Here is a 144,179-nt window from a genome sequence, read left to right on the forward strand (position 1 = left end):
CTTTCTATAGATCTAGTAACAACTTCAAAAAGGAGACTCACTCATGCTAGGTTCTGTGTAGGGATAGCCCATGATGCAGACATGCTGGAACAGATAGATTTAGTATCAAAGTTGGGAATATGGAAGCAACATATTGAATATGAATCTATTCCCTTTGCCTACTTCCACTATAAAAAAGCAGGTCACTGGGTGAAGTCTTGTCCCACCAAACCTAAGGAAGAATCTAGGCAACCTAAGCCCCATTCTGAGAACCAAAGGGTGCTAGAAAAAATGGTATGGCAAGCTAAAAACTCAGAGAATAAAGAAGAAAAATCAAATCATTTTAATCCCTTGGGGGAGCAGAAGGAAGTGCCCTTAGCCTCTATCTCCAATCCTGCAACCCAGGAAGCTCTGAGAAATGATTCAACCATTGTTAACTTTCCAGTTACTTCTCAAAAAGGGGAACTAAAAGATCAGACTGATTACCCAAATGACATAGTGGAAGTGGTGGCTCATACTTGTGAAGGAAAGGAACTGCAAGAGAAAAAAGATCAACTAGAGGAAGGAGAGATCCCTGTCTCCCAAGAAGAGAAGACCAATTCCTCTCTGCTCATGCCTAGTCTTGAAATACAAGAAGCCCAAAAATGTGCAATTTTGGGTCTGAACCTCCCAAAGTTAGACTGGAGTTCAAAATTAGCTAACAGTGATATAAATGAATCAAATTATTCTAGAACCCCTATTTGGGGAAACGAAGAAGAAATTTCCAAAATCCTTAGCAACCCAGAAGTGGCTCCTGAGATAGATGTTGAGTGGAAAATACCAAAGCATAGGAATAAGAAAGGAACTACTCCCTTGACTTCTCTACTAAGAAAATCTAGCAAAATAGCTCAAGTGGATGTCAAGTATACCTCCTCTTCCCCAGGTCAACCCTCTAATCACACAGTCAGAAACAAGGAAGCCAGCAAGAACATTGTAGATGGAACCCAGAGGACTCTTAAGGAGTTAGGAATTGGTAAGTAACTATGAAGATTATTTCTTGGAATATTAGGGGACTTAATAATCCCCATAAGCATGATATTATCAGGAACATGATAAGGGATAGTTAACCTGATATCTTTCTAATTCAAGAAACCAAAATGAGTAAAGAAAAAGTTGAATCATTGAAGTTTTTCAAAAATGGAAATGTTAGTGGCGGTTGTTCTGAAGGTGCTTCAGGAGGCATAGCTACCATTTGGAATCTCAATTCTATCAAAGGGCATGTAATCATCTAGGACAACAATTTCTCTTGTATCAAAATTGAGCACTTAAAAGATGGTACTTCATGGGTTCTCACCAACATTTATGCTCCAACACTTTTAAGGCTAGAAATTCCTTCTGGAAAAAACTTATTCAAGCTAGGGACAGCTTTAGAAATCTTAGTTGGCTGGTTATGGGAGACTTTAATACTCCTTTGAGAGAGGAGGAAAAATATGGAGGAAGCCCCCTCAGCTGGAAAGTAGGTTGGCCCTTATGGATTTCATTAATTCTCAGGCTCTCAATGACTTGGAAATATAGGGATGTAATTATACTTGGACTAACAGGAGAACTGGTAATGATCTTATCCAAGTTCATCTTGATAGGACTCTCATTTCTGATGACTGGTATAGCCATTATTTCTGTTCCTTGTCGGCCCACATTCGGGTTGGATTGGATCATTTTACCATCATCTTCATTGCTGACTCCATCAATAGAATGAGAAACTTCCCCTTCAAATTTGAAAAAATATGGACCCTCCACCCTGACATCAAAATTAATATCCAGAAATGGTGGAACATTCAAGTTGAGGGAATTGCTATGTATAGAGTTGTTAAGAAGCTTAAAAGTGTAAAGGATAATATAAGACTCTAGAATAAATCTAGCTTTGGGAACATTTTTGAGGCCAAAAGCAAAGTCTAGGAAGACCTCAAAGAAATTCAAACTCAAATCCAAAAAGATGGTTTCAGTACTGTGTCCATTGTTGATGAAAATGAGACTTTTAAAAAATACCATGATATCATTGCCAAACAGGAAACCTTTTGGAAGCAGAGATCTAGATGCATCTGGCTTAAGGAAGGAGATAGGAACACAAGATTCTTTCACATGTCTACGATCAAGCATAAAAAAGTTAATAGGGTTACCAAACTCATGGTGGACAATGGGGAGATTATCAAGGAGGATGAAATTAGGAATGAAGCTAAAAGGTTTTTTTCAAATCTGCTAAAGAGGGATCACAGGTTGGATGCTGAAGCTCAAACTTCTTTTCTTCATAACATCTCTTGTCTCATTGATGATCATAATAATGCCTCCCTTTCTTCCATTCCTTCTAATCAGGAAATTAAAAATGTTGTCTTCTCCTTTGATGGTAACAATGTGCCTGGCCCGGATGGTTTTCCCGTGTTCTTTTTTCAAGACTTTTGGGACATTGTCGGGAAAGATGTTTCCAATGGGGTCAAGGAATTTTTTGGGCTAGGAAACTCTTGAAAGAAATAAATGGCACTTTTCTAGCTCTCATTCCCAAAACTCAAGGCGTTGACTCTATGGACAAATTTAGACCTATTAGTCTTTGCAATTCCTTTTATAAGATCATCTCTAAGGTTCTAACTTCCAGATTGTTGTCTGTCCTTCCTACTCTTATTAGTCACTAGCAAAATGGTTTTGTCCTTGGTCGTCAAATTCTTGACTCTATTATAACTGTCCATGAGAACATCCACTCTCTTGTTAAAGCTAAAAAGCAGGGTCCCATCCTCAAGCTTGATCTCTCCAAAGCCTATGATAGGGTTCACTGGTCTTTTCTCTTGAAGGTTCTCATGTCTTTTGGTTTCTCCTCCAGAGTTTTGGATCTCATCTCCCAACTTATCACCTCTTCCTCTTTTGTTGTCCTTATCAATGGTTCCCCTTCTCCTTTCTTCAAAGCTTCTAGAGGTCTAAGGCAAGGGGATCCTATTTCCCCCATTCTCTTCATTATAATGGCAGAATGTTTTGGAAGAAGTATGGAAAATATGGTTTTGCAAGGCTCCTTTAAGGGTCTCCACCCCTCCTCAGTAGATCTTGTTTGTTCTCATCAGAAATTTGTCGATGATACTATTATCATGGGGGAATCTAGTATCTCTGAAGCTAAAATCATGAAGAATACTCTTTGTAAGTTTGCCTCTGCTTCTGGTCAACTAATCAATTGGACAAAAAGTGAAGTTTTTTTCATCAACTCCCTTGAGAGAAGACAATAGAGAACTAGTAGAATCCCAGAGTGTAGGATTGCTGATCTTCCTGCTACCTACCTTGGTCTCCCAATGGGTACTGCTCCTCCAAATTCCTTCTGGAGTTCTCTAGTGGAAAAATTCTAGAAAAAGTTAGCTGATTAGAAAGGAGCCCTCCTAAGTCAGGCTGGAAAGCTCCAACTTCTTAAAGATTCTCTTCAAAGTATTCCGATTTATGCTCTTAGCCTTTTCAGAATTCCAGTCAAGTATGCTGATGCAATCGAGAAAATTCAAAGAAGATTCCTTTGGTCTGGGGTTGAGGACAAGAAAAGAATTTCCTTGGTCACTTGGGACCAGGTCTATAAACCGAAGAGCCATGGAGTTCTGGGTCCGAGGAGGATTCGAACCCTCAAGGAAGCTCTTCTGTCCAAACAAGTCTGGAGAATGTTTCATGTAGATACCAAATGGTGTAAAATTTGGTGAAGTAAGTACTCTCTTCAATCCTCCTCTCTTTCTTCTTTTATCAATTCGGATCTTAGCATTAATGGATCCCACATATGGAATGATGCCTCTAAATAAAAATAAAGTATAGCCAAAGGAGTGATCTGGAAAGTTGGTAATGGTAGGAAAGTTAAATCCTGGGAGGATCCCTGGTTTTTGATAAACCTTTGATAGAAATCAATGAATGGGCCCCTCATGCTCCCTCTTGTATAGGAACTTTTGGCTCCTTGGTTGCTGAGTACTGGGCTGGTAACAAATGGTAGAATATTGAAAGCATCCATCCAAGCCTTTCTAAGCTCAAGATCCATTTGTCTGCGGTATGGTTGAACAAAGAGGTAGACTCCCTGATTTGGAAACATGATCCCAAAGGTTCCCTAACTATTTCGTCTATGTATTGTGTTCTGTCCCCCACTCCCTTAGGTAATCCCTATTGGTCTAAAGCTTAGATTAAAGGCCTTACCCCCAAGATCAATTTCTTCTTCTGGACCATCCTCCATAATAAAATCTTGACCCTTGACAATGTAAAAAGTAGAGGCTTTGCTTTCCCTAATAGATGTACTCTATGCCTTCAGGAAGAAGAGACTGTGGACCACCTTGCCATCCACTACTTCTTCTCAGCCTCAGTCTGTGAAATATTTCTTAAGAGTTTTAGTATTGCCTAGGTGTTTCCTAATACCATCAGTGATTTGTTCTCCTCCTGGAATATTAAATGGACTAACTCTTTTTTGAGATCTTTGTGGTAGCTTTCTCTTCCTCACATCCTGTGGGGACTATGAAAAGAAGGAAATAATCGAATCTTCAGGGATGTCTCCCTCAATCAAGAAATTGTGTTCCAGAAAATTCAATGGGTGATTCAAGAAAATATAGGGATCATTGAGGGTCCTTATTTTTTGAACAACTCTCTGGAATCAAACATCCTAAGGGTGTGGAATATGAAGATCATCGACAGTCCTAACCTCAACCACAATAAAAGGCTGGAAAACCCCCCCTCATGGTTGGTTCAAAGTTAATTTTGATGGTGTTGCCAAAGGTAACCCGGGTCCTTCAGGCTGTGGAGCTTTTCTAAGAGATGACAGAGGAATTTGCAAGGAAATGGTTGCTGTCCCTATTGGAACCCAAACTAACCATAAAGCTAAAGCAATTGCAGCTCTTCAAGGTATCCTCCTAGCGAAAAAATGGAATTGCCCCTACCTATGGATTGAAGGGGACTCAAACAATATTATAAATTGTCTTAAGGGGATCTCAAAACCTTCATGGCTGATCTACAACATAATCATCTCTGCAATAGACCTTATTAGCACCTTTAAAAAAAGCTACATTTCCCACATTTACCGGGAGGCCAATGGCTCTGCTGACTGGGTTGCCAATGCAGTGGTTAACAAAGAGGAAATGACCATGTGGACGAGAGAACAAGGACTCCCTGAAGATGTCAGGCAAATAATTTGTAATGAGCGATATAGAAGTACTCCAAAGATTCTTGATGGATAGGATAATTATGAAAAGAACTAACTTGAGTACTTCGAGTTATTATAATAATGAGAGACTCATTCATAATAATACCAATTCCATTAGTTCCCACACTTTCTGGGTATTTTTGATAGTTCTAAAAAGTTCTCTGGTTAATTTGCTCTGCAAGTTTCAAAATTTGTCTTTGAACAATGACAACATGGGTGGTAACAGGAGGTGATATGAACTAAGTAGCTGTAAAGAATGGAAACAGAAGGAGGAGGTTTGGGGTATTCTGTAGAAGGGTGGTTTCTCGAAATTCATGGAGAAACTCCACGGTCGATATGGCATGGTCACTAGTTTTTTCTATAAAAACTGGAAAAAGGGCATGCTAAAAATGGGAGACCAAACGGTTGAAATTGATGAAGATTTAATTGCTCAAGCCATAGGCCTCACAAGAGAAGGGTACAACTTCTACAGAGATAGGAAGGTCAGTAGGGAAGCTATTGAAAGATACCCGAATACTGAGAAGGAGAAAAAATGACTGGTAAAGTTGAGCAAAACCTACTACCTGCCTAAGGCTTTTGCCAAACCCTGGCGGGAGGTCCTCTTTTTTTTAATGCATTATATCACTCTAGATGGTAGGTTCACAAAATTTTATGGTTATCACTTTGTTCCGCTAATTCACTTTAGGCACAATGATAAGGTTAGCTTCCCTTATTTTTTGCTCTATTCGATGAATGCATCCCTTAAGGCCTACAAAGAGAACCCACTGGGTGATACTGCCATGCATCAAGGCCTAATGGTCCTAATTTATGACCATCTCAAGGCCAACCAAATTGCTCGGATGTAGCCCTCTATGGATTTTGAGGATGAGGGGTCTGATTCTACCTTCTCAAAGGAAGAGGAGTCTAATAGTGACCCTTCGACTGACACTGAGGACAACATGGATGTCTCGGAGTATGAAAGTGGGAAGAAGAGGAAATACATCAAAACTAGACCTTCATCCTCTAAGGGCAAAAATCCTCAAGGTAGACCCTTGATTAGCATTTCTTCGAAAGAGGAGGTCTCAGATGACTCTAAGGAGGAGAACCCTCAAGGGCTACTGAAGAAGCAAACAAAAGCTCATACCCAGACCAAGAAAAAGCACAAGAAGAAATAGGAGATTGTTAAGGAACTGGAAGCCCACAAGCAGGTAAGGGCCCTGGAAGCTGATCAGAATCTGGAAAAGGAGACCATGGAAGAGACTATTAGGGTTATAGACACAACTACCACCCAGCACCCCCTAAAGAGGAATAGGTAACCCCTGGAAAACCTACCCCCCCCCTCTAGCCCCCCCCCCCTCAAAGGTTTGCAAGGTTTCATGGAAACTATGGAGTGGTTTATTAATGGTTATAAGAAAGTTGTGGATGAAAACAAAAAACTCTGCAACAGAGTCTTGATTCTGGAAACCACCACTACTGGGGAAGGGAAGACCATGGCCAACTACATAGAGGACCTGAAAAGCACCATTACCAAAGCCAAAAACATAAGAGATGCTTTCAACCCTAGGTTTGAAAAAATTGAGAAGGACTTGTTGGAAAGGAAAAATCTTGCTGACACTAACGACCAAACTCTCTCGGATACTGTTAGCAAAATTGGTAAAATTGAGGAGTGTCTGAAGAACATTGCTGAATAGAGCCTAAGCATCCTGAAGATTTCAGCTAACAACACCCACACTCTCATCAGCAAACTGGATGAAGAAAAGGAAATCCTGGACATTGACCTGGAAACTGAAGGAACAGGGGAAGTCCAAGGCCCCAGAACTCGTACTAGAGGCAAAAAGAAGGATAAGAAACCAAACAAGGATCTTGAAGACCTTAAAGCTATTGGGGCCACTTACGACGAGCTGGTGATAAAGGCGGAGGACCTGTTGAAGAAAATTACTGTGTAGCACCTTCTTTGTTTCTTTGCTGTTGTTTGTTATGCTATCCTTTTTGTTCGCTGGCCTTTTGGCCAGTCTTTTTGTATACAGTTCTTAAGCACTGAACTTTTTGGTGCCTTATCTTAATCTCCTATGCGAAAGGTTTTAGGTCCTGAAAACCTATTTTTTTAATCAATCAGAACAATAGTAGTAATTGAGGCCAAGTCTACTTTGAGAGACTTGGAAAAAAAATACATATGATTAGTTTTTATAATCAGGATGCATTGAATTTAAAATACAACATAAAGTATGCACAAACAATATAGTAGTCATTGAGGCCAAGTCTACTCTGAGAGACCTAGAAAAAATAAATACATATGATTAATTTTTATAATCAGGATGCATTGAATTTAAAATACAAAGGGATTTGCCTTAAGGGTACAAAAATTTAACTTGTAATTATTCAAAATGAAGCATAAAGTATGCACAAATAACTTTGTTTTCATTGATGCCTTCTACTTGTGGTAGACTTGAAACAAAATTTTACTAGATTAGATTTTATAATTATGATGCATGATTCAAAATGCTATATATAATATGCATCACGACTTTTAAAAGGGAGGTGGAATAAGGGTTTAAATTATAACTTACTTGATATTCATTCTGTTATACCATTTGCATCCTCTCTCTTTTGCAAAGCATCTATAATTGTCTCGTGCTCTTCCATAGAGAGAGTCCATATTTTTTTATTAGCAGGCTTGCCACGATATCTATCCAATTTTATATTAGTTTCCACTACCAACGCGAGTAATGTATAATCTTCTTCTCTAATTCATAATCTTCAAATGCGGGCAATCCATTCTTTCTTGTTAGATATTTGCGTAGCCAAGTGCCAACAACAACCACAGATCCTGTTGGATAGTCATAACCATCATCATCTACTTGAAGAGTGGTTAGCTTATGTTTTGACTCTACACATCGAGCCAACCAATACTTCGTCCCCTCTTCATTGTCCTCTGGTGCAACAACAGCATAGACATGTCCTGTGCACAAAACAATTTTATTTTAATATTTAATGAGAAATAAAAACAAAAATATACACTGTAAGATTTCATAAATATGTACTATTTAATAAATCAAAACAAATTTCAAAAACAATTTTACCTTGTTGTATAAGGTTTGAAATGCGATCATAGTCATTTTATGCAAACATCTGATCCATATCTTCATCAGTTCTTTCGTGCGGATGATTTGTATCTATGGGTGTCAATGATCTTTGTTGCCATTCTTCAACCCATTCTTTATTCTCACAAAATTCCCAATCTCCAGAAACACAAAACTGACAAAAGCAAGCAAGTTGCCTTGTGAATATAGTCCATGTGTTTGAATTAGAAATCTTAAACAAATTCCATTTATCTGATCCAATAATGGTATTACAATCATGCCGAATAGGAATACTATCTTCTTTTATCAACCAGAAGAAACATCGAATTGCAGAGTTTTTAGTTGATCCTTTTGACAACTTTGGATTGCACCAATCTACAACTGCATGAGCATCTCTGAATTTCACTGCATCCTCGAATTTCAATTGTTCTCTAGCAAGAGCTCTTTTTATACAAGCACCGGCTCCATCGTGTTCCCCCTTACCATGTCCCGCTTCAAAAAAACTCCATAAATGTTGGACATTGGTTATCTTGTGAACTTTGCATAGCCAATAAAACATTCTTGCATTTTTGAATTATCCAGTGTAGTTATCTGACAATATCATATGTTGTTTCATGTCAATTTCTCTTTCCTTAAGATTATCATAAAATACCTCGAAGCAATGTTGAACAAACTCTAAAGAGTGTAATCGATTATCACTAGCATAGAAATGATACTCCCTCAAAATTTTTCTATTATCTTCTGTACTGTCATGGTCATGTCTATATATAATATGCACAAATATGGCTACTTTCATTGAGTTGTAGTATTGTGATTGAGTTTCCTCTTGTTGTTTTAGAGTATAATTTTCTGCAAAATCCACAACTGATACTATTGTTCCAAGTGGAAATGTGTTCTTGCATATGCAAAACCATCAAGCCATCGGGCATGTTGGGAATGTTTCATATATTTTGAAACAATATGAGTTTTAAACTTACTAATAAATGTATTCACACTATTCTATTCTGTAATCAATTCTAAACGTTTCCCCATCTTTCCATCTTTTAGAGGGTATTCTATATTTTTAAATCTCCTAACATCAACCATTTTTTGTCCAAACTTAGATGAAACATGATCATGCAAACATTTGATGAATACTAAGAGGGGGGGGGTGAATTAGTATACCAAAAAATACTAAACTCAAACACTTAAACAATTTAATAGTAAACCGGTATAACAATTTTACTAACAAACTAGTTAAGATAAATGCAAACCAAACAACAAATAAGGCATTCACCCACAGGAGCACAATCACCATAACACAAGAGATTTTGACATGGAAACCCAAATGGGAAAAACCACGGTGAGATGAAACTCACAAGTAACTATCTCCAGAATAGTAACTAGATTGGTTAAGGTCATACAATGTTCTTCACCAGAATAGATCCTGTTAGGAATCTCAATCTTTGTTAGGAGATAAGTCCGATTAAAGACTACCTTGTGAGAGGATTTCAGATCCACAGTTGTGAACCACCTTGCTAGAGGTTTTACAAAGGCTTTGCCAGGCCTACCCGGTTAAGGGTTTTAGACTTGTCGAAGATGTGAGTAATCAACAAGTGAGTGATCTAAATACTAGCATAGTATGCTTGGTTAGATCCTTAATAGCTCATGGTTAATGCATTTTAGTATTACTTTAGTCTTCAATATTTCCACACTCTGTTTCTTCACACAGACCTAATCTACTTCTATGATCGCACAAACAAAAACCTCATCAATCACCTAAAACCCTAACAACAACTAAAACCCTAGACATGATGTCCTTATAAAGGAATCTGATTTCATGTGGGTCCAATAGGATTACATTGCAAGTTCCTAGGTTCAGTACATCTGGACACATTTGGTAACATGACATAGAATCACTGCCAAAGTGTCAGTGGATGATAACTCATCACAAAAATACTGGTTGGTAACTCATCACAGAGTAATACCGGTTCATACATTTATCGATTACCGGTTCACACATTTTACCAATTACCGGTTTGTCAAAATGAAGACTGGGAAAAATGATAACAACCACTTTGTTCCTTCGTACCACTTTGGGATCCTCTAACCGCTTGAGCCTTCATACCACTTGGGTCTTCATACCGCTTGAGATCGGTAAACACTTTCTACAAAACACTGATAGTCTAAGGACTATAATACATAATACCAGTTGGAACAAATACCGGTTGAGCATAACTCATACATACAAAAAGTGATCTCAAAGCAAGTGTGTGTCCATCAATGACAGTCACAACATCATCATTAAGCATGCCAACAATCTCCCCCTTTGGCATTGATGGCAACACTTAGGAAAAAATTTGACATCTAAGTGTTTTACAACAAAAATATGCCATAATCAAAATTACTCCCCCTAAGCATATACATTATCCCTTTTGCAGATAATATAATGTATACTACTCCCTTAAGGAGATACATGAAAGCATACATAGCATACATAACATTCACCAAAATTTTAAATACAAAATACTACTCCCCCTTTGCCAACAATGACGAAGTATTGCAGAATAACCCCTGTTTCTCATTATCATTAATATAATAAATGTTTATGACAATAATAAGTGAAACTTATCAAAAACTGATTTAAAATCCTGCATGAAGGTCTTCATGGATAAGGACCATGATTCAAGTAATGAGGTAGCCACCTCACTTTCTATTTGCATTTGGGATACCTGTTCTTCCATGGCATCAATGGTGCTCATCTCTTGAGTGACCGTTAAGGCATCCAGATTGAGATAGCATTTCTGAAGTATTTGTAGTTTGGGTAGTAGAACCAGTTGAAGTTCCTACAAATCTCTAGTCTAGTTGTTGATCTCTAACTCAATTCTGGCAGACTAGAGCTGAAACTGGTAAATAGTTTGGCCATATGTAGTAAAGGAATCATAGGGCATCTTGAAGGTGCTTATAAATACCTGCAAATCAGATTGCAGTTTTTCTTTCTGTACAAGCACATCATCATAGAATAGATGGGGTTGGCTTATCTTACTGAGCAGTAATTTCCCCTCATCCATAGCATCTCTTATGTCTTTCTACTCTTTCTGAAGTTCACACTTGAGCTCATTCAATTTCTTCACTAAGGTAGTGTTTAGTGCCTTTTGATGCTTCTTCTGTGCATTAGCTTCAACAACCTCTTCCAGGATTTGTACCTGGTCCTCCATAACTGTGCATAGAAGTTTTAGCTGGGCCAAAGAGGAATTAGTACTAGGGAGGTTGGTATCGGGAATCAAACTGGTAAGTGTATCCATCGCAGTTTGAATAATGTCTTGCTCCTTTTTCCTCCTTAAAGCTTCCAGTCACTCTTGAGAAAGCTTAATGCTTTGGAGAATCTCTGATTCATTTGCAGATTGGAGGTCAATGGGATTGGTAATGTCAGCCAGTTTGGCTTGACTACCTATTGCCTTTGGTATCTCCACATGTGTGCTCTTTGTCGCTTCCTTCGTCGCTTCAACTTTTTGATTTTCCTCTTCTGCCTTCTTTTGTTCCTCTACTTCTTTCTTTTTCTTCTCTTCATCCTTCTTCCTTTCTTCTTCCTTCTACTTCTCTTCTTCCTTCTTCTTCTCCTCTTCCTATTTCCTCTTCTTCTCTTCCTGTTTCCTTTTCTCTTCTTCTTTTCTCTTCTCCTCTTCCTATTTCTTTTTCTCCTCTTCCTTTTTCTTCTTCTCCTTTTCCTTTTTCTTCTTCTCCTCTTCCTGTTTCTTTTTCTCTTCTTCTTGTTTCTTTTTCTCCTCTTCTTCTTGCACTTTATCAGCCTTTTCTTTGTCTTATTTTTTTTGTCCACTCTGTCTTTATCAGCCTTTTCTTTTGCTGCACCTGGAGTGACATTTTCACTATCCAAAGTATCAATGTCAATTGTGTCCATCTATTCAGTGACCAGTTCTCCTTCACTATCATATACCTCATTTGGTTTTCTAGTTTCCGGTTCTTGCTCAACCTTCTTGTTGGCTTCAAACACTTGGTGCAACCTCAGAGCAGCTTTGGCATGTGAGTGTGTATCTTTTACCACTTCAGGAACTTTCCCTTCCAATAACAAGAGTCTTCTTCTTCTCATGAAGAAGAGGCCTTTGTATTTATCCATAACTTCATATAGCTTTTAATTTGACACATCAGGAAAATATTGTGCAAACAATTCCTCTCTTATTTCCTATTCCTTTTCTATGGCAATGCACCATTTGTTATCTAAAGAATTATATAAAAAATCCAGTGTCACAGATCTAATTTTTGATGGCGATAGGTCATTAATACATAAATATTGAATAACTTCCTGTTCAACTTCCTCCTTTTCATTGTCATTAAAATCATCAAAATGATCTATTAAATCACTTAACACTTTTCTCCTAATATTATTGATAGTTCTTTGACAATGTGTCAATGGTTTGTAAGAGGAAATGTCTTTATTTACCGGTGCTGATGATGCCGATTCATTGCTGGTTGTCTTTGTCTTCTACCTCGTTTGCCTAGTTTTTATAGGCTGTACCTCAGGTTCTGTATCCTCAAAATTTGGTGAGGTGTTCTTAGTTTTCTTTCAAAGAACTTGGCAGGTGTAACTTCTAGTTTCTTCTTGGCCGGTGACCACTTGGTCACTTTAGGACTTGCTGAAGTAACCGGTGTTGATACCGATGGCACTGCCTTTCCTTTCTTCACTAAAGGTTCTTCAACTGGTGTTACCCTCTCCAAGTAGGTGCCGGTTCTTTTCTTCTTTGGATCAAGAGGTGAGGCAAGTAGGGTAGAGGCATACCCATCAAGCATGTCATACATCACCTCATACCCCATGGGTTCCACTTCTTTCTTTCTAGGCTCAAATGCCTCCATTATGCACTCATCTACTTTGATGATAAAGAAAATGTCCTCTTCATACTTCTTGACAATATCGCCAAATATTCTCATCCTCTGGCTCATCTTGCATCTGAATTCATCAAAGTATTTGTTCAGAACTTCAGGATAACTGGTTCCTATCGCTTGAAGACTTTCTCTGATTTGCTTGGTAATCAGTTGGTCATCAGACCATTGTATATCACCGACTCCCAGAAAATAGCCTTGAAAATACAAAAACAAACCTACTAACAGTTATCCAAATTTAAATCTTAAGGCATTGTCATGTTTGATAGATTTCAGGTTTACCAGAAGTTGCCTCTATATATAGGTGCATAGATGAAATGATGCATCTTCCATGATCATTATGTAGGTGACATTCACCGCTATTGCAGAGATAGAGTTTATTCTACTAGCATAGAATATCCGGTATTCGATCACCATGTAGGCATATTTGACCAAATCATCCTTGATGGTGTTAATGGTCATTCCCCATTGGTCACTCATAGAACCAGTGAGCTTGGTCATTTCTGTCTTAATGACTTTCCTTAGGGCTAGTACTTATCCAATGTTACAGAAACTGGTGACGATATGAATCGCTTCTGGTGTGATGTCATGTGTCCGATCAAGATACATTTTGTCACTGTGCACTCTGCTTAGGATGATGTGGATGTGATCTTCTATAAATTCTTCAAGAAAATAGACTGCATTGTGAAGTTTCTTTCTTTCTAGGATGTTGTATTCCGGTTTGATCTTTTTATCATTCCCGCAGAATAAACTTAACTGAGAATGGATCACTAGGGATCCTAGGTCTTCTATTTTGAAATCAATATAATCTGAAATACCTTCCTCAACTATAACACTAGCGGGTATATGGGATAGGGCATTGCATTTCATCTTCCTTTGTATGAAATCCACTGAATCACTAGGTGCACTTGAACTGGACTGTGATGCAAAAGCCATGATAAACAAAGAAGCTCAAAAAATACCTTCACGAATTGATATTTAGGGTTTTGACACTGTAGCTTGCAAAACACCACTTTGGTCACTTGGAACACCACTTAGTGTTCTTCACTTGACTGATTAATACTTGTAAAGTGGAAAATCGCGATCGAACCCTAGTTGTTCTCCCCTCTTCCAACTCCGAGGAGAGAGAAGGGAGGTTCGCTAGGATTCGATGGTTTTCACTTAGGGGAGAGACTTTACATTCAAAAGAGGGGTTGAAACCCACTAGATCCAATCCCACGCAATGCAAGATTGGATGCTAAATGTGTTTCAAGGGTTAAGACAGCTAGGCTACCCTCTTTTGTAAAGATTGTTGATAGAAGAATTAAACTAAGCATGCATAGAAAGTGACAAAGATTTGCTTATAAACTGAGTTCGGATTATAGGATGAAGCTGCGGACCTGGAATTAGCAGTAAAATGTCGATATGGCGCTGTCCTGCAAATTTGAGCAAAAGTTGTCAGGATGATGGCGCCCGGCGCCACGGTCCTCCGAAAAATCCGCGAAACGAAGGGGGATCTGTTCGTCTCTGCACAAGGATTCCAGATCTTCAATTTCAGCCGCGTACCTGCAACCTACACACAGAAAAGCAAAGACGATTGAGGGGTTAGGGATTAGGGGTTTGCCTTTAGGTCAAACCCCAGTTTTGGAATTAACCAAGAAATGAGCAAGAGCTGTAAATGTAAATGTATGTAAAACAAGTACTAATACCTTGTTCTAAGGATGTTTGTATCCTTATGTGCGAAGGTTTAGATGTTGTATGTTGTATGTTGTATGTAGCATGTAATATGTGATCTCCTCTTCAATGGTTGAATCCTTGACTTGAATGCAACACTTAGCCTTGAATGGAGACTTAGAAGGAATGCTTGAATGCTTGAATGCTTGAATGCTTGAATGTTTGAATCTTGCTTTCGCCTTTTTTTTTCATCTCCCCAAATGAAAGAGGAAAATGTAGTTTATATACTTGTCATTTAGGGCTGATAGACTGATTTTCCCGACCTTAGGCCGACCAGGAAAGTTAATTTCCAAATTGCAAACAAAAAGACCCGAGCCCCTTAGGAGACCGGGCCCAAAATAGGACCCAGGGACTAGGGCGCTGGGCGCCATGGTCCTGGGGACCAGGGCGCTGGGCGCCCTGGTCCTGAGGGACGAGGGCGCTGGGCGCTCTGGTCCCACCTCCCGGGACAGCAGGGTGCAAGGAGGTTCAGGCCAGGGTGCTTGAAAAATGCAGTTTTCAGTGTCGTGAGCAAGTTTCAGGGTCTCCATTCAGGTTGTGTGTTGCGTCGCCATCGTGAAGACCAAAATGCAGTCAAAATTGCAAGTGTCGCAATTTTAGGACGCTACAATGCTATCTCTAGATTCTACTTCAAAGTTTTTGAAATCTCTTAGAATCGCAAAACAAATTGCCTTTGGTCACTCTGCACTTGAGAATTTCTTTGGTCGCAAATTGATAAGTGAAAATGACTTGAAAATCCTTTTAAACAAATTCTTCACCTACCATAATAAATGCTCCACCATTAGGTTATAAACCCTAATTTTTCCTCTTACCATTTTCAGTCTTCTGCTAATTGACAGGTAACACATACCAGTTAAGGTCTTTTACTGGTGAAAACCGGAGGTTCGAAACATTTCACCGATTTATTCCCCCTAAGCTTTTTTGAAGCTTAGTTTGCCAGTTCAGTGACTTCCACACTAGGTGCAGAAACCGGTTCTTCTTGTGACACTTCTTCAGGTTTCTTCTTCCATGATGTCTTAATATCTGCTTGAACAGTTTCAACATCAATCTTTCCTTCTAGAGTGACCGGTATATCATCTGATATGTTCTTTCTCATTCTATAGGTTCTGGCAGGGTGTCCCGGTTTGTTGCAATGATAGCATACCACTCTAGGTGTTCTCCATGATCTATTGTTCATTCTACCATTCTTCCTCCTACATGTTGTAGCACTATTACTGCTACCATGGCAAATCAAACAGGTTTCTCTCCAACTGGTTGTCACTCGATAGCCACCACCACCTAACTAATGGTCATAGGCACTATACCGGTTTGGTCATAGAGGATTTAGGAAAAACTCCTTGAATCCTTTGAGGATATCTTCCAATGTTGTGTATAACAGACCTGCATTCAAATGCTCTATGCCCAAACTTGTTGCATGTATAATAGTTACCATTGAATCTATTGGATCTAGGCTTATTGTTTAGAAAGTAGGGAAAATTATTGTAAGCCTTATTTCTACATACATTGGCAGTGTGTCCTTCCTTGAGACAGTGAAAGCAAATGGGTTTGAACTTTTGCTTACCTTTATCCTTTGGTTCCGGTTGCTTCTTTGATGCTCCATCTTTTGTTCCAGAGGTCTCACCTTCCTCATAACCGGAAAAACCAAGTCTAGTGGTATTCTTTACTAGTTTTGCTGATTCAAGCTTTTGTTCTAGCTTAACATTGCTCTTATTGAATTTGGCAAGTATTTCCTTTGACTCAGTGAGTTCTTTGGAAATAGCAGCATTGGATTCCTTCAAGATTGCATTCTCAGAAATAGCCATGTTAAGTTCACCTTGCATTTCTTCTTTTTCCACTTTACTCTCTTGGAGATGAGCGGTAAGTGGACTGATTTCTTGCTTCAACTTGGAGATCTCATGATCTTTCTCTTTTACCAAATTTTTAGCTTTCCTTTGGTTCTCAAGCTCTTGACACATTTTGATAGTCAGTCCTTCCAGTTCCCTTCTTAGGTTGGCATTGGACTTATTCAATCTTTCAACTTCCTGAACTAGGGCTTCCATGTCTGCTTCATTAGAAGAACTGTTTGCAGTAAGCTCCATCAGTTTCTCAGCATGCTCTCTTCTCTTTGCTAGAGAGGCCTTATATTTGACTTTAAGTTCTTCAAAGGCTTTCTTAGTCTGAGTGAGACGATGAGTAAGCTCCCTCATAGTGTATTCCCCCATATCTCCTTCCAAGTGGTTAAACTTATAGAAAGGTTGGCTTTGATACCAATTGATGAATACTAAGAGGGGGGGGGAGTGAATTAGTATACCAAAAAATACTGAACTCAAACACTTAAAGAGTTTAATAGTAAACCAATATAATAGCTTTACTAACAAATCGGTTAAGATAAATGCAAACCAAACAAAAAATAAGTCATTCACCCACAGGAGCACAATCACCATAACATAAGAGATTTTGATGTGGAAACCCAAATGGGAAAAACCACGGTGAGATGAAACTCACAATTAACTATCTGCAAAAGAGTAACTAGACCAATTAAGGTCATACAATGTTCTTCACCATAATAGATCCTATTAGGAATCTCAATCTCTGTTAGGAGATAAGTCCGATTAAAGACTACCTTGTGAGAGGATTTCAGATCCACAGTTGTGAAGCACCTTGTTAGAGGATTTACAAAGGCTTTGCCAGGCCTACCCGGTTAAGGGTTTCAGACTTGTCGAAGATGTGAGTAATCAACAAGTGAGTGATCTAAATACTAGCACAGTATGCTTGGTTAGATCCTTGATAGCTCATTGTTAGTGCATTTCAGCATTACTTCAGTCTTGAATATTTCCACACTTTGTTTCTTCACACAAACCTAATCTACTTCTATGATCACACAAACAAAAACCTCATCAATCACCTAAAACCCTAACAACTAAAACCCTAGACATGATGTCCTTATAAAGGAATCTGATTTCATGTCGGTCCAATAGGATTACATTGCAAGTTCCTAGGTTCAGTGCATCTGGACACATTTGGTAACACGACATAGAATCACCGCCAAAGTGTCGATGGATGATAACTCATCATAAAAATACTGGTTGGTAACTCATCACAGAGTAATACCGATTCATACATTTATTGATTATCGGTTCACACATTTTACCAATTACTGGTATGTCAAAATGATGACTGGGAAAAATGATAACAACTGCGTTGTTCCTTCATACCACTTTGGGATCCTCGAACCACTTGAGTCTTCATACCACTTGGGTCTTCATACCGCTTGAGATCGGTAAACACTTTCTACAAAACATCGATAGTCTAAAGATTATAATACATAATACAGGTTAGAACAAATACCGGTTGAGCATAACTCATACATACAAAAAGTGATCTCAAAGCAAGTGTGTGTCCATCAATGACAATCACAACATCATCATCAAACATGCCAACAACATTCACCTATCGAAGAATAGTTCCCACATAAATTGCAAAGGCCATAAATGCATGAACTGGAAAGAAATAATTGTTCATTAGGTGGTTTACAAAATAAACTTTCAATAAAATCTTTTATAGTTTCAGGTGGAACATAAACACCATAGCCTTGCACAAGATCATTACCATGCAACATACAATGTATATATTGAAAAACATCATAATAGTAACGAAACTGAACATGAGTTTTGCAACAACAAGATATTCTTTGTTTATTGATTTTAACATACCAGGGTTTGCGTTTTTCAAATGATCTTTGACTAATTTGTAAATTCATTAACATAGATTCATCACTAATTTTTTAAAAGAATTCAGTTTGAGTCATGTCAAGAAGATTTTTTGGATGAGGATCACGAATTTTTGATCCCACCCTTAACTTTAAAACATCTCTAGCATTTGAAGAAACTCTAGTGTTATCATGCGAAAATTTTGCAATTAATTGTTTAGTTTCATCATTTAATTTCATGTCCGACCTTTGAAGTCTACCACTAAAACTCCAACAATGGTTTAGTGGATCAATTTCAATTGTGTCTCTTCTTTTGGCCGCTCTTGACAAGTTTCTACGATGTAAGTTCAAATATCCGCTTATATCACTTAACATTCTTTTACAAACAATCATTTTGTCAACTATAGTAGTCGTTATAACTCTACATGTTGCATTCTTATCTTTAGATCGACTTGTTTTTCCAATAGAATCGATGGCATTGAAAATAGTAGATACAACTTGCTTATATGATTCATATTTTATTTTTGGTTTTGCATAAATACCTATTTTTTTCATGACTTTATGCATTTTTAACATTTATATTAATTATAGCATTAATTGACATTGGAATCTCAATTTTAATTATAGAAAAATTGTTTATATAATCTGTTCGCATGTGTTCTGATTTGTCTCCAAGAAACTAACCCATTAAGATTATCTAACACATTGTTATCAATAGTAAACAAATTACGTTCATTTTCTTTCAGAGAGGGTGGTGTAATATTTTCAATTTTTATTTCTTTTCATATTGGTGTATGAAATTTATATCCAGCTTCATTTAAGTCAGCAATTTGATTGGCATCATAGTCATCGGGATTTAAAAACATACCAGGATTCGCATCCACATGAACATTTGCATCAACAGTCATACCCATGTTTGGTTCTACATTTCTTGCATCCATCATGATGTCTTCAATGGTCTCATCTACAACAGGCACTGAACTAGATGCTTCGGAAGTGTTATTCAATTGTCATTGTTGTGATCTTTGATCTTTTTGGTGTTTTGCCTCCTTCTCTCTTTGTGCTTGAATTTTGTCCGTTGTCATTGTCCTCTTTTTTTTCTTTTGACGTTGCTTAGAACCCATCTTTACACACTCCTCTTCAAAAAATAATATCTTTTTACTAAGTTCTTCAAAAAATCGTGTAAAAAATATTAAAAAGTACTGCCAAATGATGTAAAAAATCTTTGTCAGTATGGATTTCAATGATAGTGTGGTAAATCGATGCAATCTATCTTTTTTTTTTACAGTAATAGTTATTTAGAAACGGGGGCCCGTTACTAAATCCAACGGGCAAAAAAATGGAACGGGCTCCTATTTTATAAACGGGCCCCCGTTCAGTAGAATTTGAATCCACAACCCACCACTTGCCTCGGGATTAGGCTCGGGATAGGCCTGGGATGGCCACACCTGAGCCATGAACCTACAAATTCAAAGCTCCATGAATGAAAGCACAAATATGAACTTCTGAAATAGTTTACGTGCCTCTAATCAAAGAATTTTTATACGAAATTAAAACCCATTTCAGATTATACTGTCTAGATTCTAAATATGTAAATCTATTTAAAAATTAATTATTTTAACTATTTTTCATTTAATCTATACTAAATCGGGTCCATAAATTTGAAATATTAACTAATTTTCTTAATTTAATAACTGTTTTATTTTAATGAATTTTGAAATTTTTTTTATATGTCATCAATCTACACAAAATTCTTTTCTATTTTAAAAAAAAAATTCAAAAAGTGTTAAGTTTACGTCAAATTATGTGGGTCGTACACGTCAAATTTTTAAAAAGATAATTACGGCCATTAAAAAATTAATTAAAAAAACTATTAGAAAAAAAAATACAAAAAAATATGCTCATCAATCTTCAGTGTGTTACAAACCATTTCCCAAAATGGTTTGAGAAAATAATTTTAATTGTGTCAAAAAGTGTGGGTCATACACATGCATGGTATGGTCCTGAAAGAAGCATTTTTAAAACATAGTTTTTAGAACTCCATTCAAAAAGTTATTTTTTATTATGTGGGTATTAAAATAAATTACTTATTTGAAAAGTATGCTCAGAGGGCTATCTTTTATATTACTGACTTTTTCCAAGATTCAATCTCTAAGTGTTTCAAAATTTAAGCTCAAATGAGACAAAATCTGAAAAACAGGGAAAACAATTCCACTTTTTGGCCAAAAAGTGGACTCATCTTCTTGCACTAACCTTGGGGCACAAAGCTTTTGGTTGTGCTCATGTTTGATTTTGGTTTCGCCCATGGAACACTTCAGCAATATTGGATGCATGAACTACAAGGAGATGCTGGATGCCCAACTCCGCAGTTTGTTTATCTCAGAGGAGCATGCCTACGATGCTATTAAGGGTCTTGTTGGGATCACACTCAATTTCGACTCCATTGGTGTGATTCCATAGTGTATGAAGCTATTCTTATGCCTCTTGTGGACATTATTGAGTCTCGGGAGAGAGCTGTGGAGTTATGCGGATTTGTCAAATCTGTCAGTGGGAATAGCATTGCCAACTCCATTTTAAGCTTGCCAGAGAATGAATGGATGAGCATACTAAAGACCTACTTCTAGCTGGAAGTATTTTTGCCCTCTGATTCAGAGGACAATTGGGAGGAGTCTGAAAATGAAGGGAGTGATGATTCAGACAACAATGAAAGGATCAAGGTCAAACGCAGGTGTTTAGAGAAGGAAGAGGTAAGAGAGATGATGAGAACATTCGGTGAGAACGCTTGGGAAGTTTTTAGGTGTGCATTGCAGAATGGGAATATAGCTCCATTTCGTAGGATTACAAACTCAGAGGTATGGTGGTTTTCAGCTAGGGCTACTGAAACCATTATTAATGTCGGTGAATTTGTCGGGGTCATCATGCAGACCTTTAATGGTGGTGCATGATTTGTATTGGTTTGTGTCCGGTTCTCCCTTCTGGCGTGCATGTTTAGGCTCGGGTTTATGTATTCAGGGTGGTGGATGGGTTATGGTTTTTGCTTTGTTTTTACTATCAAGCTTTGATGGCAAACTTTTGTAATCTTTATATATTAATATAGGGTGCTATCCCCATAAACGATAGCACTTACCATTAAAAAAGAATATTTATAATATTTTCAATCATATAGGACTGGGGGTCTAGTCTCCCCCCACCCCACGTGGTACCGAAGGACGTGTCGTGCTAGCATCATCGGTCACGTTAAAAAGTTTACCCGACGCATTGCAGTTTATAGGGGGTGCTATACCCAATTCCTGCAATCTAAAAATAAAATAAAATAAAATATTTTCAATCAATTGGTGTACAAAGTGGCGTACAAACCAATCATATGTTTTGTCTACAAATGCAAATACAATGAACAAGGAAATATAGAGATTCAAATAGCAACCATTTAATCTGTATTTATTTCTTATATGTTTTTCTTTTTCTGGTACTCTCTCTCTCTCTCCACCTATCTCACACAATCTCTTCCTTTCTCTCTTCCTCCACTATCCTACTTCTCTATCTCTACCTCACTCTCCCTTTCACTGACCATATGTATTTATCTCTCTTTCTCTTCCAATATATCTCTCTCTCACCTCTTTTTCTCTTCCTTGCTACATCTGTAATTGTCTATCTCTATGTCTCTCTATGGTTTGCTCTCTCTCTCTCTCTCTCTCTCTCTCTCTCTCTCTCTCTCTCTCTCTCTCTCTATCTATCTATCTCTCACTTTCCCTCTCTATCTCTCTATCTCTCCCTCTCTATCTTCCTATCTCTTCTCAGCTAAATATATCTCCCTCCACCTCTCTCTATCTCTCTATTTATCTCTCTCTTCCTCTCGAGCACTCTATCTTCATCTCTAATTATATCTTTGTCTCTCCCCCTCTAACTCTAGACATGTCTTTCTCTCCCTCCCTCTTCCTCTTACTAGACCTATACATATCTAAGTTGACTCTCTATCTCTATCTCTCTACATTCTTCTTCCATCTCCCTATATCATTATCTCCCCATCTCTCTACTCCCTTATATATCACTTCATCTCTATAAATGTATCTTTCTATCTTTGCTTTTGTCATTGTTGATCTCTCTCTCTCGTTCTCTAATATTTATCTCTTCCACCTTTATATATCCCTCTCCTCTCTGTCTATCTCTCTCCTCTCTATATTCCTTTCCTTCTCCATCTTTATCTCCTTACCCCACCCTCTCTCTCACTCTTTGCCCCCTTTATATCTCCCCATTTCTCCCCATCTCTCCCTCTCTCCCTATTGCAAATAGAACATGATACTATTGGTAATAGTGCTTACTTATCTTCTTAATTTTCAATTGTGGCATCATGTATGCAATATTCACCATCGTAACTAAGCATTAATTTCCCAACATGCCCAATTACAACTTTATGCTTTTATTAGTAAAGCCTCAAAATTATCTATTGGTGGCTTAAATCAAGTATGTATTTGAAATTTTAATTTTTCATAAGATTTTTTGCAAGTTGTGATAATCCATAATTTCTATTTAAGTACACATATATAACAAAATTAACATATTAGTATTTTTTCTAGTAAATTCAAATTTATTTCATTTATTGACTAAAAAAATAGTTATTTAGAATTGCATTTGAAAACTTTTCAAATTTTTTATCGGTGTACCCATTGCACGCCAAGGTGCAATTGCTAGTTTATTTAAATGCGAGAGAGGTGATTTTGGGGGATTTAAATAAATGCGAGAGAAGATTTAATTAAACAAATATGATTTATTTATTTATTTAATGGTTTGAATTTGGTCAAGTGAATTAAATCAAATAAATTAAATAATTTATTTATTTAATAGGAGAAGAGGGTTGGGATGAAATAATTAAATATTAATTTAATTAATTGTTAAAAAAGGATGAAAGATTAATTAAATGTGAATTTAATTAATAGTTGGAGGAATGGTAATTAAACAAATATAAAATTCATTTAATTAGGTGGACAAAAATAGGTGTCTACAACAATTTCTTGTCAATAATGACAACTTTAGGACATCTTTTACATTTTGATGTGTAATGACTCCAAAATTTCGTATAGGCTCTTCAAATGACTTGAGCATGTTTAAATCATGAACACCATTCTTATTACATCGACACAATGCCATGAAAGACTTATTTACATCTTGAGCTCCTTTATGACAACATAAGTAATTTTTGATTAATGACACCAAATGACCTCTAAACACACAAACCTAATACAAATCCATTCTAAATGGTTTACTATACCTTATTCATGACTTTCCTACCTATTAAAACTTGAAAGATTCAAACTTGGCCTCATTGAAGCATGATGGCCTATTAGGTGTTGATCCTCCACCAGAAAGATATGTGAATGATTAGTCCAACACGTGAGAGTGCATTCAAAACTCTTTATTATAAAATATATATAATATATCCAATAATTCACTTTAGAAAAAATAAACTTAGTGAAAAAGATGTGAATGCTTAGTCCAACTTGTAGGCTGCCCATCCAAAACTATTTATCATAAAATGTATATAATATATCCAACAACATGCTTTAGAAGAAATATGTCCTAGTGAAAAAGATGTGAATACTTAGTCCAACTTATAGACAATCCATTCAAAACTCTTTATTATTTATCCAGGAACTTGTTTATTATAAAGATGTGAAGGATTAGTCCAACATGTGAGAAGTGCGTTCAAAAGTCTTTATTATAAATCATCTACAAGATATCCAAGAACAATCTTCAGGAAAAATATGTCCTAGTGAAAAAGATGTGAATGATTAGTCCAACAAATGAAAGAGATGTGAATGGTTGGTTAGTCCAACTTATAGAAAGTCCATTCAAAAATATGTGAGAAGTGTGTTCAAAAGTCTTTATTATAAATCATCTACAAGATATCCGATGAAAGAGATGTGAATGGTTGATTAGTCCAACTTATAGAGAGTCCATTCAAAAACATGTGAGAAGTGCGTTCAAAAGTCTTTATTATAAATCATCTACAAGATATCCAATGAAAGAGATGTGAATGGTTGGTTAGTCCAGCTTATAGAGAGTCCATTCAAAAGCATTTATTAGTCTCTTAGTGACACCACAGGGTAGAAGATCGCGTTTCCAGATGCATGGATTCTTCAACGTAATTACGTAGTTAGTGTGACTACGAATGATATAAAAGGGACACTAGTTGATGTCCTCCATATCAAATTATATTTCTCATTGCCTGCATTATAATTCTGATAGGTTTCCTGTGGTTGGGACCAAATTAAAATAAGAATGGCTTCCTCTGACTCTTTGAGGAATCCATTCCAGACTGATTTTGATTTTGTTGCTGTGGAGAGTGTGCAGGAGCTTGCACTAAACAAACCCAACGACATTCCCCAGAGATACATCAGATCGGAAGATGAAAGGCCGTCTTCAACACCACTTTCTTCTCTCTCGACAGTTCCTGTAATCGACATGGAAAAGCTTCTCTTGCCCTCTGACAACCATGAAAGACACAAGGAGATGGGCATTCTTTCTAAGGCCTGCATAGAGTGGGGCTTCTTTCAGGTACCATAAAATTCTTTCAGAATATACAATTAGGAGTCACATAGATTTTTGGTTTTTGTGGGAACGGCTTAAATCACACACATTAAGTTTACATTTCTAAATTTAAAAGTGTTGAACATTCAGAGTTGACTGATATTTTCTGAGCTTAATATGTTGCTTGAGGTGGGTGGTCACATTAAGAATACACTTCTAGATTTAAAAGTGTTAAACATTCAGAATTGACTAACATTCTCTAGACTTAATATGTTGCTTAGTGTGTAGTTTAAGACTAACCGTATTTGGATTTGTAGTTGTGCTAATTGCGTAATGATCCTTAGATTGTGAACCATGGAATTCCACATTCTGTGGTAGATCGCATGAGAGGAGTGACGAATGAATTCTTTAGTCTTTCCTTAGAAGAGAAGAAAAAGTATGCTCCACAAGCAGGAGATTCTCAAGGCTATGGTAATATGTTTGTGGTTGATGAAGATCAAAAGTTGGACTGGGGTGACTCCATGGCTTTGGCTCTTATGCCTAAGAAACTTGTCAAGTTCTCTCTGTGGCCAGCAACACCGTCGGATTACAGGTATTAGGCTGACTAAAAGTTTATAGCTTTCTGAAGTTATTCCTATTATTGTGGATTATAGGTATTGAGTTTGCTACATGGATTGCCTTAGGTCCAAATTGATAGTTCAACCTTAAACCATACCTTGGGGAAAAAAAAAATGTTCATTGAAGAACTTATGAGCACCATGCCATAATCATGTTTCCAAATGTTGGCTTCTTGTAGGTTCCCACAAGTCACCCATGTGACATGAGTTAACTAGGAAGCTTCAATTGCTGATATCATGCAAGTCAATCCCAAGCAAACTTAAGCATAGATCTTGGCCCTAGAATTTGAGTCTATCACTACTACGATGCCAAGCCTTGACTATGCTACCAAGCAATAGTTCTCTCCAAATCACATAAGTCAACCAATTCACCCAAGTCATCTAGGGATGCTTAGTCTCTAAGGTCGCTTAGGTTAGTCTTGGGCTTAAGCCTATCCTCAACATTGACCATGGCTCCAACCTTAAGATAATTTCAAGCCCCAAACCAACATGACCATCATTGTAGTTCTACAACACTATGCCAAGGCCATGCTTGTAGGTAATGTTGTTCCTTAGATCACACAATTCACCCTGGTCTTTTAAGTCACTTACCTTGAATTGTTAAAGTAGTCCAAGTCAATCCTAGGCCTATGCGCATACCCAAAATTGATCATTCCCAATTTTGATCTTGACCTCAAGAGTGAGCATCAACAATGTTAGATATATAATATCATGGCTTGAGCAATAGAGATTGCATTGCAATATTTAGATGTGACTTTTGTACTTTCTTTATGGGCTAATGAAACTTGAATAAATTTTGTTTGGTCATTATTTATATATTCTAGCATTCTCTTCATTTGAATGATAATGCAAATATTATCTAAAGTGGTTTTTTATATTTTTTTCCTTTGAAAATTCTCTTTATTTTTTTCAAGGTGATTTTATTGCAGAAGGACACAATATTATCTAGTTTAGAAAACTCCAAACAATTGCACTTTCCCAATCCATAAGACTGTTGTGAGAAGTCTACATTTGTGAATTGTATAATTATAACTCTAGAATGAAAGTTTCTCTCTCCTCGTTTATTAACTGAAACTTATTTTTGTATTTAGCTTTATTGAATCATTGATTTTCCTTGCATTGTCACGTTAATTGTTGATATCACTACTAACATTATGCCAAAATTTGGTGAGGATTGTAATTGTGTGGTAGCTTTTATTTATTAATTAATTATTTAGCAAATTTGAAATCTATCTATGCTTATAGGGTTATTTTTCAATATTAAAGATTTAATAATTAAAGTTAATATATATTAGTTAGAAAATAATAATTATTTATTACTTTTATATGTATATGAGGTGTAAATTTATCATTTGACAGTTGTATATTTAAGTAGAGTAGATATAATTAAATTGATTAAATGCCACTTTGATTTATTTTTTTCTTCTTCTTAGGGTTGCATTCTTGGAATGGTGTAACTTCATATTTTCTAAGCTAACATTTTTAAAATAAAATTTGAGTTGTTTATAATAAACTTCCACTAATTCAATATCAAACCATAATCTAACAAACATAATGATTTATAATAAAGTCTTTTTGTTAATACTTCTAATCACCACCTAATGAGTTTTTAATATGTTATTGTAGAAATACATTACAGAGTTACACAACTCAAGTGGAAAGGGTAGCTCAGATGATCCTTAGTCTATTTGCTGAAAACTTACAATTAAACAATGATTATTTTAAAGAAAAGTTTGGAGAAGATCCAATGATGGCAGTAAGGATGAATTTGTATCCACCTTGCCCTAGGCCTGATCTAGTGTTGGGGTTAAGCCCTCATTCAGATGGTGGTGCCATAACACTTTTACTTCAAGATGAACAAATAGAAGGCCTTCAAGTTCGCAAGAACAACGAATGGGTTCCTATTCAACCCATTCCTTATGCCCTAGTTGTTAATATTGGTGACCTAATAGAGGTAAATGCTATGTAAATTTGGCTATTGATTAAGTTGTGTCTAGTATAAATAATAACATGTGACATTTTTATTGCATTATAGGTGATGACAAATGGAATCTACAAGAGTATAGAACATCGCGCGGTGACAAACAAAGAGAGGACAAGGTTATCCATCGCTATGTTTTATTATCCAGGCTTAGATGATGAAGTGGCTCCTGCAAGCAACCTTGTCGATGAAGAACACCCCTCGTTATATAGGAAGTTCAAGCACCAAGAATATATGCACTATTACATGAATACAAAACTCAATGGAAAAAATTCATTGGCTAGCTTTTCCAAAATATGTGAATAGTATTCAATATCACTAGTTAGTATGGTAAGCATCAAAGGAGAAACAAATAAATATATGAAGAATAATACTTGGAATAGATGGTCATTCCATTTATGTACAAAAATACTAAGGAAAACAATAATCATGATATGTTTCCTTTGGTTTTTAGGATATATATTGTTATAGGTACAATATAAAATGCATCATTTTATATGATGTAATAAACATTATCATGAATATGAGGAAAAGACATGCTCCTAGAGTACATATGAGTTATTTATTTCTCTCAAATTTCTTATCTATGAATACTATGCTTGGTAACCTCCAATGATGTATATATAACATTTTTATTAGTAATATTATAATAACATATTGATCTTTTTGAAATAGATTATTCCTTAAATTTTTCTAATTTAATTCTATTTCTTCATGTTATTTTTATTACTAATGCAAGAGTTTTTCCTTGTTATTTATGTTATTTCCCTCTTTAAGCTGTTGAAGGAAAAACTCTGAAGGGAAGAGTGCACCAAGTTAATATTAAATAGTAGGAGAAAATAGATCCATAAATACAAAATTAATGACTATTTAACTTCCATTATGAATTTTACCTTCTGAATTAAAGTAATGCATTATATATTAATTCACTAGCCTTCATTGGTGAAGTGGATTTTTATACTTCATGGTGGATCTTTGGTTCCTTTTTTTATTAATACTTAGTTAATTTGGTCAAAAAATTGCATGATTTTTTGTTACTTATTTTTATTCACTATTGATCCTTAGAACTAAGTATGACATTGTAATGATGGCAAAAGAGGGTGATGAAGAAATCAAGAGGAAAGATTTTCTCTCCTCAAGAGGAGTGAAAGTTTCACAAAAGATTCTCCTTAACCTTTTCACACACATTACATTTAAAAGAGGGGGGAGAATTCACTAGATCCAATCTCAATAGGAATAGATTGAATGCTAAGTGAATTGACAATGGATTTGGAAAGTAAAAGTAACCCCTCTTTTAGAATGTAAAAGGTTGGATTATGCGATTTAAGACTAAGTGTAAAAGAGACAAAGAAATTACTATAACTTGAGATAGGAATGCAGGATGAAGCTGTGCATCTGGAATTGGCAGTAAAATGTCTAGATGAAGCTCCCTTGCAAATTTGAGTGAAATTTGTCAGGACTGTGTTGAAAGTGCACATGGTCCTTCGAAAAATCCACACATCGAAAAGGGTTTTTCCGCCTCTAAAAATGAATTCGAAATTTGCAAATACAGCTACACACCTGCAACCTACACATAAAAAAGAGAGGAAAAGGGGTTGGGATTGGGGGTTTTCCTTCAGGTCAAACCCCAGTTTTGGAATTAACCAAATGATGAAAAGTAATTGCAAGTAAATGTAAATGAAAGACTGAAATATAATTCATCTCAAGGGAGGATGTAATTGAAATGTAGATAGAGTTTCTTGTGCAGAATTGAATGATGAAAGAGATCTCTTCAATGGTTGAATCCTTGACTTGAATGCAATGCCTAGCCTTGAAAGGAAACTTGAAAGGAATGCTTGAATGCTTGAATGATGATTATGCTTGTTCACCTTGCTTTCACTTATGCAAAGAGGATGGAAAATGTATCTTATATTCGCCAATTAGGATTATTGACTGATTTTTCATCATAGGCCGACATAGGGAAACTTTTCTCACTTTCCAAATTCAAAGCCCAATGAAGGATAAATGCAGAGGGGGCCCAAAATAGGGCAAGGACATGGGCGCCATGCCCCTGTCCTGCCCTAATTCAGGACATGAAGCAACACAAGAGAGTGTAGGGTGCAAGGAGATGCAAGCTTCGGGTAGTGTGAGCATGTCTTGGGTCTCCAGTCAAGCTTAGGGATTCGATTCGCCAATGTGAAGACCCAAATGTGGTTGAAAATTGCAAGGTCACAATTTTATGATACTACAGAGATCAATGAGACCTGCCTTTTATGCTAGTGATTGAAATTCACAAATTTTTATTAGTGATCTCCATTAAATAAATAAAATTAATAATTAAAAGTGTTTTAATATTGGTCATGTTTTAGAAATAGACAATAGTTTAATTAAAATATAATTTAATATTTTGATTATTCTAGATTTTTAGGTCCTTGGGCTAGGAGCATATTATATTTTGATGTTATGTATGCTTTCATAGGGTTTATATCCTCAAGTCATGGTCTCCTCTTGTATGATTACTTCATTAAATGGAGACAGTTTCAACATGTATATTAGAGAGGTAGGCATGAAGAGGAGATGTTTTGAATTTAATGTAGGATTAACATACGTTATTACACTTTAAATTTGTTAGAAAACATAATGAATGACCTAATTTCTCATTAAAGTTTTGGGGCAGATTATGAGCAACATTTTGGTTTTGGATTAGTTAATTTTGTTTGCTTCTGATATTTAGGAAAAAGGTCATTTGGAGATACATTGTCTCGATTTTTTAGGTCCCAATTTCAATGATAGGTTCTATTCATCATCCTCATCTAAGAGATCATTACTAACAATTTCACATCATATCTGCAATTATGTGCTCATGTTCATTTATATTGATTTCCCATCTTTAGCCCTAGATCTAGCCTTCACTTTACATCTTTTCGATATCCAATTCAACCTCCACAAAGGGAGTCACATAAAGTCAATCAACATCCACCCCTGAGAGGTTAATTTATTGATTTCTCCTCCCTTCAATATAAAGGTTGCATGAAATAGGTTCAATCCTTGTTTACTAGTGAATCCCTCTTTCACCACCTTAAACTAACATACCACAAATTGCTAACCAATAGAATCCATTCCTCTAACATGAATCACCTTGCATAATGCACATTATTGGCCAGTAGCATTCATGGTTTCCATGAACCCATAACATACCTTGCTAGTTGTTAGATGATGGTTTCTTGTCTCATCAATTGGTGTATGCTCTTTCTCTTTCTATATTACCACTTGTGTTCTTTCACAAATATTGTGAGAATGATATTAATGCTTGAGATATTTTGATTATCGAGGAGTCTTCAAGTAGTTGACTTGGAGCCTTTTTCTAGTACTAACCCCTTTTGTGTACGTCTTTTTGTTTGCTTCCATTTTTCCTTTTATTTGGTATGTCATTTCTTGGATGTGATTGTGTGAGTTAAGTTCCTAAGCTTGGGAGATTTTTCTCTCAAACTTAGTAACATCTTATCTCTTGTTAATCTTCTCATGGTTGCTCAAGCCTCCTCTCTCTCTCTCTCTCTCTCTCTCTCTTCTCTCTCTCTCTCTCTCTCTCTCTCTCTCTCTCTCTCTCTCTCTCTCTCTCTCTCTCTCTCTCTCTCTCTCTCTCTCTCTCTCTCTCTCTCTCTACCTCTCTCTCTACTGTGAGTATGAGCATAAGTTCATACTCCCATTAAAGTGGCGGGTAAATATAGTATCATAAATTGTAACCCCTTAAAACTTCATAGTCATTTTTGGACCAAGGTCATTTTTTTGCTTAATCATGTTAGGAAAAATCGTTTTGTGTTTTTTATAATTATCTTTCAAATTTTATAAACTCCTTGTAGTCTTCAATTCACTACCGTCTATGCCCTCAATTTCAAAGTGCTAATACTTTGTAAGGGAAAACATACAAATCACCCTTTTTAGATATTGTTTGCTTAATACTTCTGCAACTTGCAAGTGATACTGTTTAAGACGAATGGAGATTACAGTACTTATTATCAACAAATGGTTCAATCCTTGGCTCAAAAAATTATAGCTTTATAAGAAAAGCAATATTGTACCTATTTTATTTTCATAAAAACTTGTCTGCTATATTGTAAATAGAACATTCAACATATGTATATGCACATACATATACATATACATATACATATACATATACATATACATATACATATACATGTATATGCATATTTATGTACATATGTTATAATTCCATATAGAAATTGCAAAGGATCAAAGGCAAAATCGAAATGAGTATAAATTGTCTACAAATTGACCAAAAAATGTTTAGTAGCAATAAGGCTTTGAAGTAATGTATTTTTCTCAATAATCAATTATATAGATTATAGTATTCATTATTATTTTATATAAGAAACAAGTGCATTTATAAAGGCATTGTAATAGTAATAATTCTAGATTTAGCAAACAGATATCTTACAAAACTTGTACCATTACCTAGTGTTTCATAATTTAAAAAGCTTAGTTTTTGTCTTTGACTACCTTCCACAACAAGAGGAAGAGAAGAAATTTTAGGGTTTTGGTCTTTTATCTACGTAGCTTCGAGAAGAATTAGGGTATTTTGAAAGAATAGTTCTCCATTCATGGTGCTAGATAGCACATGCCGATTTCTATTAAATCCATGTTACTAATGTAGAGAGAGCCTTTTGGCACACGACATGGAAGATGGAGAGATTTTAGAGCATCAAAATAAGTCACTTCTTGTGCCTAAATACTAGGGTCTGTAGAGAAATAATGTATGAGACGTAAATATTTAATTAACTCTCTCAATAATATTCCACACTCAAGTGCCCCCCCAAAAAAGACAATTGCAATCAAATTATCCTCTGCAAGCAATTGTAAATAAATTGTTCCTGTGTAATCATAAGCGAGATGATAACACTAATGTATGAGAGTTATTTAAATTAAAAATCCCTCACAAAATCCAATAAAATGAACATCATACTCAGAAAACCACTCTCTGTAACAACAATATGCAAATTGTCTTGCATCTTGCAACCAATGAATATTAATTCAAAATTTATCACAAAAGAAAGTGCAAACAATCCTTTGGGGATTGTGGGTTGTTACATGCCCTTTCAAACTCACAACCAAAAATCAAAATTAAAATTTATTTTCTACTGCAAATTAATGGTTGCATCAGACACCCACAATAGATGAAAGTGATCTTATCACTTCATAAGTGGATATCCAAGATGGGTAATCATAGCGTCAAATAGCCATGATGCATCCTCCATTGGTCTCCCAAACTACTTCACAAGATATTCCATGTATTGCTTCTTTCGTGTGCTCCTTTTCACCCTTTTATCAAGAATTGATTCAATCTTTTCTTGATCTGTTTTAGGAATGAGTTCTTGTGGCTGCCTATTTGCTGCAACTTCATCATTTTTATCCTCATGAAACATGGTTAAATCAGCAACATTAAATAAGGGAGAAATATTAAGCTCGTTAGGCAATTGAACCTCATAAGAATTACCTGAATCCCATCTCTTCAACACCTTGCATGGTCAAACCTTCTTCATTTTGAGCTTATTGTAAGTGCCAACTCGAAACCTCTTCTTTCTTAGATGAACCATCACATCATCACCAACTTGAAACTCCTTATGCCTCCTCTTTAAATCAACATTATCTTTCTATGAAATATTCATTTTACAGATATGTTGTCTTACCTCTTCATGCAAGCTCCTCATGTGCTCATCAAATTCCTTTGCATTTGCACTTTTCTTCACACTGTTGTCAATATGATTTAAATCTAAAACACCCATAGTATTTTTGCCATAAACAATCTAAAATGGAGATTTACTTGTGCTTCTATTAACTGAGTTGTTTTAGGCAAACTTAGCGTGTGGTATAACCAAATCCCACACCTTCAGTTTGTCTACATCTTAGCAGATTCCCTAAACTCCTATTTACCACCTCAGTTTGGCCATCTATTTGAGGGTGGTATGTTGAGAAAAAATTCAGATCAGTATTGAGCTTCTTCCACAAAGTCCTCTACAAGGAGCCCACAAACTTAGTATCCCTATCAGAAACAATGTTCTTTGCAAGTCCATGAAGTCTCACCACTTCCCTGGAAAATAAATCTGCAACATTCACTTCATCATTAGTTTTATGACAAGGTATAAAGTTTAACCTTTTTGAAAATCTATCAACCACAATAAAAATGGAATCATGTCCTCTTTGTGTTCTTGGCAATCCAAGAACACAATCCATACTTATGTCCTCCCATGGTTTCTCGGCTGTAGGTAGTGGCTATTATAATCCAATTTTTTGATTCACTCCTTTTGCTACTTGACACACTCTACAATATTGCACATACTTTCTCACCTCTTGTTGCATTTGAGGCCAATAGTACTTCTCACCTACAAGTGCCAATGTCTTATCCATGCCAAAATGACTTGCAAGTCCACCACTATGTTTTTCCTTGACTAGATTTAATCTCATTGACCTTCTTGGAATGCATAATTTGTTACCTCAGAATAACATGTCATCCTAAATGAGATAATACAACCACCATATCTTGCCAGTTGAAATAGGTTTCCTACAAGATTTCCACACTTCTCCAAAATTAGGATCCTCTCCATACAAATTCTTCAACTAATCAAGTCCTACAACCTCAACCTGCATCTCAACTAACAGGTTTTGTCTCATACTCAAAGCATCTACAACCTTATTAGACTTCCCACTTCTATGTTTCAAAACAAAAGTATAAATTTGTAAGAATTTAACCCACTTCATATACCTTTGACTTAGCTTAGCTTGGCTACCCAAATATTGTAATGCTTGATGATCAGTGTACAGGACAAATTATTTTGGAAAAAGGTATTGTCTCCACTTTTTCAATGCTTGCACAATAACATAAAATTCCTAGTTCACTCCTTTTTCTACTTGACACACTCTACAATATTGCACATACTTTCTCACCTCTTGTTTCATTTGAGGCCAATAGTACTTCTCACCTACAAGTGTCAATGTCTTATCCATTCCAAAATGACTTGCAAGTCCACCACTATGTTTTTCCTTGATTAAATTTAACCTCATTGACCTTGTTGGAATGCATAATTTGTTACCTCAGAATAACATGTCATCCTAAATGAGATAATCCAACCACCTTGTCTTGCCAGCTGAAATAGGTTTCCTGCAAGCTTTCCATGCTTCTCCAAAATTAGGATCCTCTTCATACAAATTCTTCAACTAATCAAATCCTACAACCTCAACCTGCATCTCAACTAACATGTTTTGTCTCCTACTCAAAGCATCTACAACCCTACTAGACTTCCCACTTCTATGTTTCAAAAAAAAAGTATAAATTTGTAAGAATTTAACCCACTTCATATGCCTTTGACTTATCTTAGCTTGGCTACCCAAATATTGTAATGCCTAATGATTAGTGTATAGGACAAATTCTTTTGGAAAAAAGGTATTGTCTCCACTTTTTCAATGCTTGCACAATAACAGAAAATTCCTGATTCACTCCTTTTGCTACTTGACACACTCTACAATATTGCACATACTTTCTCACCTCTTGTTGCATTTGAGACCAATAGTACTTGTCACCTACAAGTGCCAATGTCTTATCCATGCCAAAATGATTTGCAAGTCCACCACTATGTTTTTCCTTGATTAGATTTAATCTCATTGACCTTCTTGGAATGCATAATTTGTTACCTCAGAATAACATGTCATCCTAAATGAGATAATACAACCACCTTGTCTTGCTAGCTGAAATAGGTTACCTGTAAGCTTTCCATGCTTCTCCAAAATTAGGATCCTCTTCATACAAATTCTTCAACTAATCAAATCCTACAACCTCAACCTGCATCTCAACTAACAAGTTTTGTCTCCTACTCAAAGCATCTGCAACCCTACTAGACTTCCCACTTCTATGTTTCAAAACAAAAGTATAAATTTGTAAGAATTCAACCCACTTCATATGCCTTTGACTTAGCTTAGCTTGGCTACCCAAATATTGTAATGCTTGATGATCAGTGTACAGGACAAATTCTTTTGAAAAAAGGTATTGTCTCCACTTTTTCAATGCTTGCACAATAACATAAAATTCCTGATTCACTCCTTTTGCTACTTGACACACTCTACAATATTGCACATACTTTCTCACCTCTTGTTTCATTTGAGGCCAATAGTACTTCTCACCTACAAGTGTCAATGTCTTATCCATTCCAAAATGACTTGCAAGTCCACCACTATGTTTTTCCTTGATTAAATTTAACCTCATTGACCTTGTTGGAATGCATAATTTGTTACCTCAGAATAACATGTCATCCTAAATGAGATAATCCAACCACCTTGTCTTGCCAGCTGAAATAGGTTTCCTGCAAGCTTTCCATGCTTCTCCAAAATTAGGATCCTCTTCATACAAATTCTTCAACTAATCAAATCCTACAACCTCAACCTGCATCTCAACTAACATGTTTTGTCTCCTACTCAAAGCATCTACAACCCTACTAGACTTCCCACTTCTATGTTTCAAAAAAAAAGTATAAATTTGTAAGAATTCAACCCACTTCATATGCCTTTGACTTATCTTAGCTTGGCTACCCAAATATTGTAATGCCTAATGATCAGTGTATAGGACAAATTCTTTTGGAAAAAAGGTATTGTCTCCACTTTTTCAATGCTTGCACAATAACAGAAAATTCCTGATTCACTCCTTTTGCTACTTGACACACTCTACAATATTGCACATACTTTCTCACCTCTTGTTGCATTTGAGACCAATAGTACTTGTCACCTACAAGTGCCAATGTCTTATCCATGCCAAAATGATTTGCAAGTCCACCACTATGTTTTTCCTTGATTAGATTTAATCTCATTGACCTTCTTGGAATGCATAATTTGTTACCTCAGAATAACATGTCATCCTAAATGAGATAATACAACCACCTTGTCTTGCTAGCTGAAATAGGTTACCTGTAAGCTTTCCATGCTTCTCCAAAATTAGGATCCTCTTCATACAAATTCTTCAACTAATCAAATCCTACAACCTCAACCTGCATCTCAACTAACAAGTTTTGTCTCCTACTCAAAGCATCTGCAACCCTACTAGACTTCCCACTTCTATGTTTCAAAACAAAAGTATAAATTTGTAAGAATTCAACCCACTTCATATGCCTTTGACTTAGCTTAGCTTGGCTACCCAAATATTGTAATGCTTGATGATCAGTGTACAGGACAAATTCTTTTGAAAAAAGGTATTGTCTCCACTTTTTCAATGCTTGCACAATAACATAAAATTCCTGATTCACTCCTTTTGCTACTTGACACACTCTACAATATTGCACATAATTTCTCACCTCTTGTTGCATTTGAATCCAATTGTACTTCTCACCTACAAGTGCCAATGTCTTATCCATCCCAAAATGACTTGCAAGTCCACCACTATGTTTTTTCCTTGATTAAATTTAATCTCATTGACCTTCTGGGAATGCATAATTTGTTACCTCAGAATAACATGTCATCCTAAATGAGATAATCCAACCACCTTGTCTTGCCAGCTGAAATAGGTTTCGTGCAAGCTTTCCATGCTTCTCCAAAATTAGGATCCTCTTCATACAAATTCTTCAACTAATCAAGTCCTACAACCTCAACTTGCATCTCAACTAACGATTTTGTCTCCTACTCAAAGCATCTGCAACCCTACTAGACTTCCCACTTCTATGTTTTAAAACAAAAGTATAAATTTGCAAAAATTCAACCCACTTCATATGCCTTTGACTTAGCTTAGCTTGGCTACCCAAATATTGTAATGCTTGATGATCAGTGTATAGGAAAAATTCTTTTGGAAAAAGGTATTGTCTCTACTTTTTCAATGCTTGCACAATAACATAAAATTCTTGATTCATTCCTTTTGCTACTTGAAACACTCTACAATATTGCACATACTTTCTCACCTCTTGTTGCATTTGAGGCCAATAGTACTTCTCACCTACAAGTGCCAATGTCTTATCCATGCCAAAATGACTTGCAAGTCCACCACTATGTTTTTCCTTGATTAGATTTAATCTCATTGACCTTCTTGGAATGCATAATTTGCTACCTCATAATAACATGTCATCCTAAATGAGATAATACAACCACCTTGTCTTGCCAGCTAAAATAGGTTACCTGCAAGCTTTCCATGCTTCTCCAAAATCAGGATCCTCTCCATACAAATTCTTCAACTAATCAAATCCTACAACCTCAACCTGCATCTCAACTAACAAGTTTTGTCTCCTACTCAAAGCATCTGCAACCCTACTAGACTTCCCACTTCCATGTTTCAAAAAAAAAGTATAAATTTGTAAGAATTCAACCCACTTCATATGCCTTTGACTTAGCTTAGCTTGGCTACCCAAATATTGTAATTCTTGATGATTAGTGTACAGGACAAATTCTTTTGAAAAAAGGTATTGTCTCCACTTTTTCAATGCTTGCACAACAACATAAAATTCCTGATTCACTCCTTTTGCTACTTGACACACTCTACAATATTGCACATAATTTCTCACCTCTTGTTGCATTTGAATCCAATTGTACTTCTCACCTACAAGTGCCAATGTCTTATCCATCCCAAAATGACTTGTAAGTCCACCACTATGTTTTTTCCTTGATTAAATTTAATCTCATTGACCTTCTGGGAATGCATAATTTGTTACCTCAGAATAACATGTCATCCTAAATGAGATAATCCAACCACCTTGTCTTGCCAGCTGAAATAGGTTTCTTGCAAGCTTTCCATGCTTTTCCAAAATTAGGATCCTCTTCATACAAATTCTTCAACTAATCAAGTCCTACAACCTCAACCTGCATCTCAACTAACGATTTTGTCTCCTACTCAAAGCATCTGCAACCCTACTAGACTTCCCAATTCTATGTTTTAAAACAAAAGTATAAATTTGCAAAAATTCAACCCACTTCATATGCCTTTGACTTAGCTTAGCTTGGCTACCCAAATATTGTAATGCTTGATGATCAGTGTATAGGAAAAATTCTTTTGGAAAAAGGTATTGTCTCTACTTTTTCAATGCTTGCACAATAACATAAAATTCTTGATTCATTCCTTTTGCTACTTGAAACACTCTACAATATTGCACATACTTTCTCACCTCTTGTTGCATTTGAGGCCAATAGTACTTCTCACCTACAAGTGCCAATGTCTTATCCATGCCAAAATGACTTGCAAGTCCACCACTATGTTTTTCCTTGATTAGATTTAATCTCATTGACCTTCTTGGAATGCATAATTTGCTACCTCATAATAACATGTCATCCTAAATGAGATAATACAACCACCTTGTTTTGCTAGCTAAAATAGGTTACCTGCAAGCTTTCCATGCTTCTCCAAAATCAGGATCCTCTCCATACAAATTCTTCAACTAATCAAATCCTACAACCTCAACCTGCATCTCAACTAATAAGTTTTGTCTCCTACTCAAAGCATCTGCAACCCTATTAGACTTCCCACTTCCATGTTTCAAAAAAAAAGTATAAATTTGTAAGAATTCAACCCACTTCATATGCCTTTGACTTAGCTTAGCTTGGCTACCCAAATATTGTAATTCTTGATGATCAGTGTACATGATAAATTCTTTTGGAAAAAGGTATTGTCTCCACTTTTTCAATGCTTGCAAAATAACATAAAATTCTTGATCATTACACAAAATACATCTTCTTAGCATCATGTAACTTCTCACTGAAGTAGGCAATGGGTTTACCTTCTTGGTTGAAAACAGCTCCAATGGCACTACCACTTGCATCACAATCCACTTGAACATCCTTGTTGAAATATGGAATTGCTAAGATAGGTTACTTTGTGACTTTTACCTTCAACACATTGAAACTCTTTGCTGCCCCTGAAGTCCACCTGAAATCCTTTTTATCACCTCTCATAGTCTATTGTAGTGGGGCACATATTCTACTAAATCCTCTTATGAACTTTTTGTATAAACTAGCTAAATTGTGAAATGATCTCACTTTGGTCACTATTTTTGGTGTAGGTCACTCCAAGATTTCTTTCACCTTCTCCAAGTCCATCTTGATGCCTTCACTTGACACCACAAAACCCAAGTATACCAACTCCTTCTTCACAAAGATACATTTCTTGAGATTGATTAGCAAATTCTCTTCTCTTAGATTTTCAAACACACACCTAATATGAATCTAATGGTCCTCTAGCGTCTTATCAAAAATAAGAATATCATCTAAGTACACAATCACAAACCTTCTAAGAAAATCTTCCAAAATTTCATTCATAAGACTCATAAATGTGTTGGGTGCATTGGTTAGCCCAAATGGTACAACCAACCACTCATACAAATCTTCGTTTGTCTTGAATGCATTCTTCCACTCATCTCCTTCTTGTATCCTTATCTAGTGATACCCACTCTTCAAATCAATTTTGGTAAAGTATTCGGTCCCACTCAAGCAATCCATGATGTCATCCATCTGGGGTAATGAAAATCGGTACATTATTGTGATCTTGTTGATAGCTTTGGATTTCATACACATTCTCCACTCTCCTCCTTTCTTAGGCACCAATACTGCAGGCATTGCACAAGGACTTAAGATCTCCCAAATCAATCATTTTTTCAACAACTCCATTACTTATCTATTCAACTCTTCACTCTTTGTGGGTGACATTCTATGTGCTACCTTGTTTGGTAAACTTGCCCCTGGAATCAAATCTAGTTGATGGCTAATTTTTGTTAATGATAGGAGTCCCTTCAATGCATTATCAGACACTATGTCCTGGAACTCCTGCAACAAATTTGCAACTTCTGTAGTAACTTATTCACTCACATATTTATTAGTTTTATAAATAATAACAAAACAAAACTTCTCATGCTTCATACCATCAAGAAATTTTCTAGAATTAACTAAACAAACTCTAGAATTACCACAATGAACATTTTCCTCCTTCAAAGGTTTTAACTTATGGTTCACTCCACCTTTAAAAACTGTATAGGTGTTGGCACACCCATCATGTATGGCTTTTCTATCATATTGCCATGGTCTTCCAAGAAAAATGTGACAAGAATCCATGAGGATGATATCACATAGGATTTCATCACTATAGTTTCCAACCTTGAACTTCACATTACATTTCTCATTTACAAGCAACTTTTGAGTGTTTTTAACACAAGCTATCCAATATGGGTTAGGATGTCTTATCCTTCCAAGTTTTAACTTCTTTACTATCTCCTCAAGTACAAGATTGTCTGTGCTTTTGCTATCCACAATGATGTTACATACCTTCCCTTTACACTTACACCTTGTTTTGAAAAACTTTTTCCCTTGCACAGGCTCACTATTATCATTAAGAAGTGTTCTTGTCATCAAGGTTTTCCCTTCTTTTGCATATTTAGATTGTGAGGAAGGAACCTCTTATTCTTCATGAAAATTCACTTCCCTTCCTTGATACTCTTGTTTCCTCCTTGGTTTCTCCTCTACTTGTGGACACTCATAGGATCGGTGCCCTTCTTCTCCACATTTGAAACATGTGCCTTTGAATGGACCTCCTCCATAACCACGACCTCTACCTCTTCCTCTAAAATTTTGGTCTCTTGAACTTTGTCCCTCATCATTCCTTGTTGTCCTATTGCTGCCCTCTTCATTTTTTAATCCTTTTTGCTGATTCTCTTCATTCTTGTAGGTTCTTCCTCCTACCTTACCTCCACGTCCTCTTCTGTTTTTATTATTTTAAAACATCTTGTTTAATCTTTCTTCAATATTTAATGTTATTTGATAGGCATCCTCCATTGTCACAACTCTAACGATTTCTATTTCTTCTTGAACTCTTGACCTTAATCCATTAATGTACCTTGCAATTTTCTCTTTTGTCACCTCTAAATGTCGAGTCCTTATAAGAATTTTGTGGAATTCCTTAGTGTACTCTTTCACACTCCTACTCCCTTGTTTCAATCGTTGCATCCTTTTGAGGAAGTCTAGTTCATAATATACATGAATAAATTATCTTTTTAATTTCTCCACCATTTCATCCCATTTAGTAATTTTATCTTTTCCTCTTCTTCCTCTTTCCAATTGCACCTCTCTGCACCATATTGAAACATGACCTTTCAATCTCATCTTAGAAAAATTCACTTAGTTTGGGTCTTCTATCTCCTCAAATTCAAAATCTTCATCCATTTAATTCAACCAATCAATCAATTCTTCTGGGTTTAAGCTTCCATTGAAGGTAGGTACATACATTTTTGGCCTTTTTCCAATATTTGATAATGCAATTACCAAAGGATCATGGGCTATTGTTGCTGCTCCAACACTTCCTTGACTCCCAACTTGACTTGCATTTTCAATGCTTTCATCTTCACCACTTCCCAGGTCTCTTATCCTTGCAAATCCTCTTCTTATCTCATCTTGAAGTGTTTCGACTTGCCTTCTTAATGCTCTAAAATCATCATCTCTGACATAGTTTTCTCCTCTTCCTCTGGCAAACATTTTGTGAACCCACAACACACAAGTCCTAGTGCAAGATGCCTCTCTTTGGTGCTCTGCTCACACTCTCAGGTTGAACCTTTCTTTCATACCATTAATGTATGAGAGGTAAATATTTAACTAACTCTCACAATAATATTCCACAATCAAATTACACACTAGTACATTTGGAGTAGTTTTCCGATGACTATTCGTCGGAATTCAGACAACTAAACATCAAAATTCTAATGTATTTGTTTGTCGGTGATTTCGATGATGAGATTCATGTTGAAATTCAGACAACACCACATTGGAAATTTCTATGCACCCGTGGTATGTTTTTTTTTTGAGGAGACATCGAAATTCCGACCTTGTTGCATCCTTTGTCGCTGTAACCTTTTCCGATGCATTTTTACTTTTGTAGTGTCCATCGGGATAAGTCTTACCAAAGACAATATTTATCCATTGCTGCTAGCCGTAATATTTGCCGATGACCCTTTAACATTATAACCTTTGCCGATGACCCTTTAACGTCATAACCTTTGTCGATGCATTTTACTTTTTCTAGTTTCTATTGGGATAAGGCTTACCGATAGCCTCATCAACTATTGACAAGATGAAATTTATCCATTGTGCTAGTGTGTATTCTGCCGATGGACCATCTTCAAGGAGATGCCAAAATTTTGATGATTAAGATTACAAAGGAGGCTACATCCTGTGACATTTTTCTCATCGCATGTATGGAAACATCGTCGGTTGTCTTCTGGTGTTCATTGGAATTCTGACCTTCCCCAACATTTAAAAAAAATAATCCTGACTTCTTTTGTCTACACCGATGACCCTTTATCGCCGTAACCTTTACCAATACATTTTACTTTTTGCCAGTGCCCATTAAAATAATTTTGGCATTTTTGATGATTATGTTGTGATTGTCATTGATGGTCACACACTTGCTATGAGATCACTTTTTGAATGTATGAATTATGCTCAACTAGTAATTGTTCCAAACTAGTATCATGTGTTAGTCTTTAGACTACTATTGTTATGTAGAAAGTGTTTACTGATCTCAAGTAGCGTAAAGACTCAAGCAACATAGAGAGATCAAGTGGTCTGAGGATCTCAAATGGTACGAAGGATCAAAGCGGCAGAACCCATATTTCCCAGTCTTCATTTTTGTCAAATCGACAACTCGTATTTTGCGTAAACCGGTATTTTTTATGAATCAGTAATACTCTGTGATGAGTTACCATCCACTGTTTGTGTGGTGGTGCCGACACTCTGGCAGTGCTTTTGTGTCGTGTTACCAAATATATCTAGATGTACTGAACCTAGGAACTTGCAATCCTATTGGACCGACATGAAATCAGTTTCCTTTATAAGGATATCATGTCTAGGGTTTTAGGAGTTGCTAGGGTTTTTAATATTTCATAAGTTTTGTATGAGCGATCATAGGAGAGAAGAGGGAGTCTGTGTGAATTAACAGAGTGTGAAGTGTCTGAAGACTGAAGTAATGCAAAATGCATTAACAATGAGCTTTCATGGATCTAACCAAGCATACTATGCTAGTATCTAGATCACTCCCTTGTTGATTGCTTACATCTTCGACAAGACTGAAGAACCTTAACCAGGTAGGCTTGGTAAAGCCTTTGTAAACCCTCTAACAAGGTGGTTCACATCCGTGGATCTTAAATCCTTTCACAAGGTAGTCTTTAATCGAACTTATCTCCTAACAAAGATTGAGATTCCTAACAGGATCTATTCTGGTAAAGAACATTGTATGACCTTAACTGGTCTGACCTTAACCGGTTTGGTTTCTATTCTACAGATAGTAACTTGTGAGTTTCATCTCACCATGGTTTTTCCCATTTGGGTTTCCATGTCAAATATCTTGTGTTATGGTATTATTGCTTATGTGGGTGAATTCCTTATTTGCTATTTGGTTTGCATGTGTATTAACTGGTTTGTTTGTTAAACTATTTTACCAATTTACTACTAGACTATTTAAGTGTTTAAGTCCTGTAAATTTTGATATACTAATTCACCCCCCCTCTTAGTATTTATCAATTGGTATCAGAGCCAACCTTTCTATAAGTCTAACCACTTTGAAAGAGACATGGGGGAATACACTATGAGGGAGCTTACTCATCGGCTCACTAAGTCTGAGCAAGTCTATGATGAACTTATGGTCAAATATAAGGCCTCTCAGGAAAAAAGAAGAGAGCATGCTGAAAAACTGATGGAGCTATCTAAAAATAATTCTTTTGATGAAGTAGACATGGAAGCCCTAATTCAAGAAGTAGAAAAGCTAAATGAATCCAATTCCAACCTGAGAAAAGAGTTGGAAGGACTGACTATCCGAATGTGTCAAGAGATTGAGAACCGGAGGAAAGCTGAAGATCTGATGAAAGACAAAGATCATGAAATCTCTAAGTTGAAGCAAGAGATCAGTGCACTTACTGCTAGTCTTCATGAAAGAAAAATGGAAAAAGAAGGAGCCCAAGGTGAACTAAACATGGCTATCTCTGAGAATGCAACCTTGAAGGAATCCAATGCTGCTATTTCCAAAGAACTCATTGAGTCAAAGGAAGTGCTTGCCAAATTCAATAAGAGCACTATCAAGCTAGAGCAGAAGCTAGAATCAGCCAAATCGGCAAAGAATACCAATGGACTTGGTTTCTCTGATTATGAGAAAGGTGAGACCTCTGGAACAAAAGATGGAGCATCAAAGAATTAACCAACATCAAAGGATAAAGGTGAGCAAAAGTTCAAACCTATTTTCTTTAACTGTCTCAAGGAAGGACACATTGCTAATGTATGTAGAAGTAAGGCTTACAATAATTTTCCTTATTTTCTAAACGATAAGCCTAGATCCAATAGATTCAATGGTAATTGTTATGCATGCAATAAGGTTGGGAATAGAGCATTTGAATGCAGGTCTGTCATGCACAATACCAGAAGGTATCCTCAAAGGAATCAAGGAGTTTTTCTTGAACCCTCTGGGAACCAGAACCCAAACCGGTTTAATACCTATAATCATCAGTCAGGTAGTGGTGGCCATCAACCGACAACCAGATGGAGATAAAACTATTGGATTTGTCATGGTCGTGGTCACACTACTGCAACATGCAGAAGAAAGAATGGAAACATGAATAATGGACCTTGGAGAGCACCTGGAATGGTTTGCTATCATTGCAACAAACCGGGTCATTCAGCAAGATTCTATAGAAGTAGAAAGAGAATATCAGATGACATACCGGTCACTCTGGAAGGAACGATTCATGTTGAAACTATTCAAGCGGATATGAACAAAACCTGGAAGAAGAAGCCAGAAGAAGTAATTCAAGAAGAACTAGTTTTTGCACCTAGTGTGGAAGTTGTTGAACCGGCCAACTAAGCATCAAAATAGAATAGGGGGAGAAAATGGTGAAATGTTTCAAACCCCTGGTCTATACCAGTGAAAGACCTTAACCGGTATGTGATACCTGTCATTTGGTAGAAGACCAAAAATGGTAAAAGGCAAATTAGGGTTTACGCCCTAATGGTGGAGCATTTATTACAGTAGGTGAGGAATATGTTTAAAAGGAACTTTGATGTCATTTTTCACTTATCTATTTATGAGTGAAGAAGTTTTTAAGTGCAGAGCAACGAAAGGTGGTTTGTGTTGCAATTCAAAGAAATTTTGAAACCCTAGAGAAGATTCAGAAGCTAATATTAGACAGTCAAGAGCAGAACTCAAAGTGGTGATTTAGAAACTGACATAGTGTGTGGTGAAGTGGAATTAGCAAGCCCTAATTCTCAATTTTTGAAAGGTATTTCTTAAGTTTTCTATTTTATCATGGCTTCCACATCACACTCTAGTTCTAGTGCACCTGTTGATTCAGTAGATTTCATCCAATGAAAAGCAAAATACAATGCCCTATCCTTAGTACCCGCTGGTGTCATTATCGAGGAAGGAATTTCCGATTACATTGACTGTAAAATTGAAGACCTAGGATCTCTTGCAATCCATTCTCAGCTAGGTCTATTTTGTGGGAAGGATAAAAAGATCAAACCAAAGTATAGCATCTTGTAAAAGAAGAAGCTTCACAATGCAGTTTATTTCCTTGAAGATTTCACAAATGATCACATCCGAATCATTCTTCGCAGAGTTCATGGTGATAAAATGTATCTTGAGAGAACACATGACATCACACCGAAAGCTATTCATGTCGTCACCAGTTTCTGCAACATCGATGAAGTGCCAGCTCTGAGAAAGATCATCAAGACCGAAATGACCAAGCTCATTGGTTCAGTGAGCAACTCACGAGGAATGACTGTCAACTCAATCAAGGATGATATGGTCAAGTATTCCTATATGGTGATAGGTTAACAAACTTTCTTGGCTAGCCGAATTAACTCTGTCTCTGCTGCAGTGGTAAATATTGCTTACCAGATGATCAAGGAAGATGCATTGTTTGATCTATGCACTTTTATGCAAAGACAACTTCTGTTGAACCTCAAGTCAATCAAACAGGATAATGCATTAAGATTTAAGTTTGGACAACTATTTGTTGGGTTGTTCTTCTACTTCCAAGGTTACTTCCTAGGAGTCGAAGATATTCAGTGGTCTACCAACCAACTGGTTACCAAGAAAATCAAGGAAAGCCTGCAAGCGGTTGGAACCAGTTACCCTAAAGTCTTGAACAAGTACTTTGATGAGTTCAAAAGCAAGATGAGCCTAAGGATGAGGATATCTAGTGACATTGTCAAGAAATACAAAGAGGACATGATGAATGCATAATGGAGGCCGTTGATCCCAGACAGGAAGAAGTGGAGCCTATGGGCTATGAGGTGATGTATGATATGCTGGATGGGTATGCCTCTACCTTTATTGTCTCACCTCTTGATCCTAAGGAGAAGAGAACCGTCACCTATTTGGAAAGGGTGACACTAGTTAAATAACCTTCAATAAAGAAGGGAAATGAAGTGCCATCTGTATCGGCACTAGGTACTGTAGCTAGTCCCAAAGTGACCAAGTGGTCACTGGAAAAGAAGAAACCAAAAGTGAAACCCACCAAGGTATTTGAGAGAAAGCGGAAGACAAAAGACACCACACTGGACTCAGAAGAAACTGTGTCTGAAGAACATCCTAAGAAGACTAGGCAAACGAGGAAGAAGACAAAGGCAACCAGCAATGAACCGGCAATATCTGCATCGGTAAATATTGATATTTCCTCCTACAAACCTTTGACACATTGTCAAAGAACTATTAATAATATTATAAGAAAGTTGCTTAGTGATTTGAAAGAATATTTTGATGATTTTTTCGATAGTGAGAAAGAAGAAGTTGAGCGGGAAATCATTAATTATTTATGTGCTTATGATCAGTCACCATCAGAAATTAGATATGATGCACCTGATTCTTTAGATAATAAATGGTGCATTGCCATAGAAAAGGAACAGGAAATGAGGGAGGAAATATTTGCACAATATTTTCCTGATGTATCAAATTTAGAACTTTTCAAAGTTATGAATAAATACAAAGGCCTCTTCTTCATGAGAAGAAGAAGACTCCTGTTACTAGAAGGAAAGGTTCATAAAGTGACAAAAGATACACATACTCATGCTCAAGAAGCTGTAAAGATGCATCAAGTGGCTGAAGCCAATAGGAAAGTTGAGCAAGAACCAGAAACTAACAAACTGGATGAGGTGTATAACAATGAAGGAGAACCGGTCACATAACAAATGGATCCCATTGATGTTGACACCTTAGATGGTGAATATGTTACTCAAGGTACACCATCAAAAGGAGTAGGACAGGAGAAGCAGGCTGAAGAAGAAAAGAAGCAACAAGAAGCAGAGAAGAAGAAACAGGAAGATGAAGAGGAAAAGAGAAAAGTGGAGGAGAAAAGGAAAGAGGAAGAGAAAAAAATCGAAGAAGAGAAGAAGAGACAAGAGGAAGATAAGAAGAAGAAGGAAGCGGAAAAGAAAGAGGAAGAGAAGAAGAAGAAAGAGAAAGATGAAGAGGAAAAGAGAAAAGCGGAGGAAAAGAGTAAAGAGGAAGAGGATAAGAGAAAAGAAGAGGAGAAGAAGAGGATAAGAGAAAAGAAGAGGAGAAGAAGAGAAAAGAAGAAGAAAATAAGAAACAAGAGGAAGAGAAGAAGAAGAAGGAAGAGGAAAAGAAAGAAGAGGAGAAGCGGAAAGAGGAAGAGAAGAAACAGAAAGAAGAGAAGAGGAAGAAGGAAGAGGAGAAGAAGAAGAAAGAAGAAGAGAAGCAGAAAGAAGAAGAGGAGGAGCAAAAGCAAGCACAAGATGACAAGAAAAAAGCCAAGGACAATGAAGTAGCGGCAAAGAACACATAGGTGGAGACCCCAATGGCGACCGGTAGTCAAGATAAACTAGCTAACATTGCCAGTCCCATTGACCTCAAATCTGTAAATCAAATGGAGCTTCTCCAAAGCATCAAGCTTTCCCAAGAGCGATTGGAAACTCTAAGGAGGAAAAAGGAGGAGGATATTATTCAAACTGCAGTAGAAACACTCACCAGTTTGCTACCCGGTACCAATCTCCCTAGTACTGATTCCTCTCTGGCACAACTAGAACTCTTATGCATAGTTGTAGAGGACCAGGTGCAAAGCCTGGAAGAAGTGGCTGAAGCCAGTGTAGAAAAGAAGCATCAAAAGGCTCTAAACTCTACCCTGGTGAAGAAGTTAAATGAGCTCCAGTCCAATCTACAACAAGCTCAAAAAGATATAAGGGATGCTCTGGATGAGGGGAATCTACTACTTAGTAAGATTTGCCAACCCCATCTCTTCTGTGATGATGTGCTTGTACAGAAGGAAAAGCTACAATCTGACTTGCAGTTATACATAAGCACCTTCAAGTCACCATATGATTCCTTCACCACTTATGGGCAAACCATTCACCGGTTTCATATCTAGTCTACAAGAATAGAGTTAGAGATCAGCAACCAGACATGAGATTTGTAGGAACTTCAACTGGTTCTACTCCCATGCCTGCAAATACTTCAGAAATGCTATCTCAATTTGGATGCCTTAACGATGACTCAAGAGATGAGCACGATAGATTCTATGGAAGAATAGGTCTCTTAGATGCAGACAGAGAAAGATTTGGCTACCTCCCTACTTGAGTCATGGTCCTTATCTATGAAGCAATTTTTGCAGGACTTTAAATTAGTTTTTGACAAGTTTTACTCATTATTGTCATAAACATTTATTATTTTAATACTAATGAAAACAGGGGTTGTTCAGTTGTACTTTGTCATTGTTGGCAAAGGGGGAGAAGTATTCTGGTTATTTAAAATTTTGATATGTGCTTTGTATATCTTCATGTCTATCTCTGTAAAAAAATAGTATACATTGTATTGTTTGCAAAAGGGACAATGTATATGCTTAGGGGGAGTAATTTTGCTTATGGCATGATTTTGTTGTAAAACACTTAGAAGTCAAAATTTTTCCTAAGTGTTGCCATCAATTCCAAAGGGGGAGATTGTTGGCATTTTTGATGATTATGTTGTGATTGTCATTGATGGTCACACACTTGCTATGAGATCACTTTTTGAATGTATGAATTATGCTCAACCGGTAATTGTTCCAAACCGGTATCATGTGTTAGTCTTTAGGCTACTGTTGTTATGTAGAAAGTGTTTAGCGATCTCAAGTGGCATAAAGACTCAAGTGGCATAGAGAGATCAAGCAGTTTGAGGATCTCAAGCAGTACAAAGGATCAGAGCGGCAGAACCCATATTTTCCAGTTTTCATTTTTGTTAAACCGACAACCGGTATTTTGCATAAACTGGTATTTTGTATGAACCAGTAATACTCTGTGATGAGTTACCAACCTACACTTTGTGATGACTTACCATCCACCATTTGTGTGGTGGTGCTGACACTCTGGCAATGATTTTGTGCCATGGTACCAAATATGTCTAGATGCACTGAACCTAGGAACTTGCAATGTAATCCTATTGGACTGACATGAAATCAGTTTCCTTTATAAGGACATCATGTCTAGGGTTTTAGGAGTTGTTAGGGTTTTTAATATTGCATAACTTTTGTATGAGCGATCATAGGAGAGAAGAGGGAGTCTGTGTGAAGTAACAGAGTGTGAAGTGTCTGAAGATTGAAGTAATACAAAATGCATTAACAATGAGCTTTCATGGATCTAACCAAGCATATTGTGCTACTATCTAGATCACTCACTTGTTGATTACTTAAATCTTTGACAAGACTGAACATCCTTAACCGGGTAGGCTTGGCAAAGCCTTTGTAAATCCTCTAGCAAGGTGGTTCACATCCGTGGATCTTAAATCCTCTCACAAGGTATTCTTTAATCGGACTTATCTCCTAACAGAGATTGAGATTCCTAATAGGATCTATTCTGGTAAAGAACATTGTATGACCTTAACCGATCTGACCTTAATCGGTCTGGTTTCTATTTTGTAGATAGTAACTTGTGAGTTTCATCTCACCATGGTTTTTCCCATTTGGGTTTCCACGTCAAATATCTTGTGTTATGGTGTTATTGCTTTTGTGGGTGAATGCCTTATTTTCTATTTGGTTTGCATGTGTATTAACCGATTTGTTTGTTAAACTATTTTACCGGTTTACTACTAGACTGTTTAAGTGTTTAAGTCCAGTAAATTTCACTATACTAATTCACCCCCCCTCTTAGTATTTATCAGATAAGTCATACCGATAGCCTCATCGGTTATCGACAAGACAAGATTTCTCCATTGCCGCTAGTGTGTGTTTTGTCGATGGACTTAAATGGTGTATGTTATCCTGATCACATGCTTCTACTTGTCGGTGTTACCATCGGGTTGACTTTTTTTGATTACAAAGGATTAATATCAACAACATTAATATCAGTGAGCTTACAAAGGATTAAGAGCAATAGGTACTTCATTATTAGGAAGATAAAGATGAAATAGCTACACGAATGTATGAAAAGAATTATCATAAGGAATCATAATAGTAAATGCCAAAAATGTCTTGTAGCCGTACATAAAGCATTCATAAATAGTCATATTCTTGTTTAAAAATATTATCAAAGGAGGATATTATAAAGATAGAGACCTAGAACTGAGTATGTAGTCATGGATAACAGTGTAGGGTTAGGTATAGTCCTAGAACTTGTTTAAAGGGAAACATGTGATAGTGCACGTGCCTAAGGAAAACTCTACAAAACAGTGAGCAACAAGACTATCAAGAACAATATTTTAGTCTTAGGCATACACAACTCAAGGAGATAATGATTAACAAAGAAAACACTTACAAAGATATATCTAGTCATAAAAGATAATCATCTGAGTTGGAGACATGAGAATATTGTAGAACACAAAGTAGACAATGCCATCATAAGGTGTACACTCCATTTCAAGGTGATGGTATGATGAAAGAATAAGAATCCGCTCAACTACTGAGAGTGGAGGGGTGAATCAGTAGATAGAAAAAATGATACTAACTTCACCAATGTCAAAATCAATCTCTCAGAGTAAACTTATAACTATCAATGTAATACCACTCTCAAGATAAAAGCTAATAAGATAAACCAATTGACTGTTATAACAAACTAATAGTAAACAACTTCAAAATCATAAACATCCAAATGCTTTTTCATATGTCAATAGACTTCATTTCTCAATGCTTCTAGTTATCATGACTTATCAAAGTAGTTAAGTAAATCAACCATAAGAACATAACCACAAAAACAATCACCACTTGACACAAATATTTTTGACGTGGAAACCCAAATGGGAAAAACCATGTTGAGATGAGACTCACAAGATAACTATTTGAACTCTTTTGAAGTTCATCCTACTAGGAGCCTAGCCTGTTAAATCTTTACAAAAGGCCTGTTAAGAATAGATTCTGTTAAGAACCACACAGTTAAGGGATTGACCATAATGACTTGTTAGAAGAAATACCCTGTAAGGAGTAACCTCGATAGATGATTTGAAAATCCAAGCTAATGGATCACCTTGTTAGAGGATTTGAATAGCACCAAGCTTGTTAGAGCTTACCCGGTTAGGGGATTTCAATTTTGCTGTAATTGTTAGAAAACAATAGAAGTTTTCTGATCTATTTGAATAACACTACACTTGCTTGATCATATCCTTTTCATGCTCCTATTTGCCTTTACTCAAACAATAGATACATCATCCGATTCAGCAACCACACACTCAACTGATCTTTGCCAACTCTGAAACTAAACAACTCATTAACCTTATAAACAAATCAATTAGGTCAGTACCACAACAAAAACCTAATTCTCATAGAGATTACAAACAAGTCGATTCAAGTATGATCATTAGAGTAAATATCAATCTCTACACATCAATCAAGAAAACCTCGATCGCTCCTTGATCACTGCTTCATCGAACTTACTAACTCATCACATGCTTTGCATTACATGCAATATACTTTCTCATTCCCTAGACAAAAACCGTTACATCAATGCACCAAAATCACTTGAAATTGTCTTCATACAATAATCATACGTGTCATAATCATTGCCGCTCATCATCAGATTGTAAACCAATATAACCAATTCACCAAACTTAATCGGTTAGGGTTTATCAAAAACAACAAGTAGGGTTTACCGGTTATTGGTTTAACTCTCCAATATATAGCAATACTGGTTCACTCCACAAATTATTCTTACCGGTTATAGTTTCCTTCACTAGCTCATCCTACCGGTTACAAAACAATATTACAACAATATCAACAATATCATTACCAGTTAATTGACATCAATGACAACATAACATATCATTAATACAATCTTCATGTAACTGCCAACAATCTCCCCCTTTGGCATTGATGGCAATATAAATATCTACCATTGATTGATGTTGTGATTGTGAATAGGAATCCTGGTTTACATTACCATGTATTCACCATGTTCTCCATGTCTTCAGCTTGTCACTGGTTCTTCTCCCCATAATCACATAATTATTCTCCCCTTTTGATGGCAATGCCAAATTGAAAGTAAAACATCTAATGTCAAATTTCACTGTGTAGCATCAACAACTTGCAACTTGATGCTACCCTTGTGGAATAACTCCACTTCTACACCAATCCTTCTGTAAAATTCTACAAGTAGCTCCGGGACTGATGTAATCTACATCATGCTTAACTGACCTCATGAAGGGGTACAACCCCTAGATGACTTCTAAGGTACTCAAAAGTAGTCATAGGCAGATGTTTAGTAAAGATATTTGCAAGCTACTCCTTGGTAGAAACATGCTCCAAGATCACATCTTTACTCTGCACTTTTTCCCTTAAGAAATGATATTTCAATTCAATGTGCTTGGTTTGTGTGTGTAAAACAAGGTTCTTGTAAATATTTATGGCACTTGCATTATCACATAAGATCTTTACGGGTTCTAAAATCTTCATCTTAAAACCTTCCAAAATGTGCCTCATCCAGATAGCCTCAGTACAATTCATGTAAGCTACAACATACCTAGCTTCAATAGTATATTGTGATGTACAACTTTGCTTCTTACTACATGAAATAAGTCTTCCTCTAAGAAAAAATGCTCCACCGGTTGTGCTTTTCCAGTCATCAACATTTCTTGCTCAATCTGCATCTGTGTACACCTTCAAGTCAAATTTTCCTTCATATGGATACCATAATCCATAGTCAAAAATACCTTTCAAATATCTAAAAATCCTCTTGGTTTCTATCATATGTGTTTTCTGAGGATTCTTCTAGAATCTAGCAACTAGCCCAACTACATGAGCTATATCTGGTCTGATGTGAACAACATAGTGTGATTTTCCAATCATTGACCTATATTCCTTCTCATCAACAATTTTGGATTCATCTTCCTTAGACAACTTACAACTTGTAACCATTGGTATCCTAATTGGTTTACATTCACTCATGACAAATGTCTTCAAGACCTCTTTCACATACTTAGACTATGTGATGAAAATACCATTCTTCATTTGCTGTATTTGCAAGCCTATGAAATTTTTTATTTCTCCCACTAAAGACATTTCATCTGCAAAACTATTTCTCATGTCATCATTACCTCCAAATATGATATCATCTACAAATACTTCGCAGACTAGTATTTTATCTCCAAATTTGAGATATATGTTACTATCATCACTGGTTCTCAGAAAGCCTATCTTCATCAGATGTGTTTGAAGCCTTTCATACCATGCTCTTGGTGCCTTCTTTAATCCATATAAAGCCTTATGCAATTTGTATATGATGTCTTTCTCATTAGTCAAAGCATAACCATCGAGCTGCTCAATGTATACTTCTTCTTCCAGTATCCCATTCAAAAATGTTGACTTAACATCCATCTGGTATACCTTGAATTTCTTATGTGCTGCAAATGTAAGTAAAGTCATGACACATTCCAGTCTTTCCACTAGTGCAAAAGTCTCACCATAATCTTTTCCTTCCTCTTGTGCATAACCTTTGTAAACCAACCTAGCTTTGTTACAAAATATAGCACCATCTTCATTCAACTTGTTCCTGAATACCCACTTAGTACCTATTACATTTTTATTTACTGACCGGGGTACTAGGGTCCATGTGTTGTTCTTCTCAATTTGATCTAATTACTCTTCCATAGCTTTAACCCAATGATCATCACCAAATGCTTCCTTAGCAGTTCTTGGTTCAATAGTGGAGATCATTCAAGAATTCTCTCTGATTCTTCTTCTGGTTAGTACTCCAGCACCCTTATCTCCAATAATTTATTTAGGATTGTGATTTAGTCTCACATAATTTGGAATAACATGATCATTATCTTCAGGTTCAACTTCTTTATTATCATCATATTCTTCTGAATTTATCTGTTCCGGTTGAACTGGTACATCAATATTTGCTCTGCCAATTTCAGATTTCATAGTTTTTGGTTCCAAAAATAAAATGCAAGGATCTTCATCCTTTTCCTCCAAACTGGTTTCCTTTGTGACTTTAAGATATTTGTCCACTCAAACATCAACACTCTCAATAATTCTCCGTGTTTGGTTGTTAAAACACTTGTAGGCCTTACTCTTGGTGGAATAGCCAAGAAATATACCTTCATCACTTTTAGCCTCAAATTTCCTAATATTATCACCTTTCTTCATAAAACATTTGCTTCCAAATATCTTGAAATAATTAACATTAGGTGATCTTCCATACCAGTATTCATAAGGAGTCTTGTCCTTACCTATTTTTACTAGAATCCAAATCATAGTGTAGACAGTTGTGCTGACAGCCTCTCTCCAAAAAGTTTTCACAACACCTCCTTGTATCAACATCATCCTAGCAGCTTCAACAATAGATTGATTATTTCTCTCTGCGATACCATTCTGCTGTGGTGTCCTTGGTGCAAAAAAATTCCATTTGATACCATTTTCTTCACAATATCTAGTGAATTCCTCACAAGTAAATTCACTGCCTTGATCTATCCTCAGACACTTTATCTTCTTACCACTCTCTTTCTTAGCTAAGGCCCTGAATGCCTTGAAATTACCAAAAGATTCAGTCTTATCCTTCAAGAATGTGACCCACATCATCCTTGAGTAATCATCAGTGAAGATCATAGAATATTTGTCACCTTGAATACTTTTTGTCCTTATTGGTCCACAAAGATTCATATGAACCAAATCTAACAAATGTTCCGCTCAAAAATATTTGCTCTTGAAAGTTGAGGATGTCATCTTTCCCAACTGATATTCCTTACATAGAGCATTAACCGATTTGTTCAACTAAGGAAAACCTCTCATTGTCTTGGACTTACTCACTTTACCAATGCTATTAAAGTTTATACGACAAAATCTCCTATGCCAAAGCCAACTATCATCTATCTTTGCAATTAAACAGTTGCTGACTTTAGGATTAAGGTGAAATAGGTTACCTTTAGTTTTCTTCCCGGTTGCAATCAATTCACCTTTTCTCCCATAGATTTTGCACATGGGTATGTACAGGATCATGGTGTGCCAAAACAGACCCTTAAGTGGCTATGAAATTTCAAAAAATCAGAGTTATGCAACTTGACATGAAAAATTGAATAAGTTATGAACATTATTTTTAAAATATGTAAAAAAAGAATCTATAGAAAATTGAATGTAGTTTCTAAGCTACTAGTTATTTTTTGAAAAAAAAAATCCTATTTGATGAAAATTTCAAATTTCAATATAGTGGTACAAACATTTCAGGAAAAGATAAGAAGTAGGTGTATGTTTGACCACCCTAATCACAATCAAATCATAATATTTTTTAATAAGATTTATAATATAAGTATTAGAATCATGTCCGGATGTGACACTTTTTTTAATAATTTTTAATAAAGTAAATAAATATTTATGAATTTTTTACAACATCTTTTCAGAAATTCAGAAACTCCTACGTCTAACCACCTTAACTTGGTCAAAAATTTATGAAATTCATTTTTAAAATTTTTTTCCCTATAGTAGATGAAGCATAGGATGTGACACATGTTTCGAATTCAAAAAATGTTATGCGGTTTGAAAGTTACAAGTGTTTTTCAATTAGTCTATCAATCAGAACTTTTATCAGAATTCAATTAGAAAATAAATAATAATTATTTATTAAAGTCAAAATAAGACAAGCCTTATATTGTTGGAAAGCTAGGAATGTCCTTAAAAAACCCTTTTTCGTTTTATCAAATTTGGCTATAAAAAAAGTCGCTAGCTACCAGTATAAAGTCTGGAAAGTTAAGGAATACTGAAAAACACATTTTTTCAATTGACTTTTCAGGCTTGTCACTTCCAAACCAAATCCCAAAGCAAACCTAAACGAAAAGATGGAGGGAAAAATTTATGTTTTAAAATCAGATATCCGTTTTTGAAAAAATAATTTTTTTTTTTTAGTGAATTGCGCATAACTTTTGCGTTTTATATCAAAATTTTGATTTTTTATAAGCGTTGGAAAGGTAATTAAGAGCTCTATGATATGTAATAGGTATATTTTCAATTATTTATTTTAAAAAATAATTAAATTCATCCTTCATTTTTAAATATAAAAAACTCATGACTTTTTCATATGATTTCCCTATTCCATGAACTTTTTTAACAATCATCTCAAAATAAACTAAACAAGTAATTAATTAATAATAGAAAATTTATGAATTTTATTGAGTTCGATAATTTTTGATAAACCATTTTATCTATGTTTGTTCCTTTCTCCACCTCTCTCTCCTAAGCCTATCACTCCACCTGTTTGTTTCTTCCTCCCTCTCTTTTGTCCATATTTATACATCTCTCTCTAGACCTATATCTCTAACTGTCATTGAATACCTCATTTATTCTCTCAAGCTCTACAAGGTGCTTATATTTCTACCTCTTCATAATTTCCTCCTCTATGTCACTCTCTCTTCCCTAAGATCTAGACTAGTCTCTCTACATTTCCTTCTCATCTCTAGTAACAAAATTCAGAGGGGACAAGGAGAGGCATGGGGAAGTATCAAAAAAAGGAGAGGGGGAGAGAGGTGAGAAGGATATATTAATTGAGGGAAGAGAGAGTGAGAGAGAGAGCTAGAGGTAATTAGGTGGAAGGTGAAGAGAGAGAGGGAGGGGTGAAGGGAGAAGGAGAGGGAGAGGGTAAGTGCACAAAGTTGTGTCCACGTAGTGTGGAAGTTTTACACTTAGAAAAAAATGGCAAATCTCACGGAGCACATGAGAAACGAAATGGGATCCCATTTCCTTTTTTAAAATTTATTTTATTTTATTTTTTATAAAAAATACAAGCTATATATACATGAAATATAAAATTTATATATAAGTCACATTTCTCTTTGTCTTTTTTTTCCTTTCTATCTCACTTTGTCCCCTCCCTCCCAAAATCTAAAACTATGTCTCTACCTCTCTCTCACATCCTGAACTCTTTACTCTTTATCTTTGCTATCTTTATACACCTCCCCTTAACCCCTACCTACCTATATTTCTCTCTCTCTCTCTATATATCTCTACCTCTCTCTTAATATACCATCTCTCTCTCCAAACCAACTTATCTTTCTCTACATATGTCATAATAGGTCCTACTAAGGGGTCTTATGTCACAACAGGTCCTAGTAAGAGGTATAATGTCTTAATAGGTCCTCTTAAGGGGTCTTATGACATAATAGGTCGTATTATGTCATAATAGGACCTATTATGTCACAATGGGACCTATTATGACATAATAGGTTGCATTATGACATAATAGGTTGCATTATGACATAATAGGTTGCATTATGACATAATAGGTTGCATTATGACATAATAGGTTGCATTATGACATTATAGGTCCTATTATGTCATAATAGGTCCTATTATAACATAATACCCCTTAACAAGTCCTAGTAAGGGGTATAAAGTCATAATAGGTCCTCTTAAGGGGTTTTATGACATAATATGACCTATGATGTCATAATAGGACCTATCATGACATAATAGGACCTATTATATCATCATAGATCTTATTATGTTATTATTATTCCTATTATGACATAATACCCTTTAACAGGTCCTACTAAGGGGTATAATGTCATAATAGGTCCTCTTAAGGGGTCTTATGACATTATAGGACCTATTATGTCATAATAGGTCCTATTATGTGATAATAGATCTTATTATGTCATAATAGATCCTACTAAAGGGTCTTATGTCATAATAGGTGCTCTTAAGGGGTCTTATGACATAATAAGACACTATTATGACATAATAGGTTGTATTATGTCACAATAGGACCTATTATGTCACAATAGGACCTATTATGACACAATAGGACCTATTATGTCACAATAGGTGCTATTATGTCACAATGTGACCTATTATGATATAATAGGTCGTATTATGACATTATAGGTCCTATTATATCACAATAGGTCCTGTTATGACATAATACCCCTTAACTCTCTCTAAAAGTATCATCTCTCTCTCCCAACCAACTTATCTTTCTCTACATATGTCATAATAGGTTCTACTAAGGAGTCTTATGTCATAATAGGTCCTTGTAAGAGGTATAATGTCATAATAGGTCCTCTTAAGGCATCTTATGACACAATAGATCATATTATGTCATATTAGGACCTATTATGTCACAATGGGACCTATTAGGACATAATAGGTCATATTATGACATTATAGGTCCTATTATGACATAATACCCCTTAACAAGTCCTAGTCAGGGGTATAAAGTCATAATAGGTCCTCTTAAGGGGTTTTATGACATAATATGACCTATGATGTCATAATAGGACCTATGATGACATCATAGGACCTATTACATCATCATAGATCCTATTATGTCATTATTAGTCCTATTATGAAATAATACCCTTTAACATGTCCTACTAAGGGGTATAATGTCATAATAGGTCCTCTTGAGGGGTCTTATGACATAATAAGACCAATTATGATATGACAGGTCCTCTTAAGGGGTCTTATGACATTATAGGACCTATTATGACATAATAGGTCCTATTATGTGATAATAGGTCCTACTATGTCATAATAGGTCCTACTAAGGTCCATATTATGTCATAATAGGTCCTCTTAATGGGTCTTATGACATAATAGGACCTATTATGACATAATAGGACCTATTATGACATAATAGGACCTATTATGACATAATAGGACCTATTATGACATAATAGGACCTATTATGACATAATAGGTCCTACTAAGGGGTCTTATATCATAATAGGTCCTAGTAAGAGGTATAATGCCATAATAGGTCCTTTTAAGGGGTCTTATGACATAATAGGTTGTATTATGTCACAATAGGACCTATTATGACATAACAGGATCTCTTATGTCACAATAGGACTTACTATGTCACAATAGGACCTCTTATAATATACTAGGTCATATTATGACATTATAGGTCCTATTATGTCACAATAGGTCATGTTATGACATAATACCCCTCAACTCTCTCTAAACATACCATCTCTCTCTTCCAAACAACTTATCTTTCTCTATATATGTCATAATAGGTCCTACTAAGGGGTCTTATGTCATAATAGGTCCTTTTAAGGGGTCTTATGACATAATAGGTCATATTATGACATAATAAGTCGTATTATGTCATAATAGGACCTATTATGTCACAATGGGACCTATTATGATATAATAGGTTGCATTATGACATTATAGGTCCTATTATATTGTAATAGGTCCTATTATGACATAATACCCCTTAACATGTCCTAGTAAGGGGTATAAAGTCATAATAGGTGCTCTTAAGCGGTTTTATGACATAATATGATCTATGATGTCATAATAGGACCCAAGATGACATAATAGGACCTATTACATCATCATAGATCCTATTATGTCATAATTTGTCATTTTATGATATAATACCCTTTAATAGGTCCTACTAAGGGGCATAGTGTTATAATAGGTCCTCTGAAGGGGTCTTATAACATAATAGGACCAATTATGACATGACAAGTTCTCTTAAGGGGTCTTATGACATTATAGGACCTATATGACATAATAGGTCCTATTATGTGATAATCGATCCTATTATGTCATAATAGGTCCTAATAAGGGGTCTTATGTCATAATAGGTCCTATTATGTCATAAGACCCCTCAAAGGGACCTATTATGACATTATACCTCTTAATATGACCTATTATGACTTAAGACCCCTTAGTAGGACCTATTATGATATAATAGAATCAATTATCACATAATAGGACCTATTATGTCACAATAGGTCCTATAATGTCATAAGACCTCTTAAGAGGACATGTCATGTCATAATAGGTCCTATTATGTCATAAGACCCCTTAGGAGGACGTATTATGACATTATACACCTTAGTAGGACCTATTGAAGGGTATTATGTCATAATAGGACTGATTATGACATAATAGGACCTATGATGAAATAATAGGTCATATTATGTCATCATAGGTCATATTATGTCATAAAAGCCCTTAAGAGGACCTATTATGACTTTATACCCCTTAGTAGGACTTGTTAAGGGGTATTATGTCATAATAGGGCCTATTGTGATATAATACAACCTATAACATGACTTAATAGGTCGTATTATGTCATAATATGACCTATTATGTCATAATATGACCTATTATGACACAATAGGACCTATTATGACTTAATAGGCCGTATTATGTCATAATATGACCTATTATGACACAATATGACCTATTATGTCACAATAGACACATTAAGACCTATTATGTCACAATGGGACTTATTATGACATAATAGGTTGTATTATGACATTATAGGTCCTATTACATCACAATTTATAAGATCTTCTAAAATCTAAAATCTGTATTATAACTCCTAGAGATCTGAACCACTCTCAAACATCCTGCCAATGTATACATGAAATATAACTTAAAGTATAATAAAGGAAATAGACAAAGGGAAATGTGACTTAAAATTAAATGTTATATTTCATGTATTATAGTTTGTTTTAAAAAAAAATTTAAAAAAAATTTTAAAAAATGTATATATAGTTTTTTTTTAAAGTTAATTTTAAAAATAAAAAAAAAATGAAAAAAAGGGAATCGGGATCCCGTTTTGTTTTTGAAACGGGATCCCATTTGCTAAATGTGTTTCTCAAAATTTTAAACTTTGGTTAGGTTGTAGCTTCAGTTTTGGCTTGGGAAATAGCTTGGAGAGCTGACCCTTTGACTTGGACCTGGTTTGACCTGCAACTTGAAGGCCAAATAAATCTTCATATAAAATAATGACTTCAAAAATATATCTGAACACCAAATTTTCAGAATTATTTTAAACAATGACCCATTATAGTAGAGACTGTCTAGATTCAAAATATATATTTTTTTTAAAAAAAGGCTCAATATTTTTTATTTTTAAAATAATTACTAACGAAAGAGGTCTATAAACTCGAAATAACATGGTTTTTTAGTTTTTTAATTATTTTTTTGTCTCTAATTTTTTTGAAAATAAAATTATATGACATCAAACTAGAGACAATTCTATATAATTAAAATAAAAAATAAAAAAAATGTTAAGTTTAGGTCAAATTATGCTTGCCGTACACAAGAATTTTTCAAAACAATGATTATGCCCAATAAAAAATTAACAAAAAAAACTACAGGAAAAAATTACAAAAAAATATTCTCATCAAAAGTAAGTGAGTTATACATCTTTTCCCATAAGTATTTTAAAAAATCATTTCATTTAGGTCAAATTATGCTTGTCATACACGGGCATGGTATGGTCCTGAAAAGTGACTTTTAAACTATAGGTTTTAGTAATACCTATTCAAACTTCATTTTTTAAGATTTGGGTATTAAAATAAATTATATATTTGGAAAGTAGACTTCGAGAACTCCATTTTATATTATTGAATTTTTTAAAGATTCATTCTTTAAGTGCCTCAAATTTTTAGGTGAAACAGGATGAAATTGAAAAAAATGGGAAAAAGCTTGCACTTTTTGACCAAAAAGTGGACACAACTTCTTGCAACTACCCAAGAGTTTGAAATTATTAGGGTGTAGGAGGAGAGGGGGAGAGGGTAAAGTATCAACAAAGAGAGAAGAGAGATGGGGATAGAGGTGAAGAGAGACAAAGAGTAATTAGGGGGTGGGGAGAGGGGGAGAGAGAAGTATCTATAAACCCATAGGAGGAGAGAGGTGATCGACGGTAATTGAGGGAAATAAATAATGTGAGAGAGAGTTGGGTGTAATTATTAGATAAGAAGAGAGGGAGACGAGTAAGTATCAACAAAAGGAGAGAGGGAGAGATGTGGAGAGAGGTGAAGAGAGTGAGAGAGAGGATAATTAGGGGGAGCAGAGGGGAAGATGGAAGTATTAACAAAGAGATGGACTAGAGAGAGGGTAATCAGGGGGCTCTCTCCCCACTCTTCCTTTGTTGATACTTTCCCCATCTCTTTGAACTTCTCTCCTCATCTCTCCCTCTCTCCCTTTTTTGATACTTTCCCACCCCCCTCTCCTCCTAACCCCTAATTACCCCCAACTCTCTCTAATTCTCTCTTCTCCAAATGGCATCTCTCCGTCATACCTAACCTCACCTCTAACATTACCATATGACCCCTTAGGTGTTGTTAGGGGTCATATTGTGTCCTAATGAGTCATATGGTGTCCTATGAATCCTTAGGACACCATATGATGTTGTTAGGGGTCATATGGTGTTCTAAGGGGTCATATTGTGTCTTAAAGGGTCATATGGTGTCCTATGACCTCTTAGGACATGATATGACTCCTTAAAACACTATATGGTGTTGTTATGGGTCGTATGGTTTCCTAAGGGGTCATATGGTATCCTATAACCCCTTAGGACACCATGTGGTGTCGTTAGGGTTCGTATGGTGTGCTAAGGGGTCATAAGACATCATATGACCACTTAGGACACCATATGACCCCTAAGGCATCTTTAGGGGTCATATTGTGTCCTAAGGGGTCATATGGTGTCCTATGACCCCTTAGGACACCATATGATCCCTTAGGTGTCGTTTGAGGTCATATTGTGTCCTAATGGGTCATATGGTGTCCTATGACCCCTTAGGACACCATATGGTGTTGTTAGGGGTTGTATGGTGTGCTAAGGGGTCATATTGTGTCTTAAGGGGTCATAGGATGTCATATGACCACTTAGGACACCATATGGCCCATGAGGTGTCGTTAGGGGTTATATTGTGTCCTAAGGGTTCATATGGTGTCTTATGACCCCTTAGCTGTTGTTAGGGGTCATATTGTGTCCTAATGTGTCATATGGTATCTTATAACACCTTAGGATAACATATGGCATCTTATAACCCCTTATGATACTATATGGTATCGTTAGGGGTTATATGGTGTGCTAAGAGGTCAAAATGTTTCTTAAAGGGCCATAGGACATCATATGACTCATTAGGACACCATATGACCCCTCACATGTCGTTAGGGGTCATATTGTGTCCTAAAGGGTCATATGGTGTCTCATGAACCTTTAGGACACCATATGACACCTTAGAACACCATATGATGTTGTTATGGGTCTTATGGTGTCCTAAGAGGTCATATGGTGTTCTATGAGCCTTTAGGACACCATATGGTGTCGTTAGGGGTTGTATGGTGTGTTAAGGGGTTATATGGTATCTTATGACCCCTAATGACAACATATAGTTGTTGGCATTAGGTGTCATTAGGGTTCATATGGTGTCTTAAGGGGTCATATGGTATCCTATGACTGTTGGCATTTTGCATAGAGACTGCATTAATGATATGTTGTCAGTGATGTCAATTGAACTGGTAATGGTATTCATGTTATTGTTGATATTGTTGTTTTTGATATTGGCTAGTAACTGGTAAGAAGAGATTTATGGAAGATGTTGTAAACCAGTATGTTAAGTTTGTGAGTTGAACTAGTAAAACAGTGCAAAGGGTTAAACCTTTCTATGCAATGTAACCGGTAAACCCTAACCGATCAAGTTTGTTGGTTTATTATCTGATGAGGGGTAATCATGAAGACACGTGTGATCATTGTATAAGGATAAGTTTAAATTTTTTTGGTGCGTTTGTTTATTGTCTAGGGAAGGAAAAAAGTGGATTGCATCTAATGCACAATGTGTGATGAGTTACAAAGTCCGATGGAGCGGTGATCATGGAGTAGTTGGAATTTAATTGAAGAATGTGAAGAGATTGTCATGATTTCTAATTGTCAAGATTGTACCAACTTGTTTGTAATCTTGATGATGAGAATTAGCTTTTTGTTGTGTTACTGACCTAATTGATTTGTATTTGAGGTCGATGAAGTTGCTTGTAAAAGTTGTTGGCAAGATTGGCAGAAACCTATTAAGTGTGTTGTTGCCTAACCAGTGAATGGATCTGTATCTGATCAAACAAATATAGTGGTATTCAGACAGATCAAGAAAACCTTATTTTCTAACAATTACAACAGAAGTGAAATCCCTTAACTGGGTAAGCTCTAACAAGCTCGGTTACTCATTAAATTCTCTAACAAGGTGGTCCATTAGCTTGGATTCTTAAATCCTCTAGTGAGGTTACTCCTAACAGAGTATTGTGCTTTTCATCAAGGCATATTTGTAAATCCCTTAACTGGGTGATTCCTAATCGAAATTAGTTCTTAACAAGACTTATTGTAAAGCTTTAATAGGCTTGGCTTCTAACAAGGTGAACTTCAAAAGAGTTCAGATAGCTATCCTTGTGAGTCTGATCTCACCATGGTTTTTAACTATTTGGGTTTTCCACGTATATAAAATTTGTGTCAAGTGGTGAATGTTTTTGTGGTTATGATCTTATTTGTCGATTTGATTAAGTTTTGATAAGGCATGATAACTAGAGGCATTGAGAGATGAATATGTTGAGTTATGATTAAGCAATGTTGATGTTTACAAGTTGAAGTTGTTTACTGCTAAGTTGTCATAAAAGTCAAACCGGTTGATGTCAAGTATTCTTATGAATATTGATCTTGACTAAGATATGTTTACTTTGTGTGATTGAATTTGAGTTTGGGAACTTTGTATCAGTTTTTCAGTATACTGATTCACCCCCCCTCTCAGTATTCTACCAGATACTTATTATTTCATCATACCATCAATTGGTATCAAAGCTTCTCAGGTCTTCTTTAATCTAAAATCCTAATAGCTTGAGGAAAACATCTTGTAGATCATGATGAAGAAAGAAGGTCTGAAGTTCAACAAAGATAACCATAGAATATGGAACGACAAAATGAAGATTTACATTAAGAGTCTTGATAGTCAGAATTGGGATCATATAGGAACTAAATATATTACACCTACTGGAATCCTGACTGATGATCAGAAGAAAGAATAACAAGAAAATCTCCAATATTTAGAGGCTATTATCAGTTCCCTATCTAATGCTGAATATGTAGATGTTCATGGTCTTGAAACTGCACATGAAGTGTGGCAAAAACTTGAATAGATTTATAGTGGTGATGAACATGTTAAGAATGCCAAATAGAAGAGTTTAAGAGGAAAGTTTGATGACATGAGAATGTCTGAAGGTGAGAATATCCAACAGTATGGTCAAAGGATTAAAGAGATAGTTGGTGAAATAAAGAGTGCAAGAGGGAAAGTGGAAGATGCCACAGTAATAAGTAAGGTACTGAGAACCCATTCAGGAGCTGAAATCCATTGACAAGACTAAGGTAACTCTTGACTCTATTATTAGCAAACATACTGCTTTTGAACTAAATGGCTATGATGGTAGTATACAAAAATTAGAATCTGCATTCAGAGCTTTTGTCTCTAACCCATCTGTGAGAAGAAGTAGAGATACCAGCCATGGTTATGAATGTAGATCCAACAGAGATGTTGATGATGAAGACAACTTAGTTGAACTTGAAGCATTGTTGGCAAAACGACTGCATAGAGGCACTGGTAAATATAGAGGTAAGCTACCTTTAAAATGTTTTGCATGCAACAAGATTGGTCATATAGCAGCTAATTGCCCTAATAGTGAAAATGAATACAAGAGAGACAAATTTAAGAAGTACAAGGGTAAAGGCAAGAGAGATTGTCTTGTAGCTATTGACAGTGGTATTACTGATAAAGAATCAAATGATGATGCTAGTGAAGATATTGTGTTTGTATATATTAAGGAAGAAATATCAGATCAGAAGGCACTAGTATCTAGGATGGATAACTCTGATAATTGTATCATTGATAGTGGTTGTTCACATCACATGACTGATGATCGGAGAAAATTTCTTTCCCTGAAGGAATTTGATGGTGGTGTTGTCAGAATGACTCACCCTATATGGTTAAAGGTAAGGGAGTTATTTCTCTTAATGGGAAGAGTAGTGCTGATGATGTCTATTGGGTTGAAGGCCTAAAGCACAATCTTTTGAGTGTGGCACAACTTAACAACAAAGGATACCCACTGGAGTTTAGCAATGGTATGTGCAAAATCTTTGACAACAAAGATGAATTGATTGCAATTGGGAAACAGACCAGAGGTAATCTATTTCATCTTAATCCTAAAGTTAGCAACTGTTTGATTGCAAAAATAGATGATAGCCATCTTTGGCATAGGAGATTTTGTCATATAAATTTTGATAATATTGTTAAAGTAAGCAAGTCTAAGACAGTAAGAGGTCTTCCTCAGCTAGACAAACTGGTTAATTCTCTTTGTAAAGAATGTCAGTTAGGAAAGATGACTTCTTCAACTTTCAAGAACAAGTCATTCTCAGTGAAGCTTGTTAGATTTAGTTCATACAGATCTATGTGGACCAATAAGAACAAGAAGCATTTAAGGTGACAAATATTTCATGATCTTCACTGATGATTGTTCAAGGAGATGTGGGTCACATTCTTGAAGGATAATAATGAAGATTTTGGTAAATTCAAGGCATTCAAGGCCTTAGATGAGAAAGAGAGTGGCAAAAAGATAAAATGTCTGAGAACAGATCAAGGCGGTGAATTTACTTTTGAAGAATTCACTAAGTACTATGATGAGAATGGTATCAAGCGGTAATTTTCTGCACCAAGGACACCACAACAAAATGGTATAGCAGAGAGAAACAACCGGTTAGTTGTTGAAGCTACTAGGACTATGTTGGTACAAGGAGGTGTAGCAAAAACATTTTGGAAAGAAGCTATAAGTACAATTGTCTACACAATGAACCGAGTTCTGGTGAAAAGAGGTAAGGACAAGACCCCTTATGAATACTAGTATGGGAGAACACCTGATGTTAGCTATTTTAAGATATTTGGAAGCAAATGTTTTATTAAAAGAAGGTGATTACATAAGCAAGTTTGAAGTTAAAGTGATGAAGACATATTTCTTGGCTATTCCACCAAGAGTAAGGCCTATAAATGCTTCAACAACTAGACACAAAAAATTGTTGAGAGTGCTGATGTTCGCGTAGATGAATGTCCCAAAGTTTCAAAAGGAACTAGTTTTGAGAAGAAGGATGAAGATCCTTGCATTTTTCTTTTGGAACCTGAAACTGTTAAATCAGAAACCAGTAAAGAAAATCCTGATGTACTTGTTCAAATAGAACAAATAAATTCAGAAGAAGATGATAATGAAGAAGTTGAACCTGAAGAGAATGATCATGTTATTCCTAGGTATGTGAGACTAAATGACAATCCTGAATAGATTATTAGGGATAAGGATGTTGGAGTACTAACTAGAAGTAGAATAAGAGAGAACTCTTACATAATCTCCACCTTTGAGCCTAGATGTGCTAAGGAGGCATTTGGTGATGATCACTGGGTTAAAGCTATGGAGGAGGAGTTGGATCAAATTGAGAAGAACAACACTTAGACCCTGGTACCCCAAATGATAAACAAGAATGCTATAAGTACTAAATGGGTGTTCAGAAACAAGTTAAATGAAGATGGTGTTGTAGTTCACAACAAGGCAAGATTAGTATGCAAAGGTTATGTGCAAGAACAAGGAGAATTTTATGGAGAAACTTTTGCACCAGTAGCAAGACTGGAAGGTGTCAGAACATTACTTGCATTTGCAGCTCATAAGAAGTTCAAAGTATACCATATGGATGTTAAGTCTGCATTCTTGAATGGGATATTGGAAGAAGAGGTTTGTGTAGAGCAGCTTGATGGTTATGCATTAACAGATAAGGAAGACATGGTATGCAAATTGCATAAAGTTTTGTATGGATTAAAGCAGGAACCCAAAGCATGGTATGAATGGCTTCATACTCATTTAATAAAAATAGGCTTTGCTAGAATGAGTGACGACAACAACATTTATCTCAAATTTGAAGGATATGAAATACTGGTAAGTGAAGTATTTGTTGATGACATGATATTTGGAGGTAATGATGACATGAGTAATTGTTTTGTAGATGAAATGAAGAATAATTTTGAGATGTCATTAGTAGGGGAAATAATTTTTTTTTATAGGCTTGCAGATACAAGAAATGAAGAATGGTATTTTCATTACTCAATCCAATTATGTGAAAGAGGTTTTGAAGACTTTCGGTATGAGTGACTGTAAACCAGTTGGAACCCCAATGGTTATAGGTTGTAAGATGTCCAAGGAAGATACATCTAAGTCTGTAGATGAAAAGGAATACAGGTCAATGATTGACAAATTACACTATGTTGTTCACAGTCGACTATATATTGCTCATGCCATTGGTATTGTTGCTAGATTTTAAAAGAATCCAAAGGAAGCACATTTGATGGCAACCAAAAGAATTTTTAGATATCTGAAAGGTACTGTTGACTATGGGTTATGGTATCCATATGGTGGAAGTTTTGATTTGAAAGTGATGCTCTGCAAAAGGGGAAGGTTGGCCACTGATAAATAACACACAACCACAAGAAACTGTTAGTGTTAATTAATCAAAAACTAATCTAAATAGGCATATCAAAAGAGATATCAAAAGCATGACAAAATATCTAACTAAGAAGATAAATATGGTGAGGCATCTCCAAATGCCTCCTAACATGCTCTTGATTTCTTCTCCTTTGTTCCTCTCCTCTCCAAGTTCCAAAATAGTGTAGCTCTCAGTAGCTTTTTGCACTATGGATGCTTATGGAGGATTGAGATTTGAGTATTTGCTCCAAATGTAAAATGAAAAACTAAAGTACTAGATGCTATTAAAAATGATTGATTTTAACCAAAATAACAAGATATTAGATTGCTATGTTAAATGATCTTTAAAATGCCTATAGGTTAAATGCATACAAGTTTTCAGGATCTGGATTATGAAGAAATGGGCTCTATTTATAGGAAAAATGGAGCAATGGATGGTTGAGATTTGAGCAATCTCAACAAGGGTCAGGATTGAATGATTTCAAATCCATGTGAGGGCTTTCAACTCAATCCCAGGATGACATGTGTCAATGTGAGATAGGTTGAGAGAAGAGGGAATAAGCATTAAATGCTTGACATGACCTTGAGAGTTAAGGTCAAGGTTAGTTGAATGAATAAACTCTTTATTCAAAGAATAAAGCTTTTATCCAATGGATAAACTCTTGTGCAAAGGCAAAAGGGATAAACATGGTCAAAGCAATAAATGCTTGAGGAGACAAGTTGAAATAACCATAAATAGTTATGTAAGAGCCATTAATGGTCATGTAAGAGCCATTAGTGGTTTGGAAGACTTTGGAAGTTAAATTGTTGAACACATAAAACATTAAATGCTTTTCAAAGACTTTGAAGTCTTTGAGAAGTGACTCCATGTTGCTTAGGAATGTGACAATAATTAGGGGATACATTAGGCTAATTAGGAAGGGTTTAGAAGAATCTAGAAGGAGATTAGAATTGCAAGTGGGTTTGGTGGGTGAGGGAAAATAGAATTTTATTAAAATAAAAATTCATTTATTTCAATAAATGTGTGCAAGTTGCATTTTTAGGAGAATGCAAGTGGGGTGGAGATTATGATTTAAATAAATGTTTAATTTAATTTATTTAAAAGAGGAATAGGGGGATTTAATTAAATAAATAGATTTTATTCATTTAATTGATTTGTGAACTTGGTTTAATGAATTAATTAAAATAAATTGAATAATTTATTTAATTAATAGGAGAATGTTTGAAGATGAATTAATTTAAATATTAATTAATTAACTCATGGCTAGTGTATTTTTAATCAAATAAATAGCAAATATTCATTTAATTAAGCTAGACAGATTTGTGTAACTACATTTGCCCCTCTTTGAGATGGTGCGGTTTATCGCGTTGTTTCAAAGAAAGAAAAAATGGTGTGAAGAAATGCCTCATAAAATTAAAATTTAGTGGGTGGTATGCCCCTTCGAGAGATGGGCCGGAATTTTTTGAAAAATCGGGCGATCTCTCGAAAAAGAATGAAAATTGACAAGGTGTTAGAAGAGAAGAAGTTAGCAATGCGGGTGAAAAATAGAAGAAATCGGGGGTAAAATAGAGAAGTGGGAGGCTCGGGAAGTTTTCAGGGACCACGACGGTGAGCGAGGGAAAATTATGGTGATTACGCAGGGTTTAAATGGGAAGAAAGGGGTGAAAACAAGATCATTTGTGATCGGGACCAGTGTGAAACTATAGCTCCGATAATGACTTTTGAGAGGAGCGAGTAGCAGTCAGGATGCCGGTACCAGTAGTAGAGCACCGTCTCAAGCAAGTTCATCGGTTCCAGTGGCCAGACAACTACGGACCAGTAGTACGCAAATTTGAAATTTTAATTTTTATGCATTTTTGATATGCTTTTTGCTGAGTCCAAGTTGAGTCGGAACAATAGCGCTGAAACTATGTTTTGGCGCTATTGTCCAATTAACTAGCACTATTATGTCGCAATGGCGCTATTGAGGTGTTGTTTGAGGGCTTTTGAAAATTGTAGCGCTATTGTAGGCTAGTTTAGGTGTTTTTGATGGATGAGTGCTATTAAGTGCCTAATTGAGCGCTTTTGTTATGAATTAGTGCTATGGTGTTGTTGTTCTAGCGCTTTTGTAGTTTGTGCGCTTTTGGATAGCTGTTTGAGCACTTTTGTTAGGAGTTCAGCGCTATTGTAGGTAAGTAGCGCTTTTGTGTACAAAATAGCACTTTTGTGTTAAGATAAAATAGATGCCCTAGTTTGCGTGAATAAAATCTCCCGATGCCAATGATGGATGGATGGCAATGTGAAGTGGGAGTTATTTTGAACCATAGCAACCTGATGAGACTTAGGTCATGTTTTAGGATAAATGCCTGTTGAAGTCTAGGTTGCCATGATTGCTTACCTGTTGAGACCCGAAGATACTTGATCAAAGTATCTAGTGATAGTCTAGGTTTAAACTTAAGAAAGTTTGAAACAAAACAACTGATGATGATTGATGGATGCCCATGTGCAGGAGGATCTACGCGTGTTGTAGTTACGTGAGAGACATTCGGCGACACAGGGGTTGTGGGATTGGTTGATAGAGGTAGAGATCGATTGTATTGCTGCGACTGGATTACATGATGTGATGCACATGCCTGTGATTCGCATGAATCACGGATTGATGATGGCATTAGCAGAGCAGTGGCACAGCAAGACGTGCACTTTTCATCTGGCATAGGGGGAGATGACAGTGACCTTGGAGGATGTGTGGTGCATCCTGCGTATTCTGATTCAGGGGGAGCTGGTCACATATGACAGATCATGGGGGACTCTAGCGGTTCAGAGGTTTTTCAATGAGGATGTGTTTATTGATGATGACTCCATTGCTTGGGAGGAGATAGTTGCTTTATATGAGCCTTTACCAGTAGTCATGTCCGACATTGTGGGAGGACTATTATGTCCTGATAGGCGATCACATGGGTTGGCCATTGGTTGGGGGCAGGTGATTGAGATGATGATTATCGAGGGGACCCGATTTGCTTGGGAGCCGTGCATGCTGGCACACCTTTATTAGGAGTTGCATGAGGTAGTATACCGAGGGAGGGGTTCCTTAGTAGTGGGAGTGACGCTGCTACATATTTTGGCATGGGAGCACCTACTAGTGACTCGACCAGTGAGTCTTAGGTTCCGCGGAATGGATCAGCCGTATATGTTTATGTATAGCGGTATGATGAGTCAACCCCACCTGGGGAAGTTAGAGTGGTGGCAGCGGGCATTAGATGATTTGGATGCAGTTATATGGAGACCATACCTGGAGTACGAGCCCTGGGATGATGATGTGGAGGCACTTCCATATGTGTTCATGACCCGATTCCTCATTGGGGGGACCTCGTACCATGTAGAGAGACAGGTGCCAAGGAGAGTGATGAGGCAGTTTGGATGATAGCAGGGATTGCCTAGTGGATTAGGGGAGTATGCTCGAGTGATATGGGAGAGATATGCATGGGGGCCAGTGCTACCGTATGACCAGGCATTGGCAGAGTTTCGGACACTGCAAGTGAGACCTTGGGACATACAACTGAGGGTTGTGGATGTATGGGTATCAGATGAGTACATGCAGTACCGGGTGGCGCATCTGATTCTACGGATATCCGATCCAGTAGAGCTGATGCTCGATTTTGAGGATGAGAGGGGACAGAGACAGAGGAGGGCAGGAGGTCGAGGACCGATGGCAGGTGGAGGAGGGAGAGGAGATGGTGGAGATGAAGGAGGAGGTGGTGGAGGAGGTGGTGGGTTGGGGAGTCGGATTCAGCGGAGAGGGAGAGGTGGAATACCACTACAGATATCATAGGGACCGTTGATGTAGGGAGGAGTTAGACTGGGTGGTAAAGGGATGGAGAGGGAGATCCCGATGGACAGAGGGGAGAGAGCCACTAGAGAGGTGATACAGGTGAGGCTGCTATGGATACTAGGGAGGGAGCCACTGGAGATCTTAGGGATCATATGATAGTATATTTGCAGACCTGTGTAGAGGATTTGGAGGCGGAGGTGGCAGCTAGAGATGTGCAGCTATTTGCACGGGAATTAGAGCTAGTTGTAGTGCTGCAGGAGAGGGATAGTGTGGTGGAGAGATTAGCAGAGCTTTAGGAGAGAGTCCGGGTTGGAGTAGGAGCATAGGGGCCTATGGGGGAGGTGATGAGGGAGATCCACCAAGCACAGGCTGAGATAGACTACTAGCGGGGGTTATATGAGCAGGTGGTACCATCTAGTCAGCAAGCACTTAGCTATTCACAGATGCAGCAGGCCAAATTAGAGTGATCACAGAGGATGCAAAGCAGTGGGGGTGTGATGGGTTCTCTACGGAGGGATAGATCAGGGGATGCAAGAGTGAGTGGGGGTTTGATGGGGCCTCCACAGAGAGACAGATTGGATGGTGCGGGGACCAGTGGGGGAGCAGGTGGCGATGGTGGTACAACATCTGGCCAGAGTGGCATCTGAGAGAGCATTTTTACATATATGTATGGTATCATTGTTTTTATTTTGTGGACTGTATCTTGGATGGCTCTTGGTAGCCAATTTTGTAGACTTCATTGTACTCTGAGACATGAGATGATATATATGAGGAGATCCCATATTTTGATGATATGCATTTGATATGTATGGATGTTTATGCAGGATGATGAGTTTATGAGTTTTATTGCTTAGATGGATATGTATGTATTGATGAGATAATTCTTATATGTGTGTTTTTATGATGATTTATGATGTTGGATACTGACATATGAATGCAGGTTTATATATGTATGATTTATTTGATGCATTGTTTGTATGTATGTAATGTCATGATGAGGATGTATGCATAATGATGATTGATGAACAAGATTTTGGTGTTTCCTATTTTGATAAAATGATGAGATAATTTATGCAATGATGTTAATGCAATGTTTGAATAAATGATGTTATGTATGGTTATGCATTTACATGTTTTTAAATGAATGTAATATGGATAAACAAAATGTAAAGTTCAAATGTTTATATGATAATGTCTAGATGAATGCATATGTATAATGGACACATAAATTGATATGAACCAATGTTTTTTGGAAACAAAAGGTTTTATGATTCTAAATGTTTAAATATGATTAAGTAAAAATGATAATGTGATGGTACTACAACTTATGGTTTAATAACTGCACCTTAATGCAATTAAAAAGGGATAATGAATGAAATGTAAATGAATCCTAACATGAGCATAATAAGATACTTAACAATGGATGAATGAATGCACCTTTTAACTAATGAATAGATAAATGAATGTATGCAATGATAAATGATAAAGGATAATGAAATGATGATGGATAATTGACACTAAATGAATGCATAGTAAATGGCTCAATACAATCAAGGACAATTTGATCCCATGAATGAAGCTAATTATTTATGATTATGCAATGATGCAAATGATTAATGAAGACTAATGTCAATAAATGAAATGAACTATATGCAATTAATTAAAAAAAAATGTCATGAATTTACTTAATGGAAAATGCAACTAAATGTAATGATGATATGATCTTGAGGAAGGCAAGGTTTTTGAGACTTTGCATGATGCATTGATGATGTATCAGAGTACTCGGTCACGATTGTATCCAAGACCAGCTTAATGTTCACATTTGCATATAAATCATACATATGAATGAGTGAATGGATGGGTGATATGCAACAGAATGCAATATATAAATAGATGAGATAAAATAACGATCCATAGTGGTCTATTTTCATCATTGAGCTTTAAAATGTTGGAAGAGAATACAAGCATCTTGACATAATGATTCAAGATGACCTGAGTGTTTCTTTCATGGATTTTATATAGCAAGTTAATACAAATGACTTGATATAAGGGTCAAGTCGACTAGAGTATTACTTGCGGAACAAACAAGGATCATCTCCATTTAGGCATGACTTGGATCGTCCTCCGTGATCTTAGGTTGATCATATCGTGAGACAAGTTCATACTGTAATAAGAGATAAAACCTTTATACAATTTGGATGAGGTAGGAGGAACCAAAGGAAGAGCATTGTACCCACTAACAAATAGTATATACATAAAGAATAAAGAATATGGATCCTTGGTAATGGTTCATGCTCATATGGTCGAGGTATACGTTGTAGTTAGCAAGGCATAAGGATCTATGACTACATTTTGCATAAGAACACGTAGCTTAGTGAACTTCCCACATAGACACCATTAGTACATGCCCTAGTACTTCATCGGAATAAAGCGCAAACGACACACAAACAATGCGGTAGGAACCTGAAATAGATAAACGAATGAATTACTTACAAATCAACCAAGTATTTGATAGCTTAACACAATTTTCTTGTCAAAGCAAATGTCATTTTGTCTTTGTTTTGGATAAGGAAGGATGCATCCTTGTTGAAGACAGTTTGATTTGTTGATGTCGATTGTTTTGGTCAATTTTGAGAAGTGATCATTGTGCGAGTATTTTGTTCAATGTTTGTTTGGTAGCTGCTTGGATGAGTATGTACAATGTGGTGCCACGTTTTTGTTTGTTTTTCAATGTTTTCCGTTGTTTTTGGATTTTGTGATTTTGAATGTTTTTGGTTTTTTGTGTTTTTGAATGTTTTTGGTTTTTGTGAGCCATTTTGGAATTTTTTTTTTGGATTTTGTGAGACAGTTTTGAATGTTTGACCCCAATGAATCACAAGTAATGTAGAATCCACTTCCATCAACTAGATTAAGGGCATTGCCCCCAAGTTAGACATGACTATGAAAAAGTGGGATGCAAGATGCACGAAGTACTTTCTTTGATTGCAGATCAAATAACAAGCCATGGTTTGGATGGATGGATGTGTGTATGTAATGAATGTGGTCGCAACAAGCCTAAAAGATAATGGAGCCATAGCCTTTATGAGTGGCGCCTGTTTGCCAGGTTTTCACCATCGCACTTACCCAAGGTGCCACTGGAGTGTTTGTTCACCGTTTGGATGCATGATTTTTCTTTACTATTTTGATGTTTTTTATATTTTCTTCAGGACATTTATCTAAATGTTTTTTTGGATTGTTTTTCTGGTATGTAGGGGAGCCTGATGCTTTGTACAGCTTAGGTATAAAACCATTTGAGGTGCATGTTGTTGATCGGATCTGCTAGTGGTTCTCCTTTTGAAGTAGCCAGCTGATATGCCCTAGACCCAAATACAACAGTGATAACATATGGACCCAGCCAGTTTGATTCAAACTTTCCCTGATGTTCTTTGTTTGGTTAGTTGTGAGGATTCTCTCAGAGAACAAGATCACCTACCTCAAATGTATGAGGTCTAACTCGATGATTATAGCTTCTACTCATGCACTGCTGATAAGATTTGAGATGATTGTATGCAGCTTGTCGCTTCTCATCAAGTAACTCTAAGTTCTGAAGACGGGATACTTTGTATGCTTCATCATCGATGAGATTGTGCAACGAAACCCATAGTGATGGGATCTCTACCTCAATAGGTAAAATAGCTTCTGCACCATAGACCAATGAGTAAGGGGTTGCACCTGTAGGGGTTCAAATGCTAGTTTGATATGCCCATAGTGCTGGATTCAATTGAATGTGCCAATCACGACTGACATTATTGACTGTCTTCTTGAGGATTCTCAATATGTTTTTATTGGATGCTTCGGCCTGACCATTGCCTTGTGGGTAATAGGGAGTGGAAAAGCGGTGTTGGATGTGAAATTTCTCACAGAGTTCACAGACATCTTGATTTTTGAAAGGAAGCTCGTTATCTGTGATGATGGACATGGGTACACCATACTGACAGATGATGTAATTGAGGATGAATGAGGCGATCTTCTTGCCAGTGACTTGGGTAAGTGGAACAACTTCGATCCACTTTGTGAAGTATTTGGTGGCGGTAATAATTAATTTATGGCCATTGGATGAAGATGGATGGATTTTACCCACAAGGTTAAGACCCCATTGAAAAAAAGGCCATGGTGTTGTGATGGGTTGCAATTCTTGTGCCGATGCATGTATCAAGTCGCCATGAACTTGGCATTTCTTGCACTTTCTGACAAAGTAATATGAGTCTTTTTCCATAGATGGCCAATAGTATCCATTGTGCAGAAGTTGCTTGGCTAGTGACGGACCACTTGAGTGAGTCCCACAAATTCCTTCATGTACCTCTTCCAAGGCCTTTGTTGTCTCATCTTGTTCCAAAAATTGAAGGAGAGTACCATCAAGACTACGTTGGTATAGGGTTTTGACAATAATGGTATATCAAGCAGTTTGGCAAATGAAGGTTTTACGTTGGTTATTCGATTGGTTGGGAGGAAGGGTGTGATCACGGAGATAGATGTAGAACTCACCGTACCATGGGGATTCAAAACCCACAAGGCAACATATCATCTCGGATTTGGGGATATCATAAGTGGGGATCCAAAGCTATTCTACCAAGAACTCGTAGCGTGTTGAATTCTGTGGAAGATCTAGGAGAGATGCGATGGTAGCCATAGCGTCAGCAGCTTGATTATGATCTCTTGGTATCTGCTCAAAGGTGATAGTATGAAATGATGCTTTTAAAGTGTCCACCATTTGCTTGTATGGCATAAGTTTATCATCCTTGGTCTGATATTCATCTGTTGCTTGTCGAATGACCAGTTGTGAGTTGCCATATACTTGTAGTTCTTGTAATTTCCATTGTATGGCTAGCCTGAGTCCTATGATCAAGGCCTCATACTCTGCTATGTTGTTGGTGCATGGAAATGTGAGCTTGTAAGACTTTGGGATGCTATCACCTTGAGGTGTGATAAACAGGATGCCTACCCCCGAGCCATGCCTAGTGTATGAACCATCAAAGTATAGTTTCCATGGTTGTGCTGTTGTGATCATGAATATCTCTTCATCTAGAAAATTGGAAATGAGAGGATGATCGCCTATGAGGGGTGCATCAGCCAATTGATTTGCAATAACTTGACCTTTGATAGCCTTACGGTCTACATACTTGATGTCAAATTCACTTAGAATCATCACCCATTTGGCCAAGCGGCCTATCAATGCTGCTTTACTGAGTAAGTATTTGAGTGGATCAATCTTTGAAATTAGTTGTACTTTATGTGTTAACAGATAGTGCCTCAGTTTAGTGGCTACCAAGATTACTGCTAGGCAAGCTTGCTCAATAGGTGTGTAATTGAGTTCATAGCCAACCAATGTACGAGAGATGTAGTAGACAACACATTCTTTCCCGTTGGCATTATGCTGTGCTAGTAGTACACCCAATGCTGTACTTGTTGCTGAGATATAGAGTAATAATGGTCCACTTGGATCTGGTGGGATCAACAATGGTGTATTTATGAGATAGTCTGTAAGCATTTGGAATGTTTGCTGGCATCTAGCATCCCATTGAAAGTGGATGTTCTTGTGTAGTAGGTGTGTGAATGGGTGACACTTATCAGCCAATTGTACAATGAATCTTTGGATGGATTGAAGCCACCCTTGTAATTTCCTTAGCTGACTGATATTCTTTGGTGGTGGCATGTCCATGATTGCTTTTACCTTTGCTGGGTCAACCTCAATACCTTTGCTTGAGACAATGTATCCTAGAAGCTTCCCAGAGGTTACTTCAAAGACACATTTCTTTGGGTTGAGTTGAACATAGTATTGTTCCAGTCTATCAAAGATTTTATCTAATATGTTGAGATGCCCTTCTCTGGTGAGTGATTTTGCTAGTAAGTCATCAACATAATCTTCCATCATAGTATGCATCATGTGATGGAAGATGGTGGTTATTGCTCGTTGATAGGTCACTCCTGCATTCTTTAGATCGAAAGGCATTACATTCTAGCAATATGTACCCCATGGACATGTGAAGGCTATCTTATGTTGATCCTTTGGTGTGATCTTTATCTGATTGTATCCTGAAAAGCCATCCATGAGTGAAAGCATGGCATGTCCTGCTGTTAGATCTACTATGATGTCGATATTTGGTAGGGGGAAGTCATCCTTAGGACATGCCTTATTCAGATCTCTGAAGTCAGTACAAATGTGGATGCCCCCTTTTGGTTTGCCAATAGGCACAATGTTGGAGATCCATTCTGCATAATCAATTGGTCTAATGAAACCAACATCTAGGAGTTTCTTGAGTTCTGTTTTGACTAGCACTGCAATCTGAGGATGCATCTTACGAAGCTTCTACTTGATAGGTTTGGCTCCTTCTGCTATGGTGAGATGATGCATGACTAAATCAGGATCAAGCCCAAGCATGTCTGTATATGACCATGCAAAGTTGATTTGATGCTTTTGAAAGAACTCTATAAATTTAGGTTGTTCCTCTGGAGTGAGAAGAGATGCTAGATGTATGAGGTAAGGATTTTCAAGAGTCCCCACATTGTATTCTTTGGTTTCCTCAATGAGAATCATTGATCATTCCTGTTGTGTACTAGCAGGGAGAATGTCAAACCCTTCATCCTCAGGCGCCTCAAAGAGGTTTTCACCATTGGATACACTCTTTCTTTTCACTTTTGTTGAATCAAATAGTGACACGGTGTGGTTTTCACTAGAAGATCCATGTTTTATTGTTATATTTTTGCAGCTGAAAGGTTTGGCATTCACCCCAAAGTATGCTGCGCTATTTAGTTCTATGACAAATCCAGCTTTGTGATCCCCGCTTGGTAGGTTATCCCTTAATTCCAAAAAGTCAATGATGGCCTCATCGTTTTGGAAGAAGTCAAGATATGGGGGATTTGGTTGGTTCCATTCGATGAGTTCAGGGTGGATAATGGGCATTACTTCATCAATTAGGTTAAGTGTGTTAGATGTATCAGAGAGGGTTAAGACATTGTGGTGAAGGTCATTGATGGAATCAGGCGTAGGATGAGATGTAGGGTCTGTGGAAGATGTTTCCAGCTTAGGAACCCAAGAGGTCTTTATTTGTGCTTCTCCGTAAATAGGGATGTCTTTGCATGGTGGAGGTAGTGATGTGTCTTCCTCATCTGAAGTATTAAGGTGTACTAAATAAAACTCCCACTCATGTGAGTCAGTCTCTGAGTCACTTTCCAACATCTGATTACTATACCAAATTGGGATGTCCTTTGAGTTAAATACTGCAGGTGTGCTTGGTTGATGTACCTTTGTATATGAACTGATCGGTGCTACAGGAAGGTCGATGGGGGTTAAGGAATCCAATATGGGGAGTATTGGTAGTGTTGACTTAGTTGTTTCTGCTGGAACCACTGGTGCCGTAGATGCTGCTGTGGGTTCTAATATAGTTGCTGTTGCTAATGGTGCTATTGATGTTATGGCTGCTGTGGATGGGATTACTGGTTTGATTGGTGGGAGTTTTGGCATTGGTGATGGTTGTGTTGGGATTCTGAGCCTTGGTGGGGTAGTTGTGATGGTGTTTGATGTGGCTTTGATAATGAAAGGTGTCCTCTTTGCAATAGGTTGACATAATGGTTTGCTGGGTTTTCCTTTGAATTTTAGGAAAGATCTCTTTTTCAAAGCCTAGGCCTATATTACCTTTGGGCTTTAATTCTGGCAATAGAGGTTCATGTCATCCTTGTTTGCAATATCCCAAAGCACTTTGACCATCATACCCCATTCTTTGCATAATGAGGAGACCTTTGCCATATTGATCCGCAGGAAGCTTAACTTGTGGTATATCAGTGGTGATGGAATCTTTATAGATCCATTCTGCTAAGTCCTCATCTTGGGTTTCTTCTTCTTGACTCTTTCCAAGGATGAAAGGCATCAAAGCACATGCTGGCATGATTAGTGGTTGCTGGAGTAACTGCTATGGTTTACCATGTGTTCTAGGAGAAGTGGGAATTTGTCCCACATAAAAGAGTTGACTCAAGTTGTATTCCCTAGGACCTTCCTCTGCTATTTTCATCTTAAGCTTTTCTTGCTTTGGTATAGTGGTGTTCGAACTAGCAAGAGAGGCGGGGCTTATATATGATGTGGAGGAAATGGCTTCTCTATTATTAAGAATGGTAATCTCTGGTTGATGGCTGATATTATGGCAATATGCAAAGGGATTTGCATCGCCCAGGTTTGTGATCTCTACACCGTTATGTGAGAACTTGATACATTGATGGTAGGTAGATGGAATGACTTGCATGGCATGTATCCAAGGTCTTCCTAAAAATAGATTGTATGGTAGAGGAAGGTCTAGAACCTAACAAATGATGTGATTTACCATAGGGCCCACTCGGATTGGTAGTACTAGGGCCCACTTGGATTGCTAGTACCACAGCTCCTTTGGATGAATGCTCTGCATCGTCATAGGCTTTGATTGTGATCTTCTTACAGGGATCCACTGATTCTATGGCATATCCCAATGCTATGAACAACTGTAGTGTACAAATATTTAAGCCTGCTCCATTATCGATCAAGACTCGCTTGATCCTGTGCTGGTTGATAAAGCCTTCAATGTGTAGCGAAGCGTTATGAGGTTTTTGGAAGGAAGAGTTGTCACTTTCAGAAAAAGTGAGACAAGGTGATGACTTTAGTCTTCCAACCATGGCTTGAAATTGGTTTGTATTTAGGTTTGCAGGGATTGACGCCTCTTGGAGCACTTGATCCAAGATTGTTTTATGAGATGGCGATAGGTGCAATAGCTCTAAAATGGATATAAGCGCAGGAATTTTGTCTAATTGTTCCACAAGATTGTACTGCTTTGGTATGGAGGTGGTGCTTTTTGGAGCTGCCTTTATGGTAACGTTGCCACGACGTGTAACAACATTGCAATTGGAGTTAAGATTTTTGATGGTTATAGTTGCAACTTGTTCACTGGCATCATACAGGTGATTTACAGTGTAATTATATGTAGCCTGCATATAATCCATGGTATCAATGCCTCGCTTGGAAGTGGAAGGACCCCTTTGATCTTGTGATGGAAGTGGATTTTTGAATATCAGATGATCATTGTTTGTTGTTTTTGGGTTTTGTCCTTTGATTTCAATTTCACCTCGGTCAATAAGATCCTGAATAAGATCTTTCAATCAGTGACAATTACTTGTCTTGTGTCCTCTCCCTTGGTGGAAATCATAGTGTTCAGTATCTCTCCACCATGCAGGTTTGACCTGAGGCTCATAGTTTGATGTTTTAGGTAGAGTGACCAAATTTTGAGAAATGATTTGTCGCAATACTATTTCAATGGTTTCCCCTAAGGGAGTGTATGTTCATTTTTATTTTTGCTGACGAGGTCTAGGTTCATCGTGAGATGTGATGTGACCTTGATTTGAAGGAACGTTTGTGTTATTCTGAGGTGGAGGATTCTGTCCTGCAAACCGAACGACAGGTTGTGCACTTTTTATAGTCCTGGCATCCACAACCCCATCATTGACTATATTCTTATTTTTGTTCTAGAAGCTTGGTTTATCACTATTGAAGTGAGGACGAGGACTATCCTTTGGTTCATTATAGATTTTGGTAAGTGCATTCTTGATGAGGGCCCATTCACATTTCAAACCCTTGGTGATCATGTCATTAAAAGAGTCTGTGTCTTTGACATCCAGGTGAAATTCCATTTCTTCATTTAAGTTGGAAATGAATATTTCCACTAGTTCTTGATCAGGTAACTGAAGAGAACATCTACTAGACATTTGACGCCATCATTCTAGGAATACTGAGAATAGTTCACCTAGTTTTTGTTTAGTGTTGCACAGATCAGCCATGGTGATGTCGCATTCAATGTTATGAGAGTAATGAGCTAGGAACTTCTGGATGAGTTCCTCAAATGTTCTAATGCCACCTGGTAGTCGGGAAAACCATGATGTAGTTGTTCCGCCCAAGCTTTGGGGAAAAAGGCGCATTAGGTATGTGTCTTCATATGCCACTTCGAGGCAAGCGGAATGAAATTCTTTGACATGATCATGAGGATCTCCCTTTCCTCTATATTTTTTTAATTTGGGTGTTTCAAATCCTCGTGGAAAGGGTGGCATATAAAGATTCCTATCAAAAGGATAGGGACAGATGTCATTGAGTGAGAATTGGTTATTTTTGACACCACTATGAAGTTGTTGGGCGAGATTCTCGACTTGTTGCCGCAACATCTCCATTTCATTTGGAGGAGGAGGTGGTGGGTTACCTCGAGGAATGTTATATCTGATGGGATCTATGCCTCTTTTCATGGTGACTTTGTCATTCTGATTCTTGTCTTAATTGGGCAAGATCAAAGTCAGAGGGGAGTTTTGCTCCTTCTTGAGCGAGCTTTAAAAAGTGAGCATCCGCATTGCTCCTGAGTATTTCGTCAAAAATTCTGTTAAAGAGAGGGTTATGCTGGGCCCTTTCTATCGTTGCAGGAGTGGGAGTACTTGGGTTTTTGTCATTTGCATTTCCTCCAAGTGCTTCTTGGAATTCATTGAGATTTTCCTCCTCTTCTTCTTCAATTTTTGCTTCTCGTTGCCTTGAGTGTGATCGGGTGTGAGCCATTTTGTTTACTAGTTTTTGTTGAAGTTGTGTGAAAATGATGATGAGTTGTTGATGAAATGAAAGATTGATGGTTGGTGAATTGTGTTGCATGTGGATCTCTAGCACTTTTAAGGTAGATGTAACTGAAATTCCTTCTTTGAATTGCTTGTTTGTTTTTGATAAGATTGGATGTGATAAGGTGTAGAGAAATCTGAGATGTGTTATATATTTAACTACCTAGTAATGAGAGGATTCACTCATGAACTAGTTTTTAACCTATGTAGATTTGTCTCTTAGGATGAGCTTATCCTAGATGTAGAAACAATCTAAAAAATGATGTGATGCATTTGATTAAAGCAATATCTAAAAAGAGAACATGGGACAAGAACCTCTTAATGTTTTGAGAGTTGGAATGGATTGATGATGAAGTGATGATGTATGAGTGAGATAATGGATGAAAATGTTTTTAACTTCAATAAAAGCTTTGTGTCACAAATGGAACAAACTCTACCTCTTCCCTTTCGGGTGTTGGTGGTATTTCTTGAACTATGTTGTATGTGATACAGATGTTTGGGAAAATGTTGGGATTAATCTTACCTCCTTGGTTTTTGTGATAACTCAAAGCTCTATATTGCATAAAAGATCTGTGGTTCAATGACTCTGAATCAAATTCGTTTATTTTGCCTTGAAGGTAGAGACACATGTGACGTAGAAAAACTCTATGGGAGACAAAGATTTGTCTATTTAGATAGAAGAATTTCCTCCTTTTGATCAAAACCTTTGAGCTCAATGGTCTTCTTTTCAAGTTGATGTTCTGATGACGTTTCTTCTTTCATAAGATGTGAAGAATGGTCATAAAGTTTGATACTTTGTTGTTTGCACTTTGTTTTTGATATTTTTGTGGTTGCTTTGAAAGATGTTTGGTTGGATGAATACTTTGTTTTGGAATTGATTTTTTTGATGTTTCTTTGACAAGAAAACAAAGCAAGCACACAAACACAAGAATGTTGCCTTAAAGGCACAAACGAGTATGGGTCTAGATCAATCCAATCCTTGGACTTTTATATGACCCTTCCTTTTAGATGTATTTTAAGGTGTATTTCCAAAGCCTGAAGTCAGCTCAATTTGCACTTGGTCTTGACTAAAACAAAAACACTTTCAAACACTTTTTATCCCTAAGGTCAAATGGCCAGTTGTGATAAATTTAGCCCACATCTTGATATTTCTTCGACTTTGGTACTACATACCTTATGAATCCTGTTGTGGTAGGTAAGGATGTGATATACTAAGTCTTGCATGAGCATAACAAATAGATGATCCCTATGATGGGGGAGTCACCACTTTTATCAAGCCACAAGTGACTTTTCAAAAAGCTATGTTTCTACTCAAGGAAATATGTACGGTGAGTATCTTGGGAGCAAAACCATCTATGCTCTTGCACTAAATTATATCGCAAATATCCTCAATCAATAGAATGGGTGGGCTACTACTTAAAGGTGTTTAGTCATGTTTGATATTTTTGGACATAAGTTCATTCTGCAGTGACTCACTTAAGAGCCTTGTAACTAGTGGTGGGGCCCATTTATCCTTTCGGCTAGTTACATTGTAGGAATAGCTATACCCAAGGCTACAGCTTTCGTTCTCACCTGATTTCTATAGCGGCTCAAAGGATTTACCACACGAGGTCGTTCCCAAGAGTGATGTGTCTCTTGGCAGGCCTCTCTTAAAAAGACAAAAATTTTGAGTGTTACTAACACTTTTCTCTTGCACCTAGGACCATGAAAGCCAAGGGAGAGGATAGTGTGTGTTAGAAGTAGGACCAATCGACAAAATCTTTTGCACAAGCGTGCCAAACACGAAATGCACTTGTTCTTTTTAGCTTGTCATTGCAATGATTTTCTATCTATTTGGAGATGTTGCTCCAACATTCATGGTGTTCTTTTTAACTTCAAATGCAAAGTTTTGAGTAAACTAGAATTTTGAAAATCCTGGTCAACTGAAATTGAAGCACGTATGCATGAAGGAAAATCACTTTGCAAAAATTTTAAACAAGTTGATTGTGTATTTTATGTGCACCAAAAATTGAAGTGTGGATTGTAAATTCTTTAGTTTTGATGCAAGAAAATTGAAGTGTTGATTTTAAGCACCAAATAAAGTGTGTTTCCTAACTTGTAATAATTTTTTTTTTGTTTTGTTCAGTTTTAAGGCACCAAAAACAAGTGATCCTAACTGGAAAGCAAGGGAAAGTTTGTTTGTTCAATTCTATAAACACCAAAATAAAGTTTTTGATTTTAAAGAGGTGAGTTTTTAAACCTGCACAAAAAATAACCAGTTAGTAAAATCCATATCTAAGGGGGGCTTCCACAAGCCTAAAATTTTTCACTTTTTTGGTTACAAGGTCTTTTTTACAATGTTCTGTTACAATAGCGCTAGTCTGTGTTTGAACAAAAGTGCTATTTAACACAAACACGCTAAAAGAAGAAAAATAACAGGGAAGGCAAAAGTGCTCAAACAAGATCAATAGTGCCAAAACAGGGTCAAAAACACTCAAACAATGTCAATAGAGCTAAACTTGACACAATAGCGCTATTGTAAGAACAATAGCGCTATAACAACAAGTTTCAATAGCGCTATAACGTGATCAATAGCGCTAAAGCGCAACCTGTGTGACAATTTTGACATTCAAACATGTTATTGGTAAAAAATAAATGATTTTTTGGGTGTTTGGATTCACGTCGGGTTCACCAAATGATGCTCTGCAAAAGGGGAAGGTTAGCCAATGATAAATAACACACAACCACAAGAAACCGTTAGTGTTAATCAATCAAAAACTAATCTAAACAGGCATATCAAAAGAGATATCAAAAGCATGACAAAATATCTAACTAAGAAGATAAATATGATGAGGCATCTCCAAATGCCTCCTAACATGCTCTTGATTTCATCTCCTTTGTTTTTCTCCTCTCCAAATTCCACAATAGTGTAGCTCTCAGCAACTTTTTGCACTATGGATGCTTATGGAGGATTGAGATTTGAGTATTTGCTCCAAATGTAAAATGAAAAGCTAAAGTACTAGATGCTATTAAAAATGATTGATTTTAACCAAAATAACAAGATATTAGATTGCTATGCTAAATGCTCTCTAAAATGCCTATAGGTTAAATGCATACAAGTTTTCAGGATCTGGATTATGAAGAAATGGGCTCTATTTATAGGAAAAATGGAGCAATGGATGGTTGAGATTTGAGCAATCTCAATAAGGGTCAGGATTGAATGATTTCAAATCCATGTGAGGGATTTCAACCCAATCCCAGGATGACATGTGTCAATGTGAGATAGGTTGAGAGGAGAGGGAATAAGCATTAAATGCTTGACATGACCTTGAGAGTTAAGGTCAAGGTTAGTTGAATGAATAAACTCTTTATTCAAAGAATAAAGCTTTTATCCAATGGATAAACTCTTGTGCAAAGACAAAAGGGATAAACATGGTCAAAACAATAAATGCTTGAGAAGACAAGTTGAAATAACCATAAATGGTTATGTAAGAGCCATTAATGGTCATGTAAGAGCCATTTGTGGTTTGGAAGACTTTGGAGGTTAAATTGTTGAACACATAAAGCATTAAATGTTTTTCAAAGACTTTGAAGTTTTTGAGAAGTGACTCCATGTTGCTTAGGAATGTGAAAATAATTAGGGGATGGATTAGGCTAATTAGGAAGGGTTTAGAAGAATCTAGAAGGAGATTAGAATTGCAAGTGGGTTTGGTGGGTGAGGGAAAATAGGATTTTATTAAAATAAAAATTCATTTATTTCAATAAATGTGTGCAAGTTGCATTTTTAGAAGAATGCAAGTGGGGTGGGGATAATGATTTAAATAAATGTTTAATTTAATTTATTTAAAAGAGGAATAGGGGGATTTAAATAAATAAATAGATTTTATTCATTTAATTGATTTGTGAACTTGGTTTAATGAATGAATTAAAATAAATTGAATAATTTATTTAATTAATAGGAGAATGTTTGAAGATGAATTAATTTAAATATTAATTAATTAACTCATGGCTAGTGTATTTTTAATCAAATAAATAGAAAATATTCATTTAATTAAGCTAGACAAATTTGTGTGACTACAGAAAGCATACACAGATGTTGATTGGGTAGGAAATATTGATGACCAGAAGAGTACTACTGGTGGTGCATTCTTTCTAGGAGTAAGGCTAGTTTCATGGAGTAGTAAAAAACAGAGTTGTACTTCACAATCTATTGCTAAAGCGAAGTATGTAGCAACTTATATGAATTGCACACAAGCTATGTGGATGAAGCACATTTCAGAAGGTTTGAAGTGTTGACATTTGATGAACCGGTATGTTGGCATATGATGATATGATAATAATGTATGTTGTCATTGATATCAATAAGTTTAGGTCAATCGGTATGAAGATTGGAGGAAGTTGTTATTGGTGATGAAGTTGGAGAACTGATATGAAGAGAAGTAGTGAACTGGTGTCGAGGTTTCACTAAGTGTGACTACTGGTTGGTAGTCTCAGCTCTAGGGTTTTTGGTTTGGCAATCTAGCTTGCATGACGCAACCAATGATATTGTGTGATGAGTTAGCTAAGAAATGAGGATGAGATTGAGATGCCACATCGGTTTTGTGCATGTGAAGGATTTCCTTGAGGATCTTGCATGTGAAGATCGACTGCATTTATTGTCTTACTCAGGAATAAATATTCTTCATAGCGGTATGAGAAGAAAGCGTGATGGGTTACTGAATTCTATATGCGGTGAAGAATGGACAATGCAGAATGACTTATGATCTGTTTAAGTTTGTTTTATTCTATGCTAAGTGTGTTGTACGGTCATGATTGGACCACTTGTAATTGTAAACCTAAGATGCTTAGGTTTTGGGGTTTATGCTACGGACCTAATTATTGTCTATAAGATCGATGATGTTTATTATTGTAAGTTGTTGGCAAAATTTGTGTATGTATCCGAGTGATGAGATAGTTGCCAGACTAGTGAGTGAAAATTGCAGAGTGTGATTGCAAAGTAGAGGAACTGAAAAGGATCTACCTTGGCATATAGTGCTGTTATCAGATCAGAGTTTTACTTGTTGTCTTCTAACCATTTCAACAGAAGGAAAATCCTTTTGCTAGGTAGCTTTAATAGGCTTACTGTAAATCCTCTAACAAGGTGACTCAAGTTCATTGAGTTCTTTATATCCTCTAGCAAGGTAACCTTTAACAAGGTTTCAACCTTTAACAGGGTATATAGCCATCCTTTAACCGGGTGATCTTTAACAGGATCAGTTCCTAACAGAACCTTATTGTAAAAGTCTTTAACCGTACTAGGCTCCTAACAGAGCGAGCTTCAAAAGAGTTCTAAACAATCTTGTGGGTATTCATCCCCACTGTGGTTTTTCTCATTTGGGTTTCCACATGAAAAATCTATGTGTCATGAGTTGCGCATTTTCATGTGATGATTAAGTATTCTTTTATAAGGTGATTATGCATCAAAGCTAATAGTTATGGTATTACTGATACAACACATGCATATGTTTATTGGTGAAGTAATTATCAAGTGTTGAATGGTATTTGTAGTATTCAGTTTACTGGTTTAGATGTCTGAAGTCTTACTGTGTTTAACTAGTATTGCAATGGTTAAGTCCAGTAATGAAGACAACCAATTATCATTATAAGTTGCGGAGAAGTTTTTGTATGTGCTGATTCACCCCCCCCCCCCTCTCAGTACTAGTTAGGGTATCTGCTGTTCATCATTATTCATCAATTGGTATTAGAGAAACTCTAGGTCCTTGGTGATATAAGCTTAACTGCTTGAGGTAAAAAGATCCTGCCTTAATAATGAAGAGGGAAGGTCCAAAATTTAATAGAGATAATTTCTAAATATGAAAGGATGGAATGAAGATCTATATCAAGAGTTTGGGTGCTCAACACTGGAGCTATGTTGAGAATACCTATGTAATTCCCACTGGCACTTTAACCGATGATCAGAAAAGAGAGATTCATGAAAATGGGCAAGTCATGGAAGCCCTTATTAGCAGTTTGTCTGATATTGAGTTCATTGATGTACAAGATAAGGACACTCCTAAAGATGTATGGGACACACTGGAAACTATCTATGGTGGTGATGAGCATGTCAAGAAAGCTAAGGAAGAGAGCCTTAGAGGAAAATTTGAAGACATTAGGATGGTTGAAGGTGAAACCATTCCGAAATATGGCATAAGGATTAAGACTATTGTTGGAGATATCAAGAGTACTGGTGGAACAATTGATGATGCCACCATTGTCAGTAAAGTTTTGAAATCATTGTTACCGATCTATTCAATCAGAGTTGCTTCTATTCAGGAGCTAAGGTCTATTGGCAAAACCAAGGTATCCTTAGACTCTATCATTGCTAAATTGACTACATATGAGTTGAATAGCTATGAGGGTAGTGTTCAGAAGACTGAGTCAACCTTTAGAGCATCTGTTGCACCAACTAGAAAAGGCAAAGAAGTACCAGTTATGAATCCATGGAAAGTAGAGGTATGGATGATGAAGAGATTCTGATGGAGTTTGAAACTCTTCTTGCCAAGAGACTTCCAAAAGGCACTAGAAAATACAGAGGTAAGCTTCCTTTAAAATGTTTTTCCTATAATAAGATAGGACATATAGATGTTAACTATCCTAGCAATGATAATAAGGATAAACTAGAGAGGTTTAGAAAGTACAAAGGAGGAAATAGAAGAAATTGTCTTGTTGCAGTGGATGAAGGTGTTACTGATGAAGAATTTGAGGATGAAGAGAATGAGGACATAATGTTTGTAGCTATAAAGGAAGAAGTATCTGACAAGGAAGCACTTGTCTCTTGCATTGACAACTCTAATGAGTGGATTATTGATAGTGGTTGTTCTCACCACATGACTGGTGATCAAAGAAAGATTCTATCTCTAGAAGAATATGATGGAGGTGTTGTCAGATTTGGCAATGATGCACCTTGCTTGGTAAAAGGAAAAGGATCCATCTCACTGAATGGAAAGAGCAGTGTGGATGGTGTCTACTGGGTAGAAGGTATTAAGCATAGCTTTTTGAGTGTTGCTAAGCTAAATGAAAAAGGACTCATTTTGGAGTTCAAAGGTGGAGTCTGCAGTATAATTGGAAAGAGTGGTGAACTTATTGCCATCGGTAAGTAGACCAGAGGTAAATTGTTTCAATTGAATGCCAAGTTAAGTTAGTGTCTGATGGTGAAGTTTGATGACAGTTGGATATGGCATAAGAGACTTTGTCATATGAACTTTGATAATATTATAAAGGCTAGTAAGATCAAGGCAATAAGAGGATTGCCTTTGCTGAACAAACTAGAGAATGTGTTATGCAGAGAATGTCAACTTGGGAAGATATCTTCCTCAACTTTCAAAGGTAAGTCTTTTATAGCAAAAAACTTACTTGATCTTGTGCATAGTGATTTGTGTGGTCCTATTAAAAATAGAAGTATTCAAGGAGATAGGTATTTCATGATTCTTACTAATGACTACTCAAGATTGATGTGGGTCACATTCTTGAAAGACAAGTCTAAGGAATTTGGAAAATTCAAAGCCTTCAGAGTATTAGTAGAGAAGGAAAGTGGTCATAACATAAAATGCCTAAGAATTGATCAAGGAGGTGAATTCACTTCTGATGAATTCAACTAGTGCTATGAAGATAGCGATATCAAGAGGCAGTTGTATGCTCCAAGGACACCATAATAGAATGGCATAGTAGAAAGGAATAACAAGACTGTAGTTGAAGCGACTAGAACAATGCTGATCCAAGGAAAGGTTGCTCACGCTTTTTGGAGAGAAACGGTGAGCACTGCAGTCTACACTATGAACCGGGTACTCATCAAGAAAGGTAAAAATAAAACCCCTTATGAGTATTGGACCAGAAAGACTCCCACTATGAGTTATTTTTAAGTATTTGGTAGTAAGTGTTACATCAAGAGAGGTGAAGCTCTAAGCAAGTTTGATGCTAAATGTGATGAAGGAATATTTATGGGGTATTCCACTAAGAGTAAAGTTCTCAAGTGCTACAATAATAGAACACAAAAAATTGTTGAGAGTATCAATGTTAGGGTTGATGAATCCCCTGAGGAACCTGAGGAAACCTACAACAAGGAAGTGGAAGATGAACCAGACATAGCCTTCTGGGAACCGGTTAAGAAAGAAACAAGTAAAGATCTTAGTGTTCTTGTACCAATAGAAGCTACAGTAGGTGAAGAAGAAGAAGTAAGTGAAGAAGAAGAGGAAAAGCAAGCAGAACCAGCTAGAACCATTCCTAGATATGTGAAACTACATCATGATCCAAAGCAGATCATAGGATATAAAGATACAGAGATAGTCACAAGAAGAAAGGTAAAGAAAACTCTTGCATGATTTCTGAATTGGAGCCCAAGACTTCCAGAGAAGCATTTATGTATGAAGACTGGATTAAGGCAATGGAAGATGAGCTAGACCAGATAGAAAAGAATGCAACATGGTCCTCGGTACCCAGACTAGAACAAAAAAATGTCATAGGTACCAAATGGGTCTTTAGAAATAAGCTAAATGAAGAAGGCACAATTGTGAGGAACAAGGCAAGACTTGTATGCAAAGGATATGCTTAGGAAGAAGGAGAAGACTATGGATAAACCTTTTCTCTTGTGGCTAGACTAGAAGGTATCTGAATGCTACTTGCATTTGCAACATTGAAGGGATTTAACGTATACCAGATGGATGTAAAGTCCACATTCTTGAATGGAATCCTAGAAGAGGAAGTGTATATTGAGTAGCCAGATGGGTTTGCCTTATCAAAAGATAGTAACATGGTGTGTAGATTACACAAGGCCCTGTATGGATTGAAACAAGTACCAAGGGCATGGTATGAGTGTTTACACTCTCATCTTGTGAAAATAGGATTTCAGAGAACAAGTGAGGATATCAACATCTACCTGAAATCTGAAGGTGATCAAATTTTGATCTGTGAAGTATTTGTAGGTGACATAATATTTGGAGGAGATGATGAAATGAGTCATGCATTTGTAGATGAAATGAAGAAAGAGTTTGAGATGTCTCTGATTGGAGAGATAAAGTTCTTCATTGGTTTATAGATTCAGTAAATTAAAGAGGGTATCTTTATTACCCAGTCCAAGTATGTCAAAGAGGTATTGAAGACCTTTGGCATGGAGGAGAGAAAACCGGTTGGTATACTGATGGTGACTAGCTGTAAAATGACTAAGGAAGATGATTCAACGTTGGTGAATGAGAAGGAGTATCGTTCAATGATCGGTAAGCTGCACTATGTGGTGCACAACAAACCAGATATTGCTCATGCAGTAGGCATAGTTGCTCATTTTTAGAAAAGTCTGAGAGAATCCCACTTGGTAGTGGTAAAGAGGATTCTTAGATATCTGAAAGGGACTGTTGACTATGGATTGTGGTATCCATACAATGGTGATTTCTAATCTCAAAGTGTTTACCGATGTAGATTGGGGAGGTAATGTGGATGACCGAAAAGCACAACCAATGGAGCGTTCTTTCTTGGTGGAAGACTAGTCTCATGGACAAGTAAGAAGCAGAGCTGTACTTCTCAGTCTACAGCTGAAGTAGAATATGTAGCAGCATTTATGAACTACACTTAGACAATCTGGATGAAATATGTATTAGATGGTTTCAAAGTACCTATATCTGAATTAGTGAGTATATTTTATGACAATACTAGTGCAATCAATATTTACAAGAATCCTGTATTGCATGCTAGAAATAAGCACATTGAGCTCAAGTATCATTTCTTGAGAGAGAAGGTTCAAAATAGATGTTGTATTACAACATGTTTCTAGTAAGGAGCAACTAGCAGACATATTCACTAAGCCCTTACTGAAGACTATATTTACCCGTTTGAGAGGTGAATTATGGGTTTTGCCCCTTCATGAAGTAAACTAAAGATGTGTGTGCTCCACATTAGTCAGGTATTACAGTGACAAATCTTTCAGGATTGATGTGTTGAAGGATTCTACTCCATAGGGGGAGCAACATAGTGGAGTATGGAAGCTTATGCCTCCACTTTGGCATTGTTGTCAAAGGCAGAGAAGATATATGATATGGGAGAAGATATATATTATAGTTGTACTGGTCTATGATGTTTTTAGTTGCAATGCTACACTAAGTATTGCCATCAATGCCAAAGGGGAAGATTGTTGGCATTTGATGAACTGATATGTTGGTATATGATGATATGATAATAATGTATGTTATTATTGATGTCAATAAGTTCAGGTCAACCAGTATGAAGATTGGAGGAATTTGTTATTGGTGATGAAGTTGGACAACTGGTATGAAGAGAAGTAGTGAACTAGTGTCGGGGTTTTACTTGTTAGGCCCAATATGGAAAGCTAATGTACTGAGAGGGGAGGGGTGAATCAGTACTTCAAAACTTTTCTTCAATAATAACTTTACTGTTATGCATAAACTGAATAGTGCAGTAACATAATATAAAGCTAAAACAAATAGATAACATTCATACATGATTCACTCCATAACACATATATTTTGGTTACACAGAAACTCTTGGCTAGAGAGAAGAACTGCGGTGGGGATGGCACCCACAATTTCACTACTACAATAATAAAGGTTGCTCAGTTAGAGCTACATGTTTAGCTATTTCTGATAGCTTACCCTGTTAGGAGTATCAAGATCAGTTAGATCTACCTTGCTAAAGGATTTTACAACACTCAATCTAAATGCTGCACCTGGTTAGAGGCTTTACAATTTATAGACTTGATTAAAGTCTTTTACCTTGTTAAAGGTTTCTCTTACAACTTCAAAATATTATAATAAAATCTTTACAAATATCTGCAACTTTACATCTGGAATGTTATAGCAAATTCTATGTGCTCAGAATAAGATTACCTTGCTTATAGCATACCTCGGTAACCTATATAGTAACTCGGTAAACCCTTCTATTTACTCTGTTCTTTGATTGTTCTCTGGAATCCTTCTTAGTGACCTCTATGTCTCTGTAACAGTCATAACACTTAGTGCTTTCACATGTCTTGCTTCATATATTTCTATATCTTCCTTTTTGTCATGCTACATGTATATATCTGATCTTAATCCATGTTGTATAAATAGATCTCTTATGTTGGTGATCCATTCATTGCTTCAATCTTACAAACATGTTTTATCGAATGAATAACCATGACAAATATTTCATTGGTTAGATGACCTCAAAATCATACACAATCTTTAAGTGCAATTTCTAATGTGATAACGATTCTATGTTCCTCAATCTTGTAACATGTTTCCATATATATGTCCAGGTTCAATGAATCTGGTAACACGTTTCACTCGGTGTATATCAACTCTGTGTGTCATCTTTGCTACTTGGTAGACATGGAATGATGCTCAGTAGACAGGTCGGTGCATACTACGCTCTAAGACTACTTTCTTCTATAACCGACTGGACTGTGCATATCGACTGAATATTTCGGTAGAGATAACCGACTAGAGTATATAGAATAACTTTGATCATAAAACTAATGGCAACTTGATAAGTAGTAACAATCTCCCCTTTTGACATTAGTTGAGATGTTTGACAAAAATTACTTTCAAAGTTATAACTCAATAATCTATATACTTGCAAAATTTGACTACACTGACAGTATATACAATAGTCAATGAAATAATATGTCCATATATACTCCCCTTATTAATATACTATAGAAAACTCTAATTTTGCATGCTCGGTGATCTACTCTATTCTTTGCTTACTGTTTTGTTCACTGCTTGGTCCACTGCTCTTGAATACTCTGCTTACTCTGCTCGGTATACTCCCCATCTATACTACACTCCTTTTGCTTGATACTATACTTTGATGCTTTGAATACTATATCACTCCCCCTTTTTGACAAAAATCAAAATTTAGTTACCATTCGGTGGTGGCAACTGGTCAAAAATGGATTTATACTTTGTCCTTGCTTTGGTGAGAGCGACAGAGAGGGCATCCTTTACACTATCCATTAAAGAATTCTGTGCTTGAATATCAGCCAATAATGATATTAAGCCATCTAAAGTGCTTCCCTCTTGTGTAGTAGACAAGTATGTGGCTCGGTTGATCTGTTCTTGGACGGATGAAAGATGAGGAAGGAATAATGTCTGAAGTGTCATTATGTCCATCCTGATCTTGTGTTCTTCATTTCTTAGGTCCAATTGTTGAGCCATGAGCTGTTGTAACTTTGTATAGAAATTCTGAACTGAATTGGGCTCTATGGTCAACTTATTTGAGAGATCAGTGATCTCTTTCTCAATTGCTTCTATTTTATTTTTGATGTCTTTAATGAATAAAGAAAATTTACAGGGTTTCTGAAATAAATAAAGAATGTGTTTGAGTTGAGGGGTCAACTTAGCAATAAATTTGACAAGTTTGACTTTGCCAATAGCTATAGCTTTCTGTACCTCTTCTATCATTTTTGCAGTGAGCTCTTTGTCTTTTAGCTTGCTCAAGTATTTGGATGCATCTACTCTAGATGTCTCTATCTTGGTTAGGAGTTCATCTAGTTGAATTTGGATGGCTGCATCTTTGGTTATTGTAGCTTCAGGTAGCATATCTGTTAAGAGTGCTTTCACCTTTTGAGGTACTTTATTTTTCTTTTGAATGGCCATTTGCTTCTCTTGTTTGGCCTTTGCTTTGCATATTTCATCGAAATCAATGAGTGCTTTCCCCTTTAATTTGGATATATCAACATTGGGCAACACTATTGGTTTTGACAAATCTACTTTGAAACTATGCCTTTTCATCTTCTTTTCTTTACCTTTTACTGATTGAACTAAGACAAGGGCTTGTGAGGCTTGATGACTCTCGGTAGGTTGCTCGGTAGAGGCAACACTTTGGTCGGTTCCTTTAGCCTCTATAGTGTCCTTTGGTGTCTTGGTACTCAGTGTCTTAGTTGCAACATTTTCAGTGCTAGAAGGATCCTGAGACGTCTGTTCTTGAGTAGTACCTTCTCCTATTGTAGACTTGTGATCTTTGGTACCTTTATCCATCTCCTTAGGGGTTTTGGTTGAGACAGGTTGATTGACCAGTGGATAAGGCTAAACTTGTTCCAAGACTGATTCACTGGATACAAGTTTTGTATATGCATTTCCTTCTATCATTTCTTGTTCTGGTGCCTCTGTATCCATTATATCTTCATCTATTTGAATGGTGTCAGTAGGATCTTGCTTGGTAACATCAGGATCTTGCTCGATGACATCAACTATTTCCACTTCAGCTTGCTCACTGGCATCCTTGTTTCTAAAGATTTCCTACCACTTTTATTTTGTCTTATTTTCCACTTCAATATACAACCCATTCATTAGTTTCAAGGATTTTTGTTTGACGAGGAACTCTGTGTGGTAGGTTGTCAGATGTTCTTTTATTTCAGCTATCGACATGTCAGGAAAGAGATGTACCAAACTTCTTTCTCTGATCTGTTTCTCCGAGTCCATGGCATATTGTCACCTATTATCAATATGTGCATATAATTCTTTTGGGAGAGAATTAGAGACTTCTAATGGGACCAATCAAAATTTTAGAAGTGTGCACATGACAACTTCTTCAATTTGTCTCTTTTCATCTTCATTTCTAGTCTCATACTTAACATATCTGAATCCTCCAAATCCACCATATTCTTTTAGATTAGCACAAAATTTTTCAACACTATGTACATTTACCTTCTTGCTCTTGACAATCTGAAATTTGCTTGCATCCTTAGATTCTGTGTCACTAGACTCTTTTGCCAAAATGAGTCTTCGAGTAGATTTCTTGTAAGTCTTTGTTACCTTAGGAATAGTAACACTCTTTGTTTTCTTACTCGGTGAAGCTGCAGATGCTCTAGTGTTAGGTCGCTTTGCTGGAAGAGTTAGTGAGGCCTTTGATGTGTCCTGTTTCTTTCTTTTCAACACTTTTCCCTTAGGCAATTCGGTGCTTAGTGTTATAGCTACCTCTTGGGCTTCAGATTCCTCTTTGATAATGGCTATAGTGCCTTTGATAGGTGTGGAGGAAGAATCTTCTTCGAATTTCTCCGATAATGCCTTTATCATCTTTGTTGCCTTTCTTGTAGCTTTGGGTACTACAATACTCATTTTTACTTTTTCCTTCACTTCTTCATAGGTTCCATACCTCAGTTTGGTAGCATGCCTTGGCAATGTAAGAAATGCATCAATTTGTTGTTGTGTGACGTCAAAATCAATCTCATAACCCATAGGTGACAAAGATTGAGTTCTTGGTTCCACAACATTCACATAATAGTAATCAGTGTCTACTTCAAAACATATGTCATCTTTGTATTTTTCCACTAGCTTGGGTGGAATCGGGTACCTGTTATGCATTTTCTCTTGAAATTTACTGAAGTAATCATCCATAATATCATTAAAATTATCACCTAGCTTCTTAATGAAGTCATTGATCTGATGGGTGATTGGTCGGTGTAGTTCCCAAACAACTTTACCGATTGATGGAAAGAATTTTTCAAAATAGAAAAACATGCATACACGTAGTGATCCAAACTTTAGTGTATTAGCTGAGTTGTTCTTCTTTGGCTTCCTGATGGTGTTCAGATTCTCAAATAGATTTTTCAGCAACACCTCACATAGATCAATTTTCATGCCTTTCTTCATAATTTTGTATGCTAAGTCTACTGCTGCATAGGGTACACTGTTTTCCCTTGCTGATTGGAAGAAACAGTAACCTATTACTCTAATGGAAAATTTTAGTTCTACATCAGTGACATTGTTCAACTTTAGTCCTCTAGAATCTGATTCCACTCCGGTTAAACTGATCAATTCCTTCTGTGATATCATCTTTTGAGCTTGGGCATGATCATAAATAGGGTAACCGATAATCAGATGAATGATTTCCTTGGTAATCTTAAACGGTTGCTCTTCTAGCCACATGAAGTCATCATGAACTCTGCTCAGAACAAACTTGACCCATTGGGGTTTGAACACATGGGGATAGGTTAGGGCTTCAATTAATCCCTTGATCTTAATGTGCTCAGACTTGCTATTCAATTTACCATTGGTGCACAATTCATCATATGTTTCTTTGATTTCAACATGACCGAGTTCTTCAACATGACATTTGGTGAAGAATCTCACATCCTCTACAAATAACACTCTATCTAGGATGAGTGAGAATGCGGTTTTGTCATCCGGTTCAGATGCAACTTTGGCAGTTAACAAGTATTTTAGTGAGGGCTTTTCAACATTCTTAACAACGATGGGATCTTGGATCTTAGGTTCCATTTGTAGATTTTAGATAAAAACTAATAAAAGATCCTTAGGGTTTGAGGATTTCAAATGGTAGACGTTTCACACTTAGCAGAAAATAATAACTTGATAAGATCGATAAACCAACTTAACAATGCGTTGAGATTGATGTAAATACCTTTAATTTTGCTTTGTAGGAGGTTTGATCACCTTAGATTCACTTTGCTTTGTTCTCTTGAAAACTTGGTAAGTGAAAATGACTGCATAAATGCTTTAAGTACACAATATACCTTATCGGGCTCCGTGCGGGTTAGGTCAAAAACATTAAATGCATTCGGTTCCACTAAACTTTCTTTCCTTTTGCACTTTAACCAAGTAACTAAACTTCCTTCATTTACCGACTTGACAGGTCCCCTGTATAGTGCTCCAAAAGACTTTGATAGAATTTCAAACTTACTACTACATCTTAACTATGTAGATTTTGTCTTAAGTACATAATAAAATAGGAACCGTTAAGATTTAACCTTGAGAGAATGCAATCCCTTCATACCTTTACCGATTAATTTGGAATAGGTACACCTAACTCGGTAGGTAAGGTGCTTTCTACATTTGACACAATTTCCTTTCTTTTCCAAATTATCTTTAATTTTTCTTTTATTTCCTCAGTGTCTTTTCTAGGTTGATCTCTGCAATCTCCAGCCAAGTGTCCAACTTTGTGACAATGAAAACATGCCATACCAGGATTTCTCCATGATCTTCAGTTGTTCATCCTAAACCTTATAAACCAGTTGGCACTTATATGTCCATATCTTCCACAACATTCACACCATATCCTTGTATTGTAATCCCATGGTACTGTAGAATACTGTCAATAAGGATCTGTGTGAGCTCGGTAACCTCTAGCATTTGCTCGGTGTGCAGACCACATATAGTTCTTTTGCTTAAGCCAACACTTCTCGGTACTGTGTCCATATCTATTGCAGTTTTTACAAAACCCTTTGAATTTTGCCTTCTGATAATTGTTAACAGACTTTGTCCTACATTGATTATATGTGTGACCATATTTATTGTAGTTGTAACAATAACCATTGGACTTAGTGACATTCAGTTGCTTACCTTTTCTGATTTGGCACATGTTGGCAGTGTGACCTTGATTTCCACAGTAGTTGCAAATAGGCTTCTTTCTTTTGATGTTCTTCTTGATTCCAGCTTGCTTTGATGATTCTCCTCTCTCGGTAGTATGGATTCCCTTCTCGATAGAGTCTTTTCCTTTGTAACCGAGTCCTGCACCTTTGTTGGGTCTTCTTGTATTCAGTTGCTCATCCAACATCTTTGATACTTCATAACTCTTCTTTAGTGTTTCTTTGGATTTCATCTCTGTTTCAAGTTCATTGGTCAACCTTGATACTTCAAGTTTCAATGATTGATTCTCACCATCTTTTAGATTTGCTTCATGATGTGTATAAACTAGTTGATCTAACAGGTTTTGTTGAATTCCAGCCATCCTTGTGATTTCATCATTCTTATCAGATACTAAGGCTTCAAGTTGTTGTTTCTCTCTTTCTAGATCTCTTACCTTATCCTTGGCTGTCCTCAATGCATCAAGATTTTCAGCGATCTGTGTGCTGAAATGTTCATGTTCTCTTTTCATTGCTTTTCGTTGATCAGCCAGTGCTATGTTCTTTTCTTTCAATACTCCAATAATTTCTTTAGTCTCTTTAGATATACTATTCTCAGATGAATTCTCAATTTGTTCCACTAACTCTTGAGAGTCTTGCAAATCATCAGATAATCTTCTTCTCACTTTCAGAGATTTTTGCATTTGCCTTTGCATGTCTGCAATCACTTGATTAGCATGGTCCAACTCTTCTTGCAGATACACAATCCTCCAAGATTGTTTATAGCCTTCCATTGATAAGATCTTTCTCTTTAGGCAGTTAAACCCTTTTCCAAGATTGAATCTCTGATACCAATTGTTAGGCACAATATGGAAAGCTAATGTACTGAGAGGGGAGGGGTGAATCAGTACTTCAAAAATTTTCTTTAATAATAACTTTACTGTTATGCATAAACCGAATAGTGCAATAACATAATATAAAGCTAAAACAACTAGATAATAATCATACATGATTCACTCCATAACACATATATTTTGGTTATGCAGAAACTCTTAGTTAGAGAGAAAAACTGCGGTAGGGATGGCACCCACAACTTCACTACTGCAATAATAAAGGTTGCTCGGTTAGAGCTACATGTTTAGCTATTTCTGATAGATTACCCTGATAGGAGTATCAAGATCTGTTAGATCTACCTTGCTAAAGGATTTTACAACACTTAATCTAAATGCTGCACTTGGTTAGAGGCTTTACAATTTATAGACTTGATTAATTTTTTACCCTATTAAAGGTTTCTCTTACAACTTCAAAATATTACAATAAAATCTTTACAAATATCTGCAACTTTACATCTAGAATGTTATAGCAGATTCTATGTGCTTAGAATAAGATTACCTTGCTTATAGCATACCTCGGTAACCTACATAGTAACTTGGTAAACCCTTCTATTTACTCTGTTCTTTGACTGTTCTCTAGAATCCTTCTCGGTGACCTTTGTGTCTCTGTAACAGTCATTACACTTAGTGCTTTCACATGTCTTGCTTCATATATTTCTATATCTTCCTTTCTGTCATGCTACATGTATATATCTGTTCTTAATCCATGTTGTATAAATAGATCTCTTATGTCGGTGATCCATTCATTGCTTCGATCTTACAAACATGTTTTATCGAATGAATAACCATGCAAAATATCTCATTGGTTAGATGACCTTAAAATCATACACAATCTTTAAGTGCAATTTCCAATGTGATAACGATTCTATGTTCCTCGATCTTGTAACACGTTTCCATATATATGTCTAGGTTCAATGAATCTGGTAACATGTTTCACTCAGTGTATATCAAATCAGTGTGTCATCTTTGCTGCTCAGTAGACATGGAATGATGCTTGGTAGACAGCTCGGTGCATACTATGCTCTGAGACTACTTTCTGCTATAACCGACTGGACTGTGCATACTGATTGAATATTTCGGTAGAGATAACCGACTAGAGTATATAGAATAAATTTGATCATAAAACTAATGTCAACTTGATAAGTAGTAACATTACTAAGTGTGACTATTGGTTGGTAGTCTCAGCTCTAGGGTTTTTGGTTTGGCAATCTAGCTTGCACGATGCAACCGATGATATTATGTGATGAGTTAGCTAAGAAATGAGGATTAGATCGAGATGCCATGCCATTTTTGTACATGTAAAGGATTTCCTTGAGGATCTTGCATGTGAAGATTGACTACATATATTGTCTACTTTGGGAATGAACATTCTTCTTAGCGGTATGAGAAGAAAGTGTGATGGGTTACCGATTTCTATGTGCGGTGAAGAATGGACGATGTAGAATGACTTGTGATCTGTTTAAGTTTGTTTCATTCTATGCTAAGTGTTTTGTATGGTCAGGATTGGACCGCTTGTAGTTGTAAACCTAAGATGCTTAGGGTTTGAGGTTTTTGCTACCGATCTAATTGTTGTCTATAAGGTCGATTATGTTTGTTATTGTAAGTGGTTGGAAAAAGTTGTGTGTTTATCTGAGTGATGAGATAGTTGCCAGACCGGTGAGTGAAAATTGTAGAGTGTGATTGTAGAGTAGAGGAACTGAAAAGGATTTTCCTTGACATATAGTGTTGTTATCAGATTAGAGTTTTACCTATTGTCTTCTAACAATTTCAACCGAAGGAAAATCCCTTTACCGAGTAGCTTTAACAGGCTTACTTTAAATCCTCTAACCAGGTGACTCGAGTTCATTGATTTCTTTAAATCCTCTAGCAAGATAACCTTTAATAGAGTTTCACCCTTTAATAGGGTATATAGCCATCCTTTAACCAGGTGATCTTTAATAGGATTGGTTCCTAGCAGAACCTTATTGTAAAAGTCTTTAACCGGACTAGGCTCCTAATAGAGAGAGCTTCAAAAGAGTTCTAAAGAATCTTGTGGGTATTCATCCCCATCATGGTTTTTCCCATTTGGATTTCCATGTGAAAAATCTGTGTGTCATGAGCTATGCATTTTCATGTGATGATTAAGTATTCTTTGTTTAGGTGATTATGCATGTGCAAAGCTAATAATTATGGTATTAGTGATACAACACATGCATATGTTTATTGGTGAAGTAATTATCAAGTGTTGAATGATATTTGTAGTATTCAGTTTACTGGTTTAGATGTCCGAAGTCTTACTATGTTTAACTAATATTGCCATGGTTAAGTCCAGTAATGAAGAGAACCGGTTATCATTATAAGTTGTAGAGAAGTTTTTGTATGTATTGATTCACCTCTGCTCTCAGTACCAATTAGGGTATCTACTATTCATCATTATTCATCATGAAGATGGAAATCTCAGAGCCAATAAAGATTTTGTGTGATAATACAAGTGCAATAAACATTTCTAAAAATCCTATTTTGCACGGAATAACTAAGCACATTGAATTGAAGTATCTCTTCTTGAGGGAAAAATTTAAAAGTAAAGATGTTATCTTGGAGCATGTTTCTACAAAGGAGTAGCTTGTAGATATCTTTACCAAACCTCTGCCTAAGACCAATTTCGAGTATCTTAGAAGTCAATTGGGGGTTATCCCTCTTTATGAAGTTAGTTAAGTATGATGCTGATTGCATCAGTCCTTGAATTACTTGAAGAATGTTACATGGATTGATGAAGAAGTGGATGTATTCCACGAGGGGAGCATCAAGTTTCTGAATGATGTTGATGCACAGTGAGAGTAGAATTACATGTTTTTACTTTCACTTTGGAATTGTTGTCAAAGGGGGAGAAGACTTATGTGATTGGGGAGAAGAACTATGTGTCTGATTAGGTGAACCAGCGGCAAGCTGAAGACAGACCGAGCAAGGTGAATACTTGGTAATGTAAAACAAGATTCCTATTTACTAATCTCAACAACAATCAAAGGCATTGATATTTGTATTTCCATCAATGCCAAAGGGGGAGATTGTTGGCATTTTGCATAGAGATTGCATTAATGATTTGTTTTCATTGATGTCAATTGAACCGGTAATTGTATTCATGTTATTGCTGATATTGTTATATTTGATATTGGCTAGTAACTGGTAAGAAGAGATTTGTGGAAGATGTTGTATACCAGTATGTTAAGTTTGTGAGATGAACTGGTAATACGGTGTAAAGGGTTAAACCTTTCTATGCAAATTAACCGGTAAACCTATCAGCTGTTAAACCCTAACTAATCAAGTTTGTTGGTTTATTATTTGATGAGCAGTAATGATAAAGACACGTGTGATCATTATATAAGGATAAGTTCAAATTGTTTTGGTGCATTTGTTTATTGTCTAGGGAAGGAGCAAAGTGGATTGCATCTAATGCACAATGTGTGATGAGTTACAAAGTCTGATGGAGCAGTGATCATGGAGCGGTTGGAATTTTCTTGAAGAATGTGAAGAGATTGTCATGATTTCTAACAGTGAAGATTGTACCGACTTGTTTGTAATCTTGATTATGATAACTAGGTTTTTGTTGTGTTGCCAACCTAATTGATTTATATTTAAGGTTGATGAAGTTGCTTGTAAAAGTTGTTGGCAAGATTGGAAGAAAACTGTTGAGTGTGTTGTTACCTAACCAGTGAATGGATCTACACTTTGAGTGAAGGCAGATTGAAGCTTAAAAGGATATGATCAAGAAAATGTAGTGCTATTCAGATAGATCAAGAAAACCTATTGTTTTCTAATAATTAAAACATAAGTGAAATCCCTTAACCAGGTATGCTCTAACAAGCTTAGTTACTCATTAAATCCTCCAACAAGGTGGTCCATTAGCTTGGATTCTTAAATCCTCCAGCGAGGTTACTCCTAACAGGGTATTGTGCTTTCATCAAGGCATATTTGTAAATCCCTTAGCCAGGTGATTCCTAACCAGAATTAGTTCTTGACATGACTTATTGTAAAGATTTAACAAGTTTGGCTCCTAATAGGGAAAACTTCAGAAGAGTTTAGATAGCTATCCTTGTGAGTCTCATCTCATCGTGGTTTTTACCTATTTGGGTTTTCCACGTATAAACATTTATGTCAAGTGGTTATTATCTTATTTGTTGATTTGATTAACTTTTGATAAGGCATGATAAATAGAAGCATTGAGAGATGAATATGTTGAGTTATGATTAAGATTTGTTGATGTTTACAAGATTGGAGTTGTTTACTATTAAGTTGTCATAACAATCAAACCAGTTGATGTCAAGTATTCTTATGAATATTGATCTTGGCTGAGATATGTTTACTTCTTATGATTGAATTTGAGTTTGGGAACTTTGCATCATTTTTTCATTATACTGACTCACCCCCCTCTTAGTATTCCATCAAATACTTATTCTTTCATCATATTATCAATGACCCCTTAGGTATTGTTAGGGGTCATATTGTGTCCAAACGGGTCATATGGTGTCCTATGACCCCTTATGACACCATATGGTGTCGTTTGGGGTTGTATGGTGTGCTATAGGATCATATTGTGTCTTAAGGGGTCACATGACATTGTATGACACCTTAGACACCATATGATCCATTAGGTTTTGTTAGGGGCCATACTATGTCCTAAGAGGTCATATGGTGTCCTATGACCCTTTAGGACACCATATGACCCCTTAGGAAATCATATGATGTTGTTATGGGTCTTATGGTGTTCTAAGGGGTCATATAGTGTTCTATAACCCCTCAGGACACCATATGACACTGTTAGGGGTCATATTGTGTCATAAGGGGTCATATGGTGTCCTATGACCACTCAGGACACTATATGATGTCATTAGGGGTCATATTGTGTTCTAAGGGGTCATATGGTGTCTTATTATCCCTTAGGACACCATATGGTATTGTTATGGGTCATATGGTGTCCTAAGGGGTCATATGGTGTTCTATGACCCCTTAGGACACCATATGGTGTTGTTATGAGTCATATGGCCTCCTAAGGGGTCATATGGTGTCCTATGACCCCTTAGGACACTATATGACCCCTTAGGACACCATTTAGTGTTGTTATGTGTCGTATGGTATCCTAAGGGGGCAATATGGTGTTCTTTGACCACTTAGGACACCATATGAACCACTAGGACACCATATGGTGTCGTTAGGGGTCGTATGGTGTGCTAAGGAGTCATATGGTGTCCTATGACCCCCTAGGTGTCGTTAGGATTTATTTTGTGTCCTAAGGGGTCATATGGTGTCTTATGACCCCTTAGGACACAATTTGGTGTTGTATGTGTCATATGCTGTCCTAAGGGGTCATATGGTATTCTATGACCCCTTAGGATACCATATGACCCTTTAGGATACAATATGGTATTGTTAGGGGTTGTATGATGTGCTAAGGAGTCATATGGTGTTGTATGACCTCTTAGGAAATTATATTGACCCTTAGGTGTCATTAGGGTTTATTTTTTGTCCTAAGGGGTAGTATTGTGTTCTAAGGGGTCATATGGTGTCCTATGACACCTTAGGACACTATATGATGTCATTAGGGGTCATATTATATCCAAAGGGGTCATATTATGTCTTATGACCCCTTACGACACCACATGGTGTCGTTATGGGTTGTATGGTGTTCTAAGGGGTCATATGGTGTTTTATGACCCCTTAAGACACCCTATTATGTTGTTATGGGTTGCATGGTCTCCTAAGGGGTGATATGGTGTCCTATGACCTCTTAGGATATTATATGGTGTTGCATGACCCCTTAGGACACCATATGACCCCTTGGGACATCATATGGTGCCATTAGGGGTCGTATGATGTGATAAGGGGTCATATGGTGTCCTATGAGCCCTTAGAATACCATATGACCCCTTAGGTATCATTAGGCATCATTTTGTGTCGTTAGGGGTCATATGGTGTCTTATGACCCCTTAGGACACAATATGACCCCTTAGGTGTTGTTAGGGGTCATATTGTGTCCTAACAGGTCATATGGTGTCCTATGACCCCTTAGGACACCATATGGTGTTGTTAGGGGTTGTATGGTGTGCTAAGGGGTCATATTGTGTCCTAAAGGTTCGTAGGACATCATATAACCCCTTAGGAAACCATATGATCCCTTCGGTATCATTAGGGGTCATATTATGTCCTAAGGGGTCATATGGTGTCTTGTGACACACCCCTTAGGACACTATATCATGTTGTTATGGGTCTTCTTGTGTTCTAAGGGGTCATATGGTGTTATATGACCCCTTAGGATTGTTGGCATTATACACTTAGATGAGAAAGGTGGATGTTGTCATTGATGGAAACAAGGTTCCACAGGTTCAATTGGCCATAGACTTCACCTACCGGCACCGATAGATACAACAAGGCTTATTCACACTGGCATCCAGTTTACACCGACAAAATATTATATTGGCATTCCAGGATGACTTGAAAATAAGTATTGTATATGTGAAATAAATTGTAATGTTAATTATAATTGTATGAATGACATGTGTTATATTGTAAATACTCATATATTTATGAGTTCTTGTAGGTCATTTATAAAGAAGTAAGAAGTAATATGAGATAAGATAGGATATGATAGTGAACATTTGTATATGCATTTTAATGTGTTTATTTTGGAGCGAATAAGAAGCAGAGCAGGGCGAAGACTATTCTGTATAAGCAGAATCATTTGACAACATACTGGCTACGGTTTTTGGCAGAGGTAGAACATGTATCAGACAAAGAACAACAACAAAATCATCCAACATTTTGATGCAAGTTGTAAGAGTTTATTTTATGTTTTCATCATTGTGAGGTTGTAGTCAGCGAGACTCCACTTTTGTTGTTGAGCAGTGAGCTCCAAGCAGTTGGCCTTCTTGCATGTGCAGGCCCCTTTTGTACTAAGTAATATGTATTCATATGACCAGTGAGTAAGTATTGTGGGTCACACATCCCACCAAGGTTTTTCCCCTATCGGGTTTCCTTGCCAAAATATTTGTGTTATGGTGTGCATTGATGTTGATTCCTTTGTTTCTCTTTATTGCATTATTGTTTTCTTACTGGCATATTAATCTCAGTTACACAATTGTAAATAAGCTTAAATATTCCATTTATTGGTTAGACACTAATTCATCCCCCCTCTCAGTGTCTTTGGGATTAATCAATTATCTAACAATTGGAATCAGTGCCCATTCCTTTATTTGTAGAAGCCTAACAACTTGAGGAAGATTTTGAAACCGATACCCATGGAAAGTTTGAGACAACAGTTGGAAGCGGTTCTTGAAGATTTTGATACAAAAAAATTAAAGGATATCAAACTGGAAGAAGATCTTAGATCTGCTCAAGAATTCATCAAAGCACTTCAAGAAAACTTGGTCATGGCACAAAGTAAGAGAAAAGACTTACATGAGCATCTGTGAAAACAAGATGATGAAGAAAAAAAAATTCTCAGAGATATTGCAGAGAAACTGAGACAAGAGAATAATAACATGAAGAATGAGAGGCAAGACTTAACCATGAGACTATGTAAGGATATTGAAGATAGAAAGAAGAATCAAGAAAATTTGGCTAGGCGACTTAATGAAAGATCAGATGAATCTATAAGTCTTAGTCATGAAAATGATATGCTTAAAACATAATTGATTCAGATGCAACATGAAAAATAGGAACTTATGAGACAAGTTAGCACTCTAGAAAGTGATTTGGTCACTGCATATGAATACAAAGACAAATTCAAAAAGAGCTCAGCCAAGCTTGATGATATGCTGAAAAATCAAAGACTTGATAAAGATGTAGTTAGACTTGGATTTGAACATGGAGAAAGTTCTAGAACTGCAAATAATCATGATCACAACAAACCGGTAAGGTAACCTAGTGGTTATAAATTCAATGGCAAATGTTTTAACTGCAACAAATTTGGTCATAAAGCAAATCAATGTAGATATAGTGTTAGGATTAATGATAGTCCCAAAGATACTGAGAGGGGGGGGGGGGGGGTTGGTGAATCAGTATCTAACTAGTTGACAAAATATTTAACCTTATTAAGAATTTTGCATTCCAAAATAGTGTACCAGAAAATAAGAATTAATGTAGTAAACAAGAACAGTAAAGACAACATACAAAACACACCATAACACAAGATGTTTAATGAGGAAACCCAGTGTGGGAAAAACCTCAGTGGGATTTGTGACCCACAATATTCACTCACTAGCCAATGAATAAATATTACTTACAATGAGGGGCCTGCACAAGAAGGCCAATTGCCTAGAGCTCACTGCTCAATAAGAGTCACACTTACTAGAAAAGTGGATTATAAAATCCAATACAATGTATTGCTTCAAATCAGCATCAACTATGCCAGGTTTAGTACCAGTTTAAGGTCATTCTATAACCAAAACCTTATACAAAATCTGCCTTATGCATTCTCATATATCATCCTTCCTATTCACTCATTCCTTCTCTTATTCCTATTACATTATTACAAAATGATTTACAAGATCTCATACATATATGAGTCTATTACAATATACCATGTTGTCTTTACAAAAGATAATTACATTTAAATACAATAAACAAAAGTTTATTCCCTGTCGGCTGGAGTGCCGATATGTATTGTTGCCACTGTTGGTGAAGTGTTTGCCGATGTATGTAGATGTCTATGCCGGTGCTGGTGCCTACCGGTGGCTTTACCAAATGAGTGCTAGAAGGTTTCCAGATGGTTGCCAGAACTTTGCCATCAATGACAACACCATCATTCTCATAAGAGTGTAGAATGCCAACAATCCCCCCCTTTGGAATTGACGACAACACTCATGAGAAAAATCCAAAAACCGTTTCCAAAAAGTGAAGTCCAAAAGGTTACCAAAAATATGTGCTCCTCCTGAGCAGATGATATCCCCTGATTAATCATTTTTCTCTATCCACTACTCCCCCTTTGACATCAATGACAAAGGTTGTCAAAAATTATCAAACAACCTCAAAGTTTGTAACCAGTTGGTTACAATCTGAAATATGTCTACCAAAACCAAATTTTGAGTCTACATGAATCTGTTGCTATCATGTAAGGTTTCCTGAGTCTGTTGGATCATGTCAGTGAGATGTTGCATATGCTCTTCTAGTGATCTTTCTCCTTGAAGTAATGCCTTAGAAATCTCACTCCTCGGAGAGATTAGATTGTCCAACTTAGGACCAAGTTTATAATTAAGTTCTCTGATTTGAGACTTAATCCTTACTTTCCCTTTCTCACATTTCTCCAATTTCTCCTCAAAACCTGCTATTTCCTTCTCAATGACTAATATAGGTTTGGATGAACCAATTATGTTATCAGCTATGTCATCTATTTCCTTCTGTACTCTGCTTATTTCTTTTTCTATGTCCTGTGTCAAAAGATGTGGTTTGCATGTTTCTCTGTACATCTCTTTATATTCCAAAATTGTAGTATTCAGTGCTAGTAAAAGTGTGTTTATATGCTCTGTGCACTTCTTTATTCTTTCCTCAAAGAATTTATCCTTTTCCTTTACAATTTTCTCTTTGAATGTGTCCTCATTTACCTTATCAATTGTTATTACATTGTCACTAATGAATTTGGACAATGTGTCCAATTGACCTAAAGAATCCTTTACATGATCTATATTACATTTCGGTGCAATCAACTTAAGTATTGGTATTGTGTCATCAATTGCTTTGTAAGCCAATGCATTACAATTAGTTAACTTCTTGATAGAGTCCAGGAGTACTTCTATCACATTAGTAGGCCTAAATTCACTTAATGAAGTACCAGATGTCTGACCAACTACCTTGATTACCTTTGTGTTTCCAACATTTGTAACCATTTTTCTTGTATTATCCTTTGATGGATAAGTCTGAGTTTTCATTTCAACTAGAAATGGTTTGGGTTTCTCAGTGATTACCGGTTTCACTACCTCAATATGTACTTGTGCCTCTATCAGTTTCTCTGTCTCAGTAGGTTTCTTAGTGTTAGCATCTATACCTTCAATATTCATTCCAGTATCCAATGGTTGCTTAGTTTATATTGTTTTCTCTATTTTCTCTATTTGGATCTCAACCTCAACAGTCTCTACTGGTTGCTCAGTGTTACCACTGTCAACAATGTTATGCTTGACCTCTGTACTGTCCTTATCCACAATAATGTTCACTTCCTGAGTATCCACATTCATGGTGAATAGAATTTCAGAATCAAGATTAGTGTTATCATGTGTTACACCTTCACTTTGAGTAATCGGTGGATCATCAACATGTACCAGTGTAGTATCTAAGGGTGGTGGTAAGTTGTCAGTTATTTTGATGTTTGGTATTCCACCAACTTTACCTTTCCCTTTGTCCTTATCCTTCTGATAAACTTTGAATGTTTTCTTCAGCCTGTTCAATTCTTCTTGTTTTTCTTTTTCAACAAAAAAGATATCCCATTTATCGACCGTTTCCTCTGCAATCTCATTAACTCTACCAGCCATCAAACTCACTTGCCAGTGACCACTAGCAAAAACTGATCTTTTAGGTTCACAAATTAGATCATCAATTTCCTCTTTAGAGTTAACTGGATGTACAACTAGAAGTTTTTCAACCTTAATTTTCTTTTCCAATTCCATTACTGCAATCCTCTTTGCATCTAACCTTCTATATAGTTCATTTGGCAAGTCATCCATAACTTCAATTAAAACTTTCTTGTATATGTCCAGATATAGAATTATACTATTTTCAATACTTTCCTTTTTTGAGTCTGTGAATGTGTTATACAATTTGCTCACGTTAGCCAAATTACCATCATCAGTGATTTCATTCAGCAAATTATCCAATGGTGGTATAACCTATTTCTGTTTCTTCTTAGGTGTTAGTTTCTTTATCGATTACCTTACTGCCTATTGTTTCTTTCTCAGGGTTCTTGTTTTCTTGGGTGAAGGAGAGGGTATCAGTGAGGGTTTTCTCTTCCTATCAACTCTCTTGAATTCCATTGGTATCTCATTGTCAGAGGATGTGTCAACCGGTGAGATGAGTGCCTCTGGTTGCAGTCCTTCCATTTCACTAGCCGATATACCAGTAATATTCATAACATTTTCTTTTATTTCCTTTACCTTCTTAGAAGCATCTCTTATGTATTTCTCTCTTTTCTTCCTTTGCTTCATTGTTTTCACTTTGCTTTCAATTGTTTCAGCACTTCAAAAAAATTCTTCTATTGGTTCTCTTGGTGCATCTAACAAGGGTTTTGCATAAGTCTCAATTATGTTGAGATCTACCTCATAACCCATTTCTGTTACCCATATAGTACTAGGTAATACAACTTCCATCCATGTTTCATCCTTCTTGATTACAAAACAGATTTACTTGTCATATTTATCCACTACACTCTGTCGTAGTCTTTCTCTTATTTTCATTTTGACTTGAAAAGTTTTAAAGTATTCCGTGATGCTGTTTTCCTTAGTAGTACCCATGCCGGTGAAAGCTTCTTGCAATTGTTTGCCTACTGGTCATATCCAAAGTATTTATGTCTTATACTGGGGATTTCCTTTGAGAAATACAACATTAAGCATACTAAGAGATTACCAAAACGAAATGTCCCTTTCTTATCACCTTTGATCTTTTTCAAATTATCTATGAGTTCATTCTTTAGCCATTCACACACATCTATTTTTACAATATTGTTGACCATTTCATATGAACTATTAATGCAAAGACTATAAATTGAATTAAGTCTATTTGCATGAGTAGTTTTCTAACCTAAAATCATACTTATGAATCTCACATTGATGTCCTTGATGCCATTTACTCTTAGAGATTTACTATCAGATGTTACTGTAGTTAGGATCATGACTTTGTTGTTAGGAACCTTCTTAGTTTTGTCTGGTCTACTGCCGGTTGAGGGTAAAACTGTTACTACCCTAATAGCTTGCTGGGTGAATTTGCAGACTGAATCTAACCAAAGAAATTCTCCATGTGCCCTACTTAGGACAATTATCACTACTTCCTCCAAAAATTCAGGGATGTTCAAAATTTCCACAAAACCTAAAGTCTCCACAATCTTGTGCTCGGGTTTGACAATGCCATTTTCATCACAAATTATGGTTCTAAACATTTTTAACAACTCCTCAGAACCTAGTTCTTCAATGTTGCAGTGAATATAAATCCTAGGGTCTTCAACATAAGCTACACCTTTAGGAATATTTGAAAATGTACCTATGGAATCATCTTGCTTAGCTACCTTGGGAATAATTTTGAATACGGGCCCACGACATTTTATATTTTCCACGATAGTAGGGTTTGCAATAAATTCAGGAGCAAAAGAGGAAGCCATTTGAAAAATACCTTTATCTGCCTGATAATGTCTGAATACTTGAAATAAATCGCTTCACACCTTCGCCTTGAATGCCTTTGCTCGGATTTCATTCCCTCTGCAAATTTGAATGCTCAACGAATAAAAAATGAGTGAAAACTGATGATTATAATGACTTTTCCTTCAACAACCACATTAAATGCTCACCGGTTAAGTGAAAACTTAACACATCTACCAGTAGAGAAGAGATCTATCTTCTCACCATCAATCAGGGGTAATCTGCATGATATTCAACTTGCTGCAATACCCCCAAAGGGTTACTTCTTAGTTGGATGAAGAATCTCTCGCTGGTGGAGTAATACTCTATTCTACCAGTGAAGAAATAGTCTCATTAACATTCTGATCTATCTTCCTAATCCATTGTTTTGAAAATTCTTGCATTACCCATCTACCTTTTCTTTGCCTTTCAAATTGGATCCTTTATTATTTGCCGGTGAAGTCTTGCTTCTACAAAATTCTGCAATATGTCCATTTTTGTTGCAAGCATAACAAGTCACATTATTCTTTTGAATAGCCTTTCCATATCCTTTGCCAGTTTGTGTTCTACATTGACTAGATAAGTGCCCAAATCTTCCACAAACATAACATTTCACATTCATTCTGCAATTTTTTGAATTATGACCAATTTTGTTGCATTTGGAACATTGACTAGTGGGTGCATTGATGTTTTGATTGTTTCTGAATCTACATTGATTTTCTTTATGACCATACTTATTACAGTTGAAGCATTTCCCATTAAAGCTGTAAGAATTAGGTTGTCTTACCAGTTTACTATGATCATGATTGTTTGCAGTACCAGAACTTTCTACAATTTCAAATCCAAGTCCATTTGTATCTCCATTAGGTTTCTTACTTTTCAACATGTTATCAAATTCCTCTGAGCTTTTCTTGAATTTCTCTTTGTGTTGATTTGTAGTAGCCAACTCATTTTCTAGAATTCCCTTTTGTCTCATAAGTTTAGTTTTATCATATTGCATGTGAATTAGATCTGTCTTCAATATATCATTTTTATGACTGAGTCTTAGATTTTTATTTCTAGCATCATTGAGTCTCCTAGTCAAGTCATCTTCATTATTCTTTCTATCTTCAATGTCTTTACAAAACCTCATAGTCATATCTTAAATTTCATTCCTCATAGTACTGTTTTCTTGTCTCAACTTGTTCACAAGTTCATTAAGAGTTTCCTTTTCATCATCATCACTCTACTTCTTCTCATGAAGTTCTTTTATTTTATTTCAAGCTATAGTAAGATTTTCCTGAAGTCCTTGAATGAATTCCTGTGCAGTCCTTAGATTATCTTCAAGTTTGATATTCTTCAACTTCTCTGCATCATAGTCTACAAGATCTCCTTCCAATTGTTTTCTTAATTTCTCCATCTATACCGGTGTCAGAATATTCCTCTAGCTATTAGGCTTTTGAAAATAGAGGACCAGACTCTGATACCAATTGTTAGGATTAATGATAGTCCTAAAGATACTGAGAGGGGGGGGGAGGGGTGAATTAGTATCTAACCCATTGACAAAATATTTAACCTTATTAAGAATTTTGCATTCCAAAATAGTGTACCGGTAAATAAGAATTAATGCAGTAAATAGGAACAGTAAAGACAACATAGAAAACACACCATAACACAAGATGTTTAACAAGGAAACCCGACATGGGAAAAACCTTAGTGGGATTTGTGACCCACAATATTTACTTACTGGCCAATGAATAAATATTACTTACAATGAGGGGCTTGCACATGCAGGAAGGCCAACTGCCTAGAGCTCACTACTCAATAAGAGTCACACTGACTACAAAAGTGGAATATGAAATCCAATACAATGTACTACTTGAAATCAACATCAACTATGCCAGGTTCAGTACTGGTTTAAGCTCATTCTATAACCAAAACCTTATACAAAATCTACCTTATGCATTCACATATATCATCCTTCCTATTTTCTCATTCCTTCTCTTATTCCTATTACATTATTACAAAATGAATTACAAGATATCATACATATATGAGTCTATTACAATATACCATGTTGTCTTTATAAAAGATAATTACATTTAAATACAATAAACAAAAGTTTATTCCCTGTCGGCTGGAGTACTGGTATGCATTATTGCTGCTATCGGTGAAGTGCCTACCGGTGTATGTAGATGTCTATGCTAGTGCTGGTGGATTTATCAGATGAATGCCAGAAGGTTGCTAGATGGTTGCCAAAAAGTTGCAATCAATTACAACACCATCATTCTCATAAGAGTGTAGAATTCCAACATATAGGAATAATTAGAATACAAACTCATTTACCAATCAATATTCCAAATGCAATAAATATGGTCACCAATCAAATGATTTTAGAATGAATGTAAAATTCTATGCTTGTGGTAGATTTGGACATCTATCTAATCAATGTAGAACTCAAACCGGGAAAGGTTATGGAAAAGCTATTCAAAGAAATAATGTAACCTGTTATGCATGCAACAAGATTGGGATATTGAAAGATTTTGCAGAAGCAAGAATGTACCAAAAATAACAAAGTATCTAATGAGAAAGGCAAGGAAAAGGTGAATGAAATCAAGCAAGAATTCTCTAAATAATGGGTCAAGAAGAAAAATGAAAGAAATGATGAATCTGGCTTTGCACCGACAAAACAAATCAATACTGCACCGACAAGAAATTCTTCATCTAACTAAGGAATAATCCTTATGGGTAAGGCAGATAATTGAAGATCATGCATTGTTCCCCTTAGATGATGGTAAGAATTCATAATCCTTCTTTACCGACACATATGTTGAGTTACAATGGAAATTCACTTAACTGGTAAAGCATTTAATGCGGTTGTTAGTTAACTTTTTGTCTAGAAAGCATTGAAATTTCTCATTTCAACTTACCAAGCATTTGAAGAGCACAAAAGTAGAGCACCGACATTCAAGAAGCAAAGAAGCAAAGGTTTTCTAGGGCATCCAAGGTTTTCACTTGCATTCGATAGAAAAAGGTATTTATTTTGTGTCATGGCTTCTTCATCTTCCATTCTTGAATTCATAGCAAACCCTATTGTTGTGAAAATATCAAATGTCTTAGGCCAGGTTTTAAGATAATTCCTAAAATAGCTAAAATGAATGACTCTATTGGAGGATTTTAAAAAATTCCGAAGGGAGTTGCATTTGCAGAAGACCCTAGGGCATACAGACATTGTTGTATTGAAGATTTAGGGTCTAAGGAGATAAAAAAATGTTTATGAAACTCATCACAAACAACCAAGGTGTAATCAAACCTGAACATAAGATTATGGAAGATTTAGGGTTAGTAGACATCCTTTATATGTCTGAATTCGAAGATGAAATTGTCTGATATGTTCTAAGTAGAGTTCATAGTGAATTCTTATGGCTTGAATCCATCTTCAAAATAACCAAGGAATCTATTAAAGCTGTTACAGGTTTACCCTCTACCTGCACAAGGCTTGAGAAGAAGAAGAAAATTCCAAACAAAGGTGTTATGGATCTAACTGATGCTACATTTGATAACAGATCACTCAGGATAAGTGACATAAATGATGACAATGTTAAATATGCCAGCATGGTTATTGGTTACATGGTTGCACATACAAATAGGTTGAATTTTGTTTCAAGTCTATGCATTCACAATGCTTATGAAATGGTAAAGAATAATGCAAAAATTGATCTTTGTGAATGGTTAAAAGATGAATTGATAGATAACTTGAACAAAATCAAGGGTGATAAAAAGGGAACATTAAAATTTGGGAATTTAATTGTATGTATAATGCTATACTTCTCAAAGGATATTCCCGACATAGGTTATAGAGACTTTGCCTATGATATTTCTATTGGAAAATGGATTAAGAAGGCAATTTCTGGCATGGGTTTAGAAGAAAACACGTAGGTAAAAGATTACTTCAAAAACTTTCAAGAAAGAATGAGGCAAAGGGAAAGAATCCCTTAGATTATTGTTGATAAGTATGACAAATTGATATGCTTTGTTATAAAGAGATGAAATATGGATGGAGGCTGTCACACCTAGAACTATTTGGGTAACGGAAATGGGATATGAAGTGGAAACCAACATTCTGGAAACTTATGCCAAGAGACTTCTAGATGCCCCACTGGAACCTACTGAGAAGATCTTTAGCACTGCTGAAACCATAGAGAAAGATGTTGCTATTCAGAAGCAAAGAAAGAAAAGGGAGAAAACATTGAAAGATGCTACAAAATTTTTCGAAGATGTTACCAAGGGATTATTGAAACTTGAACAATTGAGTGATGTTGCTCCAAGCATAAAAGAAAGAAAGTCTAACTAATAACCGGTAACACATTTTTCCCCTGTTGTTACCTCATCTGAGACTAATAGTGACAAAGATGAGGAATTTAAAAGGGTGGATAGGAATAAGAGAAAATCTCCACCGACACCTACTCCGTCACCTAAGAAGACAAGGACACTTAGAAAGAAAGAACAGGCTGTGAGAGATCCTAGCTGTCCAAAGAAGAAGATTACACAGAAGAAACTAACACCAAAGAAATTTGATACACTTTCCCTTGCAGAGCTTGTTAACGAAATAACTCAGGATGATAATCTCAGTAATGTCAGTAAGTTTTATCATTCTTTTAATGATTCAGATAAGAACACTATTGAAGAAAGTATAATCTTGTATTTAGATATATATAAGAAATTCCTTATTGAAGTCATTGATTTTCCCCCCAATGACTTATATCTAAGACTTGAGGAAAAAAGAATGTCCATCATGGAATTGGATAAGAAATTGAAGGTTGAAGCACTGTTAGTTGTTCATCTAGCTAAGTCTAGACAAGAAATAGATGAATTGATAACAGAAGCTAACATAACTATTTTTTCAAGTGGTCACCAACAAGTAAGCCTCATGGCCAATAGGATAAAGGAAATCGTAGATGAGACATCAGATAAATGGGATATTTTCTTTGTGGAGAAAGAGAAAAGAGAAGAAAAAGAAAGACAAAAAGATGACAAATCTTTTACTAAGGTATATCAAAAAAGGAGATAAAAGGAAGAATAAAGTTGGAAATGATCCTGACTTAAAAATAAAAGATAACTTACCACCACTGGCTCAGGACACCCCACCGGTAGCAGCAGAGGCACAAACATAAGTACAGGATCAACCTGCAGAAAAAGACATCAAAGGAACAAAAAAAATATATGCTGTTGATCCCGAGTCAAACATTCTATTCACAATGAAGGTTGACACTTAGGACATCAACATTACAATGAATGATACCTCTATTCCAGAAATTGGTAGGGACCAGCCCACTGACACTCCTTTAAATGTTGATATTGATAAGATAACTATTGATGATGCAAATAAAGTTGTAGGTAAAGAAAGTTTTGAGGAGACGATATTAGAATTTGTAAATATTGAGATTTCTGACTCACTGGTAAAGGCAGCTGACACTCAACAGGATATAAGTAATGATAAGGTCATCAATTTTGAGATACCGACAGATAAAGAACAAGAAAAAACATCATTTGAACTGGTAAAGGATAAGAATTAGAATAAGGAAGAGGAAGAAATTAAGATAACTGAACATAAAATAGAGGAAAGGTCAAAGAAATTAGGAGGAGAGAAGAAAGATAATGCAGAACCTAGCACCTCTCCTAGTACTTCTATTTTGGATTTCAGACCAACATCTGTCACAGAAGTATTATTGGATTTTATAAAGAAAATAATGGAATGTAATGCCTTGGAATTTAAGGCTATTGGTGATTCTCTATCGATTTTGCAGATGATTGCACTAGAGTGCAAAGTAGATCATATTTTTGGCTTGATAGGTAAATTGGAAACATTGTCCAAATTCATTTCTGCTAACATTCAGTCATTAGACAAAATAAATGAGGCTATTCAAGAAAAAGTTGAGAAAGAAAAGGAGGTATTCTTTGGAAAAATAATAAAGGAATGTACTTAGAAGATTGATACATTGCCATCAGCATTGAATTCTACCATTTTGGAGTATAAGGAATTATACTGGAAAGCTTGTAAACCACATCACCTAACAAAAGATATTGATGATCAGATCAGAAAAACTCAAAACAAAATTGATGATATTGTGGATAACATAATTGGATCTTTGGAACTAACATCATTCATAGAACATGAGATGGCTATACATGAGGAGAAGATTGAAAATCTTGAAAAAGAAAAGGAAAAACTAAAAATGAAAACCAGGGAGTTGAAGAATAAGCTTGGTTCAAGATTGGACAATCTATTCACTCACCAGAATGCACTATCCAAGGCTACAATTCAAGGAGATAGATCACCAGAATGATCATACAAATAGAAACATTAATCACCGATAGTACGAAGTTCATGCAGGGTGTGAACTTAGTTCTTGCAGATATTTTTCAAGTTGTACACAACAAACTTCAGGGTTCTAAGTAAATTTTTGAATTTTTGATTTTTTTTTTTGACATCCTTTATCATTGATACCAAAGGGGGAGTGGTATAGTGAGAAAAATATACTGAGTAAGGCATGGAGTAAAGTATGCAGAAGATGAATAGATCATTTTCTCAGGGGGAGCACTCATAGTTTTGGATTCATAGTTTTTGATTTTTCTCATGAGTGTTGCCATCAATGCCAAAGGGGGAGATTGTTGGCATTATACACTCAGATGAGAAAGGTGGATGTTGTCATTGATGGAAACAAGGTTTTACAGGTTTAACTGGCCATAGACTTTACCTACCCGTACTGATAGATACAACAAGGCTTATTCACACCGACATCCAGTTTAGACTGACAAAAGATTATACCGACATTCCAAGCCAACTTGACAATAAGTATTGTATATGCGAAATAAATTGTAATGTAAATTATAATTGTATGGCCAACATGTTGTATTGTAAAGACTCATATATTTATGAGTTCTTGTAGGTCATTTAGAAATAAGTAAGTGGTAATATGAGATAAGATAGGATACGATAGTGAATAGTTGTATATGTATTTTGATGTGTTTATTTTGGAGCAAATAAGAAGCTAAGTAGAGCGGAGACTATTATGTATAAGCAAAATTATTTGACAGCATACCGGCTAGGGTTTTGGTAGAGGCAGAACCGGTATCAGACAGAGCACAACAACAAATTCATCCAACATTTTGATGCAAGTTGTAAGAGTTCATTTTATGTTTTCATCAGTGTGATATAGTCAGTGAGACTCCACTTTTGTTGTTGAGTAGTGAGCTCCAGGAAGTTGGCCTTCTTGCATGTGCAGGCCCCTTTTGTACTAAGTAATATTTATTCATATGGTTAGTGAGTAAATAACGTGGGTCACAAATCCCACTGAGGTTTTTCCCTTACCATGAAACATCGCACATATAAAGTATAAGTGTCAGTTCATGACAGTAATTCATAAAAATTAACTTTTAATCCTAAGTACTGAAATATTGCATGAAAGAATACACCACATAACCAGTTAAAGCATGAAATAACATCGCATAAAGTCTGAATAAAGTATAGCAATAATGTATCCACTGAATAGTCTATTGAAGTCAAACATAAGTCCAAAAAGAGTCTGATCGAGAAGGGGTACTACAAGAACTTAAAATAAAACTTGTCATTAGGTAACAAAGTTGCCCAATTAGAGCCAAGAGAGACGATATAGTTTAGAGTACACCAAAAGAGAATAAAAAAACTACCCTGAAGAAAGAAAGCAAGCCCTAGGATTCAGAAGAAGCTCAACTCCTTTTCATTCGAGCCTTGCTTACCGACGGTTCTAGACTACTAGAGGATTCTCCTGGGCTATATGCAAAAGTAGAGGGAATCTCTACATTGTTAGGCACTACTTAAATGCCTTTCACCTCCAAATAGTTAGCAAGCCATCTATTATAAGTCAGTTTTTTAACATGCATAAGCCACATAAGGAAGTAGAAATTATGCTACCTTATCGAATTATAAGCTGCAAAGGCAAACTCATCTTCTATTTCCAAGATTGGAAATCTTGGCACAAGTTTGTTCTTCGACATGAATCTATCATAGTGTTTTGGCTTAGGGATAGTAAAATCATCATCCACATTGATGACAACCCTATCCAATTCACCCAACTAGTCCTTCTTGAAAACAATTTGGCATAATTTCATAACCACCTCCCTATTCTTCTCAAAGTGCATGATCACTGCAAGAAACATTGTAGATATGTCATAAATGACCCTAGTTCAGTCTTGATTCTAAATATATTAATCCCCTAATGTTTTCTTAACTGCCTGAATAACTAGGACATTAGGAAAGGCAAGAATACCTTTCATTCTGTCCTCTTTGACTTCCCCTATAAATGACATTTGTCTCTTAAGCCCTACTAGCCTCAATGGTGTGTCAATATTTCTCTTAGCTCACACAGAACAATAGACAAACCAATTTACATTGAAGGAACCGACTACTTTATAAAGAATATGATGGGAAGCCACAACTTTAGAAATTGTGCATAGAAATCTGCCGCAAATGATAGCTTTTCTAACTTAGAAAAAGACCTGCTAAATTGCTCAAAAGTGTTAGTGAAAGAAGAATGAAGGGTCACGATGCATAGATAATTCTGAGAAACGATCTTCGAGATCAAGGTAATTAATTCTGACGATGATATTTGAAATCCCTACGTACTAAAAACATGCTAAAACAACTAGCACACAAGACATGAGGGAAGTCTAATTAATGCCTCTATAAATTTCGTCGGAAAAGAGTATCTAAATAAAGCAAAGAATATATATATATATGTATTAGAAAGAGATTAAAAAAGAAGAAAAAATATATAAATAAAATATATATGAAAATAAGGGAGAAAAAAAATGAAAGGAATATATATATATATATATATATATATATATATAGACACACACACAAATAAATAAAATAATATACATATAAATAAAATGTATATATATGTGTGTTTGTGTATATATATATATATATATATATATAATGGGAAAAGCAGAAGAAAACCATAAGCAAAATATCAATCCATATAAGATAAGTATGTGTAATGTGTATACATATATATATAAGGTAAAGAGACATCTCAACCAATCCCAACTTTTTCTTCCCAAACACCATCAACACCATATTTCTTTCCCTGTAAATGTGATTGATTGTAGTATTTTTGAAATATTTGAGCAACTCTGTGGCTCTAGACACTAGGTTGTTTAGTTTCTAGTTTGGATTTTTGCTTGTCCTAACTGCATTAATGGTGATAGCTGAATATCCTTCTATCTCCAATCTTCTAATGTTTAAGTCCTTGCATAAGAGGAGTTATGAGATAAGAGATTCTATCTCTTCCTCATTGTTTGTAGTCCAGTGTATGGGTTTGGAAAACTGTGCCAATATTGATCCATGCCAGAGATGGATCACTCCACCTATTCCTGCAATGCCAGGGTTGACTCTAGAGGCAATGTTGAAGTTTAGCTTGAACCAACCTTTACTTGGTTTCGACCATTTACAAACTTTCCTTAAAACTAAAGATCTAGCTCCCCCAGGGCCATAGAAGGGGGGAATTGCAAGTCCATTCCAACACTTTCTAAGGTGGTCATCCCTTGTAGTAAAAGGAAGATTATTGCTATGACAATTTTTCAATCTGTTGTTAGCTACTTCTATGATAGATTCTTATATTTTATTCCATAGTCGATCATGGGACAAGGCCTTGTCTTTAAAAATCCTTCTATTCCTTTCCTTCCATATTTCCCATAAGAGGATTGATGGGGAAATAATCCAGAGAAGTCCATAAAGAGGATGGCCAACACAAGATCCATCAAATTGTTTGGAAGGGTAGTGACCCAATTTAATTTATTAATTAACTCTCTCCAACATATATTAGAATAATTGCAACTTAGGAGCAGATGATCCACAATTTCTTCATTGCTAAGATACAGGGGACATCTACTAGGCCTTGCATAATGTAGTTTCTTAAACTAGTCTAATGCCAATATCCTCTTCTATATTGTTGACCATAAAAAAATACCTGCTTTCGGGAGACACAATTTGTCCCAACATAGAGTAATATGTAGTTCTATTTTAGAGGGGCAAAGCTTATTGTAGAGGGAATTGTATCCTTCCTTGACTCCATATTCTTTAGTAGGAGAGTTGGACCATATAGGACAATCATCTTTATTGGTAATTGTTTATTTTCTATGTGCAAGAATCTCTGTAAGTTTTTTACCCTCCTCAAGAGATAAGCCCAAGTCCATAGATGATTTCCTTCTCCATCCCAAGGCTGGGTCGACTAGATGACTGATAATATAATCAGCCACAATATTACCAATTCTGTCTACCAACCTATTTTTAAAAATTTGATCATTAAGGATTACATGAATTGGTGGGTATCCCCCCCTCAAATATTCCCAAATTAGTGCTTTATTCCTAGATCCTATATTCTAGGATAGATCATGAGTGAGAACATCCCTACAGTTAAGAAAAAAAATCCAAATTCTAGAGCCATGTGGGGATGAATTGTTCTAAAGATGCTAGTAGGGTCAGAAGAATCTAAGTATTTACTAGCTAAGAATTTCATCCATCTTCTGTCTAGTTCTTGGTAGATTGTCCATACTAGCTTGGCCCTTAGAGTCTTATTTTGTAGCTCCTGGTCTCTTAGACCTATTCCACCCCGATCCTTGGGTCTACAGAGTTTCTCCCAAGCTATTAGTACGAATTTCTTCTTGTCTACTAGTCCTTTCCAGAAGAAGATTCCAAGTTTTTGGTCCAGATTCTTTTTTCACTCTTTTTGGCAAAGGAAAATAGGTCATTTGGTATTGGGGAAGGGCATAGAGAACATAATGCAACATTATTACTCTACCAACTACTGACAACCATTTACCTTTCTAACTTTGAATATTTTGGTCTAGCTTGGCTAGAATATGCCCACTAAAATACTAACAATATCTCCAGATAGCTTCTCCTCGATATTAAAAAAGTATAGGTTTGATTTATCTTTATTAACCTTTTGACTCGAGGCCCTAAAAAACCAATCTAGGATAATGTTAAAGTTTCTAGCTTCTATCAGGCTACTCTTCCCAAAGAGGAGGGTATCATAAGAAAATTGCTGATGAGTGATAGGAGGAATACTACTAGAAATTTTGATTCCATCAATATTGCTCAATTCTTGAGCTTTCTTAATCGTCCTACCTAAAGCTTCAACCATTATGATGTATAGGAAGGGAGATAACAAATCTCCTTATCTCAATCCTCTTGACATATCAAATAAGCTTTCTGGGTGCTCACTGACTAGGACTGAGACCTTGGGTGTTGATATGCATTCAAAGATTAAATTGGTTCAAACTTTGCTAAAATCAAAAGCTTCTAGGCATTTGCAAAGAAAACTCCAATTTACCATATCATATGCTTTCTTAATGTCTAATTTGATGAACATACTAGCTTGATGATTATTTTTAATAGAATGCATTGCCTCCTATGCAATGATGACTCAATAAAAAATAGACCTACCTGGTACAAAACCTGTTTGTTCGATGATGCTTGAAAGTACCAAATTTAGTTGATTGGCTAGGACTTTCAAAAAGATTTTATAGATGGTGTTACAGAGTGAAATAGGTCTAAAATCTCTTATACTATCCATTGTCTCCTTTTTGGGGATAAGGGCTAAAAAAGTGTGGTTTATCTCTTTAAGAAATCTGCCAAACCACCTTGCACTTTCTAAAGCATCCACTAATTCATCACCTATAATATGCCAACACTTTTGGAAGAAACATGTCGGGAAACCATCTGGACTAGGTGCCTTATTAGGGTGAAATTGGAACAGGGCCTATTTTATCTTTGAGTTGGTAAACTTTCGGTTAAGAAGTAAATTTTGATTGTCATTAATAATTTTGGGTTTATTGTTGATCAAACTGGTCTGGGCTGTCAAATCCGAGATAAGTTATTTTCCTAGCAAGTTCTGGAAGAAGGAGATCGACTCAATTGCTATACTTTTAGGGTCATCTAATACAACCCCAACCTCACTTCTAATATTGGTTAATCTATTAATTCTATTCCTACTTTTTGCAGTAGCATGAAAAAAATTGATATTTTGGTATCCTTCCGAGATCCAAGTCACCCTAGACTTTTGTCTCCAATAGCATTCTTCCTTTTACAAAATTTCTTCCTATCTGTGGAGAAGCTCTTTTTATAGCAAGAAACTATTTTGATCCATGCCTTCCTTGAGAAATTTGTCATTAAGTTGTGCTAGAGCTATTTCTATATCCCTTTTAATGACAAAGATATCTCCAAACTTGTCCCTATTCCAATTAATAAGTTTTCTCTTAACATATTTCATTTTGGTAACAAAACAATATAATTTCAATCCCATTACTTCTACTTCTTTCTACCACGATGCAATGTTTTTCATCAAATACTCATCCTTCATCCACATTTTTTCAAATTTGAAGGGACACCTCTTAGGCAACATTTTTCTCAATGGTTTTTTGCACTAGAAAGTGATTAGAGCCCGAGATGGGGAGAATTGAGGCCTTAAAAATATAGCTGAAGGTTAAAATATCACCTCTAAATAGAAATCTATCTAATCTTTTTGCTATGTTACTGAAGCCCTATGTTCTATTATTCCAAGGAAAGACAAATTCTCTGTTTTTATTTCTACCATATTGTGATTATTAATCCATTCTCTGAAATCTACTAAAATTTGATGTTCTCTTCTTATACCACCTTTTTTTTGGAGAGATCAAAGATAGCATTATAATCTCCTCCTAGAAAGAAATTTCACTCTGGGTGAGAAGTTAATATTATTCCTATTTCATTCCACAATATTGCTTTCTCGTGTGTCAAAATAGGACTGTAGACATTAAAAAGTATAAATTTTAAAGTGAACCTCAAACGTTTGACAACAACAACCATCCAATTCTTGTTACTGGCTACGGAATTGACTATGATCCACCTATGATCCCATATAATTCCCAAGCCCCCAGAGGCTCCCAATGCAAGTATCGCATCTAGTTCTAGAAGACCCAATTTCTTCCTGAAGATACCAAATTTTGATAGACTAAGTTTCATTTCTTGGATTAAGGCTAGATCTATTTTTGAAGAAAAAATGCAACACTTTAGAATGCATTGCTTGTTAGGGGCGTTTAGGCCCCTAACATTCCATGTTAGGACCTTCATGGCTATGTGGGAAGAAAATTCCCCTTCCTTGCATTCATGATCAATGTAATTTTTGCCTACCCGAAGGCTTCCCTTGCCATATTTCTAAGATCAACTATGGATTTCCTTCCTTTCTTCTTTGGAATTAAACCATAATCAGGTTTAGTTTTCTTTCCCAAACAAGGACCTAACCCTAGCTTAACTTCACTTAAGGCTTTTCCCTTTTCTCTAGGGGACTGACTACCCAGGGGAGTTGCCTCATCTTCATTTATGTCAGTGAATTTATCGAAAGGACAACCCATCCCAAATGTGGGATCCAGGTCATTCATCACTTGGTCATTATACACATTCTTACTGAGTTCCATATGTTGTTAAAGTAAGTTCAGCTGCTCTTGCACATTTGCTTTGAATTCTTCTACACCTATTAACATACTTTGAAGTTTTTCTTTACTATTGAATTGGCCATCCTTAATGCCATCAATCGTATTAGGACTACAAGATGCTTTACCTAAGAGGCCTAGAGGGATATCTTAGTTGATGCCATCTACTAGATTTTGTGCTTGAGCCTCATAAATGTCCAACCCTAGTTGAGTAGAAGGCAAGAGGTTAACTCCTTCCAAATTAGGTTTATCCAGTTCTTGACTCATTTCCAACCCCAACACAACAGTTTCATTTACATGATTTTCCTTGAATACCCTGTTATCGAAATGAGGAGGGAGACTCTTTTCTGATTTTTGAGAAAAGGATTCTAAGGGCACTGCAAGGAAATCATCATGGACTTCCAAATAGAAATCACTTTTATTTTCCATAAAATTAATAGTGATTCTAAGTAATGTCTATGGTTCCATTTTGATCTGATTGGACTCTTCAGTCCCATAATCTTTAATTAAAATATATGATATATAAATGATCGCATTATAAATGGATGGATTAATCGTCCAAGATCCTTGACTTTATATAATTTATACCGGATCAAAATATTTAACATCTGATTTTAATTCTATAAGTAGTTTTATATGTTTGAACTGGTCTTCCCTATCAAGACCTTCACACCCAATGTAGTTGCCCATTTTTTGCCCTATGATTTCTAAAATTTGAGGGAAATGATATTCTACAGGGAGAGGGCCTAGATCAATCCATCTCCGAATCTTACTAGGACTAAACGCATATGGGTCAAAATTCGGATACCATTCCACAAAAGAAAAGCAATGCCCCTAAAATAATCTAACTTTGCTCAAAAGAATTTCTTTCTTAATGTCTAAATTCTTACACAAAATGAACAAAACATCATTTTCAATATGAGAAATACTTACCTCTTAGGGAAACCATGAATACCACCAATCAATTGCATCCCGAGTTGGGAAATCCTTACCATTCCATTTAACCAAAAGCCCTAGATTGCAATATAGATTCCATATTGGATTAAGCATTGTTGATGATAATTTGACTATATTATTGGCTTTTGGTTGAGAAACTAGTTCCTTGAAAGCAATTTTGGATGAAAAAACCCTATCTATCCCCAGAGGAACTACATTTGAACCAGAAACCGGAGGAAACCCAAGATTTTGACCTTTTTTGGCCCAGGTTTCCTTTTAATTTTACCATCTTTTCTATAAAAGGGTTTGATAACCTCACAATTGGATTTTGGGTGGGTAATAAGGTGAGATGAGGCACATTTATCCACCCAAGTCCTATTTTCAAACACCCATTGAGGGTGGTGAATGTTATTCGAGATAGGTTTTGGGAGATTCACAAAATAGGATTTTTTGAGCTTGCTTCGTTTTGATATCAAATCATGCCATGAATTTATAGGGTAGAAAGGACACCCTTCAATTGAGAAATTCCCATGAGGATCACAATGACCTTGCAAAACGTGAATGTTGTTTCTTCTTTTCTATTTATTACTAACCGTAGTCTACCAATCCTCGTAGGTGTCGCTCTAGGAGGGAGCCACTTTGTGAAGATGATGTTGTGTAATTCATATTTTTTATATAAGAAGAGCCTGCAAAATGAATGTTTTGAACCAAGGATGTAAGCACTACAAGTAGGAAGCCTCACTATTTCTCCAAGGTTCTTCCTAGGGTTAAGGTACTCTATTTTTAACACGGTAGAGATGAACCCATGGGGGTTTGAACCTAGATTGTAGGCACTACAGGCAAGAAGCCCCACCATTTCACCAAAGGGTCATACCCAACAATTGTTGTTTGACATCCACCTGCATTGCTTCTTCATATTCTTGTGGTTCACCAGAATCAGTTAATAAATAAGAAAAGAAAGAAGGAGAAAATATTTTAGGAGGTCTACTTAGCCTTGTAGAATGTCTAACACTTGCAAGATTTTGTGGGATATTTTGTTGTTACTGAGCCTCAGGTACCAATGGCACTTTATTTTTTAGGAATCTCATCCAGCACCACATATTCCTTTTTGACCTGTTCATGCTTCTTTTCCTACATCTATTCTTTATACACGACCTTCTCATTGAATATAACATCTCTACTTCTAATTATTTTTTAATTTTTAAATTTTCATAATCAATAACAAAAGTCATCTATTCCATATCCAGGAAAGGTACATTTTTTAGATTTAGCATCAAGCTTGGTTTTGTTTTCTTTATCAACATGGACAAAATCTTCACAACCAAAGGTTTTTAGAAAATAATATTTTATCTTTTTACCAATCCATGCCTACTCTGGAATGCCACCATCCAAAGGATTTGATGGTCCTCTATTTATTAGATAAACAATATTCAGTACAAAATTTTCCAAGAAATGTAGGGGTAGTCCAACATTCCATCTCATGGTCCTCAGAGGATTCATGATAGTCCTATTTATTCTCTCAGACACACCATTTTCTTGTGTGGATCCTAGAACCATCTTTTGCATTCGGATTCCATTGAAAGAACAATAATCTTTAAATTATTTTGTATAATACTCACCTCCATTATTAGATCTGAGATACTTCAACTTTTTTCGTACATCTCATTTTCAGCCATAGCTTTCCATTTCTTAAAAGTTTAAAAAACATTTGATTTTTGTTTTAGGAAATACGCCCATGTTTTTAAAGTTGCATCATCTATAAAAATAACATAATAACAAGAGCCACCAAGAGATGATACTTTAACTGGTCCCCATACATCTAAATGCACAAGCTCTAATTTCTCAGTCTTCCTCTCTTTCCCAACCTTGAGAAATTTGAATCTTTTCTATTTACAATAAACACAGTTTTCACAGAACTCTAAATCAATCTGCTTCATTCCTAGAAAGAAAATTGCTGCCTTCATTCTCAATTATATCATATGTTGATATTGTGTTCCTCTATCCATCATCATCGACAATGGCCAACCATTCAAGAACCAAGATGTCTATGAGATTTGTGAAAAGTTTCATATTTAGCACCATTTTTCCTATCCATATTATCCCCAAGGTAATGGCTAGGTTGAGGCCTCTAACAAAAACATCCTTAGAATCCTTAAAAAGACAGTCAATTAATCCAATCTAGATTGACACATCCAACTAAACCCTGCTTTGGGGGCTTACTGCACGAGTGTCTTCACCCCTACTGGAGCCACTTCATACTCCCTTGTCTATGGTCTTGAGGCCATATTGCCCATTGAGGTTGAGACACATTCCCTACAAGTCTCCTTGCACAACCTAATCAGTGATGAAGACTATAGAGTCTCCCGCTTGCTTGAACTAGAAATGCTAGATGAAAGAAGACAAACTTCTTATAATCACCTCAAAGCATATCAATAGTACATGTCTAGAAGCTACAACAAAAAAATTAGGCCATGTGCATTTGAGATTGGAGATATTATCCTTAGAGAAAACCAAAGAATCAACAAGACGAAAAAAAATGCAAGTTCAAACCTAATTGGCTTGGTCCATATATTATCACTGTTGTATATGGACCAGGAGCATATCAACTGGCTACTCCTGGGGGTGAACCGCTTGATGATAAAATCAATAGAATTCACCTTCGTAGATTCTATGCTTGATCACTTCAGAGAATCTCTCTATAAGATCTTGAAGAAATACAAAAAGATGAAAAAAAATGTCTTAAAGAAATTTAAAAAAATATGAGAAAAAGGCTTGAAGAAATCATTAATTTGGTGAAAACCTAGCAAATAGGTACCTTGTGACAGAAATTATTTTTTTGAAAAATAAAATAAATAAATAAAATTTAACAAAAAAAAATTCATCCACTGGTGAAAAATCGACAAACACGCGCCTTGGGCAAGTACCATGGTGAAAATTGAGCAATTGGTGCCATGAGTAGGGACTTCACTCCTCTCTCCTTCAACACTCTACTTGATTGTCCCCTTCCCTAACCTCCCATTTTCATCATATTATCCTTTCCACCCCATCATAGCTTGTGGATTGTTCTGCATAACCTGCACATGTGCTTCACTTGCATAGTAATCTAGTCTTATCCCTCATTGGAGCATCTCCTCAACGTTAGCAATGGGTTGGGATAGTTGGCATCTCACAGTCTGAGGAACTATCATAAAATTTCCTAAAAAAAACCTAAAAAATCATAAAATTTCCTTAAAAAAAATCTAAAAAATCATAAAATGTCCTAAAAAGAATCTAAAAAATCATAAAAAAGTCCTAACAAAAATCTAAAAACATTTCAAAGATGCAAACACTTTGTACAAGAATAATCAAAACATTAAGTAGACATAACAACACCCTATTGGTGTAGCGTACTAAAATTATGCCCTTTGCAATTTTGACCATATTTAGGGCACTCGCTGTAGTGTTCTCATCCTCATGCTTGATTGGGACCTATTTGTGCCTTCGCCATGCAATAAACATCATAGTTTCATCGTGTAGCTTGCTAGGCTCCCTTAACCCTGACCCGATTTGGGGTAGGACTAGGGTGTGGCACCTTGGTCCTCATTGGGACCATGGTGCCACGCCATGGTCCTCCCTAATTGGGGTCTAATTTGGACCCTTAGCCCCATCTCAAATTTGAGCAGGAAAACTTGTTCCTTGTCAACCTATGTTAGAAATATAATATGTTTGAGGAAGTGCAAGTATATAACAAGGTCTTCCCCTCTCATTTGGATATACACGAATAATAGGGATAAGGCAAAGAGATTATAGTCAAGCAATCAAGCATCCAAGCATTGAAGCTTTCATCATCAAGCATCTCTAGAGGTCTTCAAGGCTGCATATTCTTCATCTATATTCCATTGTGGAGCAACTTTACATCATTCATTTGCAAGCATATGTGTGTGTTAGGGTTTTATCATGTTCATGACATTTCATATAACATATGTTATTACATTCAAGAAGCAAAGCATCAACATCATTAATTGTAGATCCAAAGGTATACATTTCCATCATTTTATTTCAAGCATTTGCAATATTTCATTCATGGTTGATTCCTCAATCAAGGTTTGACTTAGGCAAACCCCTATTCCCAACCTTTTCCCGCTTCTTTCTGTGTGCAGGAAATAAGTGTGCAATTGTACTTTTGGAATTAAGATTTATTTGCAAAGATGGACAAAACCTTTTCGACGCGTGAAAAATTTGAAGGACTAGGAGGCATCACCACAGTCCCTACTTTTTCAGGGTAGATCCAAATAAACTCATATTTCTCAGATCTAGGTGTATGATTAAAACCCGAACCTGCAACTCAATATTTTCTTAGTTTTATCTTCAATTTTAGCACTTTAACCTAAATTACCATTTCAACTTACAAAAGAGGGAAAAATTAATCATAATCAATCAATCCACTTAGTATTCAGTCCTTATCTGATTTGTGATTGAATATAGTGGATTCCTCCCCTATTTTGAATGCAAAGTAACTCCCCGCCTTCAAACCAAAAATTGATTTGGTGATTTCTCCTTCCGTATTGCAAACTGCCAAATCAAATTTTCCCTTTTACAATCAACATATCTAAATTTAACATGATAAATAAACAAGGATCCTTTTGGCATAACACATAATATCTATTTTCTTGATTATGTCTTCTGATTGTTTCTGGTTTTATCTTTGGTGACATGTCTTTTGGCTTTTCTGGGATGTCTCTGAATAGAGATTTAATCTCTAGGATGTCTTTAACTAGAAAGGCGAGGATGGGTTATCTTCCCCTGTTTGCTGCTTATGGATTGATCCTTAGTAATATGATGGCTCGTCTTAGGACATGATCATCTAAGATCATTGAGGACATAATGGTCTGATGAAAACCGAGGCATTTCTTTCTTGTCTAATGTGTTTTATTTCACGTAATTAGTATGAGGATTCATTTAGGTCTCATTTATATCCATGTGATTTTTATCCTTTTGCTATAATAAGCTCGATGATGATATAAGCACTTAAAAAGAAGAAGTATTCTCATTATCTTCATATCCTCCTTCTCATCATTCTTCTTTCTTGTCACTTTTCTCTTTATAATCCCCCATTTCATCTCTTTTTCATCATTTATTTCATCATCTTTTTCTTCTTATTGTAGCACGATCAATCAAATGCTTTATCCAACTGATGCATGTCTCTGAATCTTTAATCACATTATCAAATCAACCAACTTTATTCTTGTAACCACAACACCCTTGGGTCAATCAATCAATTTTTAGATCACCTTATCTTGCACTAGCATCAATCCTTATTGGCTTCATCATCTCAATTAGCTCAATCAACTCAATCAACTTAATCAACTTAATAAACTCAATCAACTTAATTAGCTCAATCAATTTAATTATCTTATCAACATGGCTATACTATTCATTTTCATCAATTGTTCAATTACGTCTCATCAACTGTGCATTTCTATCAAATGTACATCTCAACTTATTCACTTACACAATATCAATCATCCAAACTCATTTTCCTAATCTATTAAGAGATCAATCTCTATCAATATATTCAATCAATCTCTCTAGGGGGCATAAATGATCAATCATTACCCTTACAAGGATATCTTTGGGGCAATTGTCAATTGATCATTTTATTTGAAACAATGCAACAAGTTGTAGTGTATCAAGAGGGGCAAAATGTAGACACTTAAAATTTTCTATCACAATCATCCTCCTAATTTAATTTTTTTGACCCATAGTTGAATCCATGACATCTAATTAGTACGCTTCTTTGCTTCTTAATGTCCACTTTATATTATATTAATCTATTAAATAATATTAAAACCCATTTTTTATTATTTCCATATTTATCTTATATTATCTATTTAATCCATTTATCATATTATTATGACCATTATCCCAGTATTCACTTCATCCATTTCCAAAACTCCCCAAACCTATATCATTTCCTATTTATCATTTCATACCGCCTTCTTTATTTCCACTTAGTGCATGTGGGACTAAATGCTCAAACCTTATTCTTCCACATTCATCCTACATGTTGGATTCAACCTAAGGATGCCTATTTAAACAGATCCCCTCTCCCGTTTTGGAGGATCCATTATTGTGCACTCATATTCTTGCTTTCATTTTGACATATCTTGTTTTCATAGTCCATTATTTCATAGCTTCTTATGTTAAGTGCTTCTGAGAGCACCCATCTACAAAACAAGACTTTGAAGGATAAGATGACAATGGAGATTAATGCCGGTTTTGTATTAATGTATTTTTGTCTAGCATAGTTTGATTTGTGTGATTTGTATGTATATTTTGGTAGGAAAACTTAATTGTTGGATGTTGGAAGAAGCTAAATCCATGATTTAGTTTCCTATTTCCTCCATCTTCACTCCCATTTTTGAAGGGGTAGGTAATTGAGCGTACACACTAAAAGAATCCCTTTTGTTCCTAAATATTAATTTAACATTAGATGCTTTGTAGAAGTCGATGATCAACTACAGGAGCCAAGATTCATCTGTAAGAAAAACACTTGTCACACAAAATAGATCAAGCAAAGATTGTATGATTTATAACAATGAGAGAATTTTTTATTATTACACAAAACAATATTGGAGATACAATTAGAATGAATGAATTAATCATTATAAAGGATGAATGAAACCCTAGGCGCGCAACTTAATGCCAAAATTAGGAGAACTAAAGCAATGCAAAGTAGGAGCTAAATTAAGATCAATATATTAGTAATCAATATTTAAGTTAGAATATGGCCCAAATAGGCTTAAAATGATCTAGTTAAAAGCACATTAAATTAGGTGCCAAATAGAGTGTGAAATTGTTACAAAGGGAGACAATTTATGACACTACATCATCTTAGGTGTTTGAATCAATAATTTTTCATTATTGTTTAAGTTGAATCCATAGTGATTTTAGTAATCTCATTATCTAAAATTTCATCTCTATAAGTAGGTAGTGAAAAACTACAACAATATATGTAAATCTCTACCTTACCAATGACCATTTCGAACTAGTGTTATGAGATCTAGGAATGTATCTTAAGAAGCAAGGGCCACAAGCAATTAAGATTATAGATCAATCATTCCTTTTAAAGTAGGAGATGCAGTTTAGTACCTCCTGACGAAGCACCACCTTTCGAATAGAGGAGGCACAAGGGAGGCACTTCGTAGCTATAGTAGGATTACCCTTTGAGGGTTTGCATAGTAAATTTTGTGAAGGAATATCTTAGTGATGAGTTCACCATAGTCTCAGGGATCAAATACTCTTAGAGGAAATAGGTAATGTTTTTATAGTGGGGAAATAGAGACCATATTGAAGATGTTGACCACAAGGTTGTAGGCAAGGAAGACATTAAATCCCATGGTCATGAGCAGGAGGTGAGAGTTTGAAAACAAAGAGAAGGAAGCCATTTGATAATTGTTGGTAAAATATTGTTTCTATCCATAATTTTTTTTACATATTTACAATAGGAAGTAGGTATTTTATTATTAATGTTTATTAAAATTTAATAGATTTCACACTTATAACCTGTTTCATAGGGATCTAGAAGAAACATGTTTTGTAATGTATTTTATTGAAGCATCAAATTCACAAAACAATACTACTTTATATCTTATAAAACTAAGAATTGACTAGATTTTTCTTGGGATATTAATTTTTTATTGTAGGATATGATTCCTTTCATAACAAATGAGATAGATCATATATAATTGTAGCGTCATAGATTATAACTAGTCCAATTTACACCTTATGTTTATGCTCCCACTTTAAAATGTCCTATCCTTATCCTTTATCGAGGTTCGTTCAATCCTTATTATTCAACTTTGTTATCATGTACACCCTTTGGTGGGACCTACCATGGGATATCCTCCTCTTGTCTTCTTATTCTGGTCTTGTTTGTGAAAGGACCAGTGTGCCCCAAAACACCTTGGTGCCTCTCAAAGAGGCCACAATTTGAAATGGGGTAGGTGCTATATCTTCTCAATAGAATTTGATTCTTGGGGCTACACATGATCACTGGAGGTCGACCTAATCAGTAATCTATAACATTCATGCATCTGTGAAGCATTTATATCTAAGAATTTTTAGAAATTTGAGGTTGCATATTCATCATTCAAGCATCATGGAGAAAATTTGTACACCAATTTTCATACAAGAACGTGTGTGTGATTAGGTTTTTTCATGTCCATATGTTTATCATGACATTACATTCAACATTTGTGGTTACATTCAAACAACATTACATCATCATCAACGATTGTAGATCAAAGGTATATCTCCTTAGCATTTATTTTAATATTTTCATTATTTCATTCATGGTAATTTAAAAATTGGGGTTTGACTTAGACAAAACCCTATCCACAACATCTCTCATTCTCTTTCTATGTGTAGGAAACAAGCTCAGGAGTTGTACTTGAGAATTTCAGCAGAGTTGATAATGAAAAACAAGTCAACATTTGACTAAGAAAAATTCAGAGGAACAAGGAGGATTTGTGCTACCTTTTCCTAAAAAATTAGGCCGAACTTCTAAGGATAGGTTCTAAACATCTTATTTTACCTAGATCTTAGTTAGTGGCTCTGTGTGACATCTGTAGCTTACTATTTTTATCAAATTACTTCAATAATCTCTCATTTTATCATAAGTTCACAATTACAAATCCAATTTTAATTTAGAAAGAGGGAACCAAACCCTAATCAGTGAATCTAATCAAAATTTCAGCCCTTTCCTTATTTGGATTGATAATAGATCTATTAGGTTCACCCCTCTTTCAATGTATTTTCTAATTTGGTTAATTAGTGGTCTTATCCTACATGGTGAAACCCTAGTTCCAAATTACACAATTACAATAATGAAACTTGAAAATTATGTCAAAATATTCACCAACATATCTTCTTTTAATTATTTAGTAATCCAATCATTTGTTTATAATATCAAGGGGCCACACCATTAAGCATAACATAAATAATAAGGAAAGAGTCAAAATTATGAAATTGTCAATCAATTCACGTTGAAGTACACAAAAATAAATAAAAATATTTTTGTTTAAAGCACTATAGAGTTCATATATGTGAAAAGAAGAAATTTTATAATATGTACATCAAGTAGGTTATTAGATAGGAAAATTACCATCAATAATGGTCAATACATGCATGAAGATGCAATTTATTTGTAAGCCACAAAAGTTATGATCATCAATAATTTATTTCATTTCTAGTTTATGTGGTTGAAGTCATAAAGGGACATGTGCCTAACCAATATTTGTTGAGGGAATGTGAATAGTGTAATTTTAGAGTCTCCAATTTATTATTCCTAAAGGTTATTAGGATTTAGGATTTGGCCTATTAAGAAAATAAGAAAGTAAAGTTTTTCCTACTTTAGAAGGAGAATAGTGGGGGAAAAAATGATTGGGGGTTGAAATAAGTAATTTTGAAATGTGGAGGAATGTTGAAATAATTTTGTATGTTTGAAAGAGAAAAAGGAGTAAGGATTCAAGGAAGCAACAATCACATTGTGAAGAAGTTAAGGAAGATAGATAGGAAAATTATTTAAGGTCTATAAGAGATTGAGGGATGAAATAATGAAACAATAGCTAAATAGGGTTTTGGATGTAGGGTTATTAGCCCAATAATCAAACCTTAAAGAGGGGAGTCATGTATGAGGGAGTTAAAAGGCCTCAAATTGGGGTTCAAGGATAAATAGTTTGAAATACCTACTACATGAAGAATTAGAAATAAAAATCCATCACACACTTGGTGCATAGAAAAGATTAAGAAAGATTTAGTTTGAATCAAACAAGGAATTTAGATTTATAAAATATTAATAAAGTATTGGTTGTATAGTCTCCCTATCATGAAGCAAAAACCATTATGTTATATGACTTAAAATAGCTTAATCATTGTAATAGGACATTCAATTATCTATGTGGTATTTAGGTAAAATAACATAAGGCTAAAAACAAAAACTAATATCTTAAATGTGCACAAAAGGTATTGTAAGAATGAATAAAGGAAAGTAGGCTATATGAAACAACAAGTGCCACTAGAAAATAAGACATGGGGAGAACAATTACATATCATCCATCCTAGCAATTGAACAATGATTTTTTTATTGTGTAAATAGTTTAGGCTCTTTTCAAGAAGTTGGTAAAAATCCAAAGATGAATTTTAGTAATGTAATGCATGCTTGATGTTGTCTTTGGTTCTATTTGGCATATGAACTCATTGGAAAGTTCTTATGAAGCAAGGTTTTGAGTAAAAATTTTAGGCTCTTTTTAAGAAGATTGTAAAACTCAAAAGGTGAATTTCAATAATGTAATGCGTGCAATATTGTCTTTAGTTCTATTTAGTATCTTAGCTCATTTGTAAGTTATTATGTAGCAAGGTTTTTAAAAAAAAATTGTCGATCCACTTAAAATGCACCAAATAAGTTATAAAAATATCTTTGAAATATGTATATAAGAATAAATTTTCATAAAAGTCAATGGGCCCTTGGTCTGTTGGTGAAGTTGAAAGGTTCTAAATGAGCCCACCAAGGATCAGGTCTTGTTGAGTGCAAGGCTCCGACACCACAAGGGATGAGGTCGGGACAATGGCTTGAGCAGATTTTGGTAGAATGGATATCCCTCAGACCTTAATTCTTAGCTGAAGGGGACCCCCTCAGGGGTATGTCTAACAAAAAAAATAAAAAAATTCATAGAGTTCACAATATTTATCATACTAATCTTTTTAAAGGTGAAGTTTTAATTATTAAAATGTCATTCTTTTGAAATATATAAATTTTATTGAATAAAACCAAAACCTTAATTAAAAATTTAATGAAACTATTGATATAAAATATGTCAAATTATTTATTAAATATTTATTTATAAAAGATATAGAGGGGCACCAAGTTCTTGTTATGCAAATGTGGTCAAATGAAGTCTTTTGATAGTTTTAGGTGTTTTGATTCTTTTTCTTAGGCAAATAAGGTCATAATAGACCATTTATAATTTAATAGGATTCATTTGGTTTTAGAATTCTAAAATTTGTCAAATCACGTAAATGTTGTCAAAATATAAAAGTGCAAAATAGGAAGTTGAAGAGACAAAGTTATAAATAGTGTAGAATGTTAAAAATAAGCCTCTTTGGAATCATTTGTACATTGTTAAGTGTGGTAGGAGGTTGGAGAATGATTGAATAAGAAGAAAAAATCTTTTTGGCAAGTTGTATGTTGCATTTTTTTTAATGTTTTTCCCCTATTACATCTGATTGTTTCCTTTGGTATGGCCAAGTACAATACAATATAGACCTGAAAAAAATGGGAAAAGGTGGATAAATTCATATATTTTCATTTCCTTTTGGTTTGGTTTAATTTTATTAACTTTGAAGGGAATTATGACAGTTTTAGTGTAGGCTGCCTGAAACTGTGCCTAGGGTTACCAATTTTAGAAAAAAATGTCATAGCATTTGTTTTCACAGTTAGATTTTTATGTAAATTTGGGGAAACTTCTGTAATTATGTTATCTATAATTTAACCAAAGCGATTTACCTCATTTAGTGTTGTGTGAAAGTTATGAATGATAGTTCGTTGCATTTCATAGTCAAAATTATGTGTTTAGGCCTTTGAAGCAGCATAGTTGCAGAATTTTGAGGGTTATTTTACAAAAAAAACCCCATATTATTTTGAGATATGTTGTGTAGGAGGATAATGGGTATCTAAAACAAATTTTATATTTTGGTTGGGAGATCTGACTTGAAATTTATGAGAGAAAAACAGGGTTTGGAGTACTCTTAGGTGAATGGTGAGATTGCAAGAGAAAACCATTAAATTAAGGTTCTAAGTTTGAAAGTTTGGTTGGTTTGAGTTATTTTGAATCCCTCCACCTTACCTCTTCTTTGTCTAGCCATGACACCAAAACTGACAAGTACCAACTAAGCCTAGAGTGTGTGATAGTGTCTCATGTCACCTCCAATCAAGTTGTCATTTGGATTAGAGACACACTCAACCTGTTAAATTAGGTGGAGTCGATGTCTAGTACCTGTAATATTACATAACACCAATGTTTATATAGAAATATCTGCATTGCATATAATATGAAATAATTAGACAGGTGAAAGAGAGTTGAGGCATCACACCTAGCTCATAAATGAGTGGTATATAATATCGTCTCTTTCACGAATACAGTGATAGTACAATCATGGAAACCATAAAATCCCCAATATTATCATCACATCCCATAAAATATAAAGTAGGGTTAGCACATAACATGATCTCATCATAAGAAACTATAAACCTCCACAACACATAATGAGTGCTCACAAATATCCAACATATGTCTAATCATCATAATAGTTCTGAATATATCATCATCCATGTAAACCATAATGTATCTACTGTCAATATGAAATGTCTAGCATCAACTATAGGCATCCTAAATATAAATAGATCCATAATCATCCATGGAAAGAATCATAAAAGAGCCTAAGCTAAGTCCATAAAGTCTATCAATGCATAAAAGAAAAGATGAATAAGGGAGGGGCAGTACATTTAATGAAACTATTGATATAAAAGATATCAAATTATTTATTATGGTTATTGCTTCCATAGTTAATAGAAATTTTAAAAAGTAAATCAAACTTGATATAATAGTTAAAAAGTTTAATCCATAAGAATGATGAAATGAATGTAGTGATGATATTATGAGGATTGATAGCAGTAGATGAGGGACCAATAGTAGATGTGTGGATGAAAATAGATGTACCAATCCTAAGAGATAAAATGGGTTTATCATAAACATCATGACTTATATTACAATAACTTATATTCCCTACTCCAACCAAAAAATATAAATTCAAATCTTAAAAAAACATAAAATAAAATTTCACTTAGAAATAAAAAGATCTAGTCAACATTCAAAGCTTTTATATTTGTGAAAAAAAATATTTCCAACTAAATAGTACATGTCACGAAATTTTAATTTAACACTATTCTTTTCTTGAAAACATTAGCATTCATGTTGAACTTAATTTTCTTCTTCCTATTTGGGAATCATGTTGTTTCTCATAGTATTATATTAATCTTGACTATTTTAAATTATATTTTATACAATATGTTATTTTGGTCTTAATGTTCTTTCTTCTATACTATCTTTCAGAAATCAACACTAATACTACATTTTGATTTCTAGATTTATAAGTGTTAAACACTCAAAATTGACTGACATTCTCAGACTTAATATATTGCTTAATGTATGATTTAAGACTGACCCACCAATATAACATTCTTTAGAGTGAGAATAGACTACAAAGACAAAAAAATGAAACATGCATTCTGAAATAAAAGATCACAGATCTAAATGTTGGCAACCTCCATTTTCATATATTCAGAAATTTTCTTGGAGGGAAGCTTTGCAGCTCTTTCTGATGCACTGTTCTGGATTTTTTGTTGGGGAAATGTCTATCCAGACATCAGAAATGAAAATCTTACCTAGGAGGGACTTAGTTTATTTTTAACTCTTCTCAATAAGATTTATTTTCACCTTATTTTTTTCAAAAGACAGGCAAAAAAAAAACACAATTTAAAAATAGAAACACTAACAAAATCGTAGTTTACGGTAGTTAAAAGGAAAAAAAAAACACAAGCGGCGTCCAACTGGAGTTAACTCAAATCGCAATGGGCTTACTGAACTCGAGTTGTTGATGAAATGCATGACCAAGCTTGATGCATGATGGGAGAAATGTTAAAAAGCACAAGGACTATCTATCTTTTATGGAGATTGCATTATCTAAATATAGATAGTAATCTGAAATATTTTTCCCTGCAAAATCAACATGTGAATCCGAAAATAGACTACATGTAAAGTAACTGTCAAATAAAATTGCGCATGGTGAATGGCATGCGTAAGTGAATGAGGATCTCCCAATGTATGCAGAACTGGAGTGAACGATGTGCATGGCGATAAGGCTCATGCATCATCACTTCTCCTAATGTATGTAGAACTCGTTTTTTAAATCCTATAAACACGAGTCTTGTGATCAAAGAATAATACAATTGGGAAAGAGGAAGAATGGAGGGAAAACTTCTTTGTGCAGTTGCAGGAGATGGGGAGCAGCAGCGTGGTTTATCTGGACTACCTCTGCATTATATGGAAGTCATATTTAAGAAGCTTCCATTAATATCAATCTGCCGCTCTCGCCTGGTTTGCAAAGAATGGAATCATATTTTGTCCTCGCGCTACTTTCTGTCTTCCCTGCCCAAGCAAGATCCATGGCTTCTCATAATAGGTAAAGATTATTGTATGGCTTATTGCTTTTCTACTCAAAATAGGAGGGCCATCCCTCTCTCCTTCCTTCCAACTCACGTGCGAAATGATTATATGTTATCAAGTACGGCCTTAGGATTGCTGGCTTTTAGAGAAACCCCTCTATCATCATCGCTAGAAAACTCAGATTTATATATTTTCAATCCACTTATGAGAATTCATTCCCGTACAAAAATAGATAAGAATCACAGTTATATCCAAATTATACATGGGAGAAATGGAGAACCGTATTTGGTTACGATGCTAGACGAATACAATCCAAAAATTTCCTTCAGAATATACCATTATTGTGGAGATTCATGGAGGATCAAGTTTGATTTTCAAGAGGAAACAGAGGAAAGAGGATCATGCTATTACGGTGAGATGGTTGACTGTAATGGCTTTCTTTTCTTCTGGACAACGAGGCCTGAAATCATTTATGGTTATAGCATCGAAGTTGATTGTATTAAACCTGTAAGAATACCTCCGTTACCCAGACAACTGGTTGAGGATGAAAGAAAGGGTTTCCAATATATAGTTGCATATGGGTCGTCTGTTCTTCTGGTTGTACCAGTTATTTCTAATTGTACAGATAATATGGGTGAAGGTATGGTTATTTGGGAGTTGTTTCAAGATGACCAAGATAAGCTGCTTTGGAAGTGGAGAGAATTTGCAAGGATGTCGTCAGCCTCTCTCACTCCCGTTTTAGGTGGAGATAGCTGGTTCCATATGTGCGTTACAGTGGGAGATTACTTGTGCTTTGGCATTGAGGAAGAAGATATGAGATGTGATAAGGTGGCGGCATATAATTTAAAGGAAGGATCTTGGCAATTTCTTCCCCAGTGTGGAGGTAAAACGATTTCTGAAATGCTGTCATTTGATCCCAAACTCATCTTCCCCCAAATTCTATTATGAAACAAAATTGAGAGAAAGATTGATTATGAGATTATTGCAAAACCTGTGATCTATTCCAATATTTTTCATATGTTTCATGTGAAATTTGAGCTATGGGATTATATAAATAATTTTAGGGTAATGAGATTATATAAATAAATTTTAAATGATTTTAAGGCAAATAAAACAGTTTGAATTGATATTTTTGGACATATCTTTAAGTAGAAGTATTTAAAATATTTATACCATTTATAATTTATTGTATGGTTCATTAAGTTAATCTTTATAAGTGTAGAGCAAATTTTTTTTAATTCAAATTTATTTTTTCCTAATTTCTATTATGAGTTTGAAACAAAATTGAGAAAACTATTGGTTATGAGATCTTGACAAAAACTATTAGGTGCTTGAATATTTTCCATATAGCTTCAATTAATATCTTTACACATTTCATTAGGTAGATGTGTTTAAGATATCTATGCTAGTTATATTTTATTGTATTTGTTTATGAAGTTAATATTTAGATTTGTAGATGAGAAAAAAATAAAAAAATTGAACCCAAACTAATTTTCGCCCAATTTCTACTATGGGTTTGAAATAAAATTGAGAGAAGATCAGGACACAAATTGTTGTGTTTAAATATTTTCCATATATTTCATGTGCACAATGAGCTATGAGATTATATAAATAAATTTTAAGTAAAATAAAATGATTTTAAGGTAAATAAAATAACTTTAATTGATATATTTGCACATTTATTTAGATGAATTTATTTAAGATATAATTTATTGTATTTGTTTATAAAGTTAATATTTAAAAGTGTAGGTAGGAAAACAAAATTTAACCCCAAATTCATTTTCTCCCAATTTCTATTATGAGTTTGAAAAAAAATTTAACCCCAAATTCATTTTCTCCCTATTAGGAATTGAACTTGGGTTCTCACTGTGACTAGTGGTTAAAGCTCAACCCCTTGGACCATTTATTATAATTGCTATTATCTATTATATTTGTTTATAAATTTATATAATAAGACAAAACAATTAATGAAAATAATTTTTTTTATATGAGTCTAGTTATAAAATTATATTTATTTAAAAAATAAATAAGATCTATTGATAAAATAAGACAAATTAATTTTATTATTTTAGATTTGCTTTTTATTTAGTTTTTTAACTATTTCATTAATATTTTTTTAGTTTTATTTATAACTAGCAAATCTATTTTTGAAAATAATAAATAAAGTGCCATTGAGAAATATGTTGTTT

General features: G+C 35.8%; 1 protein-coding gene across 1 annotated transcript; it reads left to right on the plus strand.

Annotated features, from left to right (window-relative positions):
- The first annotated feature begins 24,700 nt into the window (after nt 1–24,700).
- LOC131031071 (codeine O-demethylase) lies at nt 24,701–28,207 on the plus strand. Its single transcript, XM_057962096.2, has 4 exons — nt 24,701–25,033; nt 25,351–25,598; nt 27,250–27,577; nt 27,659–28,207. The coding sequence occupies exons 1-4, from the start codon at nt 24,758–24,760 to the stop codon at nt 27,908–27,910; spliced, it is 1,104 nt and encodes a 367-aa protein (XP_057818079.1). The 5' UTR covers nt 24,701–24,757; the 3' UTR covers nt 27,911–28,207.
- Nucleotides 28,208–144,179: the final 115,972 nt, after the last annotated feature.

This window comes from Cryptomeria japonica, chromosome 5 (assembly GCF_030272615.1).
Source record: "Cryptomeria japonica chromosome 5, Sugi_1.0, whole genome shotgun sequence".
Taxonomy (NCBI): Eukaryota; Viridiplantae; Streptophyta; class Pinopsida; order Cupressales; family Cupressaceae; genus Cryptomeria; species Cryptomeria japonica.

Coding starts and splice junctions, on each gene's coding strand:
- LOC131031071 (XM_057962096.2), top strand. CDS start 24,758: ATGGCTTCCTCTGACTCTTTGAGGAATCCATTCCAGACTGATTTTGAT. Junction 25,034..25,350: donor TAGAGTGGGGCTTCTTTCAG/GTACCATAAAAT, acceptor AATGATCCTTAG/ATTGTGAACCATGGAATTCC. Junction 25,599..27,249: donor GCAACACCGTCGGATTACAG/GTATTAGGCTGA, acceptor ATGTTATTGTAG/AAATACATTACAGAGTTACA.